Source organism: Castanea sativa, chromosome 2 (genome assembly GCF_040712315.1).
Source record: "Castanea sativa cultivar Marrone di Chiusa Pesio chromosome 2, ASM4071231v1".
Lineage (NCBI taxonomy): Eukaryota > Viridiplantae > Streptophyta > Magnoliopsida > Fagales > Fagaceae > Castanea > Castanea sativa.
In genome coordinates, this window is record NC_134014.1 from 46,127,862 (window position 1) to 46,265,219 (window position 137,358).

The window sequence follows — 137,358 nt, forward strand, 5'->3', positions numbered from 1 at the left end:
GAGAACCCTCCACGAACTTCTCGGCAGCGAAAACCTCCTGGATGGCCTGTGATGAAGTATTAGGGGGTTAAACACAGTAAAATATTTACAAATAACCATATATTACGAGCACGAAGTGAAACTTACCAGAGCTAAGTCCCTTTTCAAAGAAAGGAATAGTTGAGGCTGGCTCATCTTTTCCAAGGCTTCCATATCCTTGGGCAGCAGAAGAAGACGTTCCAATGCATCGGCCAGGTGGAGGGCATGGCCTTGTTGGAACGCCCTGATGTTGGACTGGAGGGGGATTGGTGCTCCATCTAGTCTCAGCTCCGGAGACCACATAGCCGGTGCTCGACGCACCTCAGCCATGTCTCTGATTTTCCCACTTTCAACTGAACGGGCGCGCCCTTTGCCCTTGTCCAGCTTCTGCTGCTGAGCCTGCTGTGGCTGCTGTTTCAGCTTTTTCTGTTTATCGCCACCAGCCCCCTCGGCCTCCACCTTCCTTTTCTTCTTAGGCTTTTTAGCGGGAGGCTTGGGGTCGGCTGGAGGAGGGGGTGATGGCAAGGACGGGGGAGCTTGAGATCCCCTCGCTCCTTTCTTGGCGACTCTCTCGCCTCTCACAGTTAGAAGGCCCTTAAGCACGTCCATATCTTCTTCAATGGAGCTGTCATCTGGACGTACAATCACTAGGCCAGCAATTCCATAGGTTTCGGCGGGCTCTTCTTCCTCGTCGGAAAGGACGACAAACTGGCTTCCTCGAGGTCTTTGGACGTCCTCAAGCTGAAACTAGTCTATCTACTCGTCCAACGTATTCGACGAGGACACTTGCTCCTCTAGGACAACGGTTGCCTGAGAGTGCGTTGCGAGAGGGATTGCCGCGAGGGGTTGCGTGTATAGGATCGTGTGGAGGTCGTCGGGAATGTCGTGGTCGGCTAGAAAATGTGGTCTGGCTACGTTAATTCTCCTACGCCTCTGGTCACCCACGACAATCACGTTCTCTATCTCCTGGAAGTCCGAGGATATAGGGTCGTACCCTAGTATCAAGTGAGCCGCTCTAAGCTGCAGGTCTTCACTCACGAAAACTTCTGAACGTAGCACTCGGTTTAAGTCAGCGACATTGCAGTGGCTCAGGCGTGGGCGTACGTGTTGTTTATCTGCAAGAAAAGACACCAAAAACACACAAACATGGTCAAATCTGTAAGGCATATGACAAATCAAAGTTAAACAGTTTGTAAAGGTAAATGAACATTTCAAGATGTTTAGATGGAGTTGCGGGGTTGGGAAGTTAGATCCTAAGGAGTCACACCTGGATCTCCCCATTCGCCTGGGCAGTGGGGGCCGTCATACCAGTTGCCTGAGGCGATGAAGTAGTCGTCCTTCATGCCTTTATTAGACTTGGGCAGACAGGAAATTAACCTAACTACACTAGATCGAGATTTAATATAATAGCCTACGCTGGTAAGCTTATGGCATTCGTACATAAAGACGACGTCATATCAGGTAAGGTTTAAGCCCATCTGCTAATTTAGAGCGTTGACGCTTCCTAAGACCCTAAAGACATTGGGTGCGCACTGGTTAGGACACAACCGGTGGTTACGAAGGTATTCCCTGGTTACGATTCTCATAGGGAAGGTCATCCCACCTTCTATGAAGGCAATCATGGGGATAATGACCTCTCCTGTCTTCCTAGACCGACCCACGGCTTCCGCCGGACAGTATCTTAAACCTACGTCGCTGGGAATGTGGTATTTGGCTCTAAAACCTTCCATCCTAGCGGCGGTGTCAACTAAACACTTAAATCTACCCATCAGTAAGAAACGAAAGGGCGAGTTTTAAGAAGGAAAGTGGTTAAGAAGGGTACCGAGGATGGAATCCGAGGAGAAAGGAGTAAAAGAAAAAATAGGAACTTACGAGTTTGAAGTTGTGCGAGTTTCCACGGGTTTCTGCAGAGAAAAGGCAACGACTGATGTTTTGATGTGATTAGGCTCTGAAGAAATAAATGAAGGCGCATGTTTCCAAAGCGTTATGACGTGCGGGAAGCGGCCTCGAAATTGCATCCGTCCTGCCCAAATTTTCGGGGGGTGACAAGGGCCGTTGGATGCTCATCTCATCGTTGAACGTGGGGAGCAAGGTGTAACTTACGGTCATAAATGCGCGCATTTTTGAAATTCAAAGCGCTAAATGGCATCTTCTGGAACACAAAACGATCTTCACACGCGTGGTGACTTACAAAACGTGTGGGGGAAGTTATCGTCGGATCAAAACCCTATTTTTCTCCTCGGATGCTGAAAAATAGAGTTTTGAGGGGCTATTGTGGGGAGTAAAAGGACCCGAGCAGGCATTTGGGCCTTTGGGCTCTGACAAGAAAGACCAATTCGTTCTTGATTAAAAGGCCGTTAGGATTGCAAATCGGCCCATACGCCGAGGGTCCGAGGATGCGTCCGAGGATAAATTTCTCCTCGGATAGACCCGGGAGGACTTGGAGATATGCTAGAAAGATCAAGGCAGAGTTCCGGAAAGACTGTTGGTTAAGAAGGGGGTCTCTGTACCCTTTAGATGCACCGGTGTTAGAGAAATATCTTAGGAAAAGGCTGCCACCTCCACATTAAAGATGCTGCACCTACCTCCCTGGCCGCATCAATGGGGAAGTGACCCCTGAACAGTGGAACTGAACCTTCTGGCTACTATTTAAAAACACTTGAAGAAGGTGGTGTCAGAGAAGGAGGAGAAGATTTGTGCAACACGTGGATAAAGCACCAAGAGAAAAAGTATTTAAGGAGGGGGGGAGGCCAAAGAAAAGGGGAGATCAGTCAGTCATCAGAAAAGGAACTAAGAATTGTAACTTTCAAGGGAGAAAGAGAAATAGAAATAATACAGAAATTTTCCTCGGCTTATGTCCGAGGAGGATCCTTTGCAATAATCATTTACTATTTCCAAGTATTTTTACACCTTAGCCTGTATATTAAGTTCCCAGTACCCCTAACTAGATTTCAGATCCATACTCTATAAATTTCATTGTTTAAGGCTCATTGGGCCTGAGCCCATAGTTGTCTTTGGGTCCAGGTGCAATTGTGCACTTACAATAATAAGGATAGGGAAAGAGCGAATGAGAGGGACGTTGGGTATAGAGATGAGAGTAAAGTCTGTGGTAATAGACTATTGCAAAGAAAATTTTGTTGCAATAAATTTTTGTTGCAATAAAATATTTTTATTATTATTAAAAATACTTTATTGCAACAAAAAATATTGTTGCTATAATTTATTGCAACAAAATTTTTTATGATAGGCTACTGCAATAGTAATTTTTGTTGCAATAAAGTAGCTCTTGCAATGAAACTACTAAACTAATTTTAAATATCTCAAAATGTATATGCTTCTTTACTCTAATTTAGTTTACTTCTTTTTTATAATATATGTACAACATTCTCCGAAACTGTACTTATAGTTAATACAAACCTTTTGACAAGTAATAATTATTCATCATTTTAAATAATAAATATCATTTGAAGAAAAATACAACTAATTTACAATATTTGTTTGCTTTTTTCAGCTCAACAATCTTCTAAATAAGTAGAATTTGATGTCAATTTCCCCCCCCCCCCCCCCCCCCCAAAATCTACTCAAAAAATTAACACCTCATATCAACAAAAAAAAAATCATAGTTTAAATTGACAAGTTTTTATAAGTGTAGGGCTCACATTAAAATTAGCAAAATTATTACTTTTTAACAATATAAAAATTGTAGAATTTCATTTGAAAGAACTTTAAATGACTTAATCCTAAAATAAAATTATTTTTAACTAAAAGAAGTATGGAGAGAAGTTAGTTATTAATAATTAATTAATAGTAAAAGATTACTAGGCCCCAAAAAAAAAAAATGCACACACACACACACACACACACACATTTAGACCTAGATCGGACTCTAGAGCCCAAACCCAACTCTCTCTTTTCGAAATACTAACCTTTCTAATAATCTCTATAGTGTTGTATTTTTTTTTTTTTTATAATTTAATCTTTGTAGTATATATCAAAAACTTCTATTCTTTAGCGCTCTCTCTTCCAAATCGCTCTGTCGGAGTTTCAGTTTTCAATTTGCATCTTCTTGGTTTGTGATTTTAGGGTTAGGGCTTATTTGATTGTTTGCTTTCTAGCTTCATTGTTACTTTAATATCACTATTTTTGTTGAATTTTGCTGTTTTTGTTTTTAGGGTTTTACTTGCTGCTATTTCAATTTGGCATTAAATTTGGTTTGTTCATTTTTGCATTACAAAGATATAGGCTTGTGATAATTAGTTTGTTTATTAAACGGGTCAGTCATGTCAATCTGAATATGACACGAACTCATTAAACCTCAACCCATAACCTACTAATTTTGTGTTGTATCGAGTTCGTGGGTCGTATCAATTTTGCCACCCCTTGGTGCATTTGAAGCATTTTACCAAACAAGTCTAAGGCATAATCAAGATTCCTCAAGTTTCCAAATTTGCTTTGATCTCTCACAGATCTCAAGACCCATAGTGAGCAAAATCCAATCCACCATTAGAGACCTATAGTGAGAGTGTGCTTTAGCTGAAGTTAGTGTAAGTGTAATGAAAATTTGGGGAAAAGTAGTGTACATGTAATGAAAATTTGGAGAAATAAATTTAGGAATCTTTTTAAGGTAGTGATTATTCTATTGCAACAAAACTATTACAAGTTATTACAACAAATAAAATATTGCTGCAATAAATTAATACTTTTAAGTTCAAACAAAAAAAGTATTACAAAGTGAATTAGTTCCTATTGCCACTAAAGTTCTTTTTTGTTGCAATATTTTTGTTGAAATATAGGTTTTTCTTGTAGTGTCTATTTCCAGGTTCCCACTAATTTCAAATGAAGACAATAACTCAAACTCAATTAAGAAGGTATGAACATAGCGCTTGTTTTTAATAAATTTTATTATATTTCTTTCTCTTTTCCTTTTTCTTTCTTTTTCTGTTTGCTAAAAAAAATCACGTCTAAGAGCATTCATAGTGCTGATCCTAAAAAAATTAACTTTTAGCACTTCAAAATGCTACTTTATTTATTTTACTATTTTACTTTACAATACATCATCAAAGGTTCTATATTTTTATCACTTCATTTGAAATAATGTAAACATCTCATTAAAACAAAAATCCACCAAAAAAACCTATAGAAACTAGCCACAACCACCTCCACCACCACTTTACCAATGGCAACCACAACCCATCACAGGGAAAAAAAAAAAACCACAACCCATCACTACCAACCACCGCCACAACCAAAATCAATTACTACCACCACCACCACTAACCACCGACCCAAACCATCCAAAACCAATGTAGCCCAACCTCAACTCCATCAAAACCCATCTGCATTGAAAACCACAATAGAAAGTCACAAACCCAACAACACCTTAAACCCACCACAAAACCTAACAACCCATGACAAGGATTCACTTAGAGGGCTAGAGAGGCACAAAAGAGGGGCAGAGTACCAAAAGAAAAAGAGAGGTAAAGAACACACACACGCACACAGAGAGAGAGAGAGAGAAAGAGAGAGAGAGAGAGAGGCTAAGTTTGAGAAGTGAGAAAAGAAGAAAGAGAGAGAAAAAGACATTTGGGGTGTTAAAAAAAATATTTTAATGTTTGGCAGCCAGTTACAAGTAAGAGTTTATAGTAGCAATGAGCCAAAATTTTTTAACTATAATACTATTGTTGCAAGAGTTTTTATATAATATATATATATTTGAGATGCTAAAATAGTTTTTTAGCAATTTTAGCACCATCAACGTGGATGATCTAACGAGGTTAGTATTAATCTATATATAAATATACCTAAGCATTTAGACAGTATTTTGGTAATTTTTAGGTTTTGGGGCGTTTTGGTCATTTTATAGGTTTTGGAGGTATTTTGGTCATCTTGTAGGTTTAGGGGGTATTTTGGTGATTTTTAGGTTTCAAGGATATTTTAATCATTTTATAGGTTTGGGAAGTATTTCAGTCATTTTATAGGTTTAGGGTTTGGTCATTTTAAGGTTTCAAGGGGTATTTTGGTAATTTTTTAGGTTTTCGGAGGTTTTTTGGCCATCTTTTAGGTTTAGGGGGTATTTTGGTAATTTGTAAGTTTTAGGAGTATTTTGTTCATTTTTTAAGTTTTGGGAGTATTTTGGTAACTTTGAGGTTTCAGGGGTATTTTGATCATTGCTAAGCTTCAGGGGGTATTTACCCATCTAACCTAAATATTCAAATAGGTTAGGTTAAGAGTTATCCAAATTAGGTGGGAAATAGGTGGGTTTATAAATATAGATAAAATGACAAAACTTAGGTACAGTACCTTAAGTACTGTTCCTTTGGTTCTCATCTTAAAATTTCACCATGTGGCTAATTAACTAAAAAATACATTTTTTTCCCATGAGAAAAAATTTACATGGCAAAATTTTAAAAGGGAAACCTAAGGAACAACATTTAAAATAAACAATATTTAAATACTGTACTTAAGTCTTGCCATTTTACCATTTATTGAGTGAGGTACTGTTTTCTATTTAGCTTTTTTTTTTCCCCCCGATTTGGTATTCTTGGTTCTATCGTATAACTTTTGCTATGTTTGTTTGTTAATTTGTTAGGAATTCAAGTGTTTAATGTGTGGATTTCAGTATTCTTGGTTATTTCTATTTGTTGATTTGAGTTTTTCTTTTTTTTCTTTTTTTTTATAGGGATTTGTTGTTTGAGTTTATTCATTGTTTTGTTGAAACTTGTTGATTTGAGTTTATTCATTGGGGAATTTTTGTAATCCACAACTCTTTTTGTTGACGTGGGTTCAATTTGTGGGCCACTGAAGCCCGCAAGGCCCATTTGCCTATAAGTCGGTCAAGCATGACCGAATACAACGAGTATAATTCCTTTTGTTGCCGACCTATGACATATATATATATTAGGGTTGTGTGTTGTACAACAGCATCAAGAATTCTGTAATAACTTAGCAGCCGCATATATTGATAATTGAGAGAGTGGCAGTTCTTACTTCTTTGTCTTGTCATCGGAGCAACTTTTCCTTTTTAGGTACAGTAATTCCTACCTTGGCACAAAACTTCCTCCAAATCGGTTTGATTGAGTTGGCTAGGATGATGAAAGAGGCGGCTATTTATTTTCCTCCGTTTAAGTTGTCACGGAGGACGAAAGAGGTTCAAGATAAAAGCAGTGTTGAATATCAGCGGTTGACATGGGATGCCCTTCGGAAGAGTATAAATGGGCTTGTGAACAAGGTTAATGCTGCCAACATAAAGAACATTATCCCAGAACTCTTCTCGGAGAATTTGATACGGGGAAGTGGCCTATTTTGTCGGTCCTGTATGAAGTCGCAGATGGTATCCCCGGGTTTTACAGACGTGTTTGCAGCATTGGTTGCTGTTGTCAACACTAAGTTTCCTGAGGTTGGCGAGCTTCTCTTGAGGAGGGTCGTTTTGCAGCTCAAGAGAGCATATAAACGGAACGACAAGCCTCAATTACTAGCTGCTGTTAAGTTTATTGCACATTTAGTGAACCAACTAGTGGCTCATGAGATCATTGCCTTGGAGCTGCTTACCGTGCTGCTTGAGAATCCAACCGATTCGAGTGTTGAGGTTGCTGTTGCCTTTGTCACAGAGTGTGGATCACTTTTGCAAGATCTCTCGCCTAAAGGCTTGCATGGTGGGTATCCGTACCTTATTTTCTGTCAGATTTCAGATTGTAAATCTTCATTGTGGAAGGTTTAAATTATAATCTTTGTTTTTCTTGGCTAATCATTTGCATTGAGAGACCAGGATTTATATTGGTTTGGATTTAGCTGTAGTTTTATTCCAACTTGAGTAATTTGAACTTGAGCTGTACCACCAGTATTTCCTTTAACTACTTCAAAAATGTGCATATTCCTCTCCCCAAAGGCACCACATAAGACATAAAGGAGCTTCCTTCCAAATATCCCCAGTATTGTTTGCCAAAATTCCCCTTCCAAGAGGCTAACAAACACTATTATCAAATTAGGCATAACCCAACTAACTTCGGATAGGCAGAATAGCAAAGTCCACAGCTCCTAAGTGATAGGACAGTTCATTACAAGGGGGGTTGTAATCATGCCTAAATCTGGCATGTATCTGGTTTTTTTTTATTTTTTTTATTTTATAGTATTTTGTAGAATTACCGACAAGAAATATAGATTTAAAAAAGTCAAATAAATATTATGATCTCTATTTCAAATCAGATTGGGATCAAAACCCTGTGCCTATTCTGAGTACTGAACCAGTGTTTTCTGATCAGTGAGATGTCTTAGGTTCCACTGGGAAGTTGCCATTCTTTGTTATGTCTGATAATACTAAGTTAAAAATTGTCTTGACGATATAGAAACATTGTATCTGAAATTTTGCCACTCATGGCTGTGGCATATATGTAACCTTGTATGGTGGCCTGGTGTTAAATGGTTGTTTGAATATATTGTTTAGTACTCAAAATTTGTTTACGTATGTACTTCTGATAATATGAAAGACAAGTAGCGAGTTTCTTTTGATTATTTACATGTTTAATTAGCTATGTCAAACTTTTGGTTCATTATGTTCTATGCTTAGCAATCAATGTTTCCATGAGATTATATGTCATAATGTTCCTATCCTCTTTCTTTTATTTTTACTGGAATAAATTTTAGTTTCTGTACTGTGTACTCAAGGTTTACACTTCTACAGGAATATTTGAGCGATTCCGTGGGATTCTTCATGAAGGTGAAATAGACAAAAGGGTTCAATTTCTGATAGAAGGGCTATTTGCGATAAGAAAAGCCAAGTTTCAGGTATGATTTTTTTTGTTCTCCCTTCATTTTAAGAATTATGGTATGATATACTACTATTAGTGTCCCAGGATAGCTAGAATAAAGATACCCTCTGTGATGTATTCGTTTGCAGGGGTACCCAGCTATTCGTCCAGGTCTGGACCTTGTAGAGCAGGAAGATCAGATAACCCATGAGATCTCTCTCCAAGAGGAAATAGATCCAGAGATTGCCCTTGGTATGGCATTATGCTGAGCTGTTTTCTGCTTCTTGATTGGTCTAGCTATGGTTATGTATTGATTTATATTTTTCTTTCTCCTTGTTCAGATATATTCAAGCCAGATCCTAATGTCCTTGAGAATGAGAAGCGTTATGAAGAGTTGAAGAAAACCATTTTGGGTGAAGAGTCTGAGGATGAAGAAGGTTCAGATGCAGCTTCAGATGTTGATGATGAAGGTGAGGATGATGATGCGGAAGAGGATGAGGAGCAGATGAAAATAAGGGATGAAACAGAGACGAATCTTGTAAATCTTCGGAGGACAATCTATCTAACAATTATGTCCAGTGTAGATTTTGAGGAGGCAGGTCATAAGCTCCTGAAAATTAAACTAGAGCCAGGTCAAGAGGTATGTGTTGCAAGCTTTTCCTGATGTTACTGCTGTAAAGTCGAAGTCTCTTTATTTAGTATTCCCTTGTTTAAGAAGTAGGGAAAGATAGATAAATAATGAATATTTGTTCACAATTCGCTGAGTCTCTGCAAATTATTGGTACTTGGCTAGGAATCACTATTAGTTAGAGAAACTAGAGCTGGGTTCTGAGTCTCCTGTCCAGCACGAAGACATCCTTTACTCCCCTTTGCTATCAAGTATATAAATGAACAATAAACGAATAAACAAGATGGATTAGATTCACTTTACGTATTCTTTTAACATTTCATATTGCTAGATGTTATTACATGTCAGTATCAAATTTTTTTTTTCTTTATTCTTAGCTTCTGTTTTTTTAGCCCCCACCCCCTAAACGATTAGAATTCATTAGTAGTTTCATGCACTAACTTGCCTTGGTGCTTAGATTATTTCCTTTGGGTACTTCAGTCACTATTAGGGGTGTATAGAGGCAAGCCACACAGAGCCCAAGCTAAGCTTCTTGCTGCTTAAGCTAGACTTGACATGGAGTTGAGTTTGGCTTGAAGAATTCGAAAACTCCTAAAATTGATTGCTTAAAATAATAAAAGAAAAAAAATCTTATAATAATACAATTGAAAGCTTAAACTAATAAAATTGAAAGCTTAATAATAATAATATATTAGTATAATTTATTTTAAAGAAAAAATCTTGAATCAAATTCTGTACTACTTGAAGACTTATAATTGTCTTGGTGACTTATGCAGATGGAGTTGAACATTATGCTCCTAAAATTGAGACTTGACATAGAGTTGAGTTTTGCTTGAAGAATTCAATAACTCCTAAAATTGATTACTTAAAATAATAAAAGAAAAAAAAATCTTACAATAATACAATTGAAAGCTTAAAATAATAAAATTGAAAGCTTAATTATAATATATTAGCATAATTTATTTTAAAGAAAAAATCTTGAATCAAATTCTGTACTACTTGATGACTTATAGTTGTCTTGGTGGCTTATGCAGATGGAGTTGAACATTATGCTCTTGGAATGCTGTAGTCAGGAGAGAACTTACCTCCGGTATTATGGTCTTTTGGGGCAGCGATTCTGCATGATCAACAAAGTTTATCAGGAAAATTTTGACAAATGCTTTGTCCAACAATATTCCATGATTCACCGGCTTGAAACAAATAAGTTGCGTAATGTGGCTAAGTTTTTTGCGCACTTACTCAGCATCGATGCTCTACCTTGGCATGTTTTAGCCTATATTCGCTTAACAGAGGAGGATACCACTTCTTCATCTCGTATATTTATTAAGATTCTATTCCAGGTATCAAAAGCGATGCCAATTTTTTCCCCTCATGTTTTTCTCTCTAGCATTTCTTCTAGAAGCTGTTGTATTCACAGTTGTGTTGTTTCTGTTGCAGGAATTGTCAGAGCATCTGGGCATCCATCTGCTGAATGAGCGTCTTAACGATCCCACAATGCAGGATTCCTTTGAATCTATCTTCCCAAGGGACAATCCCAAGAACACGCGGTTTTCAATTAACTTCTTCACATCCATTGGACTTGGTGGCATCACTGGAAACTTACGTGAGTACTTGAAGAATATGCCACGCCTTATTATGCAACAAGAGCAAGCAGTGTCAGAATCCGAATCAGACGATGAATCTGATAGTTCTGGTAGTTCAGTTACAGGGTCAGCTAGTTTAGAGTTGGATTCATTGAGTTCAGATGAGAGTGAAAGGGATGACAGACACAAGAAGCGGAGGCGGAGAGACTAAGGGAATGTTATGATGTGCAATAGATATTAGGGTTTGATGTTTGCCATTTTGTAATGTATAGAATCAATTTGTTTTCACATTGTGTAAAATTTTGCATCCATATGAATTTAGCATTATAGCAACTTTGTTTTTCTCTCTTATGTGGAAAGGATCTTAATTTCGGCACAGTGCTCTATCTTGGCATGCAAAATTTTGGGTTTGATGTTTGTCATTTGTTTTCCTGCATACCACTGATTCCCGTGTGTTATGGTGTGCAGCCACTTGAGCACTAATGGAACTTGATGCTACTCGAATTTACAAGGCTACAACTCTTACACTTGCAGGTGTGATGCTGGATGGATTACAAGGGCTTTCTATTGTTAGGCCACCTCTCCATATGGCTACTTTATTAGATGGTTAATAAATATTGATTTTGGCCTAACATATTGCTTTTGTAATCATAATATGGTTAGTGTCAAAATTAAAATTTGTGGTGTTTGTAATGGAAATAACTCAGAATATATTTAATTAATTAGTGGATGATTACACTTTATTTTCATAAATAATTTGGTTGTGATTGAAAAAGGTTACACATTTGGGTCAAAATTTGCACTTCATCTTTACTTGAAATTAAAAATTTTTCATGTCCAAAAAAGTGTGAACTGAATTATTTACTTGGAATGTTTAATACCCATGCACTTCTGACAGTACTAAACTCTGAAGTTAAGATCAATATTTTTGGTCACTCTATGGAGACTCCAATGGTGGCCCTGTTTGCTTCTTCACTCACAAGTTGCCTTATATGACAACTAAACAATAAGAGAAGTGCTACGTACACAATATTTGTTACAAGTTTTTAATTTATATCTACTACTAAAATTACTTTCTTACCCACTAATAATGGCAAATAACAACCGGCTACATAATATTTGTTGTGAAAATATTGTTGACATAACATTTTTCAAACAATAATGAAAAGACGGAAGTATTCGAATATGGACAGTGTTTGTTTCACACATTGTGTGCGTTTACACACTCCCAAAATAATTGAATTTTAAACTTGAAAATGCCCCTTCAGTATGTAAATGCACACACGTGTAACAGAATGTTTATTCTCTATACTTGTGCAACACATGTATAAAGTATAAACATAACAAAAACACGTGTGTGTTTGTTATGTTTATACTTTATTCACACACTTCGATTGACTGACGAGAGGGATATTTTTATTTTTATACTTGTATATTAGATTAGATCATTTTAGGGAACATTTAAACGCATGAATTTCGTCCTCTTCAAAGGTTGGGACTTGGGACTTGGAAATTCATTACTAATTGATAGGATTTGTTAGTTATTTAGGCTATATCATTGTTTTTGTTACTGTAAATGACACTAGTTACCATGTTTACATACAAGTCTAAAATAATGACTATGGGATAAAAATATATATACAACCACCCTATTTGTCGTGAGCTAGGGGTGCCTATAAAGCTCAAAGGTTCTTTAACTTAATAAAAAGTTTTAAAAAAGGGCATTAAAGATGAGGGAAAATTAAATTATTAACATTCTTTTGATTCCTTAAAATAGTTGACAAAAGGAAGAAAAAGAAATCATGAAAAAAATTTCACTTTTTTCTCATTCTTCCCATGTAAGAAAAAAGTTGTACTTGCACCACCACCTATTTATGAGGTATATACTAAATTGAACTTTAAAGGAATTAATATTACTCTTTTTCATTGAACCATCATATTCCTCTAAATTAAATTCTAAAGAGAAATCAATTTGATCTTTAATGGACCACCATCTTTTCTATATCATCATCAACAATGCCACCACTTTCTGGGCACTACTGATACACATGCAATTCAAGCCTAGTGAATGGTCCTAAGCATAATTTCAAGTTACATACTATTTTCCTAGCAAACCAAATGTAAAGAACTTAAGCATTATCAATATCTAGCTAAGATGATAGCTTTTCTTTCTGTGATCTGTGATTCTTTCTAGGTTCAGTATTTAATTTTTACCACCTAGCAGAGATAACAGTTCAAAGGATGAATGATTTGGTGAAAGAAGGCGATATGGAGTTCAAAGCTGAAATGAGTGCTATAGGTAGTACAAACCACAAAAATTCAGTCCAATTGCTAGGATACTGCAACGAGGGGCAGCACCGGTTTGTTGTATATGAATTCATGAGTAATAGTTCTCTAGCAAGCTTTCTATTTGAGGGTTCGCGGCCATATTGGTACCAAAGAATTCAAATTTTATTTGAAATGGCAAGAGGGCTTTTTTACTTGCATGAAGAATGCAGCACACAAATCATACATTGTGATATCAAGCCGCTGAACATCCTACTGGATGACTCTTCTACAGCTAGAATTTTTGACTTTGGATTAGCTAAGCTTTTGAAAACAGACTAGAATCGTACTACTACTGGAATTAGGGAAACTAAAGGGTATATTGCACCCAAATGGTTCAGAAACATGCCTATTACAATTAAGGTGAATGTTTACGGCTTTGGCATTTTGTTGCTAGAGCTTATTTGCTGTAGGAAGAGTTTTGAAGCAAAGGCAAAGGGTGAGGATTAGATGATACTAGTTGATTGGGCATATGATTGCTATAAAGACAAGAAACTGGATTTGTTAGTGAAGAAGGATGAGGAGGCAACATGATGATTGCAATATAGTGCATTCAGAAGGATCCATCACTAAGGCCAACAACGAAGAAAGTGGTACAAATGATGGAAAGATCTGCTGAGGTCTCAGTTCCTCCAGGTCCATCTTCATTTATTAGTTCAATGTAAATCCTCTTACATAATTACCTTTCTGGTTGTATAAGTCTTTATGCATGTTTAATTGTCAATACTATCAGCTTGGCAAGTCAAGGAATATTCAGGAATTGGATACTCTAATATGAATAATAATTACCCATATGTGTCAAGATTTTCAATAAAATGACAACTTTTTTGTGTCAAGTAATTCTTTACATGAAATTTGTATATATGAAAAAGGGGGAGGGGGTGCTATATGGTTTTCCTGTAGTACTGCAAAAATTTGTCTTTTCTATTGACTATTGATCCACTATAAAACTAATTCAAAACCCAATGTTTAATGCCATCATTCATAAGGATTGACAAATGGAGTAATATGCCATAGGCAGAAATTTGCCTCGCCTGCAAAACCCCACTACCAAATTTTGGAAACTCCAATTGACTAGGTCCGGACAATGAATAGTGGCTACTAGACTAGAACTAGTTGGAGCCACTATCATCAACATATTTTTCTGTACAGGTTATTTTCAGGCAGGCCTTCTTAGATTAAATCTAGCTAGATTTAGCAAGATCCAAATTACTGTCTTACAACAAGACTTACAATTTGTCATGGTTTGCAACATTAACTTAACATAATTGATCTTACCCCAAGATTAGTTTAACTTCCGCAACCAAATTGATAGATGAAACAGAAAATTCAGGAGGTGATTCTTGGCAAGGCAGAGCAATGAATGGGATACAAATCCATGTTCATTCTTGCCTTGGTAAAGTACCTTCCTTGTAGGACTGTCCTGAGTAGAGAAGTGTTGAGCATCAAAGTAAAACCATCAGATATTATTTTGTAGGCGTAAATGCACTTTTAGTCCCTATATTTTGACCCGATTTCTATTTTGGTCCCCACATTTTATTTTTATCACTTTTAGTCCCTAAACCAATTAACGCGTGACATTTAAGTCCTTACCATCACCCAACTAACAAAAAATGCTGACGTGGCTGACGGCACAGTAAAATAATAATTAAAAAATCTATTTTAGCATTAAAAAATTACCACGTCAAAATTTAAATTAAAAAAAATTAATTTATTAATTTTACTTGAATGAAATTTTTTATAAAAAAAAACTCAAGAAGAACATGAAGAACAAAAGAACTCCAACCCAGATCAAAGAACACAAAGACTGCCCTTAAATCACAACCACAAATCCACTGGAATCTGCCACAAAACCATCAACTATCCACCACAAATCCAAAACAATAAACCTATCCACTACCCACACAAACTCATCGGAGCAAACTACCCCACCCAAATCTTATGAAAAAAAAAAAAAAACTCAACTAGTCCAGGCACCATTCCTCTTCGATCTAAGAACAAAACCCATCACCAAACTCCAATCTGTGAACGAATCCCACCACCAAACTCCGATCTGTGCCATCACCGAAACCCACCACCAAACTCCAATCTTAGCCACTGAAACCCACCACCAAACTTCAATCCAGCCACTGAAACCCAGACCTCCACCACGCCGATCCACAAACCCACACCCTCCTTCACCATGCCGATCCCTACAAACCCACGCATAAAAACCCACAAAAAAAAAAAAAAAAAAAAATTCAAAGGAAAACCCACAAGCACTGAGCAAGCAGAGAGTTGAGACGGGAGAGTTTCAGAGAGTTGTGATCTAGGGTTGTGGTGTTTTAATCTGGAAAGAAAGAAAATGTTTGGAGTTGAGAAAATGTTTAGGTTTGTGTGTTCTTGAGTTCAGGCAGGTTTGTTCAGACAAGGGAAATGTTTGTTTTCTTGAGTTGAGGGTAGTCACGGGTCAGGAATATATTCTTCATGTTTTTTTTTTAAAAAAAAATTTCATTCAGTAAAATTAATAAATTAATTTTTTTTAATTTAAATTATGATGTGGTAATTTTTTAATGCTAAAATAGATTTTTTAATTATTATTTTTCTATGACGTCAGCTACGTCAGCATTTTCAGTTAGTTGGGTGACAGTAAGGACTTAAATGTCACGTGTTAATTGGTTTAGGGACTAAAAGTGGTAAAAATAAAATTTAGGGACAAAAATAGAAATCGGGTCAAAATATAGGGACTAAAAGTGCATTTACGCCTATTTTGTATAAATGATGAGCATATATAAGATTAGATGAAATTTTGGACTCGTGTAGAATCTTTCAAGTTTGAAATTAAAGGAATGTGTCCTAAGTTGAAAATTACTTATATGGGTGATTGTAAGTTCATGTTCATTGCCCACTGAGACCAACTCTGAACTTGTGTATTGATTTTGAAGAGAAGATTGGCAAGGTTGGATGTTAAAGTCACCAACTTTGCTATAGATCTGGTGTTCTAATGAATGTATGTATGATAAATCTTTGTACATCCTGACTATCTATTAATATGACTAATATTCTATGTCAAGTAATTGTTTATATAAAATTTTTATCACACAATAAAATGGTTCCTAGATAAAAAATTCCTATTAGTGGTGCAAATTGTGTCTTTTCTATTCAAGCATTTGATTACAACTAACCTATTACAAAACCCAGCAGTTAATGGCTTAATGCCATTGCCATCATTCATATGGATTGAAAGGCCAAGTATGTAGATCTTTTTTTTAGATGAATGTAGATGTGATATTATAGAAACTAGTCGAAGATCCACGTGTTGCGCATGATAATTTTTTAAATAAAATACTAATTTAGTCCCTAGACTTTATAAAGAGTTTAATGTATTAAATAAAATTAATTTTTTTAATGTATGAAGTGGTTAGATTAGTGGTATGTCAAAGGTTTGATAAAAAAGTTTAAAAAAAATAATTCCAAGGAAATGTAAAAGGCCTTAAAATTAAAATAAAAAAAAATAAAAAAAAACTGTGACCTTTTGAATTGTAGAAATATGATTTTTTTAATTACCTTGTGTATAGATTTCATTATTAAGTTGTAGATATCTAAATTAAAGTAGCTGAATATATAAATGCAAAATTATATGTAAAGTTACAACCACACAAGATAAATATGCATAGATTTTTTTTGTTTTTGTTTTTGTTTTTGTTTTTTATTATTCATGAATCATTATTTCATTATTTACTTATAAATATCTAAATTAAATTTTTTTTTAAATCTAAATTAAAATAGATGAATATGTAAAGGTAAAATTATATGAAAAGTTAAAACTACCTAAGATGAACGTTTAACCACTTGTAGATATGTGTTTTTGGAAGACTAAAAGTATACACAATTGCTTTAGTTGGAACTATATAACTATGCAAATATTGTTGCTAGTGGTTCTATCATTTGCAAATTATCAAGTTTGGTGGCCTTACAAAATAGATATTTCATTTTGCAAAAAAACTTTACATGAACTCCTCTTTTGTGACAACTTTTTTTTTTTTTTTGCCGAAACAACTTAAGAATATTAAGACTTAAATTAACACTGTATCAAAAAAAAAATTAACACATGTGGTAATTGTAAAACATGTCAGTGATATTAAAAATATAAATATTTAAATATTTAAAAAAACATTTTTAATAGATGGTAATATAAAACATTTTTTTCTCAATATTTTATGTAACTTTTCCCATAAGATCAATATTGTTGGCATCCTTTAAAGATGATACATAATATTTTCGAGAAGAAGAAGAAGAAGAAGCAAAGACAATGCTAACACATAATATAAAACTATTAAGTTCATTCTCAATAGCCTTTAAGTCTACAAATTGCTCAATCTATAGGCCTAGACACATTCAAAGTGTGCCATCTAAATTATAAATTATATGACCCTTTATCACACAAATATATTGATTACCCCAATGAATGGTAAAGGAAGGCAGGTATGTGTCTAGCCATTTTCTTGATTTTTGCTGCATAATTTAATAGTATGGAGAATATGACTGGATTTTAATGTTGAATAAAATAAGATGAGAGGAAAAAAGAGTAACAATAATATATATAGCAATAAACATCAAATTATCCAAGTCATTATATGTAATATAATAACATTATATTATTTTATACTATATGTATAATGCAGTAGGATAATATTTAATCAAAGAGAATATAAAAGATAACAACTTAAAACACAAAGCTAAATTACATCAACCCAAAGTAAAATTCTAATTAACACAAAAAATCATCAACCTAAAGAATTGATGCAATAAAAAAAAAATCAAACAAAATAATGAAAAACAAATTGAGAGAGAGAGAGAGAGAGTGATGATGTCGAAAATCGTCAGTAAGTCACACGGTCACATGCTTAAGACAACACCTGCACAACACAAAAAAAAAAAAAAAGACCTCAAGAGAGTACCGGTGTGGTACCGGCCAAATACCCTCTGAAGATTAAGTCAGAGAACTTTCACAACTCTAAAGTGCCAGAGTTGGGGAGAATTATGCGTACCTTGATCTCTGAAGGTTTTGGGTTTTTATAGTAGTGTTGAACCGACTTTGATTTCATGGAGAAGAGGAATCTTTCCTTGTAGGGAAGATCCTCATAAATACACATATTTTACGGGATCCTTTCCATATAGGGATTCTGTTGTCTAGGATTAATCGTGAAGCACAAGACATTTTCATTTGAAATTCCTTGAGGACCAATTAAAATATATGGGCGCCACGTGGCTTTGCCACAGTTCACTTTGTATCTGTCTATTTCCTCGTCCATCCACTGCAAGTAATCCGTCAACCAACAACACGTGTTGTCGTGTTGCTTCCTTTCTTTGTCTGTCAACCTAGTATAGTCACCCATGGTAGGTTCTGTAAAATCTGACCGTTTACCTTAATTTTATTCTCTACAGTTGCCCTTTCACTCTATGGGTCTGTCGCCATATTTCCTAGACGGACCCGTAGAGTGACGGTTCAACACAACCCTTAAGAAATGTATCTTGATTTGACAGGCTAGCCTAGTGCTATTAATGCAGTAGGGGCACATGGCACATTTCTAGTGGTTAATTGCTCGTATCGAAGCATCCCTTCGTCTTCCGTGTTGTTCCCTCTATATATATATATATATATATATATATATATATATATATATATATATATATATATATATATGTTGCTTCTCTCTCTCATTTTTACTTTCCATAACAAATTTTCAGAGCTAGAGCGATACCATCTGCTTTTCATTTTAGCTTTTCCTTCTCCATCGCTTTTCGGTGACTGTTCACTTGTTGCTTCTATTTGCTACTCTGTGTCTGTTTCTTCTTCGTATCGTTTAGTTGGTAAGCATCCGTTGCCTCTCACTAAGCTTTCTTTTCGTTCTTTAGTTTAAATATTGTTTGCCCGTCGTCTACATAAACCTATAGAGTCTTAGGGGTTTATTTGTCACGTGTAGGTGAGAGATGTCTAGTGAGGCGTCAAGTGATCAATCGTGGGTCCGCGAAGGAGCGGGCTGCAATGAGGTGTATCCGTTTGGTCATGATGACCTCAGCACCTCTCATGATGAAAGGGATCCGTCTGCCAGTTCTCCTTTGGATAAGGATAAGGACGTGGACGGGGAGCGCAGGATGACGGTGGAGGAGTTTTTCCATTGCTACCATCCATCCGAGATCAGCTAGTCTAAAGGTATGTACAGCTTCCTACCAAGGAAGCTTGTACTTAGGCTGGTGTGTGACACTCTTGACTCCAACAAGAACTGGAAGAGTCGTTATTTCTTTATTCAGGATGACGACTGTATGTGTCACCTTAATGACTAGGAGTTCATGCTCGTAGACAAAACTTGGGGCATAATGCCTCCCTTTGGTAGAATTCGTCCGGTTTAAATTTTATCTTCTATTTACTATCGTTGATCTAACCGTCCCTTTCTTGTAACTCGAAACCGTCCAGAAGTGACCTTGGAGCAGTGGAGCTTATTGGAGAAAATTTTTGCAATTAAGTTGAAGAAGAGGACGTGGGCTATGCTCGTCACCTTGGACACAATCCATTGGTACTGCAATGGTCTCGAACCTACCAAAGTTGCCCATCGCTATGATAGCTAGGCACGCGGACGTAAGTCCATCGCTCTTTATAGTATTTTCTTTTTACTTGTAATTTGCCATTCGGAGGAGAGCTTACATAAAGTAGCAGGCTACTGCAAAGAAAAAACAGGAGGGCAGCTTGCCTCCTAAGGCTACCACCCAAGTCCCTCCGTCACTAAAGAAGAGACCGTCGGAGAAGTTTGACCGTCCCCCTAAAAACCCAAGGTGGCGAAGTCATCCATCGGCGTAAAAGCTGCAAAGAAGACTCCTACTCTGCCCGATCGAGGGAAGGGTAAGGGTTTTATGACGGGATAGGCTATCGTCGCCCAAAAGCCACCCGTCCTCCTCCGAGAGGACCCTTAGTATGCCCTTGAGCAGCTTTCGTCCATCATTAAAGTTGATGATTATGAGAACTTAAGCAACCATGCGATGAAGGCGATAGGAGAGACAAGACTCTTTAGCAATGCACAGAGTAAATATGTCCGTCCCTTTCCCTCCCTTTTTTTTTGGTCAAATTGTCTCTGTCTTCTTTTAACCCTTTTCTGGGTTTTTACAGGGGATGGTGATGATGAAGGGTCTGATGGACCGTTTTCTCTCCCACGAGACGGCCTTGGATTGTGTCAAGGCGAAGGCAAAGGCGACGGTGGCGGAGCTGGAGGAGTTGAAGGCCTGGAAGGTGGTCCAGGAGAAAAAACTTTCTGCATCAAAGCAATTAAAGGGCGAGCTGGAGAAGCAGACGGAGGTGCTAAGGAAGGTCCTTGAGGACAAGGAAGTAGAAATCAAGGACACCAAGGACCATCTCCGTCAAGCTAAGGAAGATGCGATATAGGAGTATCGTGACTCCAACGCCCTCTTAGCTAAGCTCGGCTACTCGTTCGCGGATGGCTTTGATGACTGCTTCCGTCAGGTTATTGCTTTTTTTCTTGACCTGGACCTATCCCACATCTCCATTGACCCCTAGGCCCAAACGCCAGCCCAGCCCGTCTACTCAGAAAGCACCAACCAGCTGTTCACCGATGACACCGTCGTTGACCCCCAAGGTGATGAGGAGACAGCTCCTACAGATCAGGCGACCTCCGTCAGTGATGACACCCGTCCACTTGAGGGGGACCAGATGGCCAAGGACAGAGAGAACCTTACGGATTAGGACTAGATTTTTCTTTCTTAGCTTAGCATTAATTTTTCTTTCTTTTTCGTATGTAAAGATTTTTGGGAGAATAATGTTTCTATTTTATCGTCGCCTATTGTTATTTAGGCCTTACATGTAGACATTTTCCCTTTACTGGGCTTTCCATAATATTTCAATATTTGGTATTTTGATCATGTATCTGTTAAAATATGTTTGCCATATATCCGTCTACTTTGGGCTTAACGACTGAACCCATCCTCATGTGAACTGAATAAATACAAACCATTCATAGAATGAATCCGTCCACTTTGTGGAATAAGTACAAGCCATCCATTAAGGATTCTTGTGGACTTGGTAAATATAAGTCATCCATTCAGTATGATCCTGTCCACTTTTTTGGACTTAATAAATATAATTCATTCTTTTAGGATGATCCCATCCACTTTGTGGACTTAGTAAATATAGCTCATCCATTTAGGATGATCCCGTCCACTTTGTGGACTTCGTAAATATAGCTCATCCCTTTAGGATAATCCCGTCCACTTTGTGGATTTAATAAATACAATCCATCCCTTTAGGATGATCCCGTCCACTTTGTGGACTTAGTAAATATAACTCATCCATTTAGGATGAACCCGCCCACTTTATGGACTTACTATATATAGCTCATTCCTTTAAGATGAACCCGTCCACTTTGTGGACTTAATAAATAAAATTCATCCTTTTAGGATGATCCTATCCACTTTATGGACTTGATAAATATAACTCTGTAGACACACATACGACGTTTCTAAATAACTCCTCTTATTGTGATAAATATGCAAGTAGAAATTGTTCTTTGAAAAAAAATAAGAAATTGCCCTTTGGGCTTAAAATTACTATAGATAATAAAAACTAACTAAAAAGAAATAAACTGAAAATGAGGAGTGTCGTCGCTGATGCCTTTGTCTAGTGGTAGTACTTCTTTAGGTGCTCCGTGTTCCATGAATGGTGCAGATTTTTTCCATCCAGTGTCTCGAGGTGGTAGGTGTCTCTCCTTTGCCATGACGTGATCCTATATGGTCCTTCCCAATTAGGTCCTAGCTTTCCCTGGGCGGAGTCTCTTGTCGTGCTTGTCACCTTCCTCAAGACAAGATCTCCAACTTGGAAGTCCCTGTTTTTGACTTTGGAGTTGTAATGCTTTGCCATGAGGTCTTGGTACCGTGCTAACCTTTGCTCAGTCATCGCCCTAACCTCATCCACCAAGTCAAGTTGAAGGCGCATCTCTTCAATATTCTTACTGCTGTCATAGTTTCCAACTCTATAGCTTGCGAGTCCGACCTCAGCCGGGATGACTGCCTCGCTCCCGTATGCCAGTCAAAACAGAGTCTCCCCTATAGGTGTCCTTGCTGTCGTCCTGTAGGCCCACAAAACGCTTGGCAATTCCTCCGGCCATATCCCCTTTGCCCCCTCGAGACGAGTCTTAATAATTTTGAGCAAGGATCAATTCATCACCTCGACCTGTCCGTTGGCTTGTGGGTGGGCAAGTGATGAGTAATGATTCTTGATTCCCAACTGTAAGCAGAAATCTCGGAACGAATCATTGTCGAATTGTTTCCCATTGCCTGAGACCAGTACCCTAGGTATACCGTACCTGCAAATGATGTTCTTCCATTCAAAGCCTCGTACATTCTTCTATGAGATGGTGGCCAGGGCTTCGGCTTCCACCCATTTGGTGAAATAGTCTATACCGACTACTAGGAATCTCAACTACTTGACTGCTGTTGGGAACGGTCCCATGATATCCAACCTCCATTGAGCGAAATACCATAGGGCCGTCATTGGGGTGAGCTCCTCTGTTGGTTGTCTGATGAGGTTGCCAAACCTCTAACACTTGTCACAAGCTTTGACGTACACCTAGGCATCGTTCTGCATGGTGGGCCAATGGTATCTTGCCCTAATTAGCTTATGCATTAAGGATCATGATCCTGAATGGTTCCCACACACTCCTTCGTGGACTTCTCTCATGACATAATCTGCTTCTTTAGAGTTAAGACACCTCAGGTACGGACCGGAGAAGCCCCGTTTATATAAGATGCCTTTTATTAGTACGAATTACGCTGCCTGTACCTTCAGCTTCCTAGCGGCCTCCTTACCGTCTGGTAGCTCACCGTCTTTTAAGTAGGAGGTTATGGTGGTCCAATTGCTTTTGGAACCTATCTCCTACACATTGACGCCATTTACTAATGGTGAGCTTTGAACAAAGGACAATATCTGGCTAGGGATAAGCATGTGTTTTGCTGATGCAGCCCTGGCGAGGTGGTCGGCTTGCTCGATCTCCTCCCGTGGGATTTGAACGAATTTCACTTGGAGGTCGTTCATTTGATACTTCACTTGCTCCAAGTACTTCTTCATCCATTCGCACTTGCATTCGTAATCACCGGTTTACTTGGCTTGTGACTACCTGAGGGTCGCTATACATGACCACATTTGTAGCTCCTATTGCTCTGGAGTTCTAGCCCCACCATTAAGGCTTTGTACTTCGCCTCGTTATTGGTCGTAGGAAAGTTAAGTCAAATCATGCACTCAATCTTGTCGCCTTCTGGAAATTGAAGCACTATGTCAACTCTATCTACCTGTTTATTGGACGATCCATCCGTGTGGATGCTCCATTGCAGCTGTGCTCTTGCCCCCTGGTCCTCCGTGTTGGTGAATTCCGCGATGAAGTCAACGATGACTTGCCCCTTTATGGCCATCCGTGGGTGATACTATATGTTGAATTCACTCAACTCAGTTGCCCATAGCGCTATCCGTCCAGTTGCCTCAAGGCTGCTCATTGCTCTTCACAGGGGTTTATCTGTCAAGACGACAACAGTGCAAGCCTGGAAGTACGGTTTGAGCTTACGTGCTACAGTTACCAACGCGAAGGCGAGCTTTTCCATAGGGGTACCTCTCTTCTGCGCCTCGGAGCGCCCGGCTAATGTAGCATACAGGCTTCTGCACCCTGTCTTCCTCTTTTACTAAGGTTACGTTGACAGCTGCAAGGGAGACGGCCAGATAGAGGAATAATTCCTCCCCCGGTTTGGAGGGACTCAGAAACGGTAGGGAGGAGAGGTATGCTTTCAAGTCTTCGAACACTTGCTGACATTCAGCCATCCACTCAAACGACTTCTTCAACATGCGGAAGAAAGGCAGGCACTTGTCTGTTGCTCTTGAGACTAACCTTTTTAGTGCGGCTACTTTGCCATTGAGGCTTTGTACTTCCTTAACATTCGTTGGCGGCGTCATCTTCATTATAGCCTGTATCTTGTCTGGGTTAACCTCTTTGGGATACCATAAACCTTAGGAATTTTCCAATCGTCACCCAAATGCACATTTGTTAGGATTTAGTTTCATGTTGTACAAACGAAGTGTATCAAAGGTTTCCTTGAGATCGTCCAAACGGTCTCTTTCCTGTAGGCTACTAACATGTCATCAACATAGACTTGGACGTTCCTCCCAATCTGATGTGCAAACATCTTGTTCATCAACCTCTGGTATGTGGCACCCGCTTTCTTAAGTCCGAATGGCATTACTCTATAGCAGAAGAGACCGTGGCTGGTGACGAAAGAAGTCTTCTCCTGGTCAGCTTCGTCCAGCTTGATCTGGTTGTTACCAGAAAATGAGTCCATGAAACTCAACAGTTGGTGTCTTGCCATCAAATCCACCAAGATATCAATCTAGGGAAGTGGGTAGCTGTCCTTTGGGCATGCCCTGTTCAAGTCCATGAAATCTACGCACATCCTCCTCTTCCCGTTGGCCTTTTTGACCATCACCACGTTGGCCAACCAGTTAGGGTAGTATACTTCTCGTATAAAATTTGCTTCTTGTAACTTGCGAACCTCTTCTGCTATGGCCTTTTCTAGTTCTTGAGCGAATACCGACTTCTTCTGACGGATGGGAGAAAAAGAAGGCGATACGTTCAACTTGTGGACTATGACCGAAGAATCAATTTTGAGCATGTCTTTGTGGTTCCAGGTGAAGACGTCCTGGTTCTCTCTTAGAAATGACATTAGGGCCTGACGGACTGGCAGGCTAGCAAGAGTACTTATTCTTGTCGTTCGCTCGGGCTTAGAGTCATCAAGGAGTACCTCTTCCAACCCTTATACTAGTACTATCACCGTCCGCTGTTCTTCTATGCAGATCATTGGTAAAGGGTCGTCTATCTCCAGCATGGCGAGGTAGCACTCCTGTGCTGCTACTGATCTCCTCATACCTCTCCTACTCCTTATTTGGTGGAGAACTTGATCATTAAATGGTAAGCGGAGGTTACGGCCTTCCACAAATTAAGGGTAGGGCTGCCCAGGATGGCGTTGTAAGCAGATGAATAGTCTACAACTAGGAATGTGACATCCCTGGTGATCTGTTGAGCGTAATCGTCGACGCTTACGAGCAAAGTGATCCCGCCAAGTGCGTACACTTTTGTTCCTCCGAATCCAACGAATGGTGCGTTAGTTGGAATCAACCATTCTCTCTCAATCCTCATCTGTTGGAAGGCTATGTAGTAGAGTATATCAACGGAGCTCCCGTTGTCCACCAGGACCCTATGAGTGTTGTAGTCCCTAATCCATATGCTTACTACAAGCGCGTCATCGTGTGGATGATGGAGACATCGAGCATCCTCCTTTGTGAACCCGATTATAGGGTTATCGATGTGCGCCATCTTTGGGACCAAACCCGTCAATTGGACGTTCTGAACCATCCGGAGGTAGGTCTTGCGCACCTTCCTAATCAAATAGGAAGGTGTGGTGCCCCCTAAAATCATCCTTATGTCTCCTATAGGTGGTTTGGGACGTTCGTTTTCCCTTCGGGGGCCTTGCTCTTATGGTTGGTCCGTCCTCTCTTTGCTGACGAACCTCTACAATTTTTCTTGTCTGATTAGGGCTTCTATTTGCTGCTTCAAATCGTAGCAGTCGGACATATCGTGGTCATGATCTCAATGGAAACGGCAGTACTTGTCTTTGGACCTCTTGTTGGGGTCACCTTTCAGCTTGCCAAGAAACGTCAGGGATCCTTCATCCTTGATTTGTATTAGTACCTGATTGATTGGGGTGTTTAGTGGGGTGAAATTCGTGAATCTTCTAGTGGGGATTTGGAGCGTCTATCCTCTTGTCCCTCTCTTGTCCTTGTGGCCTTCCGTCCTTTATCCTGTCGTGTTTCTTCTTGTCTTTCTCTCTTCCTAGGCTTTTCTTCTCAGGCAAGCAATGCATTTTCTACGTTCATGTATTTGGTAGCCTTGTAAAGTACATCCGACATGGTTTTTGGGTCGTTCTTGTATAAGGAACGTTCTTGTATAAGGAAAACAAAAACTTCCCCTTCTGTAGCCCATTAGTGAACGCAGTCACGAGTATCTTATTGTCAGCTTCATCAATCGAGAGGGCCTCCTTGTTAAAGCGGGTGATGTAAGACCTTAGTGTGTCATCCTTTCGTTGCTTGATATTCATTAGACATGTAGTGGATTTCTTGTATCTGTGTCCCCCAATAAAGTGCGAGGCAAATTGGGCGCTCAACTCCTTGAAGGTACTGATTGAGTTTGGTGTCAACCTGCTAAACCATACTCTTGTGGAACCTCTCAATGTAGTGGGAAAGGCTCGGTGCATGATCTCATCTGCTACGCCTTGCAGGTGCATGAGGGTCTTGAATGACTCCAGGTGGTCCAAAGGATCCCTTGACCTGTCATAGGCTTCTACTTGCAATATACAGAACTTCGATGAGAGAGGGAACGAAGTAACGGGTGCAGTGAAGGGTGAATTAGTCTGATGTACCAGTTCGTCGAGATCGCTTGATACCCGTCCTTTGAGGACATTCATCATCAGATCCATTTGTTCCGTCATCATCTACATATTTGCGACCAGGTTTGGCGGTGTGATATATGTGGCTGTCGTTCTGCTCACGGCGTTGCTGCCTTCTGGTCCTTCCCTATTTTGCATACCATTAGCATGCTAAAGGTTGTCGCCCTCCTGCTCCTCCTCTTGATTTTGGGGCTTGGCGTCCCTTTGGTGCAGCTGCTCTTCTAAGTTATGGTTTTGCTTGGTAAGGCATTCAACAGCCGCGTTAAGAGTCTGAACTTGTCTCTCAAGGGAGGTGGTACATGATTTGTCTCCTTGGTTATTGTTGGTGGTCGCCATCGAGCGAGTAAGCACCATGCAAATTTTTGTTTGGGAAGCGGTAATATGGCTTACCTAGTTCCCACAGACGGCGCCAACTGATGATACCGAAAATTGTCAGTAAGTCACACGGTTCTCATGTGCTCAAGACAACACCTGCACAACATAGAAAAAGAAAACCTCAAGAGAGTAGCGGTGTGGTACTGGTCAAATACCCTCCGAAGGTTAAGTTAGAGAACTTTCACAACTCTAAAGTGCCAGAGTTGGGGAGCATTATGCGTACCTTGATCTCTGAGGGTTTTGGGTTTTTATAATAGTGTTGAACCGACTTTGGTTTCTTGGCAAAGAGGAATCTTTCCTTGTAGGGAAGATCCTCATAAATGCGAGTATTTTACGGGATCCTTTCCATATAGAGATTCTGTTGTCTAGGGTTAATCATGAAGCACAAGACATTTCCATTTGAAGTTCCTTGAGGACCAATTAAACCATGTGGGCGCCACGTGGCTTTGCCACCATTCACTTTGTATCCGTCTACTTCCTCGTTCGTCCACCGCAGGTAATCCGTCAACCTACAACATGTGTCGTCGTGTTGCTTCCTTTCTTTGTCCGTGAACCTAGTATAGTCGCCCATGGTAGGTTCTGTAAAATCTGACCGTCTACCTTAATGTTATCCTCTTCAGAGAAAGAGAGAGAGAAGTAACATTTTTCGCGTGAGAAAACTATGCATAGAATGAAAAAGAAGATGTCAAATTTATAGTAAGATGTTGAGAATAAGAAAAGTCAAAATAAAGGAAGATAAAAAGGTAGGGAAAGAATGAAGGTAGAAAGTAGTGGGGAGATGAAGAGGTAAAAGCAAGGAAGTCAATACCGTATTGGAGGCTATACCGGTTTGGCTAGCAGTACGATATATTTCAGGTATTAATACCAGTGTACCGTTTCGAGATTACCGCTAATATATATATATATATATAATTTTAAAATGATAAATTAATGTCACTTATCTAATCAATAACAACAATAATAATATATACTTTAGAGAAACCAACAAGTTCCACAAGATAAAAATTATAAAAAAAAAAAATAAAAAAAAAAAGAGAAACCACCAAAGTAAATATCTTTGAGTGTGTACCATTGTAGTTATATAATATAATATAACATAAATAAATAAATAAATATATATATATATATATATATATATATATATATATATATATATATTCCTCTACGTGACTGTGGGTGGATGAGTACCAGATTGGCAAGTCAAAAACAAGTCCTATCAATTTACTTAACATTAATAATAATAATAATAATAATAATAATAATAATAATAATAATAATAATAATATCAGAGACAGTCCCATCACATTTCAAATTAGTGTTAGATTTCACATGGGCTTGAGGTCTTGAGCAATAAAAAGAGGGAAAACTGGAGAGGGAAGGGTAAAAGCAAAAAGTAAGAATAATAAAGGAGAGGAGACGACCACAGGTGAACTGATTGTTGAGAAGAAGAAGCTTAAGAAGCTTGGGTGATCAACAATGGCAACAAATGGCGTTCCGATGCTGCTTCTTACTTTAATTACTTCTTCTTTCTCTTTTTCTTCTTCTTGTCATCCTTCCCCTCTCTCAAAATTTACAAAGCAACTCTCTCTTTTCTTAAAAGTTTACAAATAAATCAAAAAAATTTGCTCCGGTTCGAAATGCACTTACCGGCCAGAATCCGATATTTATCCCGGTACGGCCGAAACAGCTCCGGTATGGCCGGTATTAAATTTGGTATGAAATGAGAGTGTACCTATACCGGTGAAGCTGCCGAGACGGAGAATTTCGGCCGTACCGGCTGATACGGTACGAAACTGACTTCCTTGAGTAAAAGAGAGGGAGAGTTTTGGAAAATTAATAATAAAAATAATGGTTAAAAGATATTTTAATTTTTATATAATGGAGTTTTTAAGTCACTTTAAATGAGAAAATGTTTAAAAAAATATATAAGAAAAATTGGAAACAAAAATGATGACGTGACTGTTGATGTGGCTCAACATGAGTGTAGCAACATTAAATGCTACGCTTCAGCTTTTAGTAATATATAAATATAGATTGAATATATTTTATTTTATGATGTTATAAAAGTATAGTATTAAATTATTAATGTATTATAGATCATGGGGTCCTGTAGTTAAACTAACACCTCTTGATGTTTTCAAGGAAGACATCCATAGTTTAAATCTCCCGCCCTTAACTGTTGAATTTTATTATAAAACTTTTTTTTCTATTTTAAGGTAATTGCCTAGGGAATGAGCCGGCATTATAAAGTTGACCCAATTATTAAAAGATAGGTATAGATCATAGGTATTGCAATTCATTCAACACGACCAAATTCTACCAACTAAATAAGGTTGATTCAAACTTTTGCCAAAACAAATAAGGAAAATATTAGCCGGCATCATAAGGTGCTCATTAAGGATGGCCCACCTAATAAAAAATTGGTATAAATTGATGAGAGGATTGCAAAAATATTACAAAAATGACAAATAGAACTCAAAAAATTGGCTTTATTGGCTCTACACTCTATAGAGCTAGTAAAAAATCTAATATAAAGCAAAATAATTTGACATAAAGTTATTTCTTTACCGGAAACTTACAGCCCGTTAACACAACCCAACAAAGAAATCAAAATTCCATCTTCTAACACAAGGTTCTATTTAGCAAAGTGATTATGGTATCCAGTTAGCTTAACTGGTAAAGTCATTGATGGTTGAATAAGAGATATAGAATTCAATCTTCGCCTACACAAAAAACCGGTTGGTGTCTTGGTCTAATGATAAAGAGCTATCATCAGGAGCAGATGTCATACGTTGAAACTCTCTAAATATATAGCAAAGTGATAGGACCATTCTACATGCTACATAATAACATATTCTTGACATCATTATCAATCTACACCAATAATGCTTTGTATCCGTTTGGATACAGTTGATATTTATCAGCGTTTGTGTTTTGGTTTTTTTTTTTTTTTTTTGAGAAGTCAGTTTTCATGTGATTATGCACTGTTCAATGGGTCTTGTGCACTGTTCACTGGACCCACAAGTACTTTATTCAAGAAAAAAAAAACTTTAAAACTAGGTCTCACAGCACTATTCACACATTTAAAAATTATTTTGCTACAGTGTTTTCAGTTTTTAGTTTTCAACAAAATAAGCGGTATCTAAACGGACCCTTCCTCTAAAAAACATCTTCCCATTGAATGGCCGACCTTTTTGACTACTTTTTAAATTTAAAAATAGTTCAAACAAATATTTTTACTAATAAAATGTCACATTGGAGACATGGATTAATTCCTTTTAATTTTTATAAGGCTAAATTAAAAATTACACTTTTAAAGTTTAGGGTATTTGGATTTTACACCTCGGAGTTTCAGAACTTGGATTTTACCCCCTGAATTTTGGGGGTGTTTGAATTGTATGTCTTGAAGTTTCAAAATTTGAATTTTATCCTCTAAAATTTGGGGTGTTTGGATTTTACTCCCTAAAGGTTGTAGGTGTTTGGATTTTATACCCTAAAATAACATAATTTTGGGTTGTAAAAATTACACACCCTAAAATTTAAAGGATAAAATTCTAATTCTAAAATTTTAGGGTGTAAAATCCAAATAGCCCCAAACTTTAACGATGTAGTTTGCAATTTAGCATTTTTATAATCATCATCTTTTTGTCTCATGTGTATAGGAAAAATAGTGGCTTGTCCTTTGAAGCATTGTTATGGATTCCGTTTCATTCTAGTTGGAAAATCTCGTGTCGGCATGCAAACCGAAATGATAACCCCCTATTCCACCTCCAATGAAATTCCAGCCCATTCTGGGTGTTTTGGTTTATACCAGCCGAAATTAAAGATTTGGCCGGAATGCAAAAGTGAAAAAAAAAATGAAGAAAAAGCTGATGCACAAGCTGTGTTAGTGGGGAAACAAAAAGTAAAAAGATGAGAATAAGAGCTCTTTGGTATATGTCTATATGAACAGAGGAGGTAAAAATATACTGAAAGACAAGATGATGCAGTGGAGTTTTGAGAGAGAAAAAATATGAAGAAGATAAGAAAATCGGAGAGAGCACAGACAGTGAGATGAGGAAGAAAAAAATAATGAAGGGTTTAGGTGAGGAGGAGAATTCAAGGGAATAAATTTGACATGGTGAGTAGCTTTCACATGGGTGGGTTTGGGAAATGGGAAAGGAGTTATTAGGAACCTTCTTGGAAATTCTTTGGGTAGAATTACCCAACATGTTAGAGCCCCTTTGGATAAGCATTTCTAAGGACAAAACGTGATTAAATCTCAACTAGTAAGTTGTCCGTATGATGCACGGATAATGTTATAATGTTTTATGTAAATTTTTTTTTTTTTGAAAATGTTATACATATATCATAGCATATTTATTATAAAATTTTGTTAGTAATGAGTTCATCATAAAAAGTAACAATTATAAATTGCATACACATATCTATTTTAATGTTTTGTTTAAGTAATGAACAATAATTAAAACAACTTTAAAGTAATATTGTATAATAAAAGTTGATAAAAGAATATTAATTCATTCTATATTATTGATTTTTATAATGTGATGCAATAAAAAGCTTCATTACAAGATCTTTTTTTGTTTTTTTGTTTCTTCAATGCTTTGTTATTGAGGTATGGTGACGCTTGTAAAGCTTGCTGAGGGATATGTTATCATCATCTGTTTCTTCATCTTCAACGTTTGAAGTTTAGTCTGTCCATATTTGTTCAATTTTCAAGCTTTCATCACTTTTTTTGTTGCATCATTTGTGTTAATCACTAATGAATTAGCACCAAGAGATTCTTGATTGGATCTTACAAAGTTTTGACTTTGTCGTCAAGATTTTTGTAGGTATTTGCATTCATACCAAATTTTAATGAGGTGACAATTTTTTGTAAATATTTTTATATATATATTTTTTGTTAATTTTGGAATAGTGCAGCAAAAAGAATTAATATAGCATATTGGATTATGTATTTTACTGTCTTCCATACCTTTTTGTCATTTGAAGATGCATAAAAAATCTTAGCAACTATGTAATTTTCAAAACCATCCTTTAAATTGAATTCATTCAAATGAAATAGGAAAATCCTTTTTTTTTCCTTAATTTTTTTTTTCAAGTCATGTGGGATTCCTTCTCCAATATCAATAGTTTTACAATAATTTAAATAAGTTGTACCTTAGTTTGTTTTCTGTTGGGTTCTAAGCCTTTAAGTTTAGATGTATTAGAACTTCAATTTGTAATGTTGGCAAATTATGATCAAAACGTTTAGTCTTATTTTAGACTTGCTCGAAGTATGTTTAAGTGTAAAGTTGGAATCAAGTGTACTGCAGGATTTACTGTGTAAATTTTCCTGACTCGATCGATCGAAGCTCGTGCAAATTGTTTTTCTGCAGAATTTTCCAACTCAGCCCAAGCCCGTTTGACGTGTAGGGTTTTATGTTTTGTCTTAAGTATAAAAGGGAAAACTCTAACCACGTTTTGAGGTTGCTCTTTATGTTGTGTGTGTGAATCTCTTGTGAGATCTAAAGGTGTTTGCCTTCACATACACTTAGGGTTATCAAGATCTAGATTGATGTCAAGAGCTTGGTGATCAATTCAGTTGTAGATTCAAGAGCTTAAAGATATACAAGCGGGAGTGCTTGTGCTTGCTGGAAATCCAAGAAAGAAGTAGTCCATGGAGTCGGAGCTGTCACGTGGTCGTGGTAGTAAGTTTCCTACTCGAGGTAGCAATAGGATGTTAGTGGTCTAAGTTGCTATTGTGTAAAATTCAATTCTTTCATAGTGGATTTGTTTTACCTTAAGGATAGTTAGGTTAAATCCTCCCTAGGTTTTTTACCGGTTTGGTTTTCCTGGGTTATCATATCGTTGTGTTCTTTATTTTTTGTACTTTACAATGATATGATATATGTGTGTTAACCTAGATTTGAATAATTTACCTAAGTCAATCACTTGGCTAAATAACTAGGTTAACCTGGTTGTGTTTAAGGGGTCTAAAAACGTACATTTTTCAGTAAGATCTCTTGTAGATTTATTTAGGATTTTCTCGGCATTTCGATCAAATATCACAAAAGTTTTTTTGTCAATTGCATCAAAAACTTCAATTTGAATTTTGTATCTAAAATAGTTTGCAATTGTATATATATATATATATATATATATATATATATAGTACTTATAGTGAGATAAATATATTATAAATATTATAAATAATGTGAGTGCCTCTAACCTTAAAATAGAAAGATTTGTTTTTGTTTCACATTTTGCACATGAAAATGATCCTGCTTGTGGATTGACATTCTTTTCAAAAAGCACGCACAAAATGTTATACCAACCCATTGTTATACCAATGTTACTTATTGTTGCAATACCCTAGCAGTTCGCATCTTACAATGAACTTTAAAATTAACATGTATTATTTTTAATGTAAATAATATGATGTAATATTATTTTTTATGCAAATAATGAGTATAATTTGAAATGATTAACAAACCTGTTTCGTAAGGTCTCATTCAATGTATTTTATCTTTGCTATTGTCTTTATAATCTTTAAAGATAAATCCTCCTATAAAAATTGTTTTGCATGTATTTTTGGTATTTCTTGTATAGGATCATGTTTTTGACCATTCCTATCATTAAATTTTTTTTTTTAAAGAAAATATTAAGTAAATGGCATTTTTTGAGATAGTATATGCTATTTATTAGACTTTTTTGTTATTATAAATTTTAGAAATATGCACTTGTCAATTATTTTAACAACCTCAAGGATCTCAAGATTTATATTTCTTTTTTGTTACACTGGTTGATGACAAAAAGAATTTGTCTGCACAAATTGCATAAAACATTGTTAATAGAAAAAAGTGTATTGAATTGAAATTGGGAAAAAATGAAGACATGATTTCATGAGAATGAGATTTTCTAGAAGTATCATCTATACATGGGGGAGGAGGAAGAGAGTTTGTAAGTGATAAGACTTAAGAGTTTTGGTTTTGATTTATGCGTGGGTAGGGTCAGACTTGGGTCATAATATATAAGGTAATATGACTAGGCTTAAGTTTTTCATAAGGTTTGGTTTATTTTTAAAATGCAATCCATTTTGTAAAGAATAACTTTTGGTCTAATTATTAAGAGTAGTCCATATTTTATATAATAGTAAAAAGAAGTTACTATGATCGATTGAGTAACAGTAAAAAAAAAACTTAATAAAAAGAGGTAAAAAATACTAAATTTATATAATAGTAAAAGAAGTTACTATAATCTATTGGGTAGCTATAAAAAAACTTAATAAAAAAAGATAAAAAAAAAAATACTAAATGCAATATTAAAGTATCACATGGCAGGACCTCATGCACTCTCACATGAGGTCTCTGCTCCTAACTTCTTTATGAACTTTAGTTTCGATAACACAAAGTGGATTCTTGATCTTGTACATTTTTATTCTAGTGCTGTTTTTGTTCCTTTGTATCAATGTATCATGATGCAGATCCATTACCGAAGTCTTAATTTTTTTAGAACAAAATAGAAATCTACAGAATTCTAAGATTAATACATTTGCTGTTTTTAGAGAGAAATTCCTTATTGTATATGTTGATGACGTCAACAAACATAGTTGAATAGGGTTTTTTTTTTTTATGTCGGTTGTTTTCTCACTTTCACACCCACTTTGTTTAAACAGTGAGTTGTTGACCGAGGATATTAAAGCTTGTACGTGACTGTGTCTCTTTGATTTTTATACTCAATATCCAGTCTTAATTTTAGAAAGCAATTATTAGTAGAATAGTACAGTAGTTGTTTATGATTCTGCATTCTTTAAGACATGAAAAACCAACCAAAGAAGTTCCCCTTTTATAATGGGTTTTCCTGCTTTTAGGGAAAGATTCTTATACAAATATGATTAATAAAGACTATAGTTTAGCCCATCACGGGGTGTGAAGATGTGGTTTCATGCTTGCATTAGCTGTATGAAAAGCTGAGTCAATGTTTAAAAAACCAGAGACGTCATTGACTTGAGTATTTGAAAACTTAATTAAGCCTTTAGGTGAAGAAAATACCAAGCATGATTGCTTAGTATATGTTTGTAGCTGCTCAATGACAATTTAGCGGATTAGTGGTGGAACGAGAGGATTTGACTTAACTGTATTTACCTTAGTACCCCCATTTCAAATGTAAAGTCAGGCACAATAGACATAGTCATCTCTTCTAATCTCCGCTATATTTTATGTTGTTTGCATGTGTGTTTGGGCAACACATTTGATTAATTGTAATGACCATGTCAACTTTAGTAGTATAAGTGGGGTTTGTCATGAAAAATCAAATTTGCTTGCGTGCGTGTCTGCATTCTCTTTGGTTCGTGCGTAATTCATATTTGGTATTTGTGAACCTTTAGCTCTTTGGTTTGTGTTTGTTTATTTAAACCCCTATATACCTAGATTGTTTAACTTAATTAATTAACTACTAAGCTGATACTTAGGTTTATTTTGAGATCTAGGTTAAACACATACAATCATATTACTTAGTGCAGAGAAGTAAAGAAGGCAAGTGATATGATGACCTAGGAAAACTAATGAAACTATCAGTTTCAAAGTAAAATACTTAGGGAGGATTTAAACTAATTATCCTCAAGATAAACCAATTCACTATGATAGAATGGAAGTTTTACAATAGATTTTCTCCCTAAAATCTAAAACTACCTCTTGTAGTACTTACTTACACGACCACGTGTAGCTTCGAATCCACGGACTCTTAGTTTTATTTGAATTTGTCGCACACAAAGATTCCACTCAAAGGTTTAGATCACCGTTAGTAGTAACATCAAAATTAAGATTGTTTGTTTAAAAATTATAAACAACTCACACAATTAAGCACTACATAACAAAAACTAACAAAGTGCAAAAAGTAGCTCATCAAAGCTAAACAAGATACATAGACATGAAATGTAAATTTCATTGGCCATCTAGTTCTTGATTGTAGATCTAGCTTCCGGTAGATGCTTGTAGAGTTAGAAGGCTACGAAAACCTCACAAATCTCACAGGAGTTACTCACAAAATTTCCAAGAACTTTACAAACATATTTAGGGTTTTCCTTTTATACTAGATAGTGTGAGACACTAACCCTAAACGTTTTCGTGGACTTTGGGCTTGATTTGAAATCTACAGAATACGACTTTCAATCAGTCAATTCTTTCTTTTGATCGGTTGAGCTTCACAGATTCTGAACTCTTCTTTTTGCAGCTTGGCTGTTCTTGAATCTTGACTTGAACAAACTTGAGCAATGTCTAACACCTAATCTAGACATGTTTTTGTTCTCGGTTTGCCAACATTCATAAATTTCGAATCTAAATATTTAGAATCTAATAGTTTGTATTTGTGAGAGAGACCTATTTTGGTGTACTTAGGATAAGGATTTGTGAGAGTGTCTCTACATCAATTTGTATTATCCCAAATTTGATATAGTGAAATTCTTCTTCGTTGCCCGTGGATGTAAGCTATTGCCCAACCACGTAATTTTTGGTGTTTTGTGTCTATTCTTCTTTTGATTTATTTTCTTCATTCCTATTGTTTGTTTGAGATATTTCTTAGGCCTAAAATATTTTCACAATCAATCTTGATAATTTTTTAGTTTCCGCTATTTTACAACAGCACACACTTAAGTTGGCTTGGTGTTTGGAGACTGATCCCCTTTTGCTTCATCTGATTCCTACAGTCAAAGAGACATAGTTGTTAGTTTGAATTGGTTAAAATGCATTGTATAATTGATGTCAAAAAGAGGCTATTTATGAATGTTCATTTCTCCCAGCTCTCATTTTCAGTGGTTTTTACTAGAAGATGCAAGAAAAAGAGAGATGACCACTTGCATAACAACTCTGTTAAAGAAAAAAAAAAATCTCGGTTCTTTGTTCTTTCCTTTTTTTATATAAATAAATTTTATTACTTCTGGTCTTACTTTTGAGTGAATTAAAAAATGATTTATAGACTTGACTCATAACAGTTAAACAACCAATTACTTGGGAAAGGTTTATCCTATATAGTACAATGAAAAATAATTTTCAGTCAATGTTTTGCCAGGATGATTCCTGGAAGAGTGTTATACAAATACTAGATTATCTTCTTTTCTTAGTGGAAAATTATAATTACCTTGTGCTTAGGCATAATCTTCTGGGAGGAAGGCCATGTTGTTTCAAGCAGCGTTTGTGCTTTACCACCACTGCTGCGTAAGTCAGTTTCGTCAGTCTTAAAAATAAATAGCTAACAAAAAAAATGATTGTTGTAGCCTTACTCCTCAATAACCCATCATATCCAAGACTTTCCACCCATATCTTCTAAAATTTTCAAGATAGCTTAGCTCTATCAGAATAATAAAGCCAAAGGCTTTGTAGCTAAATTGACACCTCCCCATGCACAAAGTGCTTAGGGGTTTAGAGGGGAAAGAGTTTGAGCTACGAGGTTAGTAGCATGTTGTAATTATCTCTAAAAAAAATGAATAATAAATTACAATAAATAAATTTAAAAAAAAAATTATTTGGTGGCTACTAATATAACAACTTCTATAACTTTGTTCTTATGTTGATTTGGAGAGAACAACAGCTAATACATTACTAGTAAGTTGCCCGTACAATGCACAAATAATGTTATGGTGTTTTATGTAAGACGGTTTTGGAGAATATTGTACATATATTATAAAAAAAATAAACTAATTTAATAATTAGAGCAAAAAAAACATATACAGTTTGAGATATTAAAAATTAAATTAGTAGTAACGTATCTACCCAAACTATATAATGAGTCAATGGCAAAGTTTTCTTTATCACAACAATGAGTTAAAGATTAAAAAAGAGTCCCATAAAAAAAAAAAAAGATCAAAATTGAGAGACAAACCATGTATGAAAGAAAAGGCAACAGTGTAACAACAAATATTAATATTTTCTACAATATTCCTCCATAAGTGTATTTTGTTTTAGTTTTTTTTTTTTTTTTTTTTTTTGCTTTTGTTTTTAATGCTAAAACAATAGGTATGCTAAAAGTCATGAAAAAGAGCGGAAGGTATAGTGTAAGCTTAGACAATTAATGAGAGATTAATGAAACAATGGTAAAAATAAGTTAATGTAATATTTGGGGTAACAATACAAAAAAGTTAACGAAAAGAGGTAAATAAAAAATAAAACTAAATGCAAAATTAAAGAGCCACATAGCAAGACCTCATACATTCCCACATGAGGTCTCTACTTTTATATATATAGTAATAATATATACACACATATATATATTGATTGATTCGGATTTTTTAATTTTATTTTTAAAAAAATCATAAATAATTTTTTTTTATCAATAAGTAATAACATGCTCATTTTATTTGAGATTTTTTTAAAATAAAAAAATCTATTAAACTTGTTGTTTTCTATAATATTAATATATATATATATACACACACACATATGCGGTAACCTAGAAACAGCCCCAAGCGGTACGTCAAAATAGACTAGTACCGAAATATTTCGTTCCAATAGATAAACCAAAATAGGTCCAAAACGAGATTCACAACATTGCTTTGAAGTATGAAAAGTCACACACCATAAACAAGAAAATGGTCTATAACTATTATGAGCAGTAACTTATTAGAAACATTTTTTTCTTCAATGAACATAAAAAAGCAATAAGTCTCGAAAGCAGGTTAAGAGCAGCAAACCAAAACAAAGTCAATGAAGAAAGTCTGATGTCTTTGTCATTATACAAGTTTATAATTCACTACACAGTTTGTCATTTATACAACGAAGTGTTCCATTGCCCAATACTTATAACAAAATGTTCCAAATGCAAATCTTCCTCTACCAGTAGATTTGTCATAATACAGTTTATCATTTATAAACAGAGTGTATCAATTATAAACTCCTAATACTATGGCTCTACAACCATCATATCTTCTCTCCTTGTTGCTTCTTGTTCTGTTGCTGCCATATTCCACCACTGCTCAAGCGTCCAGCAAACAATCTCTAGGCTCATCCCTTATTGCACAGGAAAACGGCTCTTACTGGGCATCGCCTTCTGGTGACTTTGCTTTTGGTTTCCAACAAATTGGAAATGGAGGCTATCTACTAGCCATATGGTTCAACAAAATACCTGAAAAAACCATTGTCTGGTCAACCAATGGAGATAATCTAGTGCCAATAGGATCCAAAGTTGAACTTACCAAAGACGGCCAATTGGTAGTCAGTGACCCAACACCAACAGGCACAGAGATATGGCAATCTGAGTCAGGCGGTTTAGGAGTTGTCTATGCAGCCATGCTTGACACCGGAAACGTAGTGCTGGCAAGCCAGGACGGTAGCCAATTGTGGCAGAGTTTTGATCATCCAACACAGACACAATGTTACCAACACAGACAATGAGTATGGGAAGCAAGCTTGTAGCTCATTACTCGGAAACGAATTACTCTAATGGCAAGTTCCAGTTTGCACTACAAACGGATGGAAATCTTGTGCTTCAAACTTTAGCATTCCCTACAGATTGGTCTAATACAGTTTATTGGCCAATAGGCAGTGGCTTTCAGGTGGTCTTCAATGAGTCTGGCTATATATACCTCACAGCTACAAACGGAAGCATACTTACGACCGTATCATCAAATTCTGTTTCTAAACAGGAATTCTATCAAAGAGCAGTCATGGAATATGATGGAGTTCTTATACATTATGTCTACCCAAAAAGCAGCACTAATACTTCAAATGCCTGGTCCATTTTGTCCGTTGAGCCTCCAAATATATGTGAAATTACGGAAGACATAGGCAGTGGAGCTTGTGGGTTCAACAGCTACTGCGAGTTAGGAGGGGATGGAAGACCAAATTGCAAGTGCCCAACAAGATACACCCTCATTGATCCAAATGATGTTATGAAAGGTTGCAGAGAAGACTTTCTTCCACAAAGTTGTTATGAAGCATCATCAAAAACAGATCAATTTGATTTAAGTGAAATGGAAAGTATAAATTGGCCCCTTTCCGATTATGGACGTTATGTAAACGTAACTGAGGATTGGTGCAGGAACGCTTGTTTGGGTGATTGCTTTTGTGCAGTGGCTGTTTTTGGAGGTGGGCAGTGTTGGAAAAAGAAAATTCCTCTCTCAAATGGGATGAAGGACCCCAACAACGTTGCAAGCAAAGTTCTAATCAAAATAAGGAAAGATAATTCTACTTTTAACCCTTCAGGTGCAGATTTGAAGAAGAAAAATCATTCAACTGTGATACTTATTGTGACAGTGCTCCTTAGCAGCTCGATGTTTCTGAACTTGCTCTTCCTGATGGCTGCCTTTCTGCCTGTTTTTCGTTTCAAATATTGGAAATCAAAGGCCCTCAAAACATACCCATTCACGCCAGGCATGAATTTGCGAAGTTACACTTATGAGGAACTAACAAAAGCCACAAATGAGTTCAGGGAAGAGCTAGGGAGGGGTGCCTTTGCAAAAGTTTATAAAGGGGTACTAGAATATGAGGACAGAAAACGAGTTGCTGTTAAAAGGATGAATGATTTGGTGAAAGAAGGCGATATGGAGTTCAAAACTGAAGTGAGTGCTATTGGCAGTACAAACCATAGAAATTTGGTCCAATTGCTAGGATACTGCAACGAGGGGCAGCACCGGCTTCTTGTATAGGAATTCATGAGTAATGGTTCTCTAGCAAGCTTTCTATTTGGGGGTTTGCGGCCATATTGGTACCAAAGAATTCAAATTGCATTAGAAACTGCAAGAGGGCTCTTTTACTTGCATGAAGGATGCAGCACCCAAATCATACATTGTGATATCAAGCCACAGAACATCCTCCTGGATGACTCTTTTACAGCTAGAATTTCTGACTTTGGATTAGCTAAGCTTTGAAAACGGACCAGACTCATACTACTACTGGAATCAGGGGAACTAAGGGGTATGTTGCACCCGAATGGTTTAGAAACATGCCTGTTACAATCAAGGTGGATGTTTACAGCTTTGGCATTTTGTTGCTAGAGCTCATTTGCTGCAGGAAGAGTTTTGAAGCAAAGGCAAAGGATGAGGATCAGATGATACTAGCTGACTGGGCATATGATTGCTATAAAGACAAGAAACTGGATCTATTAGTGGAGAATGATGTGGAGGCAACAGATGACATGAAGAGATTGGAGAAATATGTGATGATTGCAATATGGTGCATTCAGGAGGATCCATCACTAAGGCCAACAATGAAGAAAGTGGTACAAATGATGGAAGGATCTATTGAGGTCTCAGTTCCTCCAGGTCCATCCTCATTTATTAGTTCAATGTAAATCCTCTTATGTACTTACCTTTCTAGTTGCTTAAGTCTTTATGCATGTTAAATTGTCAATACTATCAGCTTGGCAAGTCAAGCAATAGTATACTTATAAATGTATGATGATTATCTGTGTCCCAATAGTCTCAATAAAATGACAGATTTTCTTTGTCAAGTCTTTATATAAAATTTGTATCAAACAAAAAAAAAGGGGGTTGCAGGATAGAGTTTTTGTTTAGTACTGCAAAAATAAAAATCCTTTTCTATTGAGTATTGAACCACAATAAAACTGATACAAAACTCAACAGTTAATGCCATCATTCATAAGGATCGAAAAACTGAGTAGCATGCTATAGGTGGAATTTTGATTCACCTGCAGAATCCCTCTACTAATTTTAGGAAACTCCAATTGACAAGGTCAGGACAATGTCTAGTGTCTACTAGACTCTAGAACTAATTGGAGTCACTATGTTTGACATATTTTGCTGTGGAGGATATTTTCAGGCAGGCCTTCTTAGATGAAATATGGCTAGACTTCACAAGATCAAAACTACTGTCCTACACCTTTGTAAAATTGCCTTTTGATGAAATGGCTTACAAAGATGATCTGGGCATTTAGGACTATTCGTCAGTGCCATGTAAGGATTCGTGGATGGGATATATAAGGATTAAAGGTACAAAAATTGAAAAGAACAATAAAGAAAAAAAAATGGTGGGGTGAAAACTGAAAAGGAATCACAATCATACAGCCTTTGTTCCCAGTCATCCTTTATATTAGTAAAATTATATTTTGTTTTGTTTTATAATTTGCTGTGCTAGTGTCTTTGCTTCTCTTTTATGGAAAAAAAAGTTGCAACACCAAGATATAGTGCAATCTGTAAGAGACTATGCCTTATAATATGGAGATCACTAGTTTGAATCTTCCCCTCCCTTATTCTTGAGGCTTAACTCATTGACTCCAAAAGTGAGCTTTTTTACGCATGTGTATTAGTAGAGGCTATCAACTGATTTTTTTTTTTTTCTTTCTTCATTTGAGGGACATTTTTTTCTAATATTCTATAAATAGTATTCCAAAATGAAATTAGAACATTATTGGGAAGGGAAAGTGCTGGTTTGAACCATAAATGGGACTAAAATTTTTAGGCAGCTGCATTAAGAAAATACCGAATTGACAAGAGATTGCATGTGAACATACTCCTACATTGAAACAAACAAGCTAGTATCTAAAACAGTACAACCAAGTATGCTTCAAGTATTAGACTAAAATAGTTCAACCAAACATGGTTCAAGTACTAGCAAGTAACATGCATCAATGCATACCTATAGGTAATTGATTATACTGAAGTAGTTGGACAAGGACATGGAGGCATTAAAACTTCAGTAGCACCGCCAAACATTTGTAGAACATTCTTCATGGAAGGTCTTAGCAATGGATCCTCCTGCCTTGATTTAGCATCTGACTCTGCAATATGGTGTCAATCTGAAAGAGTTAAAACTTTCCCATAAGTTGACATAATCTTGTCTTGCAAGCACAAAGTTCCCAGTGTTGAGCATGGATGCATATTTTACTCCACTAGCAGCAACATCAGTAGCCCAAACCTGCTGAACGTTTGTGTCATAGAGAACTAGCTGGCCACCTATTGTAAGCTGAACTTTGGATCCTCTTTGGACTAGACTATTTCCATTGGCTGACCAAATTATGGTTTTTTCTGGGATTTTTTCAAGCCATATAGCAAGTAAGAAGCCTATTACACCAATTGGTTGGAATCCAAAAGCAAAGTCACCGGATGGGGAACCCCAAAAAAAGTTATCATCAAGTCACATTTATACCAGGTAGCTCTAGAATGCACTGCAACTTGATATAATATATTGTTCTTGGTCTAAGGTCACCATTTTCTAACTAAACCTGAATTCTCCAAAGAAATAGATAAAGAATGATGCATATTGAATTTTTCAGACACTTCTACTCATATCTCCCTAACCCATTCAAGACCTTCAACAGTTGTAACCATTATTTCATTTGCATTGCAAGAGAAAATTTCAGTTGCATTGTACGACCTGATCAAATTTCTAAGGTAATAATTTTAAATAGCATCAAACGAACATCTAAATTACACCAGCACTCTTCCTCTTAATTATCTCGAAAGAAACATAATAATTTATTCTGAACCCCAAAAAAAAAAGTAAAGTCGTTCTAAATGACTTATTTTGGAATTGTATTGCATATATTGAATAATCATTGCTTGAGCTTAGATTGACTTCGTCAACATGGTAAGTTTTAGCACATCCCTATAGAACCAAGCTACCTTGGATCACACGTTTAGGACTAGACGTTGTTCTAGGACTTGAAACAAAGAACACATGGCAAGCAAACAAATGAACAAACATGCAAACTGAAGAAATTCAATGATGACCTGAAAAGTATATGTTCTAGATGTAGATAATTAAATTTAATATAAAAGTAAAACCCATTTGCGCAGCTGTTGTAAAGACCAAAAATTTATGCTTGAATAGCTTCACCCAACTCCCACTGGAGCCATTTCTGGAACTCCAAGTTGCAACCACTTGCCCAATTGCTTCAATTGTTGTGCCAACATAAAAAGTTATTGTTTTTATGACTGTGGAAACTGTGGTAGGGGAGAGACAGTGAGAGGGACAGAAATTCGGAAAGGGTGGGAGAGACAGTTAAGAGAGTGAAAATAAGAGAATGAGAAGGTTTTTTTTTTAGTTACAAAATTAGACAACTTTACTCAATATCATTAAGATTACCACATATTTTGAAAATTTAACCGTTAGATTACATATTCTTTAAGCTCTTAAAGCATATGCCAAATTTTGTTACAATCAGATATTATTTACTGTATGATCTATAAAATTATATTTTATGCATAATTTTAAATTACAAAAACTTGCAATTTAAACAATTTAATAATGACATAGTTGTTGATCTTTAATTTTCTAGAAATTTTGCAAGTATAGAGGATATAAGAAGAATATGTAAGCCAATGGTGGATTTGTCAAAATTCATCTCCAATAAAAAGATATTGAGTAAGGTTGCAAGGCTGAAACCAATTTTGTAACTAAATTTTATCCTTTAAAAAAAAATTAATTTATATACCTACTGTTCAGTCCATCCAATCTATTTTTTGGACTAGGACCAAATTTTTCATACCCATAAGAGCTGACTTGGATCCAACGTTCGTCTCAACAAGAGACCCAACTCTTACCCATGAGTTAGACTTTGAATACCTTCCATATTTTTCCCGCCTTTTTCTTCTTGAAGCACACTAGTTGTAATGATGAGTCGCTTTGAAGGAATAGTATTTTTAAGCTTTTTATACAATTTAGTTTTTTTAATAAAATAAACTAAAAAAATTTGACAACATTTTTTACACTAGCTTGTAGGTTCTTATTTGGGCTCATTATTGACATCATTTTTTTTCGATTGCTAACAATTAACCACGTCAGCATATGTCAATTTTGTCATTTTTTTCCTATAGACTTTCTATAAAAAAGACCTTTGGACTGGACTAATTTAAAGTAATTTAGTACAACTTTTCTCTTTAGTTATGTTTCCTTGTATAGGTGCTCTTCTTTCTCACCATTTATCGAGTGAGGTACTGTTTTCTATTTAGCTTTTTTTTTTTTCCCCCCCTATTCGGTATTCTTGGCTCCATTGGATAACTTTTGCTATGTTTGTTTGTTAATTTGTTAGGAATTTAAGTGTTTAACGCGTGGATTTCAGCATTCTTGGTTATTTATATTTGTTGATTTGAGTTTATTCATTGTTTTGTTGAAACTGGTATAGAACTCAGTAAATATAATATGCCAGAATTTGGGCTTTTTTTCCTTTAATGAGGTTATTAATTTTTGTAATCCACAACTCTTTTTGTTGACGTGGGTTCAATTTTTTTTGGGCCACTGAAGCCCACAAGGCCCATTGCTTATAAGTCGGTCAAGCATGACCGAATACAACAAGGAATATAATTCCCATTGTTGCCGACCTATGACATATAAATATATACAGTAAATATAATAGGCAGTTCTTTGTCTTGCTAGTCTTGTGAGAGAGAGTGTTAGGCCATTGATGTGCTTGAACTGTTAAAGCAAAAGTTAACACCTCTATAGTCATCGGAGCAAGCAACTTTTCCTTTTTAGATACAGTAATTCCTACCTTGCATGGCTAGGATGATGAAAGAGGCTATTTATTTTCCTCCGTTTAAGTTGGCTCGGATGATGACAGAGGTTCAAGATAAAAGCAGTGTCGAATATCAGCGGTTGACATGGGATGCCCCATTGCCCTTCGGAAGAGTATAAATGGGCTTGTGAACAAGGTTAATGCTGCCAACGTAAAGAACATTATCCCACAACTCTTCTCGGAGAATTTGATACGGGGAAGTGGGCTATTTTGTCGGTCCTGTATGAAGTCGCAGATGGCTTCCCCGGGTTTTACAGACGTGTTTGCAGCACTGGTTGCTGTTGTCAACACTAAGTTTCCTGAGGTTGGCGAGCTTCTTTTGAGGAGGGACGTCGTTTTGCAGCTCAAGAGAGCATATAAACGGAACGACAAGCCTCAGTTACTAGCTGCTGTTACGTTTATTGCACATTTAGTGAACCAACTAGTGGCTCATGAGATCATTGCCTTGGAGCTGCTTGCTGTGCTGCTTCAGAATCCAACCGATTCGAGTGTTGAGGTTGCTGTTGCCTTTGTCACAGAGTGTGGATCACTTTTGCAACGATGAAAATCAGATGTAGAGTTTTGAAGCAGAGGTAAAGGATGAGGATCAGATGATACTAGCTGACTGGGCATATGATTGCTATAAAGACAAGAAACTAGATCTGTTAGTGGAGAATGATGAGGAGGCAACAAATGACATGAAGAGAGTGAAGAAATATGGGATGATTGCAATATGGTGCATTCAGGAGGATCCATCACTAAGGCCAACAATGAAGAAAGTGGAACAAATGATGGAAGGATCTGTTGAGGTCTCAGTTCCTTCAAGTCTATCCTCATTTATTAGTTCAATGTAAATCCTCTTATATAATTACTTTTTTGGTTGTAAAAGTCTTTATACATGTTTAATTGTCAATACTCTCGGCTTGGCAAGTCAAGTAATGTGGTCAAGTAATTGCGTGTTTAGTTCATGCATAAGGAACATCAATTTTAGGGTCTTGGAAATCAAATTGGCTTCATAGATTGTTTTTATGAATTTTAATTTGCTTATGTAAAATAATATGTCTTTGATGACTTTATTAAACCCATGGGATGCTCCTTATAGAAGTTGACCGGGTACTCAAATCTGGAAGATATCTGTTAACGCCAATAGGAGAATTAACCAGGAAATCTTGGTGACTTGAGAAATATTAGAAATTTTTGGATTTAAAAAATTGTATTATTACATTGTGATTTTAATAAAAAGTACATGTTTAATTATTTATTTTTAACATACAATCAAAACAATTATAAAAATAAAAGCAACAACAAGACAAAACATTATAAGAAAAAACACACAATATGAAGAAAAGTAATTAATCTTGCCTTATAAGACTTATTCTTTTCCACAAAAAACTAATAAATAAAAAAATATTGCTCTCTTTTGCCTAATTAATAAAACTTTGTGTTATTTCTTTCAATATCTTTTTTTTATTTAATTTCATTCATTTTTCCTTACTACTCCAACTAAAAAAAATTGTTTTCTTTTTCTTTTTTCTGAAACTCATTCCATAGTTATTCCTGTGCATCGAACGAGTTAGCAACTAGTATATAGATATAGCTAAAGTTTAAAGAAAACCCAATTATATTTCAATTGAATTCTCAATTTTGAGCCACGTGTCTCATCCAATTTTTAATTTTTGTACCCAGTGACTTATTGAGTGTAAAAGTCAAAAAGCCCATATTCAATTAAATTATAAATTGGATTTTAATTGGAGTCCAATTTTGCGCCACATGTCCATCTAATCTATAATAATAATAATAATAGGTGAATTTGAGAGAAATTCAAAATAGAATTCCAAATTAAGTTCCAATTTTGCACTATGTGTCATAAATTATTTATTCTTAAAGTGTTTTATTTCTTAATTTTAGAATCAAATGTGGGACCACATTATAAATATTAATCTAAGTGAGTTATTAAGTGTAAAAACCAAAGAGTTTAAAATAAATGAACTGTAAAAAAAATGTTTCACAATAATAAATAAATATATAAACATGGACAATTTACAACCATAAATAATTGTATAAAGTTGGCTTCTTTTTTTTTTTTGGCTGAGAAAAATAAAGTTGGCTTTAGGAGTTTAAATAATTTCATACGAAATTTAATAAAGTTGGAATGAATGCTCTTTTTTCCTTTTTACTTTTATTAGCTTATATACCAATATATGATAAGATTTGAGATTCCTAGTGTCAGCTTCATATTAATTGTTATTTGAACATTGTTAGGGTACATGGGTACCTTTTTTTAACACTTAATATTATTTAAACTAGTCGTAGATCTGCGCGTTGTGCGTGATAATATTATTGTTTTAGTTATTATTGCTTAATAGTTGGTTTTTCATTTTCTTTCAAGTTAATATATTGATTTTTGAAAAATATACAATCTAATATATTAATTCAACAACAATAATAATAATAATGTTGAATAAAATAATATGAGAAGAAAAAAAAAGTAAAAATAAAAGATAAAACAATAACCACCAAATTAATTATCTCTAAATAAATACCAAATTATTTAAATCATATTATGTAATATTATAATATTACATTCTTATATATTATCTTTAATTCTTTACAATGCAATATGATAAAATTTAACAACCAATGTGAAAAAAAAAAAAAAAAAACTTAAAACACAACTAAATCGCATCAACCTAAAGTAGAGTTCTAAAAAACACTAAAATTTCTCAACCTAAAGTAGAAATGCGAAATATATATATATATATATATATATATATATATATATATATATATATATATATCACCAAAAATTGAGAGAGAAGAGAGAGAAATAGCTTTTTTGTGAAAAAAAATTATGCATATAATGGAAAAGAGAATGCCAAATTTATATTAAAAGGATAACAATAAGAAGAACCAAAATAAAGGGAAAGATGAAGAGTGATATTAAGAGAGAGGGTAGTGGGGAGATAAAAATGTAAAGGGAAAGAGAAAGGATGGAGAAAGTGTAAACGTTAAAAAAAGTTAGTACAATTTAATTTATTTAAATTTAAATAAAATATTATATGTTTAATTAAAAAAGAAAACATAAATAATTTAATTATATGGAGGATGTGATTGAGTTTAAATATTGAATAAAATAAGATGAAAAGATTAAAAAGTAAAATATATATATATATATATATATATATATATATATATATATATATAACAATAAACTCCAAATTACCCAAATCATGTTATGTAATAGAATAATATATATTATATTCTTATATATTATCTTTTTAAATTTTTTTATAACGCAATAGTATAATATTTAACAATCAAAGAGAACAAAAAAAAACTTAAAACACAAAACATACCAACCCAACGTAGAGTTATAACAAACACAAAAATTTATCAACTTAAGCAGAGATGCTGGAAAATTTTAAAAAAAAATACTCCAAAAATTATTGTGTGTGAGAGAGAGAGAGAGAGAGAGAGAGAGAGAGAGAAGGAGGGAGAAACAACTTTTCTGTGATGGAAAACTATGCAAAGAATAAAAGAGAGAATAACAAATTTATAGAAGATGATGTGAATATGAAGAGAAAAAATAAGGAAGATGAATGGAAAGATGAATAGTGACATTAAGGTTGAGGGTAGTGGGGAGATGAAAAGGTAAAGGAGGAAAAGATGAAAAGACAAAATAAAGAAAGATGAAAAGTGATATTAAGGTTGAGGGTAGTGGGGAGATGAAAATGTAATGGCATGAGAAAGGTTGGAGAAGATGCAATCTATATCTATATGTTACTAAAAGCTGAAGCATGACGTTTAATATTACTGTGCTCACGTTGAGCTACATCAGCATCCACATCAATAAATGTTAAAAAAAATTGTAGAAAAATTAGAAAGAAAAATGATAATGATGTGGATGCTGATGTGGCTCAACGTGAGCACGGTAACATTAAATGCCACGCTTCAGCTTTTAGTAATATATAGATATAGATAACATCTATTTATTTTTCAAACGTCACAAGCAAATTATTGGGCATACCCAAATATTTTTTACTGTTATTATGCTAGCCCACAGTCGTTTTTCTTTCCATCACAAAATTGGACTACAAATGTAAAACATTATAAGACCCAATATTTTTAGAAAACCTAAATTATTTATTGAGCAAATTAAAATCTCATTCTTTCTAAAGCCCAAGAATTTTTATGCTTATCAATTTTTGAAAAAAGCCCATGATTCAAATACGAGGCAATACAATATTATCTATGGAATTCAAGTCCATAATTAAAGCCTATGATTCAAATTCATAGCAATACTATTTTATCAATGGGATTCAACCTCATAATCAAAACTCATGATTCAAATTCATGGCAATACTATTTTATCAATGGGATTCAACCCCATAATCAAAGCCCATGATTCAAACCCATGGCAAATTATTTATTGGAAGCCCAATTTTCATTGGCAACATCGAAAGCCCAATTTTTATTGGCAACATTAAAAGCCCAGTTCTTGCTGGCAATATCAAAAAGTCCAGTTCTTACTAGCAATATCAAAAACTCAATTTACGTTGACATTATTTTATCAAAAGCCCAAGATTATTAACGCTTGGTCAAAAAAATATTATGTTAAAAGATGAACAATGTTTCTTAAACATTACTATAGCAAAAACCATGGCAATCATTTTATAAAAACTCGTTGAAAGTTATAATCATTTTATAAAAGCCTATGGAAAGTTATCTTGAAAATTATGATATTCATCTCATATTATAAACCTATGAAACGTGTAGTCATCATTTACATCGCAACATCCATAATATTTATCTTCAAAGCTCATGGTAACTATTCAATCCCACAAGCTCACTATTTAAATTATGATGTGATTATTAGAAACCATGAACATTACTTATGATATTTAATTTATCATTTTCAAAAATAGTAAATGTTATTTACAAAGGCATTTTGAAACTTATCCTATTATTCCAAATATTACAACTCATTGCCCAAAGACCCATTACAAATATCTATGAAAATTGAAAATATTTACTAATAATAAAAGTCCACGAGGGATGAAAACTCATGGCAACATGTGTTGTTGATGTACATTTTGTAGGATGAACATAGCCCAACGCAAAGGGACCAGCCCACATGAGCAAGCCTAATCCAAAGAACTCCAGCAAGAGGCAGAGAATTGAAAATAGACAACCAACCCTTGTTCATCCTTGACCAAGGTACAACTAGAGGCCATATACAAGAGAATCAAGACTTTGAGGATGAACTAGGAGCTATCCCATCAACTTTCTATCACCCTCTACCAGACGTGAATAGTGCCCAAAGGTTGTGAGATCAGCTGAAGTCTAATGGGTGATGGAACTTCATCATTTTCCTCAAGACTATATCTCTAGAGGAAGGGGAGTTGAAACCAAGTTAATCAATGCTATAAATGTCAAAAACATTCAAGACATGGTTCATGTGCCAAGCCCATAAATCCTAAAGGGGGAAATTGAGAACATGTGGTTTGGAGGGCATAAGTGATCTCCAACAAATCCCTCTGAAGTGAGCTTAAACTTTAATATCTGGCTTGGGGTGTTGAATCCTACTTCTTGGTCAAAATCTCAGTTGCTGCACTAGGATTCCTCCTTGATACTTGCCTTAATCCTATTAGTTAAACTTAGCTTCAGAAAATCTTGACATTTAATGCAAAACACCCCAAAAACCCACCATGTGTCTTATTACCTGTAAGTGCACAATTGTACCCGGACCCAAAAACAAGTGTTGGGCTTAGGCCCAATGAGCCTTATGCAATAAGATTTGTAGAGTATGGATTTGAAATCTAAGTTCGGGATGTTGGAAGTTTGATTAATAGGCTAGAGTGCCACAATCTATGCAAATGGTGAACGAATACAACAAAGAAACCTCCTCGGACGTAAGCCGATGACGATTTGTATACATATACTCTCTTTCTATGCCAAAATTTACAACTCTTGGTTCCTGCTTTCTCTTAGTAGAAAGTGTAGATCCCCCTTCTCTTTCCTCTCTCGTTTCCTTATATACTTCTCCTTCACTGGTTCATCCACGTGTCATACAAATCTTCTCCTTGGATACTTGTCCCATCCACCGCCTTCTTAAAATCTTCAAATAATAGCAGGGAGGCTGAATCCTACTGTTCATAGGTCACTTCCCCATTAATACGACTAGGGAGGTAGATGCAGGGTCTTTAATGTGGAGGTAGCAGCATTTTCCTTAGAGATTTATCTCAAATCCTTGCTTCTAGAGGGTGCTTGGATCACCCTCTTACCCATCAGTTTTTCCAGAATTCTGCCTTTAACCCGTTTAGCAAGTCCCAGGGTCATCGCCGGGCCTATCCGAGGAGACATTACTCGTCGGACAACTCCTCGGACTTTTACAGTGCAGACTGACTTGTGGGCCTAGAGGCCATGATAAAAAAACAAACTAGTACCAGCCAATCAGGCCCAAAGCCGAAATGTTTATTCAGGAGTTTTTACCCCCCACATTACCCAAAGAAGTAAAGCATCACCAAAAGAAAATCTCCCACTTCCGGTCAAATCCTTGGATGATTAAGCATGATGCTCTGCCCCCTGATCAGTCCTACGTTTTTGGACTTTTGCTAATTGATACCCCCCTAAACACCACTATAAAAGGGTTAGCACACCAGCCATAAGACACACACCTACTCCCTCTGAAACTTCTGATTTGCTTGCCATTTTGCTTGTGTTTTAGCTCTCCCCAAGCTCATAACTTATTCCCCTTAGCCTTCACTTACTTAGCCTCAGACATTCCCTTTCCTCTTCTGCATATTCACAGCTCATAAATGCTTCCTAATAAGCCACAAACAGTCCACTACTCACTAAAGCCTTAACCTCAGCATTTACTCCATCCCACTCACTCAAAATAGCCCACACTACCCCATTCATGCCTTATGTATATATATTCCCCAAAATCTTAGTTTAACACTGGCTATATTGAGTTGAAATCTCTCTCTCCCTTCACACCATGCCAATTAACCCCTTTCTTCTTCCCATAGAACCTTTAATTTTTACTTTTTGTTTTACTATTAAAGGAAATAATGTATTTGTAACAATGGAATTCTTCCCTCATATTGATGTAATAATGGCTGAAAATACACTAAATTCCCCTAGCCGAGACACAAAGACCCCCTGAAGTGAACACTTTCCTAAATTTATTCAATAATTGACTGCAGGACTTTTAAGTGTAATTTCACCCTACAACTGGAGAATTTATTTTTCTTGCACTATTAGAATAGGACCACTAACGTACTAATTAAGTATTGTGAAGTATTTTTATTGGGCTTTTGTTTCTGTTTTGTCAAGTATAGCCTTTATTTCTTACTTGGATAGGCTTATCACCACACCGAAAGGGCAAAATTTGCTAAACAACATATTTTTGGAAAAATATGAGCAAAATAGCATGCAGATGAAACAATTTAGTAAGTTTGACTGTTTTTGGAACTTAAGTTCCAACCCAAAATCAAGTTTCTCAAACTCGATTTACCCTTGGATTCATCTAACCCAGATTTAAAAAAAAAATAAAAACCCACGTGGAACTCGAGTATAGAAAATCGAGTTCCATTTTTATTATAAAAAAAAAATTGCCTACAAGGAACTCGAGTTTGCTAGACTCAAGTTCCATGCAGGAAAAAAAAAATCACAGGAACTCAAGTTCCTATGAATTTTTTTTTTTTTAAGTTCATGTCAGATGAATCCAAGAGTAAACTCGATTTTGGGTTGAAACTCGAGTTCCAAAAAACGGTCCAACTTACTAAATACTTTCAGCCGCATGCTATTTATCTAATATTTTTCTGAAAAAATGCTATTGAGCAAATTTTTCCCACCGAAAGCCTTTGGACATTATCTCAAAAGCCCATCGTTGAGTTTCAACTTAGCTTCCCAATATTTTATCCAAAGGCATCAATTTCTCCCTCAACAAACATTATGTCAAAATATCAACATTACCTTTTTGGTAAAAAGAAGATTCAACTATAACTCTCTTATTCAATTTTTTTTTTTTTTTGAAAAACACACACACGAGAGAGGAAAATGAATTTTAACTTCTAACAAAAAGGTATACCATAAATTTTATTCAAAAATCATAATAACTTTTAAGAGAGTGAGATGTCATACTATATACAAATGCGCTCATTCTTTTTTGTTTTTTATTTTAGAAACAAATATATATCCAAGAGAGTGAGAAAAGGTTCTTGAAAAAAAAAAAATACAACTTGAAGTTTGGAACCAACAAGGTTGAAATGAATGCTTTGAAATCCATATCCGACAGCCAAAAAGATTATTTAAGAGTATAATTATAAAAGTAATTTATAGAAGCAGCCAGCCACTCAATTTAACTTATTTATTTATGGGAATTAACTACTATTTTCATTCTGATAAGACCTTTTAATGGGTATACCATAGCTTCTCAAAAAAAAAAAAAAAAAAGTATACCATAAATACACGATAAAATAACCTCTTAAACCCTAAACCCTGACCATTCGAAGGAAAACACCGAATTTTGGCGGGAAAATTATTCCCCCAAATTCAAGCCCTTAGTCAATTTCACGCTCTCGATCTTCTCTCATGCAATCCACTTTCTACACTGCCCCCAATTCCCACCATTTCCAACTTCCATGGAAATCTCCGGAACCCAATTTCACAGCCAGGAAATCAATTCCACAGAAACCCCAAAACCGCTTCAAAACCCTAACTCTCACCAATTCCCTCAGCATCCCTCTCGGCTACGAATCCGAGGAAGGCATCGACCACGTACCACCTGTACCCGGACCTAGACCCAGACCCGAACCCGCCTCGCCGGGTCGCCTCCCGGTGGTGATTCGAAGGTCTGATGAAGTTTGTAGGTACTTCTGGGATGGGAGTCGGTTGCAATTGGTTTGTGTGGACGGCAGTGGGTCGTCGTTTTCGTTCGATTTCGATGATGGGTTTCGAAAAATGTTCAGACTTTGTGGCTCAGCTGTCAGGGATTTCTTTATCCCAAAACAAGTTAGTGAGAATTACATGGACTATGTAAAGTGGAAGCTTTTACACCGGGTTTTCAGCTCGGCGCTTCAGGTGCTTGCCACTCAGGTAATAAAATTTTGCATTGCCTTCGTTAAAAAAAGGAATTGGGTTTGAATAGTTTCATTGAAATTTAAAGGTAATTGTGTGGATACAGAGTGTGCTGAGTTCAAATGTGATTGATTTGTATGGCGTTTTAGTGATTATGGTATTACAGTGATGTTAGAATATGTTTACATTTAGAGTTGTTAGAACTTCTTTAGTTATGCTTTTGAGCTGAAGTTTAAAAGCTACGGTGGATATTTGATGATATACATTGAGTAATAATTCTTTTGAATTAAATGATAAAAGCAACAAGTGAAGAGTTCTGGCTGGGATGATTCACGTGCTGTGTTTAAGAGGTTTGGTGAGTTTGAGAATACTCACTGTAGAATGTATGATCTAATGAGACACTGCTCAGTGCCTTCTACCTAACATTTATATTCTACTGAGGAGGAAAGCCCCCAAAAGGGGTTAGTCTTAAGATGAAGACTTGGTAAGTTTGGTTTTTAACTGTTTTGGGAATGTACTGATATCAGGCAATGTTACGGGCTATAGGAATTGGATATTCTCGTTCGCTACCATCTGCAGCTGCCCTTAACTGGGTCTTGAAGGATGGACTTGGACGGCTAAGTAGGTGCATCTATACTGCTGGCCTAGCATCTGCGTTTGATACCAATTTGAAGGTATGACTTCCATTCCATTAGAATTCAATTAACACGTTTTATTTAATTAGTTTTATGTATTTAAGCCTCTTTATTGGCAATTCTTGCGGTTACCACCACTGTATTTTGGTGTTGGAACAAACCAAAAGTCTGAAAGTACAGTAATGTGGAGTGCTGCGACTGGTTTTTTTTGAACTGCAAGATGAGAAATCACTGATTGTGTTCTTTAGAACTTGAAATCTAGAGCTTTGAAAAATCATTAATTTTTTGTATCCTGCTTGAAGAGAGTTAGGTTCTCAACTTCTGTCATGTTCAGTTTGAGCATTGGAGTGGAGTTGCTGACTCCTGTGTTTCCTCAACACTTCTTGCTTCTTGCATCTATTGCTAACATTGCCAAACAAATAAGCCTTGCATCCTACTTAGCGACTAATGTAAGTATTCAGCTTGAGCTCTTTTTCTTTAATAAGAAATTTCATATATTTGAATTATTTTCTGATAATTTCTATCAGTGTTACTTGATGGAGTGCTGTTGATGTTACACTGTCACAAAACTTTTATCTAAACCCGTTTTCTTTACGAAAATTTTCTTGGTTTAATGCTTTGTTAGATGTCCAATGATATTTCCCTGTATTTGCTACTGTTTTTTGTCCCTTTGGCACTAGTATGGAGTCAGAATAGTCTAAATGCTATAAGCTTGATGACACATGTCTCAAAAAATTTATGGATACTTTTAAAAATTTCATGCTATATTTAAGGAAAATATTGCGCCATTAGATGCCCTGATCTCTTATATAAACATTAAGCAACTGAGTGTCAGGACTCACAAGTGGGAAAAGGGAAAAAATTGATGTAACAAGGATAAAGGAAGGGCAAAGAATATTATTGCCTTGAAAACAATATCGATATTAAAGAAGTGGACCAAAATTTAGCTATGAAGATAACTCAATTTTCAGGCCATGTTTAGAGATCTTAATTACCTAATACAATTAACATGTATAAGTTCAAAAGCATTCTATACCTATCAAAAAAAAAAAAGTTCTGAAGCATTTTATTGTTCTAATAAGGTTATTCCAGTATTGACCATTTGTTTTCAACTGCAGAAATTGAAAAATACTGGTTAAATCTTTAGGAACCTAAATATTGATTTTCTGTAAAGTTATCATCACTGATTGCTGCCATCTTCACTGTCAAAGATGTTTTTGAGTTTTACTGTGCCACATCTTAAATCCCATGTAAACCCGAACAGTATGGCATATTCACCGCTTGATTTAAGACAAACTTTGGATGGGTCTTTTCTGATAAGTTCTGTAAAACTAATAGTTATTTGTAATGCTTTATTTCTTTTGAATTTTATTCTTCAGCTGTTGGTTTGATTTAACCTACCTTATTTACCTGCTTCCAACTGATTCAGATAGGACTGTGCCTTGGAAAGAACTTTTTCTGTTACTGGATATTTCACCATATCATGTGTAGGTTTAATGTTGTGACTCTGTTTAAGCAGACAGCTATTCGCCGAAGCTTTGCTATAGCAGATAACCTTGGTGAAGTTTCTGCAAAGGCACAGGTCTATAATAAATTTTCCTACCATGTTGTTTTGTACATTCTTCGATAATATGGAATTATATCATAACTTCTGGAATGGGTTTCAGATTCAAACAGTGTGCTTTGATAACCTTGGCCTTTTGCTTGCCGCAGTTCTGAATATTTTGTTGAAGAACAATCAAAGGTTTTTCCTCCACTCCCATAACCCTATCCTGATTATCTAATATGGTTAGTTTACTAAATAAAAGTTGCATGAACTTTCTTCCTGTTTGTTATTGTGAACTGACTTTATTGTTAAATTGAAAATCTTGTTCTCAATTCAATGATATTAGAATCTCTAGCCCAAAAATTCAAATAATATTGAAATCAACAGACAGGTGTAACTATCTGCTAATACTGCTAAAATATATTATAACTTCCTGCTCCATTGGTATGTTATCAGTAGGTACAGATAAGATTATATCTACTTCCATTAGTTTGTCACCAAAGGTTCTCAACCATACTTTGAATATAAAATCTTATTATTAAAAATGGCTATCTTAAATTTGAGTAAAGTTAATTTAAAAATTACCTGTTTTTGCTTTTTAGGAGAAACAATGTTACCTGTTACTTGGGCCTGTGCATTACACGTATTCTTTATTCATTATAAAAAGTTGTGCTCCCATGGTTTCCTAACTTTTCACTATCATTGAAGCTTGCAAGCTGGTTTACCTTTCGTCATATACCCCATTTTCTCAGCAGTTGACCTTTTCGGAATATATCAGGGGCTTAAGCATGTCCATTTGCAGACACTAACAAAGGTGGGTTAGTGTAACTGAGTTTTATAAGTTTAGGGTCTGTTTAGGGCTTGAACTGACTGGTTGCTTACATTAATGATTTTGGGCTTTTTTGTCTTTGGAGGAACACAGGATCCTATCCTTCATTTGTGCTATATGCATGACCCAAACCCATTATTTATCCCGATTTTTGCTCAGTGGGCCAGTCTTAGACAACTAGAATCTTTTTAGTAGATTTTAAAAAAAAAATTATCTGTGTTAGATTAAAAGACATTTAATAGCTAATTGTCCTGTCAGATTCAAATGGCTTTGCTTTTTCATTGGCTTTTCCTTTTTGCATAGTTCAACTGCATTTGCTACATCCTTGATTTTGGGTTGAAAGGTTTCTTCAGTCACTGCTCCTGGGTTCAATTAGATTTTCCTTACAAAGGCCCATGGTAAAAACCTAGAGCAATAGCATGATGAACCTAGAAGTCTCCAGGGACCAGGGCCCAAAGTTAAGAATAGTGAATTGCGGTTCTCATTAATAGCATTTAACCAACAGGCAACCATATGCTTTGGTTCATGTTAAAAGATCATAGTATGCACTCAGAAACATAGGTTCAAGTATTAGGAAAAAGAACACAGAGAGGCTTATGATCCTTCCATGCTCAATTTTGCTTTCACAAAATTACACATATGTGCACCATTAATACCTTTTTTCTTCATAGAAGTATGAAGCTCAAGATCTGACTGTTGCCTTGCTTTTATGTTCAGGATAGACTTGAGATCATACTAAATATTTGGATCGAATCAGGATTTGTGCCTTCACCTGCAGAAGTGAGTAAAGAGGAAGGAGTTGATTTTTTGTGGAGTAAAGGTGAGGTCTCGCCACTGTGTTTCACATAGCTGTGTATAATACTTTGATATATGCTGCTATATAATTTAGTGCATATCATTAGTGAAGCTTATACCTGATTATTGAGGTTTGAATCAGGCAAAAAAAACTGGCCCATCAGAATAGGGTGCTTAAATCCGAAGGATCAGATACCCAAGCTGTCAATGATGGCAATGCAATATTCTAGTGGTGAGGATTATTACTTTATATGCATGGAGATCTTCCATAAAGGAGTGAAAAGAACTAAGCAGGTGAATATATTAGGGAACTTATGACCTGGGCTGTCACATAGTTAACAACGGAATCTTACCTATAGCTATGACCTTCTCACAATTTCAATTTTTTTTTTTTTTTCCATTTATGAAATTCTAGCAAGGTATACTTCTCTGTCTACGGGAAGGGGCCAGTATTGCAGATATTATCATGGGTTTGTTGCAGGTAACTGTAATTTTTTTTTTTTTTTTTGAAAACCCTTTGTTAACGTAAAATTTTCATATGTGCCCATCTCATGCACCCTATGTGACATGGGTGCTGGAGATACCTTCTCCTTGTTAAGAGCTTTGGTATTTGATAGTGTAAAACACACACCATTACTATTTCATCAATTTGTTTGCTAGTGGTAGACAAATGGAAACCTTGTCTGTGGCTAATTTCCCTATCATGTACTTGCTTAGGCATGCTATATCCGCAAGGCCCTCCTTGTGAGGAGGAGTTGGTGGGAGAGCATTCTCAGAGTTGGTGATGCATTGGATTCTGTTCTCAATGAATGGCATAAGGTGATTGAAGATAGCAAGAGATGTGCCCAAAGGGATTTGTCTCTGTTGAATGAACAAATGTTGGCAGTCGGTTGGGCTGCTAAGAACATTTTGTTAAGCACAGAGGAGCAGGCTCGATACAGTTTTGTAGATGACTAAAGGTTTTATATTTCTTTCTTCTAGATTAGTGGCTACTCCTTTATACCATTGGAGAGTTTCGGGGATGAATGAATCTTAACTTAAAGCTGACAATTTGTGTCTAAGCCATCTGTAACATTCTGTTTATATAAGCAGCTATCATCTGTTGTAGTCATTTTGTAAACGAGCAAATAATAAGGAAATTTTGACTCTTGTATTTGCTAACCATTAGTTTCTTAGATAAAATATACGTTGAAAGAAGTCTAGGGATTTTTTTTTTTTTTTAATTTGTTTTTTGCTTACCACTTGATTCACCCATCTACCACTCGCTTTGAAGGTGTTTTTTTGGTCACAGATACAAAGTCATACTACACTTTTCATTGTTGCAATGCATTCACAAGGTAATTGCAGTGCTGCAACAATCCAGCTATACTAATGCACCACAAATTTCTACCCTTTCTTTGTCAAACGAAATAAAGTGATATCTCATGTTTTCATAAACCAAACATTTCTTTGCAACCAACATCTTTCAGAGAGAGAGAGAGAGAGAGAGAGAGAGAGATATGCGTATCAAGTTATAATGCAGAGTTGGCCCGTATGCATTACATTCTTGGACAGCATCATCTTATTCTTATCCTTGGAGGAGAATAGCTGTGAAAATGTTATCATTGATTATTGAAGGCGATTAGTCACAATTTACAACCTTGAAACAATTCCACCACTGGGAACGCTGTAGCTGACAAATTGGCAAAGCTAGCCAAGTACTCCCACAGTCAGGTTTGGTATGAGGCCATACCCTATGATGTACAACAACTTGTACTGGTGGACAATAGTGTCCGCTAAGTTTGAATGAAGTTTTTGCCTTGATTCTCATAAATAAAAAAAATTAAAAACAAAAGCTTATTTTAAAGAAGAAAAATTGTGTAACAAACAAACAAGTATCTTGATAGTTGTGGGGGGTAAAAAGATCCTGATGGGAACATGGGCCTTTTGGGCCGTGTTAAGGAGGGCCGACCTGACCCTGGGTTTGGAAATTGTTAATACTATGGGTCGGCCCATGCGCCGAGGGTCCGAGGACCGAGCCGAGGGTGAACTTACCCTCGGACTGACACCAGAGAACCCGGGACTTCATGGTACAGGTTAGGGAATGACACGGTCAAGACCAATGGTTAAAAGGGGTGAACCCTTGAATGACCCAGAAGCACCAGTGTTGAAGAAATGTCAAAGACAAAGGCTGCTACCTCCACATTAAAGACCCTGCACCTACCACCCTGGCCGCATTAATGGGGAGGTGACACTTAAACAGTAGAAGGAAAACTTCTAGTTACCGTTCAAAGGCACTAAGAAAAGAAATATCTATACTAAGGGAGGAGTTGGGGGCAACACGTGTATAAAGTATTAAGAAGAAGAGTATTTAAGAAAAGATCGAGAACAGAAATGGGGACGGAACTTTTTGTAACCTAAAAAGAAAAAAGACAAAGAGAGAGATAATATAAGAACAGCTCTCGGCTTACGTCCGAGGAGACCTATTTACGTTACTCTTTGCTGTTTCCTAATACTGGCAATCTTTAGTTTGTCATTTAATCTTCACTCACTTCTAACCTGGGTTTCAAGCCCACTCTCTACAAATTTTCATTGTTTAAGGCTCATTGGGCCTGAGCCCATAACTGTTCTTGGGTCCAGGTGCAATTGTGCACTTACAATAGTCGCATTATAATTGTTACATAAAATCGTAACATGTGAGTCTTAATATGACTTTTTGTGAAAAAAATAACTTTATACCTCCCGGTGGTCTATAACGCACGAATTCGAATTGGTCTCTTTCTATTTTACACACCCTCTACGATTAGGGGATATTTTTTTTTTTTTTATACAAACTTATAGGTAAAACTCATACTTGAAAAATGGTTTGTAAGTGAAGGGTGTCTAAGAGATTAAATATATATAATTAAGCTTGAACTTAAACGATGTGGGACACTTGGATCTTTACACTATGTAATCCTAATAAGTTGATTGTCATTAATGGTCCGTTTGGATTGAAGGAGAGGGAGGGGGAGTAGAGTAGAGTAGAGTAGATTTAGTACAAAATTAGTTCATTTTTAGCCAACACTACTCTACTCCCCTCCACTCCCCCCTCCTTCCCCCTCCATCCAAATAGGCCATAAGTTTTGGTGGAGAACTACAATTTTTTTTTTATTGAAAAAAAAAAAGAGAGAACAAATTAAAGACCCATGACTAATATTCTTATGTCCACATACATTTTAGAAGAAAATTGATAGTAAATGACAAATTGACAATATTTTATTCTACAATAAACAAGTTTGATGAAATCCTCTCTCTCTCTCTCTCTCTCTCTCTCTCTCTCTCTCTAATATATATATATATATGAAATGAGTGTCTTTGGTTCTTTGGGCTTGTGAGTCACTTGGATATGTGTACTCTCTTTATAACACACTTACTAGATAATCACATAGAAGAATCCTTCGAAGGTGGTCCCAAAATGTTGGTTAGAAGATTTGGACCCAAAAATACTAAATTGAAGAAATGATGAGTTGAAAATACTTGTTTTCTGCTACTTATAAAGAAGTACAAAACGACATCATTTTGGTTATGATTGTGTATAAAAAAACAAGTGTAGTAATCAAAATGACGTCATTTTAGACACTACAAAGAAGCACAAAACAACATTGTTCTCAAATTAAAGTTTTAAACAATTCCTGGAAAAGGAATGATGGGAGAATTAATTACCAAAACATAACCACATTTTAGTAATAATTTAATATTCTTAAAATATAATGACATGGCATTCCCTCCTCTCATAATCTCATATGAATGGTAGGTTTTGACATAAATTAAATTAGTAAGACTCACCATTCATATAAGACGAGGAAAAATTACATCTCTATAATTTGTGAGTACATAATAATTATTTTGTGATGAAAATTTCCTAAAATATAGCTACGTGGAACTTCCACCATTAATACTTTTATGCAAATTAATTAATAAATATTTGGCCGATAATATACTCCCGTGCGTGTATATATATTTTGAGGGAACTCGTTCAATTGATTATATTGAGTTTAAAATTTTACAAATTACCATGCACCATATACCCGTGCAATTGATAAATGTACCTTACATATAATTATATTGTATTTAATAGTAAAATATATGATTTTATATACAATGAAATTCATAATAAATGTCTAATGCTAGAATATAATTCATTATACAATAATAATTATAATAAATATATTTTAATAACTCTCATAATTATTAAATTTCATATTTAAACAAAAAAATATAAGCAATAAAAAATTATAAAATATTAAACTTGCGTGCTACCGATTAATCTGATATTAAATTTGTAGTGTTTTACACATTTATTATTGAAAATATTTACTAATAAATTCAAAAAAAAAAAAAAAAGCACTTAGGAGTTTAATGTGTACTGAAATAAATGTATGTATCTAGCATGACAATAAATAAATTTGTATAACCAAAAATTAAGTATCACGACAATTGATTCTAAAAAAAAAAGTATCACGACAATTAAGAACAATAATTTGATATTAATTTTGTAGCGTGTAAAGCAATGAAAACTGTATCTAATATGATATTTAGTTGAAGAAAATAAAAGAAATTAACATACCGTAACACTTATAAATAATTAAAAATTATCAAGGCATAATCTCCCGCCACCTTATTTGCTTCTCTAAGTCTTCTCAAAAAAAATATATATATAAATATTTACATATTTCTTTCTCTCTTCTCTAACATCAAAAAAAGAAATAAATCATGAGGAACTTCTCAATTTCTGCTATATTTTTAGTTGTCCTCTTGATCCATGCAGGTGAATATTTCAAAACTTCATCATTTGTTAATTTTCTACTTGAATAATTTTTTTAGGCGAGTAATTAATTGTCTTCACTTTTATCGTTACATTTTGTTTTGAGATCTACAAAACAAATAATTCTTAAAGTACTTTAAGAATATGGTGACGTGGTGCTCCTTTTCACATTCATGATAAATCTTACAAGTGGGTTCCAATTAGCTCAACTACTAAAGTTTCTGATGGTTGTATAAGAGATCTGGGGTTCAATTCCCGCATACACCAAAAACTGATTGGTGTCTTGATCTGATGATAAAGAGCAATCATCAGGAGCGGACGTCATAGGTTCAAACTCTCTCAAAAAGAATAATAGATCTTACAAATTAAATTTATTATAAACTCTTAGAATATCTAATAACTTTCCCTACAAAACAAATAAAGCTGAGCTAAGAAAAGCAAAAATCAAAACCATTTTCGTCTTATTAGTTAGCATGAACTATGAAGTTATTTTTATGTAAAGTAAAATTAGAAGTTTTAGTTTGATTTGAAAATGTTAAAAAAAAAATCTTATCCTCTGTGATAGATTTATTCAACTTCTTAGTAATACATGTAATTTTTTCTTTCAATGCAGGCAGTGACTTGATTATGACAGCACAAGCAAAAGGGGAATGCGACAGGGAATTAATCAACATTTGTAATACTAAACTTTGTGATAGAAACTGTAAATCGGACTATGGAGTTAGTGCTGTTGGATTTTGCTACACCGACAAAAATCCAAATGACACTTGTGTGTGTCGCTACCCTTGCTAGTGACTATGATTTGTTGCAGATTACTCTCATGTCCCAACCTGTATGTAGTGGCATATTTTTCCTGGCCCAAATGTTTTTAATAAATATTTAAGTTAAAGATAAATAATAATAAAAAGTTTGATATAACCACATTGTGTTCAAATTGAAGAATGAAAAGAATGGTTTGCTCTAGGATAGGTTTTCATTTGTCTTTGAGAGTAAAAGAGGCTCAATACTATTATTCATGTAATTTTGGAGGAGACAAAGGAGGGGGTGGGAATTGCCTTGCCACTTGGCTCTACCATTCTTTATTTAAGGCCAAGTTATTCTCCTATATATATATATATATATATATATTCATTTTTTCTAGTGTGGGCCAATTTTGTAGAGAGAAAAAAATATTAAAATAATTAATTTTATGTCATTTTTTATTAAATGGGGCTCATTTTAGTACAAAGTTAATAAACATCTATGCTGTGCTTGTTGACAATTGTCATATATATATATATATATAAAAGCCAAGTTGGCAAATTTAGTAATTTACCCCACACGCTCTATGATTAGATTAGATCTTTCTCTAAATGCAACTTTAGTTGGGTTCATTAATTATAGTGCAAATTGCTCTGCTCAATTTTTAGGACAATGCGTTTGTACTTCATCTTTCGAAGGACTTTGGTACACTCAAAACCAGCCCCCATCTATATGCAGTGTTGGGAATTTTAAAAGAAACAATTAAAAAAAGAAATGAAATTGTACTAGGTTTACCGAAAATAATGAATCGCTATCAGCTTGGCTTGTTTATGACCATAAATTTTAAGAGTCAACATTTTATTTTGTTCTAAAAAATAATAAATAAAGAGTGTAAAAGCCACTCTCACATGTCACGATACCAAAACAAAGATTAAGAGTAGCGTTCCTTCTATCAAAAAAAAAAAAAAATTTCTTATCATGTATTTGGCATGCATATTAAAACAAACCTAAAGTCCTAAACCCGTCAAAGAATCCAAAACAAAATTTCCTCAGCGACATGATAAGTTGATTACAACAAGAAATCCAGCATATGATAAAACCCTCTTTTAGAAGTTATCAACGTCAGTAGTAAGCATCACTATACTCTCTTTTACACTTAAATTCCTTATCATGTATTTCATTTTCTTCATTAATTTCATTTCCTTATTTATTCACCCAATCCCATTTTTTAAAATACCCACACAAATTTCCCTAATTTGAATCCACATAAATTTCTCATATTCTAGACACTTTTGCATTCCTCTCCTTTTTTCTCCTGATTTAGTGTTTGGCTACTTTGTACCCCTCTCGTTTACGTCGCTGGCAAAGTAAGTATCTTCACAATTATTTCCTAAAAAAAGAGTCGTGACAATTAAGAACCATTAATCTATATAATATATATATATATATATATATATATATATTAATCTATTTAAAATCAAAGAAAAACATTTCACTTTTGGTTGAAACTCTCTAAAAACAAGACATTTGATAGTAGGAGACATTTGATAGTAGGACTGTTGTTAACTCACTGCAAAGTGTATTGCTGAGGCATTGACTGCATAGTGTATTGCTGAGGCATTGACTGCATTGTTGTATTGCTGGTTGCATTAGCTTCACATTTGTATTGCGTATACTTGTACTGTATTGTGTTAGAATTAGTTAACAAGGGTAGTTAGTAGGGTTGGCCAGCTGTGCAAGAGTTAGTTATACAACTGTACTAGTTGGTTATAGAGCAGTTAGTTGTAGATTGTATAAAGGTCGGGATGTATTGTTGTAAAGGATAATAAGAAAAGAATACTCTTACTCATACTCTCCACGACACCTCTCAACCGAGTCTAAATCTTCTGTCCCACTTTTTCTACTTCACTCTATACTCCACCAATAAAAACTTGCCACGTGTTCACCTAATATATTAAATACTACCATTATTGACTTATTAATGCTACTGTTATTAATTAATAGTAGTATTTTAATTAATTAGATAAACACGTGACAAGTTTTTATTGGTGAAATATAAAGTGGAGCAGAAAAAATGGGACAGAAGATTTGGACTCCTCTCAACATCTCTCTCTCTCTTCCAAGGAGGTACTAGTTATCCTCAAATTCAGCTACAACACAAGGGTCAATTCAATAGAACCCTTAGATTTGACTTTTAGTTGACTTTATAATATTTTGCCATATAATTTTTTAAGGCCTTATTACAATTTTACACTTCAATTAATTGATAACTTGTGCAATGACAATGCATAGGAAAGTTGAACAAAATATGATTTTTTTTTTCTTTTTTATTTTTTGTTTAAATATGTAATGCAATAATTATGGTAATTAATATAGATATTTATTTTTATTATTTGAGAAAAATTATAGATATTTATTATGATTGTATTTGTATATGAAACTATTATTCTACTATTTAGTTAACATATAATTTAATAAGATTTTGATGGAGGGTATAAATATGGAATAGAATTTAAAATCAATTAAGATTTGATGAAGGGTATGACGTTATGTAATTTAGATTTATGAGGGGAAAATAGAGAAGTGTTACATCCACAACATTTTCAAAACACTTTCACAACAAATCTTAAGTGTTAAGTTATTACTAGTTCTAATTTGAAAATTACTTTTTTTTGCCCACTAGTAACAACCTATCACTTAGAATTTATTGTGAAAATATTGTGAAAAATGTTATAAGGAAAATATTACGAGTTCAATCAAAAGTCAAACATATTTGGTATTATATATGTGGGGAGTAAAAGGACCCAAGCAGGCATTTGGGCCCTTGGGCTCTAGCAAGGAGGGTCGATCTGTTCTTGAGCTAAGAATTTGTTAGTATTGCGAATCGGCCCATACACTGAGGATCCGAGGACACATCCGAGGGTGAGTTTCTCCTCGGACAGACCTAAGAAGATTTGTAGATTCACTATGAAGGTCAAGGCAGAACTCTGGAAAGACTGTTGGTTAAGAAGGGGAAACCCTGAACCTTCTAGATACATTGATGTTAGAAAAATATCATAAGCAAAGGCTGCCACCTCCACATTAAAGACTCTGCACCTACCTCCCTGGCCGCATTAATGGAGAAGTGACCCCTGAACAGTAGAACTGAAACTTTCTAGTCACTATTCAAAGGCACTAAAGGAAGAAGTATTTAAGGGGGGTGAAGGCCAGAAAGAGGGGGCAGTCTGTAACAAAGAAAGAAATTAAGAATTGTAATCTTTAAAGAAAGAAAGAAAAATAATATAGCAGTAGTTCTCGGCCCACGTCCGAGAAGGTCCATCGGCAATTATCATTCATTATTTACAAGTGTTTGCACGCCAAAGTCTGTTATCAAGTTCTCAGTACCTTTAGTCTAGATTTCAAACCCACGCTCTACAAATTACATTGTTTAAGGCTCATTGGGCCTGAGCCCATAATTTTCTTTGAGTCCAGGTGCAATTGTGCACTTACAATTGGCGCCGTCTGTGGGAATCTAGTCTAGAAGGAGCTGGGATACTATGGCAGACCTAGGCTTACACCATGCAGAGTCTTAAGGATCACAATCGGAGGATCTTTTCGAGCGTCTTGAGCGTCGAAGGGATCGTGAGGGAAGTGTCCATACAAAATACCCTAGGGCTAGCCATACTCATGGTGGGGGCAGCGCCACCCACGAGGATGGTGCTAAAGCCATGCAGAAGGAGATTAATCGTTTGAAAAGAAAACTGCGCCGCGCCAGACGTAAGCCTTCACCGTCCTCGTCTAATCCTTCTTCGGTGGAGGTCCGGGGAGGTAGTTACAGCTCGAGGTCATGCTCACCCCCCAGCGCAATGTCCTCTCATGAGGAGGACGACCCGCCAGCTCGCAGACACAAGAAACTTTCTTCTAGGGGCTTGGGGAACGATGCTATGAGTCGGGCGTTGCACCAACTCTCCAAATCTCCATTTTCACGGAGGATTGAGAAAGGGAGGCTTCCCAAGAGGTTTACCCAGCCCACCTTTACCATCTACAATGGCCGGACTAATCCGGTGGAGCATGTGAGTCACTTTAACCAGAGGATGGCGGTGCATTCTCATAACGAGACCCTGATGTGTAAAGTTTTCCCCTCTAGCTTGGGACCTGTTGCTATGAGGTGGTTCAACGACCTTAAATCGGGGTCTGTAGGTTCGTTCGGGGAGCTTACTAGAGCATTCGCTTCGCGGTTTATCACGTGTAGCAGAGTGCCTCGGCCATTGGACTCGCTGTTATCCATGACCATGAGGGAATGAGAGACGTTGAAAGCATATTCCGACCGGTACTGGGAGATGTTTAACGAGATTGATGGTGATTTTGATGAGGTGGCGCTCAATACCTTTAAGGTAGGTCTTCCTACTGACCACGATTTGAGGAAGTCCTTGACCAAAAAGCCCGTCCACAGTGTACGTCGCCTCATGGACCGTATTGATGAATACAAAAGAGTAGAGGAAGACCAGCAGCAAGGAAAGGGTAAGGAGAAGGTTATCCCGCAGGAGAGAAGGGATTTCAGGTCGGACAGATACCACAACAACAAGCCGATGAGAGATTACATTGGGTAGTCCGGCTCGGCAGTACCTCAGGCCGTGAACACTGTGTTCCGAGAACCAGTACACCAATTATTGGAGAAAGTTCGTAAGGAGTCCTTCTTCAAATGGCCTAGTAAGATGGCAGGAGACCCCGCGAAGAGGAATCAGAACCTCTTTTGTCAGTAACATCAGGACGTGGGCCACACTACCGAGAACTGTCGGACCCTTTGGAACCACTTGGAGCAGCTTGTCAGTGAAGGAAAACTAAAGCAGCACCTGTGTCAACCTAATGGGCAAGGCAGTCAATCTGGCTCAAACAATCAGAAGAATAATCCATCTCGGCCGGCATTGGGAACAATTAACGTTATCTTCGCTGCACCTGGCAGGACCAGCTCAGGTCCCACGAGGGTGATGGCGGTTTCCCATCCTCAGGCCGAAGAGGCAGGCTGCAGGCCGAAGAGGTTGAAGGTGACTTTACCCGTCTTGGGATTTTCAAAGGAGGATAAGGATTTTCAGAGGAGGATAAGGTTGGTACCATTCAACCCCATGACGATGCTCTTGTGGTCACTCTCAGGATAGGGAATTATGATGTGAAGAGGGTGATGATTGATCAGGGCAGTAGTGCAGATATCATGTACCCTGATTTATTTAAGGGGCTAAGGTTGAAGTTGGAAGATCTTACTCCTTATGACTCACCACTCATAAGTTTTGAAGGAAAGGCCGTCATGCCGAAGGGACAGATTCGTTTGCCCGTTCAATCCAGCTCAGAAAAGGTTGAGGTGGATTTCATTGTGGTTGACGCGTACTCCCCATATACAGCCATCCTCGCCAGGCCATGGCTGCACGCTCTGGGAACCGTCTCCTCTACCTTGCATGTTAAGGTTAAGTTCCCCTCTGGGGAATATGTTGAAGAGATCCTCGGCAGCCAATCGGTGGGCAGGCAATGTATTTCGGCTGCAGTGCTTCATCAGACAGAAGTCGAGTCATCGGCTTTGTTCATCCAAGACTCATAGCAATTAACAGCTCCGGATGCACTTGGAGCGGTGACAGGAGAGGAGGCTATTTGTGAGGAGTTAGAGAAGTTTTTGATAGCGGATGACCCAGAGAGGTTGTTCCAAGTCGGAATACGTTTGCCGCACCAGGAGAAGATGGAGTTGTTGGAATTTCTGAAAGGCAATATTGATGTTTTTGCGTGGGACCCTTATGAGGCTCTCGGCGTAGATCCGAGCTTTATTTGTCATCATTTAAACGTCAACCCTGCTATTGTTCCGAGAAGGCAGCCACCTCGGCATTCTTCCAAAGAACATTCTGAGGCTGTGAAGGAAGAGGTGCTCAAACTCAAGAGGGCTGGGGCTATTAAAGAAGTTTTCTACCCCGAATGGTTGGCGCATACGGTTGTGGTTAAAAAGAAGAATGGAACGTGGAGAGTATGTGTGGACTTCACAGATTTGAACAAGGCCTGCCCCAAGGATTCATTCTCAATGCCGCGTATTGATCAATTTGTGGATGCCACTGTCGGACATCCTCGTATGAGTTTTTTGGATGCCTTCCAGGGTTACCATTAAATTCCATTGGCATTGGAGGATCAAGAGAAGACTGCTTTCATTACTCCAACAGGGAACTACCACTATAAGGTCATGCCGTTTGGGTTGAAGAATGCTGGGGCTACCTACTAAAGAATGATGACCAGGATGTTCGAACAGCAACTAGGGAAGACCATTGAGGTATATGTGGATGATATGGTGGTGAAGAGTAAAACAATACCTTCACACGTCAAGGATCTGGCCGACACCTTCCAGGTGCTAAGAAAGTACAAGTTGCGCCTTAACGCCTCAAAGTGCTTTTTTGGCGTGGGATCTAGAAAGTTCTTGGGATATATGATTACTCATAGAGGCATAGAGGTAAACCTAGCGCAGGTCAAGACTATTCAGGATTTGCAGCCGCCTCGGAACCCAAAAGAAATCCAGAAATTGACTGGAATGATTGCCGCACTGAGTAGGTTTATCTCTCGGTCAGCTGACTGATGTCATCCTTTCTTCCAATTGTTGAATAAATGGAAGGGGTTTCAATGGACCGAGGACTGCGTGTTAGCCTTCCAACAGCTTAAGCAATATCTTTCTCGACCACCTATTTTGTCTCGCCCCGAGGCGGATGAGGTTTTGTTTGCTTATCTGGCAGTGGCCGTCCATGTGGTCAGCCTGGTCCTCATAAGGGATGATAGCGGGGTGCAAAGACCGGTCTACTATGTTAGTAAGTCTTTGAATGAGGCCGAGGTGCGCTATCTACTCTTGGAGAAAGCACTTCTAGCCATAGTTCATGCCACGCGGAAGCTTCCTTATTATTTCCAGTCTCACATTGTGGTGGTTCTGACCCAATTGCCTCTCAAGGCGGTGTTACGCAGCGCCGATTACTCTGGCAGGGTGGAAAAATGGGGAACCATTTTTGGAGCCTTTGACGTTAAATACAGGCCTCGTACCTCCGTGAAAGGCCAGGTCCTTGCAGATTTGGTGGCAGAGTTTACCGAACCATTGCTAGAAGAAACTCTGAAGGAAGCACGCATGGATGAAAAGTCAGTTGGTGTGATCACAGCAACAGCACCTCCGACTTGTAAAGTGTATGTGGATGGAGCAGCTAATCAGAGAGGGTCTGGTATTGGACTTGTCCTGATATCCCCTGAGGGAATTGTCTTTGAAAAGTCTTTGAGACTGGCCTTCTCGGCTACTAATAATGAGGTTGAGTATGAAGCAGTCTTGGTGGGCATGAACATGGTACACAGTATGGGTGGAAAGGAAGTTCATGTGTTCTTGAATTCACAGTTGGTGGTCGGCCAGGTCATGGGGACCATGGAGGCTAGGGACCCAAGAATGCAAGAATACTTGGCCCAGGTCAAACGTCAGCAAGCTAAATTTGATTCCTTTGTCTTGTCTCACATCTCTAGGAGTGGAAACACCCATGCAAATTCTTTGGCCACATTAGCCACGTCCTCGGCTCAGTGCTTACCCAGAATTATCCTTGTAGAGGATTTGCTAGAGCCAACTCTTACCGTTGTCAACGCAGCTCGCATCCATCTGATAAGGCCTGGACCTAGTTGGATTGACCCGGTCATATCTTTTCTTAAGAACGACATCCTTCCTAAGGACAAGTCTGAAGTAGATAAGTTACGTCGAAAGGCGCCACGTTTCTGGTTGTCCGAGGATCATAAACTGTATAAACGATCCTTCTCAGGACCATACTTGTTATGTGTACACCCTGAATCAACGGAAGCACTGCTGGAGGAACTGCATGAGGGGATTTGTGGGAGCCACACTGGGGGAAGATCCTTGGCCCATAAAGCTCTGAATCAGGGTTATTGGTGGCCCAATATGCAGAGGGAGGCTCAGGACTATGCCAAGAAATGTGATCAGTGCCAGAGGTTCGCCCCTAATATTCATCAACCTGGAGGGGTTCTCAACCCTCTCTCCAGTCCTTGGCCTTTCGCACAATGGGGATTGGACATAGTGGGGCCGTTTCCAAGGGCTGCAGGAAACAAAAGATGGCTTCTCGTGGGGACAGACTACTTCACTAAATGGGTTGAGGCCGAGCCCTTAGCAAATATCAGAGACGTTGATTCCAAGAAGTTTGTTTGGAAAAACATTGTCACTAGATTCGGAATACCATATACGCTTATTTCAGACAACGTCGTTCAATTCGACAGCAAGGCTTTTAGGAAATATTGTGGTGATATGGGCATCATAAATAGGTATTCCACCCCAGCTTATCCTCAGGAAAATGGGCAAGCCGAGGCCGTAAACAAGGTCATAGTCAGTGGGCTCAAGAAAAGGTTGGACGATGCGAAAGGCAGATGGGTAGAAGAACTACCACACGTCCTGTGGACGTATCAGACACGTAGGTCTACTGGAGAAACGCCATTCTCTATGACTTATGGAGCCGAGGCGGTGATACCTCTAGAATCTGGGTTTCCCACCCTAAAGACAAGTTCTTTTAGCCCGGAGAATAACGATGGCCTCCTAGAGAAAGGCCTGGATTTGGTTGAGGAACGGCGCGAAGCGGCTATAGTCCAAATGGCTTATTATCAACAGAAGCTTAAGCGGGGATATGATGCCCACGTGAAGCTAAAGCCACTTGCACCTGGGGAGCTTGTACTAAGAAAAGTTATGGGCACCGCTAAGAACCCAGCTTGGGGTAAGCTAGGACCAAACTGGGAAGGTCCCTATCGCATTGTTTCAGTAGCTGGCATAGGGTCGTATCGTCTAGCTGATCTAGATGAAAGAATTGTACAACGCCCCTAGAATGTAAATAACCTTTGAAGGTATTACTATTAATAAAGTGTGCTTTTCTTAGTTAACAGTTCAAAGTTATAAATATCACAGGGGCTTATAGTTACTATTCTTAAGTGTCAAACAGAAACTTGGTTAAGTATGGTCCTCAGACCACAAACCTTGTGGAAATTGATATCTTGTCATTTGTTAAACAGAACCTTAGTTATGCCGGGTCCTCGGACCTTCTACTTTGGGGAAATTAACATTTGAAGTTACTATTCTTAAATGTCAAACAGAAACTTGGTTAAGTATGGTCCTCGGACCACAAACCTTGTGAAAATTGATATCTTGTCATTTGTTAAACAGAACCTTAGTTATGCCGGGTCCTCGAACCTTCTACTTTGGGGAAATTCACATTTGAAGTTACTATTCTTAAGTGTCAAACAGAAACTTGGTTAAGTATGGTCCTCGGACCACAAACCTTGTGAAAATTGATATCTTGTCATTTGTTAAACAGAACCTTAGTTATGCCGGGTCCTCGGACCTCCTACTTTGGGAAAATTAACATTTAAAGTTACTATTCTTAAGTGTCAAACAGAAACTTGGTTAAGTATGGTTCTCGGACCACAAACTTTGTGAAAATTGATATCTTCTCATTTGTTAAACAGCACCTTAGTCACTGTTCTTGTTCTTATCACACGCTTTGTGGAAATCAGTATCTTACCATTCATTAACTTAGATCTTAAGTTCTATATCTTTAAGTGTTGAACAAATTTTTGTAAGGAATGACCCTCGGACCTTACAACCTACTGAAAGTAATACCTCAGGTTACAAAAGTTTAACCATCATATGAGTTTTTTTAACTAAGGCATTGTTTAATATCCAAACTAAGTTAATCTCTGTCAGGTTCTTAAATATTCTACTTTGCAAAGCAAATATGCGTATGGCTATTTGGAGGTTATGATTGTGCAACTCCTGGAGTTAGATTTGTTTATTCTGTTCTTCCTTTAACTATGTATTAGTGAGAACTTTCATGACAAGCACAAAAAGAATAGAGTGAAACAAATACAACATGAATGAAAGTTGAATAAAATTGTTCTTCATTAATTATATACATCATCAAAAAAAAAAGGGGAGTACATGAAAGTCCTATGCTAGGCCCTAAGCTTGGGGAAGGGGGTCTTAGAGGGAGCTGCTGCCAGCCTCAGTGCTCTTCAGTTCCAGCTCAAAGGTAGACAAAACTTGCTTCCCTTTGTCTGTTGAAAGAACGAGGGGCTCCACGTTTTGAATTTGCTCCTTCTCGGCACCGCCACGTTCGTCCTTCTCTTTATGGGAACCTTTAGGTTTTGTAGGATCAGGAACGAGTTCTTGCACCACAGGAGGAAGGGCAGGGGAGGCAACAACAGGAAGGTCTTCTATCTCCTGTATGTCTAGGGGAAGCCAAATGTTCTCGGGCTTCCTCAGCTCAGAAACTTGAGGAACCCCTGCTGCATTCATGGCCTCTCCCCAGACCTGTTGATAGTACTCTCGGCATAAGGCCATAAAGGCTTCTGTCAACAGTTCTTGCGTTGCATTTACTCCCTCCTGATAGCTGGCCTTCTTCACGGCCTCCAGTGCGTGCTTGTGGCTGCGAGCCTCCTCCTTCGCCCGCGTAAGCTCCTTCTCCAAATCAGAGCGTGCCCGTTGGGCTTGAGAGAGCTCGTCGTCCTTTTGGCGAAGAAGCTTACGTTGCCCCTCCACTTGGTTTTCCATCGTCTTTAAGCTGGCCTCAGCACTATCCTTCTCTCTTTTTAAATCGGCCAGCTGCGATGTGATCTTCCCATTCTCTGCTAGGACCTGGCCTAGGGACCTTTCTGCCTCTTACCGTAGCTCTTGCTCCATCCCAGCGCGCTTCCGAGAATCCTCCACGAACTTCTCAGCCGCGAAAACTTCTTGGATGACCTGCAAAAAATGTCAGGAGGTTAAATATGGTAAAGTGTTTACAAATGAATCTAGAGTACAAGTGTGAGGTGGAACTTACCAGAGCTAAATCCCTTTTTAATGAAAGGAACAACTGAGGCTGGCCCATCTTCTCCAAGGTTTCCATGTCCTTGGGCAGCAGAAGAGGACGCTCTAACGCCTCGGCCAAGTGGTGGGCGTGGCCTTGTTGGATTGCCCTAATACTGGAGTGGCAAGGGATTGGTGCGCCATCCAGTCTTAAGTCAAGAGACCGGGTAGCCGGTGCTTGGCGCACTTCGGCCATGTCTCTGATCTCCCCACTCTCGACTGAGCGAGCTCGACCTTTGCCCTTGTCCAGTTTCTGCTGCTGAGCTGGCTGTGGTTGTTGTCGTGGCTTCTTTTGTTTTTCTCCACCAGTCTCCTCGGCCTCCCCCTTTCTTTTCTTTTTAGGCTCCTCAGCTGGAAGTTTGGGTACGGCTGGAGGATGGGGTGGTGGCAAGGCAAGGGGAGCTTGGGATCCCCTCGCACCCTTTTTGGCAACCCTCTCACCTCTCGCGGTCAAGAGGCCCTTCAGCTCGTCCATTTCCTCCTCAATGGAACTGTCGTTTGGACGTGCTATCACTAGACCGACTATCCAAAGGTCTCGGCGGCTTCCTCTTCCTCGTCGGAAAGGACGACAAATGGGCTTCTACGAGGCCTTTGGGCGTCTTCAAGTTGAAATTTACCTATCTCCTCGTCCAACGTGTTCGACGAAGACACTTGCTCCTCTGGGACAACTGTTGCCTGAGAATGCGTGGCGAGGGGGACTGCCGCAATGGTCTGTGTGTACAATATGGTGTGGGGGTCTTCAGGAAGGTAGTGGTCGGCTAAGAAGTGCGGTCTGGCCACGTGAATCCTTCTTTGCCTCCGGTCACCCGCAACGATGGCGTTCTCAATCTCTTGGAAGTCCGAGGAGATAGGGTCGTACCCTAATATCAAATGCGCCGCTCTCAGTTGCACGTCTTCACTCACGAACACCTCTGAGCGTAGCACTCGGTTCAGATCCGCGACGTTACAATGGCTCAAGCGAGGGTGCACGTGTTGTTTATCTGCAAAGAAAGACACCAAAACAAACAAACATGGTCAGATTTGTGGGACATGTAATAAACTAAAGTTAGACGCTTAAGTAAATGCAAATGCACATTTTTAGATGTTAGGTGGAGTTATGGGGTGGGAAGTTAGATCCTAAGGAGTCGCACCTGGATCTCCCCACTCAACTGGGCAGTGGAGGCCGTCGTGCCAGTTGCCAGAGACGATGAGGTAGTCATCCTTCATGCCTTTATTGGACTTGGGCAGACAGGAGATCAACCTAACTACGCTAGAGCGGGATTTGATATAATAGCCTACCCTAGTGAGTTTGTGGCATTCGTACATAAAGGCGACGTCGTGCCAAGTAAGGTTCAGACCCATCTGCTCATTTAGAGCATTGACGCTTCCTAAGACTCTAAAGACGTTGGGAGCACACTGGTCAGGACACAACCGGTGGTTGCGGAGGTATTCCCTAGTCACGCTTCTCATAGGGAGGGTCATCCCACCTTCTATAAAGGTAATCATGGGGATGATAACCTCTTCAGTTTTCCTAGACCCAGCTACGGCTTCCGTCGGACAGTATCTTAAACCTACATCGCTGGGAATGTGGTATTTGGCTCTGAAACCTTCCATCCCAGCGGCGGTGTCAACTAAACACTTAAATCTACCCATTAGGAAGGAGCGAAAGACTAAGTTTTAAGAGGGAGAACGGTTAAAATGGGAGCCGAGGACAAGATCCGAGGAGAATGGAGTCAAGAAAAAGAATAGGAACTTACAAATTTGAAGTTGTGCGAGTTTCCACGGATTCCTGCAGAGAAAAGGTGATTACTGATGTTTTGATGGGATTAGCTTCTAAAGAAATAAATGAAGGCGCAGGTTCCCAAAGCGTCACGACATGCGGGAAAGCGGCCTCGAAATTGTATTTGTCCAGCCCAAATTTTCAGGGAGGTAACAAGGGCCGTTGGATGCTCATCTCACCGTTGAACGTGGGAGACAAGGTGTAACTTACGGTAATAAATACGCGCGTTTTTGAAAATAAAACCGCCAAGTGGCATCCTCTGGAACATGAAACGGTCTCCACACGCGCAGTTATTTATAAAACGTGTGGGGTAAGTTCTCGTTGGATCAAAACCCTATTTTTCTCCTCGGATGCTGAAAAATAGAGTTTTAAGGGGCTATTGTAGGGAGTAAAAGGACCCAAGCGGGCATTTGGGCCCTTAGGCTCTAGCAAGGAGGGCCGATCTGTTCTTGAACTAAGAATTTTTTAGTATTGCGAATCGGCCCATACACTGAGGATCCGAGGACACATCCGAGGGTGAGTTTCTCCTCGGACAGACCTAAGAAGATTTGTAGATTCACTATGAAGGTCAAGGCAGAACTCTGGAAAGACTGTTGGTTAAGAGGGGGAAACCCTGAACCTTCTAGATACACCGATGTTAGAAAAATATCATAAGCAAAGGCTGCCACCTCCACATTAAAGACTCTGCACCTACCTCCCTGGCCGCATTAATGGGGAGGTGACCCCTGAACAATAGAACTGAAACTTCTGGTCACTATTCAAAGGCACTAAGGGAAGAAGTATTTAAGGGGGGTGAAGGCCAGAGAGAGGGGGCAGTCTGTAACAAAGAAAAAAATTAAGAATTGTAATCTTTAAAGAAAGAAAGAGATATAATATAGCAGTAGTCCTCGGCCCATGTCCGAGGAGGTCCATCGGCAATTATCATTCATTATTTACAAGGGTTTGCACGCCAAAGTCTATTATCAAGTTCTCAGTACCTTTAGTCTAGATTTCAAGCCCACGCTCTACAAATTACATTGTTTAAGGCTCATTGGGCCTGAGCCCATAATTTTCTTTGGGTCCAGGTGCAATTGTGCACTTACAATATATATATATATATATATATATATATATATATATATATATATATATATATATATATATATTCTAATATATAGTGTACTTTTTAAGTGAGTTTATTTTATTTATTCTATATTTAAACTCTCAAAATATTGTCACATTATATTTCTTTAAAGGATTCGATTAATGGATGCCCTTAGGGCATTAGTTAATGGACCATTTTAGGAAAATGTTAATACCACTTTCATGGGTTCGAGGGTTCTTTTTATGTTTCTTGTATCTTAGACACGCGTCTTGATGTTATTGGACAACGCTTAGTCTAGACTTTTTCTAAGAAGGAAATTGGGCTTGGCACTCCGCGGAATGAGCTCCAAAGTACCATTTTGCCGCTGCCAGTTTGTGCACAAACATTGAGTCCAAAGTCCAGGGGAAGATGCTACAAAGTGGGCTTATCCTCTATTTTTTCGGCAGAAGGAACTTTATTCCAGTTTCTGCCATAGGTCCGCTGTGCAGTAAAACTGTTTGCTGTGCAGTAAAGCTTTCTGCTGTGCAATAAAGTTTTATGATGTGCATAAAGCCTTCTGCTGTGCAGACAAGTGATGTAGCAAACGTGATAAAACGTGTTACAGCAGAATGACTAAATACAGCAGATATAATTTATAATGAGAGAATTCAAATATATTTGCAATCAAAATCAAGTATTTAATTTTTCCATAAAATAAGTAAATCAAGAATGAACTCAAACCTCAACTTGAACAATCTTGTCGTAGGCTTCTGCCATCAAAGTTGTGCATTTTGGAGAATAGGCCTAAATGGCTACTAGCTATTACTTTTTGAGACTTCAAAGAGTGGGTTTGCTAAGAGGGAGGAAAAATATGGTCCACTGATGCATGCCTCTATTCTTGTCGTGATTTCTCTCTTCTTTTTACCACTTTCTTTCTTTCTTTCCGTTCTTTTTTTACTCTTAGTTTCTAACTACTATCTTGCTATAGGTTGTTTTTCTCACTTCGGTCATTTCCCTTTTGGATCTCCCTCTCCCTGGGTGCCTCTCTATGGTGCTCACTCCTCTCTTACCATGGGTTCCCCCCTTAGGTGCTCCTCCATTCGGTCTCCCCTCTTTTCATCCATGACTACCTCCTCCTTTTATAGTAAGCTAATTCAATGGGATTTCTGCCTTTTACCCCTAGGGCTTCATCAACTGTTTTTGGTTTTTTGTGGACATCCCTTTAGGACTACCCACCAACCCATTGGTTGCCCCGACCACTGCCATTGCTCAATACATATTTGTGCACCACTACTCATTTCACGACAAAATTCCCTTTTGTTTGCTCTTGTTGTATACCCCTATCTCTAGGTTCAAATGGATAAGGATTTGACTACCTCACTACCTAACTCTACGGCATGCATCAAATGTTCTCAACCATCTATTACTTTTTTTTGGGTAAGATACCATCCAAGCAAGGTATATTCCTAAAAAAAGTCATGGCAGGAAACCAAATATAGACCCCATTTTCCCCCCACCACCAAACCACACCCTCTAAATCCCTTTGACCATAAGCCCACCTCCCTTGTATTAGCTGGGTACTGGTTGGTGGTGCTTCGGCCCTTCTGTGCTTGCTCCACTATCTTCTGTTTTTGTCTTCTTTCGTTCCCACGCTGTTTCTGCCATAGCAAATTAGTTCTGTTTCGTTCTGTTATGTGTTTTTTATCTTATTTCTTCATGCATTCCTTGCTGCATTTGTCATTTTCTTTGGTTTGGCTTTTCTTTCCTTCACGTGATTCTTGCTGCTGACACTTCCTATTATTCCTTGTTTCTTTTCATCGTGCTTCTTCATATTATTTTTTCACGCCTATCCCTTTGTACAAAAAGATTTGGGCCTTTGTGGGCCAGATAATTTTGACTAGATCAAAAGGCTCTTGGGCCCTAATAGGCCAAAAATGTATTGACCCCTTATGATAAATTAACCAATTAATTAGCCAAGTGAATTAATTAGGTTCAATTACATGCAATAAATGTGGCAGCACAAACAAATCACCAAATAACTAAATGCAGCGGAAATTAAATTTGACACGGTGATTTGTTTACAAATAGGGAAAACTTACACGACAAAAACCCCACTAGGTGATTTTAAGGTCGCAATTCCCAAGAATCCACTATTATCAAAACAAACGGTTACAAATAAAGGAATCTCAGTACCTTATACCAACCTATGGTTGAACTTTTACCCCAATATCCAATTGGACTTGATCTGTAGTGACAATCTCTTATTGTATTGCACGACTCCCAGTACGTGACTAACCAAAAGATGCACAGATTCCAGTACGCGACTTGATCACCAACTTAAGAAGGATGTTGGCTGCAAAATTCTTATGTTCTTCAACACATGAAGATCACGAAGTTACCTGGTCACAAAACTCTGTGGTGTACAAGCACAGCAGCTTCTCAAGAACTAGGGCAAATTAGGTTTCCGGTTACACTTGAGGAATTATGCTATTGTGCAATTATGCTCTTGGCTGTGTAACTTGATACAGCCTTAAAATAATCCTTATATATGTTTCGGTTTGTGAGAAAAGAAAACTCAAACACATACTCACGGATTGGATGAAAATCAGTCTAGAAAAACTGAGTTTCATAGCCATCTATCAAGTTAGCTGTCGAGCCACGGGTTTCAGTAGCTTTTAAACCTCGATAGATACTAACTATCGAGTTTTAAAATCCAACACTTCATTACTTGATTCCTAGACAAACTTGCATGGCTTCAATACTTGGACTTGAACTCTTGTTCCTTGAAGTATTAAACACATCCTAGATGATGGAAAAATAACTTGTTTGTATCATATACAAAACATACGCAACGAAAAAATAACAGATCTACTTCATTCATAAATGTTAACATGCACTATGTAAGTTTCAAAATTTAGAACAAGAGAGTGTACCTTGGAGCGGTGAATTTTAAAACCAGAGATCAGAAGTACTTGGGAACACTTTCAATCTTCACTTTAATTCCACTAACGCCCAAGATATGTGGTTTCTCAATTAGTTTTCAAATGGAGAATGTCAAAGTGTCTAACACTCCTTACACACCATTTCACAATAGTGTTCTTGCAATTCCCTACAGAAAATTCTATATGTTTTTCCCTTTGTATCTAACTGATTATCAAATTAGACTGGCCTTTTGGGTCTTTCCAATTGGGCTTAAGTGTATGGCTTGGAGTGGGACCAATAAGACACTAGCTCCAATGGGTCTTGGGCTTTTCTGTCAACTCTTGACAAGTCCAAAGTTATCATTAACTATATTTAATACCACTATATAAATATAGTTGCACTTTAAACTTTATTTATAAATTATATTCCAAGACTTTATTGTACATGCAACCCCTTCATAAAATATTCGTAGTAATACAAAGTCATGAATGTAGACTGCCACTTTGTAGATTACCACATCTTAATTCCTTAAGTACCCGGTTTAATCCTTTAAATTTATTCATCATATATTTATGAAATCAAATTCCATAAATATATACTTTAGTAACTTCTTACCAAAATGATTAGGCCTAACTCTTTGAATAACAAACTCATTAAACTTATCTCAAGTAAATAATTTATATCTCCGTTAAGAGACTATGAATTCCATCTTAAGAATATATGTTCCATCAATACTAAACATGATTATCTAACATACTGAGGTTTTGACCGTGAATTTAGATCTCACTCCTGATATATCAAAGCAACCTACAGCTCATGATCAAGTTCATTATTCTCTCAGGATTAAGAGTTCATGCAAATAGAAGTCGTGAGTTTATTATTTATTTGACAGTCGTTAGGAAAATAATAAATCTCACAGCGGTCCAGTTCAATTTGTCTTAACTCTTAAAACCTATCAACATACCAATTAGAAATCTCCATTTCCATGATCAAGACAAATCATCTTAATTGATATGTTATAGTGTTCGCAGATGAAATGCCTAATTTTATCATCGACTACGAACTAAAATTCTGAATTTACAAAGAACTTGTGATGTATATCTTCTGTGACTTTTCACATAAATCACATACTATGCAACTCATGAACTATACGATAATGTCTTAATATTCATGTTACCATTATTTTTAGATAATAATAAAACAAATTTATTAAACTCAACATTAAGTCATACATAGCATCATACAAATAGGATTTAAGGACACAAATCCTAACACTAGATCTATCCAATTACAAGTAAAGTATGTTTTGTCAAAGGATTAGCCAATACATAAAATGTTGACATATATTCCTAACATCCAACCACATATGTCCTAACAGGCCAATTTGTCTTTATCTGCTGAAGCCATTCTGCCAGAGAACTGTATTTTACAGCAAATCTGTATTTAGCTACAGATCGTTTTCCCTTACATTTCTTTCTTTGGACCTCTCTTGCTCTTTGGTCTTCTTGGTGGGCCTTTGGGCCTTACTTTTCATTAGGCTTTCCTCTGTATAGGCTTTTGGGTACGAATTCAAAAAATGGGCATCAACATTTAGCCCCCTGAGCATTTGGGTTGCTCCTACAATTCATATGCAAAAACTTATGCAATTTTCTTTTGCGGGTTGTTCCACAACTCACATGCGAATCCTTCTCTTCTTTTCTTTGTGAGCTTGTTGTTTCAATCTTTACTCTATTTAGGCAAGTCATTCTCTTTCTTTCTGCAAATTTATAATCCTCCAAGAGTAGCCAAAAAATTGTTGTTCATGAGGGTGGTGGTTTTGTTGCTGTCACCCCAAAGCGAGTTTGCTGAAAACTTTGCCTCTTTTTAACTCAATTGTTTCTGTTGATTGTTTGCATGTTATTATTTGACTTGTGCCTACTGAGCCTCTTTTGGGCCTGTTGTATGCTTTCCTTCTACTACATTCTAGTAGCCCAGTACTATCATTAGGCTTGTACTCATGTTGTTTTGGGCTTCCTTGATCCATTTCACCGCTTTCAGGCTCCTTTGTCCTATTTTATTCTTTTGGGCATCCTCGGCCTATTTTCAAGAAAAAAAATACACTTATTAATGATTTATTGGGACCACTGCACACTCTTGGTGCGATGGTTACTCTACAAGTATAAGTGCTTGTAGGATGTAGGGGCAAGGATTAAGATTCAAGTCTCTAGAAGGGAGCTTCACACACATATATACTTAGATTAAACTAAAGTAGAATTTCTATATTGTATAAAAAAAAAAAATTTATTGACTTACATGTATAAATTTATTGTGGTTGTATGTACCTTTTGGATATATGTATACAGTTTAGGGGTGTCAATTCGGGTTAGCATGTTAAGGTAGGAATATTCGACTAAATGGCTCAACCCTAACCCGACCCATTTAATAATCGTGTTATGATCATTCAACCCTAACCCGATCTGTTAATAAGGTAGGTTGACATGACCTAACCCATTTGGCACGCTTAATAAACAAGTTATGTTGGATTGACATAAATGTAACACAATCCATTTCAACCTGCATAATATTAAATATAACATCCATCTAGAAATAATTTTTTTTTACATTCCAAAAGCAATGCATACGCTTCAAGTCTTCAACTTACATTGTTGTAATCTTTAAAAGCATTACCTATCAGATCTAGTTTATAAACTATCTCAATAAACCCACTTGCAAGATATGCAGACGGTGTCCAACACTAATACAAACACCAAAAAAAAAACACACACGGCACAAGACAAAAGCAACAACCGTGGCCTTAATCAACAATTAATATATCTCATATATTAATAACGACACATGGGTTCAAAGTTTATAGAACAAAAGCATTATACAGAAAAAATAAACACATGAGAGAGAGAGAGAGAGAGAGAGAGAGAGAGAGAGAGAGAGCAATAACCGGTTTGAGATTTTGAGTTTAAGAATTGGACGTGAAACTATAAGATAGTAGAGTGAGTAGTAAGCCAAAAAAATATTTTTTTTAAAAAAAGATATTTATAAGAAGGTTTAGAGATCTAGGATTTGTAGGGTTTAGAAATCTAGGGTTTGTAAAGTTTCAATTTCCAATTATATCCCTTGTAAGTTTTTGTAATTCCTCACTTTTCGTTTTAAGTTTAAAATATATGTTGGATATAAAAGGTATTTGACAAATCTAAAATAAAATAAATATTTATTTGTTATACGAGTTAAACAGGTTGTATTAAATGGGTCATTTTGGGTTGACATAAATAAATTGCCATATCAAACGTGTCTATTACGAGTTACGCAGGTTGACCCGCTTATAACACGTTTCTTATTGTGTAGCTTTTACCCAAACCCATTAAGGCCCTATCCTAATCCGAAAAAACCTATGTCGTGTTCGCAGTTTGGGTCGAACTTTGACACCCCTATTACAGTTTGACTTTATTTTTTGAAAAAAAATATGGAGTAATAGATAGTTCAACATACATATACAATTATAATAATACTTAGTAATAATTATCCAAATTAACAAATTTTATAATAAATTCGTATAAATAATTACCATAATTATTATTTTTTGTTAAAATTACTGATATTAAAATTGTAATTTTTTTTAGAGAAAATTTTGAATTTTTTTTTTTGTTTTGTTTTTCATAAGTCAAATTTTATCTTTTTTTTTGAATGGTCAAATCTGTAACGTTTAAAGCAATGAAATTTGTATTTTTTTTTTTTTTTTAAGAAGGAAAATGAAACTGCCTCTCTTTTTTTTTTTTAAGAAGGAAAATGAAAACTGTATCATTTTTTTTTAGAAGGAAGATGCAAACAGTATCAAATAAGATAAATTGATATACCGAAACCTTAAACACTTATAAATACCTATAAGGCATAAACCCCACCACCTTATTTGCTTCCATTAGATCAAAAGAAAGAATCCATCAAAAAAAGAAAGAAACAAAAAGAAGTCATTAGGAGCTTCTGAATTTTTGACATATTTATAGTTTTTCTCTTGATCAATTTTGGTAAATATTTCAATATTTCATCATTTTTTTAGGCGAAATTACACTATTGGTCCATAAAGTTTACCCTGTATGCGCAATTATTTTTTTTTTTATCACTTTTGTCAAAAAAAAGAAAGAAAAGAAAGTTCGTTTTTTTAATTTGGCACCCGTGAATATTTTTTCTCACATGTAAATTTAGTTTGTAATTTTTTAATTAAAAACATGCCACATTATTAAAAAAATGCTAAGTCATTGTTCCATTAACCACATAAGTAATACCGTTAACAACAGTTAGTAAAATGACTAATACAACTCACTTTTAAAACTTAAGGGACTAATTGTGCTCGCTTCAAACTTGAGGGACCAATTGCGCACACAGGATACACTTCAGGGACCAATAATGTAGTTTTGCCTTTTTTTTTTATAAGATATTTCATCATTTGTTAATGGTCTAAATGAATCATCTATCTAGATTGTAGATGAGTAAAAATTTTAATTTTACATTCCTTTTTGAGATCTATAAAACAAATAGAGCCAAGCTAAGAAAAGAAATTCAAAACATTTTGCTCTTACTAGTTGTATGAACTGTGAAGTTGTAATTTTTATGTCAAGTAAATGAGAGGCTTGGATTTGATTTTTACAAATTTTTGACAAAAAAAATTACTTCTTTTAATATAAATTTATGCAAATTCTTAGCACTACATGTAACGTTGAGTGCAGGCAATGACTTGATTACAAGGTTTTGAAAGCCGGACCGTTCACTGAACCGTAAAAGGGAGAGGTTCAAGGTTTTTGAGGTCGAACCGAGGTTGAACCAGGTCGACCCGTGATGATGTCATAATTAATTTAATAATTAATTAAAGTCTAAATATAGATATTAAATTTATAAAACTAGCAAAATTGACTAATATATTTATATATGTGAGGGAAATTTAATGATTTTTAAGCATATATTTAATAATTAAATAAGAAAGTTAATAAAATAAAACAATAACCATTAAAATTTATGATTAATTTTTGAAGTAAAGTTGAATATCTTTGAAGGATTTTAATTATAATTTTTTTTATTCCTTGTAAAAGATGGATAATTTAATTAAGTAGAATAAAATTGTGTTATGTTGTTTTAATAAAAAAATAATAAAAAAGCTAAGGGGTTGGACCGCACGGTTCTTGACCGGTTCGTGCGATCCAACCCCGGTTTTAGGGGTTCACAAAATTAACTAAAAATACGGTTCTTATGCTTAAAAAACCGATATTCATCCCGATTCCTAGTTTTTACGGTCCGGTCCGGTTTTGAAAACAATGCTTGATTATGAGGAAGCTTGCACGACTTTAACTTGTGATACGAGATTTAAGTCAAGATATGGATCTGTAGGTCATGAATTTTGCTAGGCCGTCAAAGCACCAAATTACGCTTGTATATGCCGCTACCCCTGTGAATGACCATGATTAATTTGTAAATAATTACTCTCATGAGTCATGTCCCAACCTTGATATGTAACAGATTTTTCAGATAATAATATTCATAGTAAACTTCATTTGTTAGTCCATAAATCTTATCAAAAAAAAATTTTTTTAATTAATCCATGATTTACATTATGCTAATATTAACATATATAAAATGTTATAATTTTCTAACAAATTCATAAGCATACAATTCAGCAAAAAAAAAACATAAGCATACTGTAAGTGCACAATTGCACCTGGACCCAAGAACAGTTATGGGCTCAGGCCCAATGAGCCTTAAACAATACGAATTTGTAGAGTGTGGGCTTTAAACCTAGGTTAGAAGTGTGTGGGGATTAAATGACAAACTAAAGATTGCCAGTACCTGGAAACAACAAGGAATAATGTAAGTAGGCCTCCTCGGATGTAAGCCGAGAGCTGTTCTTATATTATATCTCTCTCTTTGTCTTTTTTCTTTTTAGGTTACAAAAAGTTCCGTCCCCTTTCTGTTCTCTGTCTCTTCTTAAATACTCCTCTTTTTAATACTTTATACACGTGTTGCCCCAACTCCTCCCTTAGCCTAAATATTTCTTTTCTTAGTGCCTTTGAACAGTAACTAGAAGTTTCCCTTCCACTGTTCAAGTGTCACTTCCCCATTAATGCGGCCAGGATGGTAGGTGCAGGGTCTTTAATGTGGAGGTAGCAGCCTTTACCTTTGACATTTTTCCCACATCAGTGCTTCTAGGACATTCAAGGGTTCACCTCCTTTAACCATTGGTCTTGACCGTGTCATTCCCTAACCTTTACCATGAAGTCCCGGGTTCTCTGGTGTCAGTACGAGGGGAAAAGCATCCTCGGTTGGATCTTCGGATCCTCGGCTTATGGGCCGACCCGTAATACTAACAGGCCCTAAACCCAAGAGCAGGTCGGCCTTCCTTAGCATGACCCATCGGCCCATATTCTCATCAAGGTATCCTTACTCCCCACAATAGCCCCTCAAAACTCTAATTTTCGACGTCCGAGGAGAAAAATAGGGTTTTGATCTAACGAGGATCCACTCTCACCACTTTATATGTGATGGCACGTGTGGAAATCGTTTTGCGTCCCAGAAGATGCCACTTGGCGGTTTTATTTTCAAAAACGCGCGCATTTATCACTGCAAGTTACTCTTTGTCTCCCATGTTCAACGGTGAGATGGGCATCCAACGGTCCTCGTTACTCCACGAAATTTTAGGCGGGACAAATATAATTTCGAGGCCGCCCTTTCGCACGTCGTGACGCTTCGGGAACCTGCGCCTTCATTTAATTCATCAGGGATCAATCCCATCAAAACACCTACAATCATTCTTTACCAGCAGAAAACCGTGGAAACCCATACCTTCAACTTTGTAAGTTCTTGCTCTCTCTGTTCTTAACCTTTTCTCCTCAGATACAGTCCTCGGCTGTCTTCGTAAACATTTTTTCCTTTAAAGTTTAGCCTTTCGTTCTTTTCTAATGGGTAGGTTTAAGTGTCTAGTTGATTCTGTCGCTGGGATGGAGGGTTTTAGGGCTAAATACCGTATTCCCAGCGATGTAGGACTAAAATATTGCCCGGCAGAAGCCGTGGCCGGTTCTAGGAAAGAGGAAGAGGTTATCATCCCTATGATAGCCTTTATAGAGGGTGGGATGACCCTTCCAATGAAACCCATAATGAGGGAATACCTTCGCAACCACCGGTTGTGTCCCGATCAATGCCTCCCAAACGTTTTAAGAGTTCTAGGTAGTGTAGATGCTCTCAACGAGCAGATGGGTTTAAACCTCACATGGCACGATGTCGTGCTCCTATATGAGTCCCATAAACTTTCTAAGGTAGGTTATTATATTAAATCTCGATCCAGCACCGTTAGGCTAATCTCCTGTCTGCCCAAATCAAACAAAGGCATGAAGGACGACTACTTGATCGTGTCCGGAACCGGCACGACGGCCTCCACGCCCGATTGAGCGGGGGATCCAGGTGCGACGCCGTAGGATTAATCTCCCCACAACACAACTTCTCCTAACACACACGAAATGCGTATTCATATTTACTTAAATTTGTTAAATATTTGTGTGAATCGAATCGCATTTGTTTGTTTTGACGTCTTTTTTGCAGATAAGCAGCACGTGCGTCCTCGTCTGAGTCACTGTAACATTGCCGATCTAAACCGAGTACTTCGCTCCGAAGTGTTCGTTAGTGAAGACTTACAACTCCGGGCTGCTCACCTCATTCTAGGGTACAATCCCCTTTCCTCGGACTTCCAGGAGATAGAGAACGCCATAATTGCGGGCGACCGAAGACGAAGGAGGATAAACGTAGCTCGGCCCCACTTTCTGGACGACCGCGAACTCCTGGACGCTCCCAACACTGTTTTGTACAACCGGCCTATAGCAGCAATCCCCCTTGCTGTGCATTCACGAACAACTGTCATTCTAGAAGAGCAGGTGTCTTCTTCACACACACTTGACGACGAGATAGATCAATTCCATCTCGAAGACACCGAGAGACCTCGCGGGAACCAGTTTGTGGTACTTTCCGACGAGGAGGAAGAAGCCACCGAGGCCTCTGGAATTGCAGGGTTTGTAGTTGCCCTTCCCGAGGACGAATTTAAAGAAGACATGGGAAGAATGGAGGGTCTCCTCACCAATAGGGCCGCTAAGGTTGCAGAGAAAAAGAAAACGGGGACGTCCCAAGTTCCCCTAGCTTTACCTCCTCCTTCTCCTCCAGTTGAGCCAAAACTGCCAGCCGAGGATCCCAAGAAGAAGAGGAAGGGGGATAATGAGGGGACGATTAATAAAGACCCCAAGAAACCACGCCAACAACTCCCATCGGCCCAGCAGCAGAAGCTGGACAAGGGCAAGGGTAGAGCCCGTTCGGTTGAAATCGGGGAATTCAGGGACGAGGTTGAAGTGCGCCGAGCACCGACCACCTGGTCCCCTGATCTAAAGCTGGACGGCGCACCCATCTCCTGCCAGTCCAGTATAAGGGCGGTTCAACAAGGTCACGCCCACCACCGGGCCGAGGTCTTGGAACGCCCTCTTCTGCTGCCCAAGGACATGGAGACCTTGGAAAAGATGGGCCAGCCACAACTATTCCTCTCACTAAAAAGAGACTTAGCGCTGGTAAGTTTTTCTCCTTTTTTAGGAAGATTCCACTTTTAATAATATTTATAGGTAAGTTTGTTTTTTATTATTCCTAACTCCATCATACTTTGTTACAGGCTATTCAGGAGGTCTTTGTAGCTGAAAAGTTTATTGAAGACACTTAAAGTAGCCGAATCGAGCTCGAAATTAGGTTGGAGACTGAGAAGTCCTTGGGTACAGCCCTTGCTGAGAACGAGAAGCTGACCTCGGAGGTGTCAGATCTGAGGAGAGAGAAAAATGGGGTCGAGTCAAACTTGAAGACTATGACGACCCAGATAGAAGGACAGCGCAAGCTCCTTCATGAAAGAGATGAAGAGCTCTCCCAAGCTCAAAGGGAGTGCTCGGATCTGAAGAAGCAACTGGCGCTGATGAAGGAAGAAGCTTGCTCCTTCCAACTCTCTCTTCAAGCTGCCGATCTGGCTAGGTTTGATGAAGGGGTAGCAACCACCGAGGAGCAGCTGACAGAGGAGTTCGCGGCTTTATGCCGCGAATACTGTCAAAAAGTATGGGGGAAAGCTTTAAACGCAGCAGGAGTTCCCCAATCTTCGGATTTGAGGAAGTCCGAGAACGTTTGGCTTCCCCTAGAAATACAGGAGATTGAAGAGGCTCCTGCTGCTATTCCTACCCCTGAGACAACTCTTCCTGCCCTACCTCCGGTGGTCCCACAGCAAATTCCTCGATCCTACGTAACCTTCGGTTCCAACAAAGAGAAGGAAGGAGGAGGGGATGCAGAGAAGGACTTAAGCCAAACAAGCTTGAACCCAACGTCCCGCCAACGAAGACAAGCAGATAAGGGAAAGCAGATCTCGACTCCTTTCGAGCCGGAGTTGAGAAAGACCGAGGGCACTTGTACCTCTCCAAGCAAGAGCCTCCTCCAAAAGCTTAGGACTTAGCTTAGGGCTTCTCTTTTTCCATTTTTGAATTATCTATGTAATGCATATTTAACTCGATTAATGAAGAACAATTTCATTTGCTTTTCACTTGGGTTGTATCTATTATAATTTTTACTTTACTTTTTTCTTCTATTTGTTATAAATATTGCCATTAGCACATAACCAAAATTTCTCAGAGTAAACAAATCTAACTCCAAGGATTGCACAATCATAACTTTCACATAATCTTATGCACATCATTAAAGATTTAATAAAAAGTGACATGGTTAATATATTTAAACAATGCCTTGATTAAAAAGAAAAGAGGACTTCATATAATGATTAAACCCTTATAATGCACAACACTGTTTCTAGTAGGATGTAAGATCCGAGGACCATTCCTTACACAAAATTGCTTAACACTTAAAGATATGAAACTTAAGGTCCGAGTTTAATAAACGTAACGCATTAACATCCAACATAATAAGGAGATAACCTTGATCAAAATTGTGGTCCGAAGATAAGACTTCACCAATTTTACGTTTGATTCTTAAAAATTATAACTTCAAATGTTAATTTTCCCAAAGTAGGAGGTCCGAAGACCCGGCATAACTAAGGTTCTGTTTAACAAATAACAAGACATCAATTTCCACAAGGTTTATGGTCCGAGGACTGTACTTAACCAAGTTTCTGTTTGATTCTTAAAAATGATAACTTCAAATGTTAATTTTCCCAAAGTAGGAGGTCCGAAGACCCGGCATAACTAAGGTTCTGTTTAACAAATGACAAGACATCAATTTCCACAAGGTTTATGGTCCGAGGACTGTACTTAACCAAGTTTCTGTTTGATTCTTAAAAATGATAACTTCAAATGTTAATTTTCCCAAAGTAGAAGGTCCGAAGACCCGGCATAACTAAGGTTCTGTTTAACAAATAACAAGACATCAATTTCCACAAGGTTTATGGTCCGAGGACTGTACTTAACCAAGTTTCTGTTTGATTCTTAAAAATGATAACTTCAAATGTTAATTTTTCCAAAGTAGGAGGTCCGAAGACCCGGCATAACTAAGGTTCTGTTTAACAAATGACAAGACATCAATTTCCACAAGGTTTATGGTCCGAGGACTGTACTTAACCAAGTTTCTGTTTGATTCTTAAAAATGATAACTTCAAATGTTAATTTTCCCAAAGTAGAAGGTCCGAAGACCCGGCATAACTAAGGTTCTGTTTAACAAATAACAAGACATCAATTTCCACAAGGTTTATGGTCCGAGGACTGTACTTAACCAAGTTTCTGTTTGATTCTTAAAAATGATAACTTCAAATGTTAATTTTCCCAAAGTAGGAGGTCCGAAGACCCGGCATAACTAAGGTTCTGTTTAACAAATGACAAGACATCAATTTCCACAAGGTTTATGGTCCGAGGACCGTACTTAACCAAGTTTCTGTTTGATTCTTAAAAATGATAACTTCAAATGTTAATTTTCCCAAAGTAGGAGGTCCGAAGACCCGGCATAACTAAGGTTCTGTTTAACAAATAACAAGACATCAATTTCCACAAGGTTTATGGTCCAAGGACTGCACTTAACCAAGTTTCTGTTTGATTCTTAAAAATTGTAACTTCAAATGTTAATTTTCCCAAAGTAGGAGGTCCGAAGACCCGGCATAACTAAGGTTCTGTTTAACAAATGACAAGACATCAATTTCCACAAGGTTTATGGTCCGAGGACTGTACTTAACCAAGTTTCTGTTTGATTCTTAAAAATGATAACTTCAAATGTTAATTTTCCCAAAGTAGAAGGTCCGAAGACCCGGCATAACTAAGGTTCTGTTTAACAAATAACAAGACATCAATTTCCACAAGGTTTATGGTCCAAGGACTGCACTTAACCAAGTTTCTGTTTGATTCTTAAAAATGATAACTTCAAAAATCAGAGCTACTCATAACTTTGAAATATGAATTGAAAAAAGCTCATTTTCATTAATAATAATACCTTCTAAGATTATTTACATTCCATGGACGTGGTACAATTCGTTCGTCTAGGTCAACTAGCCTATACGACCCTATGCCTGCTGTTGAAACAATGCGATAGGGGCCTTCCCAGTTAGGTCCTAGCTTACCCCAAGCTGGGTTCTTAGAAGTGCCTACAACTTTCCTTAATACAATATCACCAGGCGCAAGTGGCCTTAGCTTCACGTGGGCATCATATCCTTGTTTTAGCTTCTGCTGATAATAAGCCATTTGGACCATAGCTGCCTCACGCCGTTCCTCAAGTAAATCAAGATCTCTTTCTAGAAGTTCCTTGTTATTCTCCGGGCTAAAAGAACTTGTCTTTAGAGTAGGAAAACCGCATTCCAATGGTATTACCGCTCGGCTCCATAAGTCATAGAGAATGGCGTTTCTCCAATGGACCCTCGCGCGAGCTGGTCCGATACGTCCACAGACATGAGGGAGCTCTTCTACCCATCCGCCTTTCGCATCATCCAACCTCTTCTTGAGCCCGTTGACTATAACCTTGTTAACGGCCTCGGCCTGCCCATTCCCTCGAGGATAAGCTGGGGTAGAATATCTATTTGTGATACCCATGTCACCACAATATTGCCGAAAGGCGTTGCTGTCAAATTGAACGCCATTGTCTGAGACAAGTGTATGCGGTATACCAAATCTAGTAACAATATTTTTCCATATAAACTTCTTAGAATCAACATCTCGGATATTGGCTAAGGGCTCAGCTTCAACCCATTTAGTGAAGTAGTCTGTTCCCACGAGCAGCCCATCTTTTGTTGCCACTCTCGGAAATGGCCCTACAATGTCCAGGCCCCATTGTGCAAAAGGCCAAGGGCTGGAGAGAGGGTTAAGAACCCTCCAGGGTTGGTGGATGTGGGGCGAATCCTCCACATTGATCACATTTTATGGCATAGTCCCGAGCCTCCCTCTCGCATATTGGGCCACCAATAACCCTGAGTTACGGCTCTAATGTCTAAGGACCTTCCCCCATAATGACTCCAACAAAATCACTCATGCAATACCTCCATTAATGATTATGTTGATACATGGTCTACACACAACAAATACGGTCCTGAAAAGGATCGTTTGTATAGCTTCCGGGTCCCTCGGACAACCGCGAAACGCGGCGCCTTTCGACGTACACTTTTCTCGCTTCAACCTTGTCTTTGGGAAGGATGTCATTTTTAAGAAAGATATGATCGAATCCATCCAACAAGGACTGTGCCTTATTAGATGGATGCGAGGTGCGTTAGCAACTACAAGAGAAGGTTCTACCAGATCCTCAACGAGAATAACCCTTGGTAGACCTTGAGCCGAGGATGTTGCCAACGTAGCCAAAGAATCTGCATGAGTGTTTCCACTCCTAGAGACATGAGCTAAGGCAAAGGAGTCGAATTCAGCCTGCTGACGCTTGACCTGGGCCAAATACTCCTGCATTCTAGGGTCTCTAGCCTCCATGGTCCCCATGACTTGGCCGACCACTAACTGAGAGTCCGAGAACACATGGATTTCCTTGCCACCCATCTTATGTACCATTTGCATGCCTACCAAGACTGCTTCATACTCGGCCTCATTATTAGTAGCCGAGAAGGCCAATCTCAAAGATTTTTCAAAGACAATTCCTTCAGGGGACATTAGAACAAGTCCAACACCAGACCCTTTTTGATTAGCAGCCCCATCTACATAAACTCTCCAAGCCGAGGGCGATATGGCTGTTATCACACCGACTGATTTTTCACCCATGTGTGCTTCTTTTGAAGTTTCTTCTAACAATGGTTCAGTAAACTCTGCCACCAAATCAGCGAGGACCTGTCCCTTTACTGAAGTGCGAGGCTTGTATTTAACATCAAAGGCTCCCAAAATAGTTCCCCATTTTGCCACCCTGCCAGAATAATCAGCACTACGCAACACAGCCCTGAGAGGCAACTGGGTCAAAACAACCACAGTATGAGACTGGAAATAATGAGGAAGTTTGCGCGTGGCGTGGACTACAGCCAGAAGCACTTTTTCCAAGGGCAGATAGCGCACCTCGGCCTCATTCAAGGATTTACTAACGTAGTAGATCGGCCTCTGCACTCCATTTTCATTCCTTATAAGGACTAGGCTCACCGCGTGAATAGCCACGGCCAGATAAGCGAATAAAACCTCGTCCACCTCAGGGCGAGATAAAATGGGTGGGCGAGAAAGATATTGCTTAAGCTGTTGGAAGGCTAATTCGCAGTCCTCGGTCCATTGAAACCCTTTCCACTTGTTCAACAACTGAAAGAAAGGACGGCACCGATCAGCTGACCGAGAAATAAATCTATTTAACGCAGCAATCATTCCGGTCAATTTCTGAATCTCTTTTGGGTTCTGAGGCGGCTGCAAATTCTAAATAGCCTTAACCTGTACTGGGTTTACCTCTATGCCCCTATGAGTGATCATATATCCCAAGAACTTTCCAGATCCCACGCCAAAAGAACACTTGGAAGCATTAAGGCGCAACTTATACTTCCTTAGCATCTGGAAGGTGTCGGCCAAATCTGTCATGTGCGAAGGTACTGTCTTACTCTTCACCACCATATCATCCACGTATACTTCTATGGTTTTCCCCAATTGCTGTTCAAACATTCGAGTCATCATTCTTTGGTAAGTAGCCCCAGCATTTTTTAACCCAAATGGCATGACCTTATAATGATAGTTCCCAGTTGGAGTAATGAAAGCAAGCCTTCTCCCCGATCTTCTAACGCCAAGGGAATTTGGTGGTAATCCTGGAAGGCGTCCAAAAAACTCATCCGAGGATGTCCAACAGTAGCATCTACCAACTGATCAATCCGTGGCATTGGGAACGAATCTTTAGGACAGGCCTTGTTCAGATCTGTAAAGTCCACACATACTCGCCATTTGCCGTTCTTTTTCTTAACAACAACAGTATGAGCCAACCATTCAGGGTAGAAAACTTCTTTGATAGCCCCCGCCCTTTTTAATTTAAGAACCTCTTCCTTCACAGACTCAGAATGTTCTCGGGAAGATCGCCGAGATGGCTGCCTCCTCGAAACAATGGCAGGATTGACGTTCAAACGATGACAAATGAAGATCGGATCTACGCCTGGAGCCTCATAGGGGTCCCACGCAAAGACATCTAAATTATCCTTCAGAAATTTCAACAACTCCATCTTCTCTTGGTGTGGCAAACGTATGCCAACTTGGAAGAACCTCTCTGGATCATCCGTTATTACAAATTTCTCTAACTCCTCACAAACAGCCTCATCTTCGGTCATCGCTCCAGGTGCCTCCGGAGCTGTTAATTGCTATGACTCCTGGATGGGCAAGGTTGATGACTCAATTTCTGACTGACGAAGCACCGCAGCCGATATGCATTGCCTAGCCACTAACTGGCTGCCGAGGATTTCCTCAACATGCTCCCCCGAGGGGAATTTCACCTTAACATGTAAGGTAGAAGAGACAGCTCCCAAAGCGTGCAGCCATGGCCTGGTGAGGATGGCTGTATATGGAGAGTACGCGTCAACCACAATGAAATCTACCTCAACCGTTTCGTGCCGGATTGAACGGTAAACGGATCCGTCCCTTCGCACAACGGCCCTTCCTTCGAAGCTTATAAGTGGGGAATCGTAAGGAGTTAGATCTTCCAACTCCAACCTCGCCCTTTAAATAGATCAAAAGTACATGATATCCGCACCGCCGCCCCGATCTATCATCACCCTTCTCACATCATAATTCCCTATCCCGAGGGTAACTACAAGAGCATCGTCATGGGGCTGGATAGTCCCTACTTTATCCTCCCCTCGGAAAAACCCAAGACAGGTAAAGTGCTCCTTAATCTCTTCGGCTGCTACCCACATCCTCGGCCTCGCGGATGGGAAACCGCCATAACCCTAGTGGGACCTCGAGCCGGTCCTACTGTGGCAGCGAAGATAACATTAATTGTTCCCAATGCTGGCCGAGATGAACTGTTCCTCCGGTTGTTTGAACCAACTTGACCGACCTCGCCCTGGCCGACACAAGTGCTGCTTTAACTTTCCTTCACCGACCAGCTGCTCTAGATGGTTCCACAGGGTCCGACAGTTCTCGGTAGTGTGGCCCACATCCTGATGGTACTGACAGCAAAGCTTTTGATTTCTTCTCGCTGGGTCCCCTGCCATCTTGCCGGGCCATCTGAAGAAGGGCTCTTTACGAACTTTTTCTAATAACCTGGTCCCGAACACGGTTCTCGAATACGCATTTACAACCTGAGGTGCTGCCGAGCCGGATTGTCCGAAGTAATCCCTCCTCGACTTATTGTTATGATATCTGTCCGACCTGAAATCCATTCTCTCCTGCGGGATAACCTTCTCCTTTCCTTTCCCCTGCTGCTGGTCTTCCTCTACCCTTTTATATTCATCAATACGATCCATAAGACGGCGTACGCTGCGGACGGGCTTTTTCGTCAAAGACTTTCTTAGGTCATGATCTGTAGGAAGACCCACTTTAAAGGTATTAAGCGCCACCTCATCAAAGTCGCCGTCTATTTCATTAAACATCTCCCAGTATCGGTCAGAGTATGCTTTCAATGTCTCCCCTTCCTTCATGACCATGGATAGCAACGAGTCCAATGGCCGAGGGACTCTGCTACACGTAATGAACCGCGAAGCAAATGCCCTAGTTAGCTCCCCAAAGGAGCCTACAAATCCTGATTTGAGGCCGTTAAACCATCTCATAGCCACAGGTCCCAAGTTGGAGGGGAAAACTTTACACATCAGAGTCTCGTTGTGAGAGTGCACTGCCATCCTTTGGTTGAAGTGACTCACGTGCTCCACCGGATCAGTCCGGCCATTATAGATGGTAAAGGTGGGCTGGGTGAACCTCCTGGGAAGCCTCCCCCTCTCAATCCTCCGTGAAAACGGAGATTTAGAGAGTTGGTGCAACTCCCTACTCATGGTATCGTTGCCCAAGCCCCTAGAACGAAGCTTCTTACGCCTGCGGGTTGACTGGTCGTCCTCCTCACCAGAGGATGTTGCGCTGGTGGGGGAACATGACCTTGAACTGTACCCAAGTCCCCTATCCTTCTCTGAGGAAGAACTAGACGAGGACGGGGAAACCTTACGTTTAGCACGGCGTAACTTCCTCTTCAAACGATTGATTTCCTTCTGCATGGATTTAGAACCCTCATCGTGGGCAGTGCTACCCCCTCCATGAGTATGGCTAGCCCCTGGGTATTCTGTATGGACGCTTCCCTCACGATCCTTACGATGTTCAAGACGTTCGAAATGATCTTCCGGTTGTGATCCTTGTGACTCTGCATGGTGAGAGCCTAAGCCTGCCATAATATCCCTACCTCTTCTAGACTAGATTCCCACAGACGGCGCCAATTGTAAGTGCACAATTGCACCTGGACCCAAGAACAGTTATGAGCTCAGGCCCAATGAGCCTTAAACAATACGAATTTGTAGAGTGTGGGCTTTAAACCTAGGTTAGAAGTGTGTGGGGATTAAATGACAAACTAAAGATTGCCAGTACCTGGAAACAACAAGGAATAATGTAAGTAGGCCTCCTCGGATGTAAGCCGAGAGCTGTTCTTATATTATATCTCTCTCTTTGTCTTTTTTCTTTTTAGGTTACAAAAAGTTCCGTCCCCTTTCTGTTCTCTGTCTCTTCTTAAATACTCCTCTTTTTAATACTTTATACACGTGTTGCCCCAACTCCTCCCTTAGCCTAAATATTTCTTTTCTTAGTGCCTTTGAACAGTAACTAGAAGTTTCCCTTCCACTGTTCAAGTGTCACTTCCCCATTAATGCGGCCAGGATGGTAGGTGCAGGGTCTTTAATGTGGAGGTAGCAGCCTTTACCTTTGACATTTTTCCCACATCAGTGCTTCTAGGACATTCAAGGGTTCACCTCCTTTAACCATTGGTCTTGACCGTGTCATTCCCTAACCTTTACCATGAAGTCCCGGGTTCTCTGGTGTCAGTACGAGGGGAAAAGCATCCTCGGTTGGATCTTCGGATCCTCGGCTTATGGGCCGACCCGTAATACTAACAGGCCCTAAACCCAAGAGCAGGTCGGCCTTCCTTAGCATGACCCATCAGCCCATATTCTCATCAAGGTATCCTTACTCCCCACACATACATAATAACATAGACATGATTTAAAGCCTTTTTATATTTTTAGATAAAAATTTAGAAAATACAAAATACTCATACCATAAGATGCGTGTACTTTGATCCATGAGAAACTGCAGACGCTTCCTATGCTTTCCTTATTAATAGTTTATATTTTTTGTTGTAACTCTTTGAATGGTTTTTATAAGTTTATAGGAAATACTTTTTAAATTTATTTGTAAATGTTAAAAATAAATTTTGAAGTTTAGTAAACAACACATATCTAAAAAAAACATATCTAAACCCACTCAATCCGCCGAGTTGAAACTGCCAACTGACTAGCCATTTTTGTAGTTTGGTGAGTTAATGGTGGTTTGGAATTTTCCCAACTCACCAATGGTGGATTGGTTAAAAAATATTCCCTCAAATATGTCTAATCTAACCTGCTCACACCCCTAATTCTCAATACTTGAAAATTTTTCAAACGATCAAAGATCAATAATTATGTCATTAATTAAAATTTTAAATTTCAAGTTTTTCAAGTCTAGAATTATGCATAAAAAATAAGTTTATAAATTGAATACCAACTAACATCTGATTGGCACGAAATTTGACATACATGTTAATAACATTAAAAAAAATGCAACCAAACAATTCAATTTTCAAAATGGATCATATTTTATTCATACCACAATAAAATCTCCTTAAAAGTTCAATAAAATATAATATGTTATCATTTGTGGGTTTTCTTATATTAAATATCACTTAATATACACATAAATGGCATCTTCTATTTTGTATGGTCTCCAACACTCTATGTTTTGTATTGGTCCAAATAAGTTCAGAGTCCAAGGCTCCAATAGGGAAATAACATGTGTCTAATGTTATCTTCCTATTAGTAATTGGAGCCCAAGGCTCCAAATATCTCTGGAGCCAAATTTCATCTTTCTTATCTAAACCCACCACTTACATTACTTCTTCATTCAGTAGTAAATATTTACCGCTTAGAATTTCTTGTGAAAATATTCTGGATTTAGCATTATTTTTAATGAAAAAAATTGCAGAGAAAAATTATTTTTGAGTAATGTTACATCTACAAATTATACTCTCTAACTTTGATCAATTTTTAAGTTAGTACCATATCACAAAACCGCATTAGCAATGTCAATAAATATATATATGTGTGTGTGTATATATATATATATATCATCTTAGCTATGGATGGAGAATGGTTACAACCTTAATATCTTTCGAGTACGTGCTACTAATCTCAAAGAATAAATTTGTGATACCAGGAAAGTATCATGGTAATTAAGAACTATTACTCTATAATATATATAATTTATATAAAATTGAAGATGTTTGACTTTTGATTGACTTTATAATATTTTTCCTTATAATTTTTAAGGCCTTCCAATTTTACACTTCAATTAGTTGATAACCCGTGTAAGGACTTTTCTCAACAAAAAAAAAAAACCATGTAAGGACAATTAGACAATGCATAGGAAAGTTGAACAAAATATGATTTTTTTCTCTTTTTATTTTTTGTCTAAATATGTAATGCAATAATTATGGTAATTATTATAGATATTTATTATGATTGTTTTTGTTTGTATTTTAATATCTAATGAACATGTGATTTAATAAGCTTTGATGGAGGGTGTAAATATGGAATAGAATTTGGAATCAATTAAGACTTGATGGAGGGTATAACATGTAATTTAAAATTATGAGGCCTTGCAAGCTTACGTGGGAAAATAAAGAAATGTTACATCCACAATATTTCACAACAAATCCTATGTGGTTAGTTGTTACTAGTTTTAATTTAAACCCACCACTAACTTTTTGCCCACTAGTATCAATCTACTACTTAGGATTTATAGTGAAAAATTTATTTATAAATTTTGTATTTCTAGGGAAAATATTATGAGTTTAATCAAAAGTCAAACATATTCAATATTGTATATATTATAGATATTCTAATATATATTGTATTTTTTAAGTGAGTTTTTTTTTTTTGAGAAATTATTACAATATGCTACTAACCCCGCAGTTCGAACATTTTCCCTCTAGACCCCCAAGCACTTTGTGCATGGGGAGGTGCCAATTCAGCTACAAGACCTTTGAGATAAGTTTTTTTTTTTTTTTTTGGGAGAAATAAGTGAGTTTATTTTATTTATTCTATATTTAAACTCTCAATTAGAGTATTGTCACATTATATTTTTTTTAAATGGTTCAGTTAATGGGTGCCCTAAGAGAAGTTTTTAATGGACCGTTTTAAGAAAACTTTAATATCACTTTCATTGGAAATATAAAAGTTTTCAAAAAGTTTTTTTTTTCTTTTCCAGTAAAGTGTTTTAAAAAATAATTTCTAAAACAATGCCTCTAGGGCCTTTGCTAACTTTTCCTTTCATTAAATGATAGAATAAATAGTTCTATATGTTTCTCAAAAAAAAAGTTCTATATAAAAGACAATCATAATTAATATTTATTAATAAATACCATATTTGTATATTAAATATTTCTATATAAAAAAATAATTATAATAAATACTTATTAATAAATACCATAATTTTCAAATTTCATATTCAATATTTTATATACAAAAACAATACAAATAAATTATTTATTAATAATAAATGCCTATTGATAATAAATAACAAATTATTTTAATAATTAATAATAAGTGCCTATTAATTACCTTGAGGGAAAATTTTAAGAATGATCTAAGAGCATTGGTTTGGTAAATATTTTTGGAAACTTTTTATGGGAATAAAAGTAATTAATTTTTTGACAACGTTGTATATTTTCCCATAATAGTGGTATTTAAACTTTTTTAAAATTGTCCATTAATGAATGCCTTAAGGACATCCATAAACTAAAACTGAGTACTTTTAACAACTGCCCTAAAGGCACAGGTTAAGGTTTAATAAATGCCCAATAATGAATTGCAATGCAAAGCTTTTAGGGAAAAAAAAAACTCCTATTAATGATTTATTAGCTTACATGTACAAATTTATTATGGTTGTATGTGCTTCTTTTGGTAATATGTATATAGTTTGACTTTACTTTTTGAAAGAGTGATGCTAGTGATATAAATTTTTTTACAAAAAATTTTACAAACTAGTAAAGTGGTTTAATAAATGCTCAATAATGAATTGCAATGCAAAGCTTTCAAGGAAAAAATACACCTATTAATGATTTATTAGCTTTCATGTACAAATTTATTATGGTTGTATGTGCTTCTTTTGGATATATGTATATAGTTTGACTTTACTTTTTGAAAGAGTAATGCTAGTAATATAAATTCTTTTACAAAAAATTTTACAAACTGCTAAAGTGATGAGTGATTATTAGTAAATAAAAAAGTGATATTAATAGTGGTCATAGATGAAAATCAATAAGAAGTTAATCACATCAACAGTTTGTAAAAATATTGTAAAATAGTTTGTGGCTGTTGCATTACTCTTTTTGAAAAAAAATGGAGTAATAAATAGTTCAACAAACATATACAATTATGATTCTCAACAAAAAAAAAAACATATACAATTATAATAAATGCTTCATAATAATTACCATAATTATTAAATTTTATAATAAATTCCTATAAATAATTGCCATAATTATCTAGTTTCATATATGGGAAAAAACATTGAAGTGAGAGGAAAATTATTATTTTTTGTTATAAGGGAAATGTTAACCAATGGCCTAAGGTATTGATTATGAGCTATTTTTAGAAATATTTTATTGAGAGAACGATAAAACAATAAATGTTGTTGACAGATTTTTATATTTTCCATGAAATAAGTGTCAAATCTTTCTTATTATGGTTTATTATTAATTTCCCTAAGGGCATCTATTACCATAACCCTTTTTAAAATTACTGATATTAAATTTATAATTTTTTTAGAGTAAAATTTGAAAAGTTTATTCTTTTTTTTCACCAATCAAGTTTTTAACTTTTTTTTTTTAATGGTTGTTGTCTTGTTGATGCTCGTTTTCGAAAGCCCAGCAGCGGGAAGAAGCCCAACAATATGAGCAAGAAGAGAGTTAGTGAATTGATAGGAAGGAACCATTAATCACAGGAATAATGGATTATAAGCCTATAAATTAGATAAATGGGTCTTGAGAAAAGCAAATGCGCCCAGAGGAACCCAAAGGAGAAAGTAGTAAACTCATGGACATTATGTAATAAAGAAAAACAAGAATAGGCCACGGCAGACCCGAAGTAATGAAGTAACAAAAATAGGTGAAGCATGAGCCCCAAGACTACGGGTGGAGCAAGGAATGAACTAAAGGAGAAAAACTCAAGCAAGACCCAACCCTTGAAAGAAGCAAGCCAACAAAGAATGAAAGACCAGAAAACAGTTCACGCCATAAGAGATTAAGGATGAGTGGCAGAATGCACAGATGAGCCTTCAGACCATGGCAAATGCATAAGTAGGAGCCAAGCTTTCATCGTACATAGGAAGTGGAGCACACGCAAGACCGAGGCTATACCAGCCTATACCCAGCCAATACAGGAGTGGTGGGTCATGGGTAAGAGATAAGAGAGGGTATGGTCTGACGGTGGGGAAAAGGAGAAGCCTATTCTGGGGTTCCCGCTCAAACTTTTTTGGGAAAAATGTCCTGTTGGGATAACATATCACCCAAAAGAGAGAGGATAAGCTGGAACCACTAAGTGCATGCCATGAGGAATAGGAAGAGAGAACACCCATACTGTGGCAGATTAGAATGCCACAGTGAGCAAACAAACAAAATAGCCTTCTTTGTCTAGTAATGGGGAGTGGCACAGTCAACACAGGTAAGTGGTGGTGGCTAGGCAGTTGACAAACTAGTAGTTGTTGGCAAGGACACCTAGACCAGACAAAGGTTGTTAAATGGTAAAATGGTAAAAAAAAAAAAGTCGCAGCAGACAGTATATAAAGGGCCTTTGTCATGCTTAATAGAGGAAGGGAAAAAAGGGGTAGCAATCACCATAAGAGTAATCATCCCCATGTCACACGAGAAAACACAAAAGAAAACAAAGGGAAGAAATTGAAATAGCAAAACAGAGGAAAAGAAACAAAGAGTTAGAGAAAAGAACAAGAGAAAGTAGAATGGAAGGCATGCACCAATAGGCTTTTTTCTTCTCTCCCTCCTAAAGCCAACCCTCTGCTAAAGATAAAGAATCATTTGGGCGCAAGCCATTCAGGCCTGTTCCCTCAACGTAAGTAATTTCCATGGCAAAACCCTCCTGCGAGGTTACCCACGTTGAGAAAATGGTTCCCTCCTTCGCCTTAGTCCCATGACAAAACTGAAAGTGGCACATTAATCATCTTCTGCTTTGATTTTAACCAGTTATTGCTATCGTTTCTCCTCCTATTTTTATTATTACACTTATAACGTGTTCTTTTCTCTTCTTTAATAAAAAATAGGTTACTTAGTTTGCATAACAGTAACATATCCCGCTATCATTGTTTCTGTGGGGAGTAAAAGGACCCAAGTGGGCATATGGGCCTTTAGACTGTAGTATGGAAGGCCGACCTGCTCCAGAATTAAACTCTACGAATTGGCCCATATGCCGAGGATCCGAGGATACAGCCGAGGGCGAGCTTCTCCTCGGACAAATCCAAGAGAACTCAAAACTTCATTATGAAGGTCAAGGCAACTCTGGAAAGACTAATGGTTAAAGGGAGACACCCTGAACCTTCTAGATGCACTAGTGTTGAAGAAAATATCAAGAGCAAAGGCTGCCACCTCCGCATTAAAGGCTCTGCACCTACCTCCCTGGCCGCATTAATGGGGAAGTAACTCCTGAGCAGTAGGGCTGAAACTTCTAGTCACTTTCCAAAAAGTATTAAGGAAGGAAGTATTTAAAGTGGATGAAGGCCAAAGAGAAGGGAGGATCTGCAACAAAGAAAAAAACTAAGAATTGTAACTTTTAAGTAAGAAATAGAAATAATACAGAAGTAGTCCTCGGCTTACGTCCGAGGAGGCCTATTTACAATTATCTTTTGTTATTTACATGTGTTTTGTAACTCTTAGCCTGTTATCAAACTCTCAGTACTTCTAACCTAGGTTTCAAGCCCACACTCTACAAATTTTATTGTTTAAGGCTCGTTGGGCCTGAGCCCGTAGTTGTCTTTGGGTCCAGGTGCAATTGTGCGCTTACAGTTTCGCTGCACCCATTTGCCATAGCTTTTCTGCGGTAATTTCGCCTACCATGGGCATGTGACTAAAGTTTTGGCAAATGAGGCATAGTTTGTACACAAGCCGGACCAAAGTGAGTTACAGTTGGGCCGGTCCCCGATTCTCTTATCCAGAACACTTAGGCCCAATACAACAGGAGATAATCCAGCCCAAAATCACAAAAGGTTCACCACAATGGTCAAATTTGTAACTTTTAAACATTAAAGCAATGAAATTTTTTTTTCTTTTGGGAAGAAAAGTGAAAACTACATATTCTTTTTTTAAAGATGCTACGTCCACAATATTTTTACAATAAATCTTAAGTGGCAAGTTGTTATAAGTTGTTATTGGTGATGCAAAAGAGTAATTTCAGTGGTTGGTTCTTTTTTTTTTTTTTTTTGAGAAATGGTAGATTCAAATTAAAACCAATAACAACTAATCACCTATGATTTATTGTGAAAATATTGTGGACCCACTTTTTCTTTTTGTTTAGTACGAAAATAAAACTACATCTTTTTTTTTTTTAGAACGAAAATGAAAACAACATCAAATATGATATTTAGTGAACAAAGAAAATAAATTGATTTATTGAAAACTTAACACTTATAAATACCTTTAAGGCATAATCTCCCACCATCTTATTTGCTTCAATTAGATCAAAAGAAAGAATCCATCAAAGAAAGAAAGAAAGAAAGAAATCATGAGGATCTTCTCAATTTTTGCCGTATTTATAGTTTTTCTCTTGATCAATTCTGGAAAATTTTTCAATACTTTTTTTTTTTTCAATACTTCATCATTGCTTAATTGTCTAAATGAATTTTCTATCTAGATTAAATGTCATTTATCTAGATGAGTAATTTGGCCTTAAAATTTTTAATGTTACATTCCGCTTTGACATCTATAGACCTAAAACAAATAGAACCAAGCTAAGAAACTAGATTCAAAACATTTTGATCTTACTAGTTGTATGAATTATGAAGTAGTAATTTTTATGTAAGTAAATGAGAAGATTTTTTTTTTTTTTTTTTTTTTTTTTTGAGGGAAAAGTAAAAGCTTGGATTTGATTTTTTCAAATTTTTTACCAAAAAAATCACATCTTTTAAGATAAATTTATGCAAATTCTTAGTACTACATGTAAAGTTAAGTGCAGGCAATGACTTGATTATGAGAACACAAGCATTAGGAAACTGCGACATTAGGTTCCTTTCAGGACGAGCTTGCGATAGTTAGTCTTGTGATACAATATGTAAGGCAGATTATGGAGCTGTAGTTCATGGAATTTGCGACACCGTCAAAGCACCAAAGTACGCTTGTATTTGCCGCCACCCCTGTGAATGACCATGATTTGCAGTAGATTACTCCCATGAGTCTTGTCCCAACCTTGATATGAAACAGATTTTTCTGAAAATAATATTCATAGTAAACTTCATCCATTGTTAGTCCATATCTCTTATCAAATTTAAGTTAAAAAAAAAAAATTAAATCCATGATTTACATTATGTTAATATTAACATATATAAAATGTTATACGTTTCTAACATATTCGTTAGTGTGCAAATTGACATAGATATGATTTAAAGGCTTTTTTTTTTTAATTTTTGGACAAAAAGTTAGAAAATACAAAATACTCATACCATAAGACGCAAGTACTTTGATCTATGAGAAAGTGTAGACATTTCCTATGCTTTCCTTTTTAATAGTTTACATTTTTTTTTTTTGTTGGTAAAATGGTTTATAAGATGATAGGAAATACTTTAAAATATATTAGTAAATGATAAAATAAATTTTGAAGTTTAGTGAACAACGCATAGTCAAAATGGCCAAGTAGCACCTTTTTACAAAATAAGTGGGGATCTATAACTATTTTAGAAATATAGCAATCAACAACTCTTTTGGAACTAGAGTTTGCCGTGTAACTCGGGCCAAATTAGCCATTTACCACTTTTTGCAGAAATTATTAGCAACATACCACTGTTTACAAAAGAAGTAGTAACATACCACTTTTTTGAAACTCGAGTTTGCTGTGTAAATCGAGTTTTAAACACTCGAGTTTAATAAATAAATAAAACTTGTGCTACCGTGGATTTTTTTATTGAAAAAATGCCACATGGAACTCGAGTTTCGTAAACTCGAGTTTTATGCAACACAATACTCGAGCTTGCCAAGCTCGAGTTCTTTGTAAATACACAACTCTCCCTTTTTTTTTCTTCTATGGTACTCGAGCTTACCAAGCTTGATTTCCTTGTAATATGGAACTCGAATTTGGTAAGCTCGAGTTCCTTATACTTTTTTTTTATAATCAACAAATAAACATAAACATAAAAATAAGTATTTTTTTTTTCATTTGAACGCACAAACATATGTTTTTATTTATTTGAATAGAAGCATTATAAAAAACAGAAATTTTAATTTCAAAATTTTAATTTTTAGGCCACTCATACCCCTTGTTCATTCATTTTTAACACACTTATCAATTTCTAACTTCTCGGAAGCGTTATGGTCAAATTGGTAAAAATATTGGGTTACAATGAGAAATTAGAACATGTAAAAGAAAATTTTCACTTCATTTTTAGCCATGGGCACACCGAAAGAAGTTTAAGCTACATATTGTTACTTTATCAATCTTGTTCAGAATTATTGTATGGTCAAATGATTGATAAGTATTGCAAAAAAAGTCAACCACTCGGATATAAAGAAGAACTTGCGTCTTACCACATCTGGATATGTAAGTTCTTGACTTGCAGTGTTTCTAAGAGGAATGTGAAAGATTTTTTCTGTGCATCTAAATGTTTGGCTAATGATGTGAAAGTTGCTTTGGTAATTTTTTTTTCTTGGCAAGTTGTACACCTAAATAGTCTTCAAGTTTGTTGTGCTATTTTTTAGGGAACTCGAGTTACATAAAAAATTGGCGGCTATTTTTCAAAAAACTCGAGTTTTAAAAAAGTGGTAGATCCCTAATTATTTCACAACCAGTGGTAGATCTCTATATATTTTGTCAAATAGTAATACTTGGCCATTTTGGCCCACATAACTAAAAAAAAAAAAGAACGCCTAACCTGCTCAATCCACCGTGTTGAAGCCACCCAAATTGTTAACCTACCAGCCATTTTTTGCAGTTTGGTGGGTTAATGGTGGTTTGGAATTTTTTGAACCAATGGTGGATTGGTTAAAAATAGTTAACCCAAACCTACCAGATCTAACCTGCGCATCCCTCAATGCCTAGAAAATTTCTAGATGATCAAAGAACAATAGCTATGTCATCAATTAAATTGAAATTTAAAGTTTTTAAAGTCTATAATTATGAGCAAAAAAAAAATTTTGTGGATCGAATACCAACTAACATCTAATTGGCACGAAATTTAATATACATATTAATAATATTTTTTTTAAAAATGCTATCAAGCAGTTCAATTTTTAAGATGGAGCATAGTTTATTCGTACCCCAATAAAATCTCCTTAAAATTTGAATAAAATATGATATGCTATCGTTTGTGGGTTTTCTTATACTAAATATTGCTTAATATACACATAAATGACATCTTCTATTTTGTATGGTCTTGAACACTCTATATTCTATATTGGTCCAAACATGTTTGGAGTCCAAAGCCCCAACAATCAATAAGGTTTTCCAACAAAAAAAAAAAAAAAACGAATATGTAAACAACATGTGTCTAATGTTATCTTCCTATTGGTGGTTAGAGCCCAAGGCTCCAAACATCTTTGAAGCCCAACTTTATTTCTCGTCTCTGGGCTCACCATTAACATTACTTTTTTATTCGCTAGTAAAAAATATCTCCTAGGACTAATTTATAAAATATTGTGGATTTAACATTATTCTTAGGGAAAGTATTGTAGAGAAAATTTATTTTTGAGTAATGTTACCTCCACAACATTGTCACAACAATCTCAAAATAAATCATTAGTGACAACCTATAATTATTGGATAAAAAAGTAATACTAACAGTGGCATATTTACCACCCAAGATTATTGTGAAAATATTGTAAACGTAGCATTATAATTAAATTACTTTGCTAAATTTTTAGGACAATTCGTTTGTACTTCATCTTTTGAAGGACTTTTATACACTCAAGGTCAGCCCCCATCTATGCAGAGTGTTGGGAAATTTCCAAGAAACAATTAAAAAAAATAAAAATTGTACTAGGTTTAGAGACAATAATGAATAGCTGTCTTTAAGAAGATATTTGCCCACACTTGAACGAATTTGCTATAGGATTGCAGGCAAATCGTTTCCAAGATACAACTAATCCTAGATTCCACTTTCTACCAATAGCAATCTTGAAAAATTCAGACCTCAACAAAAAAAAAAAAAGAGGGTAAAACTTTTTTGTCATGATTTTCTTACATAATGGAAAATATTAAGTTAATAAAACAGCTCATAAAAAGTTCGAGCTTATTCAACAAGAGAATAAACCAAGTTTGAACATGTAATTTTGTTTGATAATAAACTCGAACTCAGCTCCAATTCATAATAAAACTTAATGAACAAGCCTGAAATTATAATACTTGGATCTTTTTTTTTTTGAGAGGCCGCCCCAACAGGGGAAAGGCTTTACGAAATATTAATGGATTCTGCAAGATACAGAGCATAGGAAAGTGCAGGGACTATGAGCTACTGAGTGCAATGGAATACTTTTAGATCCGACCTTAGCTCAGTTGGTAGAGCGGAGGACTGTAGTTATAATACTTGGATCTACTTAGCTTGTTTATGCCCCTAAATTTTAAGAACCCACAATATTTTATTCTAAAAATTAAATAATAAATGAAAAGTATAAAAGCCGTTCTCACAAGTCACGACAACAAAAGAAAGATTAAGAGGAGCTAGCGTTCCTATTTTGCATGCATATTAAAACGAACCTCAAAAGTTCCTCAAGTGACATGATTAGTTGATTACAAAAAGAAATCCAGCATGCATATGATAAAACCTTATTTACACATTATCTTTTCTTTTTTAGAGAGAGTTTTAACTTATGGCGTCCGCTCTTGATAAGCGCTCTTTGTCATCAGACCAAGACACAAATCAGTTTTTGGTGTAGGCGGGAATTGAACGCCAAATCTTTTATTCAACTATCAAAGACTTTACCAGTTAAGCTAACTAGAACCCACTATTTACACATTATCAATATCAACAGTATGCATCACTCTCTTTTAAACTTAAATTCCTCATAATGTATTTCATCTATTTTATTAATTCCATTTCCTTATTTATTCACCCAATCCCATCTTTAAACACCCACCCAAATTTCTTTAATTTCAAATCCACATAAATTTCCCAAATTCTAGACACTTTCGAATTCTTCTCCTTTTTTCTCTTTATCTAGTGCTTGGTTATGTTGATAGGTTCCCCTCTCTTTTACGCATGTCTAAGCATCTACGTCCACTTTTCTCTTCTCCTGAGGTCCCGTCCAATCCTCTTAAATTAAACTTACACAATTTTTTCCTGTCTAAATTACAAATTATACTCCCTAACTTTGATCAATTTTCAATTTAGTACTCTATCACAACAGCATATTAGCAATGTCAAAAAAAAAAAAATAATATATATATATAAACCATCTTAGCAATGGATGGAGAATGGTTTTTACCTAGATATCTTTGGACAACGTATAACTTACCTCAAAGAATAAATTTGTGATACCAGTAAAGTAAGCATCATGACAATTAAGAACCATCAATCTATAATATATATAATTTATATAAAATTGAAGGCGTTTGACTTATGGTTGACTTCATAATATTTTGCCTTATAATTTTTTAAGGCCTTACAATTTTACACTTCAATTAGTTGATAACCCGTGTAATGACAATGCATAGGAAAGATGAACAAATATGATTCTTTTTCTCTTTTTTATTTTCAGTCTAAATATGTAATGCAATAATTATGGTAATTATTATAGATATTTATTATGATTTTTTTGTTTGTATTGTAATATGGGAAATGCTAACATTAGCATGACCCAATATGATCGAATGATTTAATAAGATTTTGATGGAGGGTACATATATAGAATAGAATTTGAAATCAATTAAGATTTGATGGAGCGTGTACCACATAATTTAAAATTATGAGGCCTTAAAAACTTATGTGAGAAAATAAAAAAGTGCTACGTTCACAATATTTTTACAACACTTTCACAACAAATCCTAGGTGTTATTATGAATTTTAATTTGAACCCACCACTGAAATTACTTTTTGTCCACTAGTAACAACCTACTACTTAAAATTTATTATGAAAATATTGTGAACATAGCATTTTTAGAGAAAATATTATGAGTTCAATCAAAAGTCAAACATAGTTAGTATTGTATATATTATAGATAAACTAATATATATTGTAATTTTTAAGTGAGTCTATTTTGTTTATTCTATTAGAATATTGTCATATTATATTTCTATAAAGGGTCTAGTTAATGGGTGTCATTAGGGCATTTGTTACTAAACCATTTTAGGAAACCACTCTCATGGGAAATATAAAAAGTTATCAAAAATTATTCTTTTTTTTACCCATAAAAAGTTTATTAAAATAATTTCTAAAACAATGCCTTTAGGCATTTGTTAACTTTTTCCTTCTTTAATGATAGAATAAATAGTTCTATATAAAAGATAATCATAATAAATATTTATTAATAAATACCATCAATATACTTTAAATAGTTCTATATAAAAACATAATCATAATAAATACTTATTAATAACTACCATAATTGACAAATTTCATATTCAATATTTGATATACCAAAAAAATAATAATAAATTGTTAATAATAATTGTGTGGGGACAAGGATCCAAATAGTTGACGAAGTTCATATGGAGGTAAACCTCGGGAAACGTAGATGGGTTATCCTCGAAAAGTATTCATTTAACTCGTACTTAGGCTAAACAACCATAATGGGCGTGGATGCCGAGGACACCTGCCTAACCTCGGAAGGTCGAGGGACAATGTCAAAGGGAGCACAACGCAATCCGAGGGGAGACAAAGGTAACTTGGTATTGAACATGGAAAAGAAGAAAAAGGAAGGACAAAGTGGTCATCCCTCCGCATTAAATGCACTGCAACCACTTAACTGGGCACATTAATGGAGAAATAACCATGAATAGTGTTCTCACAGCTAATACCCTAGTGTAAAAACCTTCTAGCAAGCTCTTGATGGGACAAGTATCAAAGAAGTCTGATCATGATCCTCCAAATGTAAAATACAGATGCATCTTTGCTAAAATATATGTAAGTGCACAATTGCACCTGGCCCCAAGAACAGTTACGGGCTCAGGCCCAATGAGCCTTAAACAATATGAATTTGTAGAGTGTGGGCTTGAAACCCAGGTTAGAAGTGTTTAAGGATTAAATGACAAGCCAAAGATTGCAAACACATGAAGACAACAAGGAATATTGTAAATCAACCTACTCGGACGTAAGCCGAGAACTGTTCTTATATTATTTCTTTCTTTTTCTTTCTTTTTTCCTTTAGATTACAAAGAAGCAAGCCCCTCATTTCTGTTCTAGGTTGCTCCTTAAATACTCTTCTTTTTGATACTTTGTACACGTGTTGCCCCAACTCCCCCTTAACCTAGATATTTCTTTTCTCAGTGCCTTTGAATAGTAACCAGAAGTTTCCCTTCCACTGTTCAGGTGTCACTTCCCCATTAATGCGGCCAAGGTGGTAGGTGCAGGGTCTTTAATGTGGAGGTGACAGCCTTTATCTTTGGTATTTCTCTAACATCAGTGTTTCTAGGACATTCAAGGGTTTACCCCTTTTAACCATTGGTCTTGACCGTGTCATTCCCTAACCTTTATCATGAAGTTCCAGGTTCTCCGGTGTCCGTCTGAAGAGAAAATCACCCTCGGCTGGATCCTCGGATCCTCGGCGTATGGGCCGACCCGTAGTACTAACAAGTTCTAAACCCAAGAGCAGGTCGGCCTTCCTTAGCATGGCCCAAAGGCCCACATCTCCATCAGGGTCTTTTTACTCCCCACAATATATAAAGCCAAGAAGCACCCAAATCAAGGGGTGAGAGAGGTCTAATTGGGAAGAGAAAAAGAGAGAGAGAAATCATCCAATTGTAACATCCTCCTCAGACTAAACCCAAGGATGAACACTTAGCCATTTTTGAGCTATTTCCAATTGAATACCACACACATAATTTTAACATGACCTTCACTTTCTATTTATAACGGTTTCATAAAGGTTGGTCCTGCATCTCATCTCTATGAATTAATTGTTTGAGCAAACAGTAGTTAGATTGAAACCAAATCGTATCTGATTCACTTTTGCCCGCCACAATAAATTTTTTTATTAATAATAAATGCCTCTTGATAATAAATAACAAATTATTGTTAATAATTAATAATTAATAATAAATGTCTATTAATTACTAAGTGACAAGTTGTTATAAGTTATTATTGGTAACACAAAAAAAAAAATTTGGTGATAGATTCTTTTTTTTTTTTTGGGAGAAATAGTAGGTTCAAATTAGAACCAATAACAACTAACTACCTATAATTTGTTATGATAATATCATAAACGTAGCACTTCTCTTGTTTTTTAGAAGGAAAATAAAAGCTGTATCTTTTTTTTTTTAAGAAGGAAATGAAAATAATATCAAATATGATATTTACGCTCTGTTTGTTTCAATAATGATATTTTCTAGAAAATGAGTCATTTTCTAAAAAGTATTTTCTATAAAACTATCTCATTTTTCAATGTTTGGTAGCAACTTTAAATAAGTTGAAAAACAACTTCTTAACTTCCTTTATTTAGCTTGCTGTGAGATAGAGTTGTTTTCCAAAAAAATTTAATGAAAAACAATCTCTAAAAATAAGTCATACTTTTTATATTGACCAAAGATAGTTTTCCTTTTACTCATATTTTTTTATGCTACCAAACATTAGAAAATAAGGAAAAATATCTTTACACAAGATTTTTCATTGAAACAAACGGAGCGTTAGTAAAGAAAGAAAATAAGTTGATTTATTGAAACCTTAACACGTATAAATACCTCTAAGGCATAATCTCCCACCATCTTATTTGCTTCCATTAGATCAAAAGAAAGAATCCATCAAAAAAAGAAAGAAAGAAATTATGAGGAGTTTCTCAATTTCTGCCGTACTTATAGTTTTTCTTCTGATCAATTTTGGTATATATTTCAATACCTTGTCATTTGTTTATTTTCTAAATGAATCGTCTATCTAGCTGAGGAGTGATTTGGACTTAAAATTTTTAATGTTACATTCCGTTTTGAGATCTATAAAACAAATAGAACCAAGCTAAGAAAAGATACTCAACATTTTAATTTGCTCTTACTAGTTGTATGAACTATGAAGTAGTAATTTTTATGTAAAGTAAATGAGAAGCTTTTTTTCTTTTTCTTTTTTTTGAGGGAAAAGTAAATGAGAAGCTTGGATTTGATTTTTACAAATTTTCGACAAAGAAAATCACATCTTCTAAGATTAATTTATACAAATTCTTAGTACTACATGTAATGTTGAGTGCAGGCAATGACTTGATTATGAGGACACAAGCATCAGGGAACTGCTGGGATATGTACCTTTCAGTAGGAGCCTGCAATAGTAAAACTTGTGATACAGCATGTCGATCAGAACATGGAGATAAAGCTCATGGATCTTGCGAAACCGTCCAAGCACCAAATAATTACGCTTGTATATGCCGCTACCCCTGTGAATGACCATGATTTGTGGTAGAATACTCCCATTATTCATGTCCCAACCTTGATATGTGACAGATTTTTCTGATAATAATATTCGTAGTAAACTTCATCCATTGTTAGCACATATCTTATATCAAATTTAAGTTTTTTTGAAAAAAATTAAATCAATGATTTACATTATGTTAATATTTACATAAATTAAATGTTATACTTTTTTACTATATTCGTAAGCATACATAATGACATTGATAAGATTAAAAACCCTTTTTTTGGTATAAAAAAGTCAGAACATACAAAATACTCATACATAAGATGCATGTACTTTGATCTATGAGAAAGTGTGAACATTTCCTATATATGCTTTGCTTTTTAATAATTTATATTTTTTTGTTGTTGTAATAAGTCTTTCAATGGTTGATAAGATTATAGGAAATACTTTAAAATTTATTTGTAAATGATAAAATAAATTCTGAAGTTTAGTAAACAACACATAACAAAAAAAGAATGCCTAAGCTGCTCACTCCGTGGAGTTGAAGCTACCCAAATTTTCAACCGACCAGCCATTTTTGTAATTTGGTGGGTTAATGGTGATTGGAATGTTTTGAACCAATGGTGTATTGGTTAAAAAAATTCCCCCAAACCTACCAAGTTTGACCCAAGTACACCCGTGTTGCTTAATGCCTAGAAAATTTCTAGAATATCAAAAATCTATAGCTATATCATTAATTAAATTTTGAAATTTCAAGTTTTTAAAGTCTTGAATTATGCATAAAAAATAATTTTGTGGATTGAATACCAACTAGCATCTGAGTGCATGAAATTTGATGTCAATGTTAATAATATTTTTAAAAAAATTGCAATCAAACAATTCCATTTTTAAAATAGGGCAACGTTTAAGACTTTATTCATACCCCAATAAAATCTTCTTAAAAGTTGAATAAAATATAATATGCTATCACCATCGGGCCTTCTAGCCTAAGTGGTACCTGGTTCTCCTAGTGACCGTCAACTTAGGGGTTCTATCCCCTGCATAAACAATTACCTAGCCAAAAAAAAAAAAAAATATATATATATATATATATATATATATATATATATATATATATATATATATATATATATATATATATACACACACACATAATATGCTATCATTTTGTGGGTTTTCTTCTAGTAAATATCACTTAATATACACATAAATGACATCTTCTATTTTGTATGGTCTCAAACGCATATTCTATATTGGTCCAAACACATTTGGAGTCTAAGGCTCCAACGACTAATAGGGAAATAACATGTGTCTAATGTTATCTTCTTATTGGTGGTTGGAGCCCAAGGCTCCAAACTTCTTTGAAGCCTAACTTTGTCTCTCTTCTCTAGACCCATCACTAACATTAATTTTTTATTCACTAGTAAAAAATTACCATCTAGGATCAATTGTGAAAGTATTGTGGATTTAGCATTATTCTCAGGGAAAGTATTGTAGAGAAAATTTATTTTTGAGTAATGTTACCTTCACAATATTTTCACGATAATTTCAAAATAAATCATTGGTGACAAGCTGTTCATCATGGATAAAAAAATGATACTAATGGTGGCACATTTACCACTTAAGATTATTGTGAAAATGTTATAAATGTAGCATTATAGTGCAAATTGCTTTGCTAAATTTTAGGAAATTGTGTTTGTACTTCATCTTTTGAAGGACTTTTGTACACTCAAGACTAGCCCCCATCAATGCAAAGTGTTGGGAATTCTCGAAGAAACAACTAAAAAAAAATTGTACTAGGTTTAGATATTGTAAGCGCACAATTGTACCCAGACCCAAAAGCAGGTAATGGGCTCAGGCCCAATAAGCCTTATACAATGAAATTTATAAGGTATGAATTTGAAACCTAAGTTTGGGATCTTGGAAGTTTGATTAACAGGCTAGAATGCCTCAACCCATGCAAGTAACAAACGAGTATGACAAAAATACCTCCTCGGACGTAAGCCAAGGACAAGTTGTATAGTACTTCTCTTTCTATGCCAAAGATTACAATTCTTAGTCCCTTTTTTAGCTAAGAAGCCGGTTCCCCTCTCTTTCCTCTCTCGTTTCCTTATATACTTCTTCTTCTTCTTCTTCACTGGTTCATCCACGTGTCATACAAATTTTCCCCCTAGATACTTGTCTCATCCACCACCTTCTCGAAGTCTTTAGATTAATAGCATGAAGGCTGAATTCTACTGTTCAGAGGTCATTTCCCATTAATGCGGTCAGGGAGGTAGATTCAGGGTCTTTAATGTGGTGGTAACAGCTTTTTCCTCAGATATTTCTCACACGCTCTTGCTTCTAAAGGGTGCTTGGATCACGCTTTTACCCACCAATTCTTCCAGAATCCTGCCTCCTAATTCGTTTAGCAAGTCCCAGGGCCATTGCTGGATCTGTCGGAGGACATACTCCTCCTCGAACAACTCTTCGGACCACCATAGTGCGAACCGACCTATCAACCCTGACCAAACAAACTTATATTTAACCAATTAGGCCCAAAGCCCACACACGTTTGTCCGAACACTTTTACCCCCCACAGATATAATAATAAGTCATTGTCTTTTAGATGATATTTACCTACACTTGAATGAATTTACTATAGGATTGCAGGCAAATCGTTTCTAAGATATAACTAATCCTATATTCCACTTTCTACCTATAGCAATATTGAAAAATTCAGACCTCAAAAAAAATGAAGGGGTAAAGCTTTTTTGTCATGATTTTACAACATAATGAAAAATATTTAATTAATCAAATAGCTCATAAACAAGCTTGAACTTAATCAACAAGAGAATAAACCAAGTGTGAACATGTAATTTTGTTTGATAATATATAAACTCAAACTCAGCTCGAATTTGTAATAAAACTTAATGAACAAGTCTAAAATTATAATGCTTGGTTCTGCTTAGCTCGTTTATAGCCCTAAATTTTAAGAATTGGAATGTATTTCGTTCTAATAAATTAAATAAAAAGTATAAAAGTCGTTCTCACGAATCAGACAACAGAACAAAGATTAAGAGGAGCTAGCGTTCCTATTTTGCATGCACATGATCAGTTGATTACAAAAAGAAATCCAGCATGCATATGATAAAACCCTCTTTTACACATTATCAATATCAGCAGCAAGCATCCCTCTCTTTTAAACTTAAATTCCTCATAATGTATTTCATCTTCTTTATTAATTACATTTCCTTATTTATTCACCCAATCCCATTTTAAAACACCCGCTCAAATTTCTTTAATTTCGAATCCACATAAATTTCTCAGATTCTAGACACTTTCGCATTCCTTCAATTTTTCTCTTGATCTAGTGCTTGGTTATGTTGATAGGTTCCCCTCTCTTTTATGCAGTCTAGGCGTCTACATTCACTTTTCTCTTCTCCTGACCTGAGGTCCCGTCCAATCCTCTTAAAGTAAACTTACACAATTTTTTCCCGTCTAAATTACTAATATACTCACTAACTTTGATCAATTTTCAATTTAGTACTCTATCACAACACCATATTAGCAATGTCAAAAAAAATATAAAAATATAAATCATCTTAGCAATGGATGGAGAATGGTTATAACCTTGATATCTTTCAACAACGTATTACTTACCTAAAAGAATAAATTTGTGATACCAACAAAGTAAGAGCACATTTGGTAGACTGTAATAAATACTGTAATGTAATAGATATTCCTATGGCATAACTAAGCGATTGTTTGGTTATATTTTTATTACAATAAATAGTTATTCTTTATGAATAGCTATTCTTCAAAATGAGGAATAACTATTCCTTATCAAAAATACTAAATATTTATTTCTTCACCTTATGTTATAACTTTTTTTTTAAATTTCCTAAAAAGTCATTAATTGCCACATCTTCAAAAGGAAAGAAAATAAATTTTCCAAGTTGTTAATTATTAGCTATATTTTGAATACCCTAAAATAAGTGTATTTTAGGAAATTTTACTTGAAAATAATTTAATTACACATTCTTTTTATACTTTACTAAATTGTGGATGTATATTCAAGATTCTATTCTTAAAAAGTCACCAAACTAATGAATAGTAATACTTATTACATTTCAACTTAATGCATTGCTTGTAATACTTATTACTATTCCCATGTAATAATCATAACAGTATATCAAACGTGCCCTAAGTATCATGACAATTAAGAACCATTAATCTATAACTAATTAATATATATAAAATTGAAGACGTTTCACTTTAGTTGATGTCATAATATTTTGCCTTATAATATGTAATGCAATAATTATAGTAATTATTATAGATAGTTATTACGACTGCTTTTGTGTGTATTGTACTATTTAATGAACGTTACATATGATTTAATAAGATTTTGATGGAGGGTATAAATATGGAATAGAGTTTAAAATCAATTAAGATTTGACGGAGGGTATGACATTTAATTTAAAATTATGAGGACTTAAAAGCTTATGTGAGAAAATAGAGAAGTGTTACGTCTACAATATTCTCACAACAAATTCTAGGTGATAAGTTGTTACTAATTCTAAATTGAACCTATCACTGAAATTACTTTTTTAACCTCTTGTATTAACCTACCACTTAAAATTTATTGTGAAAATGTTGTGAACATAGTATTTCTAGAGAAAATATTATAAGTTCAATCAAAAGTCAAGCATTTTTGGTATTGAATATATTACTAATATTCTAATATATATTGTATTTTTTAAGTGAGTTTATTTTATTTATTCTATATTTGAACCCTCAATTAGAAAATTGTCACATTATATTTCTTTAAAATTTCCAGTTAATAGGTGCTCTTATAGCATTTATTAGATTGTTAGGAAAAAATTTATAATAATTTCGTGTGAAATATAAAAAAAACTGTCAAAAAATCAGTTAATTTTTTTCTTTCACATAAAAAATTTCTAAAAATATTTTCTAAAACAATGTCTTTAGGGCATTTGCTAACTTTTTTCCTTCTTTAAATGATAGAATAAAGAATAATGTTAGAGATACAAACTATTTTACAAAAAGTTTTACAATCATAAATAGTTCAATATACAAATTTTAGAATAAATAGATCTATATAAAAGACAATCACAATAAATATTTATTTATAAATACCATAAATGTATATTAAATAGTTCTATATAAAAACATATTCATAATAAATACTTATTAATAACTACCATAATTTTTGAATTTCATATTTAATATATTAAATACAAAAAAAATAAAAATGAATTAATAATAATAATAATAATAATTTTTTTATTAATAATAAATGCCTACTAATTACCTTGAGGGAAAAGTTTAAGGATGACTTAAGTGCATTGGTTTAGAAAATAATTTTAGAAACTTTTTATAAAAATAAAAAAAAAAATAAAATCTAATTTTTTTAACAGTTTTATATATTTCTCATAAAAGTTGTATCAAAACTGTTTTTAAATTACCACTGCGCACCCTTAGTGTGGTGGTTACTCTACAAGTATAAATGCTTGTGGGATGTGGGGGGCAAGGGTCGGGGTTCAAGTCTCCAGGAGGGAGGTTCACATATATATACACTTAGATTAGGCTAGAGTAGAAATTATATCTTGTATCCAAAACAAAAAAAAACTGTTTTCAAATTGTCCATTAACAAATACCTTAAGGACACCCGCTAACTAGACCCGAATATTGTTAATAAGTGCCCTAAAAGCACATGTTAAGGTTTAATAATGCCCAATTATGAGTTGTAATGCAATGCTTTCATGGAAAAAAAAATACATTTATTAATGATTTATTGACTTACATGTACAAATTTATTGTGGTTGTGTGTGCTTTTATGAATATATGTATACTGTTTGACTTTATTTTTTGAAAAAAAATGGAGTAATAAATATTTCAACATACATATACAATTATAATAAATTCTTAGTAATAATGAAAACTGTATCTTTTTTTATAGAAGGAAATGAAAAAATATATATGTAAGTGCACAATTGCACCTGGACCCAATAACAGCTACGGGCTCAGGCCCAATGAGCCTTAAACAATATGAATTTGTAGAGTGTGGGCTTGAAACCTAGGTTAGAAGTATGTAAGGATTAAATGACAAGCCAAAGATCGCAAACACTCGAAAAATAATGGAGAATATTGTAAATCAACCTCCTCGGACGTAAGCCAAGAGTTGTTATTATCTTCTCTTTTCCCTTTTCTTTTGATTACAAAGAAGTCCGTCCCCCTTTTTCTGTTTTAGGTTGCCCCTTAAATACTCCTCTTTTTAATACTTTGTACACGTGTTGTCCTATCCCCCCCCCTTAACCTAGATATTTCTTTTCTCAGTGCCTTTGAATAGTGACCAGAAGTTTCTCTTCCACTGTTCAGGTGTCACTTCCCCATTAATGCGGCCAGGGTGGTAGGTGCAGGATCTTTAATGTAGAGGTAGCAGCCTTTATCTTTGACATTTTTCCAACATTGGTGCTTCTAGGGCATTCAAGGGTTCACCCCCTTTAACCATTGGCCTTGACCATGTCATTCCCTAACCTTTACCATGAAATCCCGAGTTCTCTGGTGTCCATCCGCAGAGAAATTCACCCTCGGCTAGATCCTCGGATCCTCGGCGTATGGGCCGACCCATAATACTAACAAGTCCTAAACCCAAGAGCAGGTCGGCCTTCCTTAGCATGGCCCAACGGCCCATGTAACCATCAAAGTCTTTTTACCCCCCCACAATAGCCCCTCAAAACTCTAATTTTCAACGTCCGAGGAGAAAAATAGGGTTTTGATCTGACGAGAACTTACCCCACACACTTTGTGAGTTACGGCACGTGTGGAAATCGTTTCGCGTCCCAGAAGATGCCACTTGGCGGTTTTATTTTCAAAAACGCGCGCATTTATTACTGTAAGTTACCCTTTGTCTTCCACGTTCAACGGTGAGATGGACATCTAACGGTCCTCGTTCCTCCACGAAACTTTAGGCGGGACAAATATAATTTCGAGGCTGCCTTTTCGCACGTCGTGACGCTTCAGGAACCTGCACTTTCATTTAATTCCTCAGGGGCTAATCCCATCAAAACATCAGCCATCATACCTTACCTGCAGAAAACCGTGGAAATTTGCACACCTTCAACCTTGTAAGTTCTTGCTCTTTCTATTCTTAACCTTTTTTCCTCGGTCTTTGTCCTCGGCTGTCACTACAAACATTCTCCCTCTTAGAGTTTAATCTCTCGTTCCTCTGTAATGGGAAGATTCAAGTGTCTAGTTGATACCGCCGCTGGGATGGAAGGCTTTAGGGCCAAGTATCGTATTCCCAGCGACGTAGGTCTAAAGTATTGTCCAGCGGAAGCAGTGGCTGATTCTAGGAAAGAGGGAGAGGTTATCATCCCAATGATAGCCTTTATAGAGGGTGGGATGACCCTCCCAATGAAACCTGTAACTAAGGAGTATCTTCGCAACCACCGGTTGTGCCCCGACCAGTGCCTCTCAAACGTTTTTAGAGTTTTGGGTAGTGTCGATGCTCTAAATGAGCAAATGGGTCTGAACCTCACTTGGCACGACGTCGTCTTTCTGTACGAGTCCCATAAACTATCCAACGTAGGTTACTACATTAAGTCCCGTTCTAGTGTCGTTAGGTTAATCTCCTGTCTGCCCAAATCCAACAAAGGCATGAAGGACGACCACCTGATCGTCTCTGGGAACTGGCACGACGGCTTCCACTGCCCAGTTGAGTGGGGGGATCCAGGTGCGATGCCGTAGGATTAATCTCCCCACAACACAACTTCCTCTAGCACACACAGAAATGCGTATTCATACTTACTTAAATTTACTAAATATTTGTGTGAATCTAACCAGGTTTGTTTGTTGTGATGTCTTTTTTGCAGATAAGCAACACGTGCGTCCTCGTTTGAGCCACTGTAACGTCGCAGATCTAAACCGAGTACTTCGCTCCGAGGTGTTCGTTAGCGAAGACTTACAACTCCGGGCTGCTCATCTCATTCTGGGGTACACTCCCATTTCCTCGAACTTCCAGGAGATAGAAAACGCCATAGTTGCGGGTGACCGAAGACGAAGGAGGATAAACGTAGCTTGGCCCCACTTTCTGGACGACCGCGATCTCCCGGACGCTCCTCACACTGTTTTGTACAACCAACCTATAGCAGCAATTCCCCTCGCCGTGCACTCACAGGCAACTGTCGTTCCAGAAGAGCAGGTGTCTTCTTCGCATACACTTGACGACGAGATAGATAAATTCCATTTTGAAGACACCGAGAGACCTCGCGGGAATCAATTTGTTGTACTTTCCGACGAGGAGGAAGAAGCCGCCGAGGCCTCTGGAATTGCAGGGTTTGTGGTTGCCCTACCCGAGGACGAATCTGAGGAAGATATGGGCAGGATGCAGGGTCTCCTAACCAATAAAGCTGCGAAGGTTGTGGAGAAAAAGACGGGGACGTCCCAAGTTCCCCCATCTTTACCACCTCCCCCTCCTCCAGCTGAGCCAAAACTTCCAGCTGAGGATCCCAAGAAGAAGAGAAAGGGGGATACCGAGGGGACGATCAATAAGGACCCCAAAAAACCACGACAACAACTCCCACCGGTCCAGCAGCAGAAGCTGGACAAAGGCAAGGGTAGGGCTCGCTCAGTTGAAAGCGAGGAAATCAGGGATGAGGCCGAAGTGCGCCGAGCACCGACCACTTGGTCCCCCGACCTAAGACTGGACGGCGCACCCATCTCCTGCCGGTCCAGTATAAGGGCGGTTCAACAAGGCCATGCCCACCACTTGGCCGAAGTGTTGGAGCGCCCTCTTCTATTGCCCAAGGACATGGAGACCTTGGAAAAAATGAGCCAGCCACAACTGTTCCTTTCGTTAAAAAGGGATTTAGCGCTGGTAATTTTACCTCTTTTTAGGAAGATTCCACTTTTAATAATATTCATAAGTTGTTTACTATTCCTGATTCCATCATACTTTGTTGCAGGCCATTCAGGAGGTCTTTGTAGCCGAGAAATTTATAGAAGACACTCGGAAGAAGGCCAGGACTGAGCTGGAGATAAGGCTGGAGACTGAGAAGTCCTTGGGCACTGCTCTTGCTGAGAACGAGAAGCTTACCTCGGAGATGGCTGAACTGAGGAGAGAGAAAAATGGGGTCGAGTCAAACTTGAAAACCATGAAGACCCAGATAGAAGGACAGCGCAAGCTCCTTCGCGAAAGAGATGAAGAGCTCTCCCAAGCTCAAAGGGAGTGTTCGGATCTGAAAAAGGAACTGGCGCTGATGAAGAAAGAAGCCAGCTCCTTCCAACTCTCTCTACAAGCTGCGAAACAGGCGAGTTTCGATGAAGGGGTAGCAACCACAGAGGAGCAGCTGACAGAGGAGATCGCGGCTTTGTGCCGTGAATACTGTCAAAAAGTATGGGGGGAAGCTTTAAACGTAGCAGGAGTTCCTCTATCTTCGGATCTGAGGAAGTCCGAGAACGTTTGGCTTCCCCTGGAAATACAGGAGATTGAAGAAGCTCCTGCTGCTACTCCTACCCCTGAGACAACTCTTCCTGCTCTTCCTCCCATAGTCCCGAAGCCAATTCCAGATCCTACAGAACCTTTGGGTTCCAATAAAGACAAAGAAGGAGGCGGAGATGCCGAGAAGGGACTTAGCTAAGCCATGGAGTCCAGTGTCCCTCCAACAAAAGAAGTAGACAAAGGAAAAAAGGTTCTGTCTCCTTTTGAGTTGGAGTTGAAAGAGACAGAGGGAACCAGCACTTCTCAGCAAGATCCTCCTCCAAAAGCTTAGGACTTAGCTTAGGGCTTCCCTTTCTCCATGTTCGTCATTTATATGTAATGCATACCCAAATGATTAATGAAGAACAACTTTACTTGATTTTTACTTGTGTTGCATCTGTTTTTACTTTATTCTTTTTATATTTATCGCAAAAGTTTCCCATTAATACATAACAAAAGTTTCTCAAAGTAAACAAATCTAACTCCAAGGATTGCACAATCATAATTTCCACATAATCATACACACATTATTAAAGATTTGACAGAAGGTGATATGGTTGAGATATTTAAACAATGCCTTTGATTAAAAAAGAAGAGAAGATCTCGTGTAACGATTAAACACTTGTAATGTACAGCATCTTTTCTAGTAGGATGTAAGGTCCGAGGACCATTTCTTACACAAATTTGCTCAACACTTAAAGATATGAAACTTAAGATCCAAGTTAATAAACAGCAACACATTGACACCCAGACATAATAAGAAGTTAACTTTGATCAAAGTCGTGGTCCGAAGATAAGACTTAACCAATTTTTCGTTTGATTCTTAAAAATTGTAATTTCAAATGTTAATTTTCCCAAAGCAGGAGGTCCGAAGACCCGGCATAACTAAGGTTCTGTTTAACAAATGACGAGACATCAATTTCCACAAGGTTTGTGTCCGAGGACTGCACTTAACCAAGTTTCTGTTTGATTCTTAAAAATTGTAATTTCAAATGTTAATTTTCCCAAAGCAGGAGGTCCGAAGACCTGGCATAACTAAGGTTCTGTTTAACAAATGACGAGACATCAATTTCCACAAGGTTCGTGTCTGAGGACTGCACTTAACCAAGTTTCTGTTTGATTCTTAAAAGTGATAACTTCAAATGTTAATTTTCCCAAAGCAGGAGGTCCGAAGACCCGGCATAACTAAGGTTCTGTTTAACAAATGACCAGACATCAATTTCCACAAGGTTTGTGGTCCGGGGACTGCACTTAACCAAGTTTCTGTTTGATTCTTAAAAGTGATAACTTCAAATGTTAATTTTCCCAAAGCAGGAGGTCCGAAGACCCGGCATAACTAAGGTTCTGTTTAACAAATGACAAGACATCAATTTCCACAAGGTTTGTGGTCCGAGGACTGCACTTAACCAAGTTTCTGTTTGATTCTTAAAAGTGATAACTTCAAATAACAGTGCTACTCATGACTTTGGAATATCAACTGACCAAAGCACATTTCATTAATAATAATACCTTCTAAGATTATTTACATTCTATAGACGTGGTACAATTCTTTCGTCTAGGTCAGCTAGCCTATACGACCCTATGCCTGCTACTGAAACAATACGATAGGGGCCTTCCCAGTTGGGTCCTAGCTTACCCCAAGCTGGGTTCTTAGAAGTGCCTACAACTTTCCTTAGTACAAGATCACCTGGCGCAAGTGGTCTTAGTTTCACGTGGGCATCATATCCTCGTTTTAGCTTCAGTTGATAGTAAGCCATTTGGACCATAGCTGCCTCACGCCGTTCCTCAAGTAAATCAAGATCTTTTCCTAGGAGTTCCTTGTTATTCTCTGAGCTAAAAGAACTCGTCTTTAAAGTAGGAAAACCAGATTCCAGTGGTATCACCGCCTCGGCTCCATAAGTCATAGCGAATGGCGTTTCTCCAGTGGACCTGCGCGGTGTGGTCCAATACGTCCACAGTACATGAGGGAGTTCTTCTACCCATCTGCCTTTCGCATCGTCCAACCTCTTCTTGAGCCCGTTGACTATGACCTTGTTAACGGCCTCGGCTTGCCCATTTCCCCGAGGATAAGCTGGGGTAGAGTACCTATTTGTGATACCCATGTCACCACAATATTGCCTAAAGGCGTTGCTGTCAAATTGAACGCCATTGTCTGAGACAACTGTATGTGGTATACCGAATCTAGTGACAATATTTTTCCATATAAATTTCTTGGAATCAACATCTCGGATGTTGGCTAAGGGCTCAGCTTCAACCCATTTAGTGAAGTAGTCTGTCCCTACGAGCAGCCATTTTTTGTTTCCAGCAGCTCTCGGAAATGGCCCTACAATGTCCAAGCCCCATTGTGCGAAAGGCCAAGGGCTGGAGAGAGGGTTGAGAACCCCTCCAGGTTGGTGAATATTAGGGGCGAACCTCTGACATTGATCACATTTTCTGGCATAGTCCTGAGCCTCCCTCTGCATATTAGGCCACCAATAACCCTGAGTCAGGGCTCTATGGGCTAAGGACCTTCCCCCAGTGTAGCTCCCACAAATTCCCTCATGAAGTTCCTCCAGTAATGTTTCTGTTGATTCAGGGTGCACACACAACAAATACGGTCCTGAAAAGGATCGTTTGTATAGCTTCTGGTCCTCGGACAACCAGAAACGCGGCGCCTTTCGACGTACCTTTTGTGCTTCAGCCTTGTCCTCGGGAAGGATGTCATTCCTAAGAAAAGATACGATCGAGTCCATCCAGCTAGGACCAGGCCTTATTAGATGGATGCGAGGCGCGTTAGCAGTTACAAGAGAAGGTTCTACCAAATCCTCAACGAGGATAACCCTTGGTAAACCTTGAGCCGAGGATGTTGCCAACGTAGCCAAAGAATCTGCATGAGTGTTCCCACTCCTAGAGACATGAGCTAAGGCAAAGGAATCGAATTTAGCCTGCTAACGTTTGACCTTGGCCAAATATTCCTGCATTCTGGGGTCTCTAGCCTCCATGGTCCCCATGACTTGGCCGACCACTAACTGAGAGTCCGAGAACACATGGATTTCCTTGCCACCCATCTTATGTACCATCTGCAGGCCTACCAAAACTGCTTCATACTCGGCCTCATTATTAGTAGCCGAGAAGGCCAATCTCAAAGATTTTTCGAAGACAATTCCTTCAGGGGACATTAGAACAAGTCCAACACCATACCCTTTTTGATTAGCAGCCCCATCCACATACACTCTCCAAGCCGAGGGCAATACGGTCGTGATCACACCAACTGATTTTTCACCCATGTGTGCTTCTTTCGAAGTTTCTTCTATCAATGGTTCGGTAAACTCTGCCACCAAATCAGCGAGGACCTGACCCTTCACCGAGGTGCGAGGCTTGTATTTAACATCAAAGGCTCCCAAAATGGTTCCTCATTTTGCCACCCTGCCAGAATAATCAGCACTGCGCAACACAGTCTTGAGAGGCAACTGGGTCAGAACAACCACAGTATGAGATTGGAAATAATGAGGAAGTTTGCGCGTGGCATGTACTACAGCCAGAAGTGCTTTTTCCAAGGGCAGATAGCGCACCTCGGCCTCATTCAAGGACTTACTAACGTAGTAGATCGGTCTTTGCACTCCGCTTTCACTCCTTATAAGGACTAAGCTCACCGCGTGGACAGCCACGGCCAGATAAGCGGACAAAACCTCGTCCACCTCAGGGTGAGACAAAATGGGTGGGCGAGAAAGATATTGCTTAAGCTGTTGGAAAGCTAACTCGCAGTCCTCGGTCCATTGAAACCCTTTCCACTTGTTCAACAACTGAAAGAAAGGACGGCACCGGTCAGCTGACCGAGAGATAAATCTATTCAACGCAGCAATCATTCCGGTCAATTTCTGAATCTCTTTTGGGTTCCGAGGCGGCCGCAAATTCTGAATAGCCTTAACCTGCATTGGGTTTACCTCTATGCCCCTATGAGTAATCATATATCCCAAGAACTTTCCAGACCCCACGCCAAAAGAACACTTGGAGGCGTTAAGGCGCAACTTATACATCCTTAGCATCTGGAAGGTGTCAGCCAGATCTGTCATGTGTGAAGGTACTGTCTTACTCTTCACCACCATATCATCCACGTATACTTCTATGGTTTTCCCCAGTTGCTGTTCAAACATTCGGGTCATCATTCTTTGGTAAGTAGCCCCAGCATTTTTTAATCCAAATGGCATGACCTTATAATGATAGTTCCCGGTTGGGGTAATGAAAGCAGTCTTCTCCTGATCCTCTAACGCCAAGGGAATTTGGTGGTAACCTTGGAAGGCGTCCAAGAAACTCATCCGAGGATGTCCGACAGTAGCATCTACCAGTTGATCAATCCGTGGCATTGGGAACGAATCTTTAGGACAGGCCTTGTTCAGATCAGTAAAGTCCACACATACTCTCCACTTGCCGTTCTTCTTTTTAACAACAACAGTATGAGCCAACCATTCAGGGTAAAAAACTTCTTTGATAGCCCCCGCCCTTTTGAGTTTAAGAACCTCTTCCTTTACAGCCTCAAAGTGTTCTCGGGAAGATCGCCGAGGTGGCTGCCTCCTTGGAACAATGGCAGGATTGACGTTTAAACGATGACAAATGAAGCTCGGATCTACGCCTGGAGCCTCATAGGGGTCCCACGCAAAGACATCTATATTATCCTTCAGAAATTCCAACAACTCCCTCTTCTCTTGGTGTGGCAAACGTATGCCAACTTGGAAGAACCTCTCTGGATCATCTGCTATTACAAACTTCTCTAACTCCTCACAAACAGCCTCATCTCCTGTCATCGCTCCAGGTGCCTCCGGCGCTGTTAATTGCTATGACTCCTAGATGGGCAAAGTTGATGACTCAATTTTTGATTGACGAAGCACCGCAGCCGATATACATTGCCTGGCCACTACCTGGCTGCCGAGGATTTCTTCAACATGCTCCCCCGAGGGGAATTTAACCTTAACGTGCAAGGTAGAGGAGACAGCGCCCAAAGCGTGCAGCCATGGCCTAGCGAGGATGGCTGTATATGGAGAGTACGCGTCAACCACAATGAAATCCACCTCAACCGTTTCTGTGCCGGATTGAACGGGTAAACGGATCTGTCCCTTCGGCACAACGGCTCTCCCTTCGAAGCTTATAAGTGGGGAGTCATAAGGAGTTAGATCTTCCAACTCCAATCTTAGCCTCTTAAATAGATCAGGGTACATGATATCTGCACCGCTGCCCTGATCTATCATCACCCTCCTCACATCGTAGTTCCCTATCCTGAAGGTAACCACAAGAGCATCGTCATGGGGCTGGATAGTCCCCACTTTATCCTCCTCGGAGAAACCCAAGACGGGTGAAATGCCCTTCAATCTCTTCGACCTGCTACCCACATCCTCGGCCTGAGGATGGGAAACCGCCATCACCCTAGTGGGACCTGATCCGGTCCTACCAGGTGCAGCGAAAATAACATTAATTGTTCCCAATGCTGGCCGCGATGAATGGTTCCTCTGGTTGTTTGAACCAACTTGACTGACTCCCCAGTGGGCTGACACAAGTGCTGCTTCAACTTTCCCTCACTGACGAGCTGCTCTAGATGGTTCCACAGGGTCCGACAGTTCTCAGTAGTGTGGCCCACATCCTGATGGTACTGACAAAAGAGGTTTTGGTTTCTTTTCGCAGGGTCCCCTGCCATCTTGCCTGGCCATCTGAAGAAGGGCTCCTTACGAACTTTCTCTAGTAACTGATGCACTGGTTCTCAGAACACAGTATTTACAGCCTGAGGTACTGCCGAGCCGGATTGCCCGAAGTAATCCCTCCTCGGCTTGTTGTTGTGGTATCTGTCCGACCTGAAATCCCTTCTCTCCTGCGGGATAACCTTCTCCTTTCCCTTCCCCTGCTGCTGGTCTTCCTCTACCCTCTTGTACTCATCAATACGATCCATAAGGCGGCGTACGCTGCGGACCGGCTTTTTTGTCAAAGATTTTCTTAGGTCGTGGTCAGTAGGAAGACCTACCTTAAAGGTATTAAGCGCCACCTCATCAAAGTCACCATCTATTTCGTTAAACATCTCCCAGTATCGATCGGAGTATGCTTTCAGTGTCTCCCCTTCCTTCATGGCCATGGATAGCAGCGAGTCCAATGGTCGAGGGACTCTGCTACACGTAATGAACCGCGAAGCGAATGCCCTAGTTAGCTCCCCAAACGAGCCTACAGACCCCGATTTGAGACCGTTAAACCATCTCATAGCCACAGGTCCCAAGCTGGAGGGGAAAACTTTACACATCAGAGTCTCATTGTGAGAGTGCACTGCCATCCTCTGGTTGAAGTGACTCACGTGCTCCACCGGATCAGTCCGGCCATTATAGATAGTAAAGGTGGGCTGGGTGAACCTCCTGGGAAGCCTCCCCCTCTCAATCCTCCGTGAAAACGGAGATTTAGAGAGTTAATGCAACGCCCTACTCATGGTATCGTTGCCTAAGCCCCTAGAACGAAGCTTCTTACGTCTGCGGGTTGGCTGGTCGTCCTCCTCACCGGAGGATGTTGCACTGGTGGGGGAGCGCGACCTTGAACTGTAGCCACTTTCCCTACCCTTCTCCGAGGAAGAATTAGACAAGGACGGTGAAAACTTACGTTTAGCACGGCGTAACTTCCTCTTCAAACGATTGATTTCCTTCTGCATGGATTTAGAACCCTCCTCGTGGGTGGTGCTACCCCCACCATGAGTATGGCTAGCGCCTGGGTATTCTGTATGGACACTCCCTTCACGATCCCTTCGACGTTCAAGACGTTCGAAATGATCTTCCGGTTGTGATCCCTGTGACTCTGCATGGTGAGAGCCTAGGCTTGCCATAATATCCCTACCTCTTCTAGACTAGATTCCCACAGACGGTGCCAATTGTAAGTGCACAATTGCACCTGGACCCAATAACAGCTACGGGCTCAGGCCCAATGAGCCTTAAACAATATGAATTTGTAGAGTGTGGGCTTGAAACCCAGGTTAGAAGTATGTAAGGATTAAATGACAAGCCAAAGATCGCAAACACTCGAAAAATAATGGAGAATATTGTAAATCAACCTCCTCAGACGTAAGCCAAGAGTTGTTATTATCTTCTCTTTTCCCTTTTCTTTTGATTACAAAGAAGTCCGTCCCCCTTTTTCTGTTTTAGGTTGCCCCTTAAATACTCCTCTTTTTAATACTTTGTACACGTGTTGTCCTATCCCCCCCTTAACCTAGATATTTCTTTTCTCAATGCCTTTGAATAGTAACCAGAAGTTTCCCTTCCACTGTTCAGGTGTCACTTCCCCATTAATGCGGCCAGGGTGGTAGGTGCAGGATCTTTAATGTGGAGGTAGCAGCCTTTATCTTTGACATTTTTCCAACATTGGTGCTTCTAGGGCATTCAAGGGTTCACCCCCTTTAACCATTGGCCTTGACCGTGTCATTCCCTAACCTTTACCATGAAATCCCGAGTTCTCTAATGTCCATCCGCAGAGAAATTCACCCTCGGCTAGATCCTCGGATCCTCGGCTAGATCCTTGGATCCTCGGCGTATGGGCCGACCCATAATACTAACAAGTCCTAAACCCAAGAGCAGGTCGGCCTTCCTTAGCATGGCCCAACGGCCCATGTAACCATCAAAGTCTTTTTACCCCCCACAATATATATCAAATATGATATTTAGTAAAGAAAGAAAATAAATTGATATACTGAACCTTTTAATACTTATAAATACCTTTAAGAGCATCCACATTGGTGGTGCTAAAAAACTAAAACAACTATTTTTAGCACCACCATATACAAAAAGGGTGCAACATTAGTGGTGGTAATATTATTTTATTCCCACCTCCTATTAAAATATTATTTCTTTTTTTTCCTCGTATGCCTGTTTCACTCATTCCCTAAAACTCTCACCTCTCTCTCATCAAGTTCTCACCTCTGCCAATTCATCATCCTCCTCATTGCCGACCCACGCACCGTTCATCATCCACGCGCCCTTCATCCATCGCCGACCCACACCCAGCTCCGTTTGTTTATGTTGTTGTTGATTCTGCTTTGGGGTTATTGAAAAGATCTTAAATATTAGGGATTTGGGTTGGGCTCATGTAACTGGTTTGGTTATTGAGAAAGCAGAGGATATATTCATAATTTATTTGTTAATTGAAATTGAATTTTGCTAGGTCAAATGGAATTTTTCCTGCATTTTCTGATCAACCTGAGACTAAATTGAGGAAAATATTGTAAAGAGATAAATTGTTGTGCTTATTATTTTCTCAGCTTGGAAATGTTCTTATTTTTTCAGTGGCAATAGCGGTGGCGGGGGCGGCTGTGGTTGTGGTTGTGTCTGACAATTGTTTATTGTAGTGGATATATATTATTTTATTATAGTAGATATATTATTTTATTATAGTATTTATATTATTTTATTATGTTGAAAGCTAAAATAAAATCACTGATATTTGGTGTTTTGTAACGTGAGAAGGTAAAATAGATAAAGTAACTTTTGATGGAGCCAAATAGCTAAAATTATGGCTCTACCAATGTGAATGCGGCATAATCTCCCACCAGCCACCATCTTATTTTCTTCCGTTAGATTAAAAAAAATAAAGAATCCATCAAAAAAATAAAGAAAGAAATTATGAGGTGATTCTCAATGTTTGCAGTATTTATAGTTTTTCTCTTGATCAATTCTGGTAAATATTTCAATACTTCATCAATTTTTTTAATTGTCTAAGTGAATCATCTATCTAGATGAGTAATTTGGACTTTAAACTTATAATGTTACATTCCGTTTTGAGATCTATAAAACAAATAAAACCAAGCTAAGAAAAAAAATTCAAAACATTTTACTCTTACTAGTTGTACGAAGTACGAACTATGAAGTAGTAATTTTTATGTAAAGTAAATGAGATTGAAGCTTGGATTTTATTTTTACAAATTTTTGACCAAAAAAAAAAAATCACATCTTCTAAGACAAATTTATACAAATTCTTGGTACTAAATGTAATGTTGAGTGCAGGCAATGACTTGATTATGAGGACTCAAGCAATAGGGAACTGCGACGAACCATTCACCTGGAAAGGAGGAGCTTGCGTGAGTGGACCTTGTGATACAACATGTAAGTCAAAATAAGGATCTGGAGCTCATGGATTTTGCTACACCGTCAAAAAACCAAATGACATTTGTATTTGCCGCTACCCCTGTGAATGACTATGATTTGTAATAGATGACTCTCTTGAGTCATGTCCGAACCTTGATATGTAACAGATGTTTCTGATAATAATATTCATAGTAAACTTCATCCATTGTTAGTCAATATCCCATATCAAATTTAAGGATTATAAGATTATAGGAAATAATTTTTAAATTTATTTGTAAATGATAAGATAAATTTTGAAGTTTAGTAAACAATACATAACTAAAAAAAACATGCCTAATCTGGTCAATCCACCAAGTAAATACCACTCAAATTATCAATCTGCCGGCCATTTTTGTAGTTTGGTGAGTTAGTGGTGGTTTGGAAATTTTTCAATCCACCAATGGTGGATTGGTTAAAGACATTTCCCTCAACTTGCCCAATCTGACCCACGCACACCCATAATCTTCCATGTTTAGAAAATTTTCAGAAGATCAAATATCAATAAATATGGCATTGGTTAAATGTTTAAATTCAAGTTTTTGAACTCTAAAAGTATGCATTAAAAAATAAGTTTATGGATCGAATTCTAAATAACATCCAATTCGTATTTGACATGCACGCTATTAACATTAAAAAAAAAAACATGTAATTAAATAGTTTAATTTACAAAATACGTAATCATATTAATTTTTTTTAGTGAGTTGTAATAATTGGCTATAATCATATTTGTAGCCAAACTTTGCCCAAAATAAATAGATAAATACTAACCCTCTAGAGTTGAGTGTAAAACAAAACCCCAATTTGATATTTTTAACGTAAAAAAAAAAAAAAATTAAAGTAACTTTAAATATTGATATATGTCATCAAATGAGCAATTTGCCTTTTAGTTTAACAGATATTTAACAGTTTACACATAAGATAATATCATAGGGGGTTAAGTGTTACATTCAAAATTTTAGGAGTTACCAACTTACCATGGCTTTTTAGTAGAGTTTGTGGTGTGACTTTGTGTTTAAACTTCATTCCTTCTCCCATGTGTGTGTGTGTTTATTTCTCCAAAAAAAAAAATAGCAGGTTTCATGTATAGTTATAAAACATGGATCGAACTTTAACTTAGTCCAAGAGGCAGGTCATGGGTTCACCAATGGGTCACCAGTCAAATTTCAAGGTTAAATAAAAATAAAATAAATATAACAATAAGTTTTAGAAATCATAAAATAAATATGTAAATTGAAAAAATAAGTGTGACTAAACCACTAATTAAAATTAGGTCTAAAAATGCTAGCTACCTAATATGATTCGAACTCAAGGTTTCACAAGTAACAACATTTGAAACATATGTTTAGGTGGTGACAATTTGTGAACCTCTTATATATATATATATATATATATATATATATATATATATATATATATATATATATATATATATATATAAGTTTAACATATGTTAGGGTGGCAAAATCTGATACGACCTATGAACCCGACATAACTAACCCATTTATAAATAGGTCATAGGTTGAGATTAAACGGGTTTAGGTCATATTTAAGTCGAAACAGCTAACCCGTTTAATAAACGGATCTTGTTTATGTTCAACATGTGAAACCGTCTGACCCATTTGACTCATTTAGGTTATAAAGATATTAAATTTTGTTACTATTGCTTAATTTTTTGTTGTAATTATATGTTTATTACTATATTTATGGTTGTAATTGTATTTTAATTTTAGATATATGAAAATTGATAATAGGTTATTTAAGTCAAGTATGAACTATTAATCAAACAGGTTATTAAACAGGTCATTTGTATTGACATTTACATGACTTATTAATTAGATGAGTTAAACTTATCGTATTGGGTCGACCTATTTAATGAACGGGCTAGGTAAGGGTTGAGGACTTTTGACACATTTACTAAACAGGTCAAGTTCGGGTCAACCCATATAGCCACTCACTCATGGCTCAACACAACACAACACAACACGAATCTAACCCGTGAACACGAATTGCCACACCTTGCAACTATGCATTCATCCATCTATAATTTATAATCTGTATACTTTCTAATAAAAATTGGGCTACAAAAGTCATGATTATGACAAGTGGACATCTTATGATTCTTACCTAATTGCAATGTGTATTACTTCTTATAATAGATGTACTACTGACGTTATATTAATGGGTTTTTTATGGGTTTTAGTACAAGGCTTTTGTTCAATCTATATAACATATAGTTATTGTTTCTTAATAAAATTATAATCTATATATTAATGACGGAAGCTGTGCAACACACAAACCTCTGAGTAGTTCTTTATTTAAACATCCTCCATAACCATTTGTGCAATAAGCAATAAAATATTAGGATAATTACACACGAACCTTCGACTAGTTTTGTATTTAAGAAAAATGTTATGCTCACAACATTTTCACAATAAATCATAATTGGCAGGTTGTTATTATTGGAGCAAAAAGTAATCTCAGTCGTAGGTTCAAATTTGAACCAATAACAATCAACTACCTATGATTTGTTATGAAAATGTTGTGAACGTGACACTTTTCTTTATTTATACATCCTCCTCCATGAAAACTTATACAAAGCAATAAAATTTTAGGGTAGTCATGTAATAATCCAAAGTTATGTAAATTGTACTTGGTTTCTATCTAACTGCGGCATGCAGTTTTGGAGTTGGCGTGTGAGTTTAAGTCCTTATTCCATTCCACTAAGTATTGAGTCGTTTCCCCTTCCCCTATTCCAAATCAAAAAAAAAAAAAAAAAATTTGGTTCATAGTCGAGTCTAGTCCCACATCACTTAGGTCTGTGTTAGGAGAGGGATTTATAACTTACTCCGCAACTCTAATAGCCGCATACAGTTTTGGAGTTGGCATGTGAGTTTAAGTCTTTATTCCATTCCGTTAAGTATTGAGTCGTTTTCCTTCCCCTATTCCAAATAAAAATAAAAAGAGAGGAATTTTGACTTTCAAAAAATAAAAAATGGAGCATGGTTTATTCATACCCCAATAAAATCTCCTTAAAAGTCGAATAAAATATAATATGATGTCATTTTTGGGTTTCATTATATCAAAATATCACTTTATATACAAATAAATGGCATCTCCTATTTCGTATTGGTCTCGAACACTTTATATTTTGTATTGGTCCAAACATGTTGGGAGTCCAAGTCTCCCAACCACCAATAGAAAAATAACATGTGTCTTGTCATGTATAATTCACATTACTTACCAAGGCTTCAAATATCTTTGGAACCAAACTTTTTCCTTCTTATCTAAGCTCACTACTAGGCATTACTTTTTTATTCACTGGTAAAAACTTGTCACATGGGATTTTTTGTGAAAATGTTATGAATTTAGCATTATTCATGGGGAAAAATTGAAGTTAGAGAAAATTTATTTTTGAATAATATTACTTCCACAAAATTTTCATAACAATTTCAAATTTTCACAAATTTTTTGTGAAAGTGCTGTAGACATTAGATGTAGTATTACTCCTTATTTTCATGTTATAATTACTGGTATTAAATTTGTGACCTTTTTTTAGTCAAATTTGTAACTTTTTTTATACAAGTCAATTTGTAGCGTTTAAAGCAATGATTATGAATGTATCTTTTTTTCTAGAAGGAAAATGAAAACTGTGTCTCATAACTAATATGATATTTTTTGAAGAGAGAAATAAATTGGTATACCTTAACATTAACACTTATAAATACCTTTAAGGTTGTTTCTCAAAAAAATAAATAAATACCTTTAAGGCACTTTCCCACCACCTTGCTTCCATCATATCAAAAGAAAGAATCCATCAAAGAGAGAGAGAGAGAGAGAAGAGATCATGAGGTGATTCTCAAAGTTTGCCGTATTTATAGTTTTTCTCTTGGTCAATTCTGGTAATTATTTCATCATTCGTTAATTTGTCTAAATGAATATCTATCTAGATTCTTCTCAAAGAAAAAAAAAATCTATCTAGATGAGTAATTTGGACTTAAAATTTTTAATGTCACATTCCGTTTTGAGATCTATAAAACAAATTGAACCAAGCTAAGAAAAGAAATTCAAAACATTCTACTCTTACTAGTTGTATGAACTATCAACTATAATTATAAAGTAGTAACTTTTATGTAAAGTATATGGGAAGCTTTTTTTTTTTTTTTTTGAGGGCAAAGTAAATGAGAAGCTTGGATTTGATTTTTACAAATTTTTGACAAAGAAAACCACATCTTATAAGATTAATTTATACAAATTCTTAGTACTACATGTAATGTTGAGTGCAAGCAATGACTTTGATTATGAGGTCACAAGCATTAGGGAACTGCGACGACCCATTCGCCTGGAAAGAAGGAGCTTATTTTTATTTTATGGGCCTTTTTGGAGTAGTTTGCGATGGTGAAACTTGTGATTTGATATGTAAGGCAGAATATGGAGCTGTAGCTCATGGATTTTGCGACATCGTCAAAGCACCAAATTACGGTTGTATTTGCCGCCACCCCTGTGAATGAACATGATTTGTGGTAGGTTACTCCCATGAGTCATGTCCCAACCTTGATATGTAACAGATCTTTCTGATAATAATATCCATAGTAAACTTCATCCATTGTTAGCCATATCTCTTATCAAATTTAAGTTTTAAAAAAAAAAAAATTAAATCCTTGATTTACATTATGTTAATATTAACATATATAGAATGTTATACTTTTCTAACACATTCG

At 36.9% G+C, this 137,358-nt stretch overlaps 4 protein-coding genes and 1 pseudogene across 7 annotated transcripts; 4 read left to right on the forward strand and 1 right to left on the reverse strand.

The window, feature by feature from the left end:
* Positions 1-6,932: 6,932 nt before the first annotated feature.
* LOC142623923 (uncharacterized) lies at positions 6,933-11,492 on the forward strand. 2 transcript variants are annotated; one of them, XM_075797411.1, is made up of 6 exons: positions 6,933-7,670; positions 8,696-8,799; positions 8,912-9,014; positions 9,104-9,402; positions 10,425-10,730; positions 10,828-11,492. In XM_075797411.1, the coding sequence occupies exons 1-6, from the start codon at positions 7,106-7,108 to the stop codon at positions 11,182-11,184; spliced, it is 1,734 nt and encodes a 577-aa protein (XP_075653526.1). In that variant the 5' UTR covers positions 6,933-7,105; the 3' UTR covers positions 11,185-11,492. The 2 variants fall into 2 exon arrangements, with proteins under 2 accessions (XP_075653526.1, XP_075653527.1); XM_075797412.1 differs by having other exon boundaries at positions 6,955-7,670; positions 10,808-10,993.
* A 13,769-nt stretch (positions 11,493-25,261) lies between these two features.
* LOC142625418 (uncharacterized) lies at positions 25,262-25,696 on the reverse strand. Its single transcript, XM_075799081.1, has one exon. The coding sequence runs from the start codon at positions 25,694-25,696 to the stop codon at positions 25,262-25,264; it is 435 nt and encodes a 144-aa protein (XP_075655196.1).
* Positions 25,697-39,076: 13,380 nt separating this feature from the next.
* On the forward strand, positions 39,077-41,462 carry LOC142623599 (G-type lectin S-receptor-like serine/threonine-protein kinase LECRK2; annotated as a pseudogene).
* A 4,267-nt stretch (positions 41,463-45,729) lies between these two features.
* On the forward strand, positions 45,730-46,188 carry LOC142625420 (pre-mRNA-splicing factor CWC22-like). The gene has a single exon (XM_075799082.1). It carries the CDS (start codon positions 45,730-45,732, stop codon positions 46,186-46,188), a length of 459 nt encoding a protein of 152 aa, XP_075655197.1.
* A 7,895-nt stretch (positions 46,189-54,083) lies between these two features.
* LOC142623840 (protein root UVB sensitive 4-like) lies at positions 54,084-59,623 on the forward strand. 3 transcript variants are annotated; one of them, XM_075797311.1, is made up of 10 exons: positions 54,084-54,725; positions 55,235-55,381; positions 55,645-55,791; positions 56,772-56,924; positions 57,010-57,086; positions 57,597-57,702; positions 58,435-58,537; positions 58,655-58,806; positions 58,928-58,993; positions 59,230-59,623. In XM_075797311.1, the coding sequence occupies exons 1-10, from the start codon at positions 54,222-54,224 to the stop codon at positions 59,467-59,469; spliced, it is 1,695 nt and encodes a 564-aa protein (XP_075653426.1). In that variant the 5' UTR covers positions 54,084-54,221; the 3' UTR covers positions 59,470-59,623. The 3 variants fall into 3 exon arrangements, with proteins under 3 accessions (XP_075653426.1, XP_075653428.1, XP_075653429.1); XM_075797313.1 differs by having other exon boundaries at positions 56,862-56,924; XM_075797314.1 differs by lacking the exon at positions 57,597-57,702 and having other exon boundaries at positions 58,440-58,537.
* Positions 59,624-137,358: the final 77,735 nt, after the last annotated feature.

Bases quoted from the DNA above. Each gene is read 5' to 3' on its own strand.
- LOC142623923 (XM_075797411.1), top strand. From the start codon at position 7,106: ATGATGAAAGAGGCGGCTATTTATTTTCCTCCGTTTAAGTTGTCACGG. The intron at 8,800-8,911 runs GTATGATTTTTT...ATTCGTTTGCAG, and splicing joins TAAGAAAAGCCAAGTTTCAG to GGGTACCCAGCTATTCGTCC. The intron at 10,731-10,827 runs GTATCAAAAGCG...TTTCTGTTGCAG, and splicing joins TTATTAAGATTCTATTCCAG to GAATTGTCAGAGCATCTGGG.
- LOC142625420 (XM_075799082.1), top strand. From the start codon at position 45,730: ATGGGATGCCCCATTGCCCTTCGGAAGAGTATAAATGGGCTTGTGAAC.
- LOC142625418 (XM_075799081.1), bottom strand. From the start codon at position 25,696: ATGGCGCACATCGATAACCCTATAATCGGGTTCACAAAGGAGGATGCT.
- LOC142623840 (XM_075797311.1), top strand. From the start codon at position 54,222: ATGCAATCCACTTTCTACACTGCCCCCAATTCCCACCATTTCCAACTT. The intron at 57,703-58,434 runs GTGGGTTAGTGT...TTTTATGTTCAG, and splicing joins ATTTGCAGACACTAACAAAG to GATAGACTTGAGATCATACT. The intron at 58,538-58,654 runs GTGAGGTCTCGC...GGTTTGAATCAG, and splicing joins TGATTTTTTGTGGAGTAAAG to GCAAAAAAAACTGGCCCATC.